At 42.5% G+C, this 144,179-nt stretch overlaps 2 protein-coding genes, 1 non-coding gene and 1 pseudogene across 5 annotated transcripts; 2 read left to right on the top strand and 2 right to left on the bottom strand.

The window, feature by feature from the left end:
• Positions 1 to 54,101: 54,101 nt before the first annotated feature.
• Positions 54,102 to 54,205, bottom strand: LOC112910597 (U6 spliceosomal RNA). Its single transcript, XR_003233275.1, has one exon. It is a non-coding gene; the product is annotated as a U6 spliceosomal RNA (small nuclear RNA).
• Positions 54,206 to 82,658: 28,453 nt separating this feature from the next.
• On the top strand, positions 82,659 to 112,550 carry LOC112910569 (A-kinase anchor protein 17B). 3 transcript variants are annotated; one of them, XM_072743749.1, is made up of 8 exons: positions 82,659 to 83,001; positions 84,482 to 84,556; positions 87,219 to 87,284; positions 89,168 to 89,271; positions 102,269 to 103,036; positions 104,470 to 104,597; positions 106,124 to 106,358; positions 107,996 to 112,550. In XM_072743749.1, exons 5-8 carry the CDS (start codon positions 102,284 to 102,286, stop codon positions 109,634 to 109,636), a joined length of 2,757 nt encoding a protein of 918 aa, XP_072599850.1. In that variant the 5' UTR covers positions 82,659 to 83,001; positions 84,482 to 84,556; positions 87,219 to 87,284; positions 89,168 to 89,271; positions 102,269 to 102,283; the 3' UTR covers positions 109,637 to 112,550. The 3 variants fall into 3 exon arrangements, with proteins under 3 accessions (XP_072599850.1, XP_025842540.2, XP_072599849.1); XM_025986755.2 differs by having other exon boundaries at positions 106,124 to 106,391; XM_072743748.1 differs by lacking the exon at positions 84,482 to 84,556 and having other exon boundaries at positions 82,766 to 83,001; positions 106,124 to 106,391.
• A 2,105-nt stretch (positions 112,551 to 114,655) lies between these two features.
• Positions 114,656 to 123,347, bottom strand: PGRMC1 (progesterone receptor membrane component 1). The gene is made up of 3 exons (XM_072743750.1): positions 122,755 to 123,347; positions 119,153 to 119,308; positions 114,656 to 115,995 (listed from the first exon to the last, which is right to left on the bottom strand). Exons 1-3 carry the CDS (start codon positions 123,080 to 123,082, stop codon positions 115,892 to 115,894), a joined length of 588 nt encoding a protein of 195 aa, XP_072599851.1. The 5' UTR covers positions 123,083 to 123,347; the 3' UTR covers positions 114,656 to 115,891.
• A 1,519-nt stretch (positions 123,348 to 124,866) lies between these two features.
• LOC112910588 (nuclear cap-binding protein subunit 2 pseudogene) lies at positions 124,867 to 129,555 on the top strand (annotated as a pseudogene).
• Positions 129,556 to 144,179: the final 14,624 nt, after the last annotated feature.

Here is a 144,179-nt window from a genome sequence, read left to right as displayed (position 1 = left end):
ATGATCTCAGGGTCCTGAGATTGAACCCCATGACTGGTTCTGCTTTCAGTGGGGAATCTGCTTGAGGATTCTCTCCCCCTCTCTGACTGTACCCCCACCCCACTCATATGCTCTCTCTCTTTCAAATAAGTTAATAAATAAATCTTAAAAAAATTAGTGATCAGTGCCCAAAGTGAAAGCAGAAAGCAGCTTTATTAAGGCCAGTACACTTTCAAGGTAAGGGAGCGAGAGTAGGAAGGCCCCAGAGGTGGCCTGTGAGTGGGGTCTTGCCTCAAGGGCAAGGTGGTCTCTAATGGAGGCTGCTTCCAATCACTTGCAGGGCTCCTCCCACAGGTTGGGAGGGAGAGTTTCTCACCCTACAAGGTTTTTTTTTTTTTTTAATATTTTATTTATTTATTCATGAGACACACACAGAGAGGAAGAGACATAGGCAGAGGGAGAAGCAGGCTCCATGCAGGGAGCCTGATGTGGGACTCGATTCTGGGACCCCAGGATCACGCCCTGGGCCAAAGGCAGATGCTCAACCGCTGAGCCACCCAGGTGTCCCTGACCCTACAAGGTTTGTAGGGAATTGAAATCAGCATGGCAGCCTTTCCCCACGGAGGGGGCTATACCCACAAAGCAAATGCATTATAATGAGTCTAGGGGTTACCCTGGGGCAGAGGTGGAAGAGGATTTGTACCCTTGGGCTGCTATTTTAAAAAAATTTTTTTAATTTATTTGAGAGAAAGCAAGAGAGAGCACAAGTAGGGGGAGCCGCAGAGGGAGAAACAGACCCCCTGCTGAGCAGGGAGCCCGATGCAGGGCTTGATCCCAGGACCCTGAGATCATGATCTGAGACAAAGGCAGACGACTAACCGAGGGAGCCACGCAGGCACCCCTTGGGTTTTTTTTTGTTACCATGGCAGAGACTGATCTACCCTGACTAACATATCTACACATGGTTGTCCCCAGAGAAGCCCTCTCCACCTGAGCTACTCATGAAGATATAGGGGAGGCACTTAATGCTTGTCAGTTACCTTCAGAATTTTTTCCCTTCAGCTTTATGAAGAGACAGGAGATGACTATAAATAACTGCTTTTGCACTGACCTTTTTTTTCTTTTTTTAAAGATTTTATTTATTTATTCATGATAGACATTGGGGTCGGGGGGGGGGGTGCGGGCAGAGACACAGGCAGAGGGAGAAGCAGGCTCCATGCTGGGAGCCTGACATGGGAATCCATCCTGGGACTCCAAGATCACGCCCTGGGCCAAAGGCAGGCGCCAAACCGCTGAGCCACCCAGGGATCCCCTGCACTGACTTTCATAAGTTAAAGTTGTCACTTGACTATTTGAGCTTTAAGAAAAATCTGTGTCTTTCTGAGGGGAAGAACCAGTCTTCAGTCTGAATGATCGTAAATGTGACGAGGACTGACTTTGAACAGCCCAAATTACGACAAGCTTCATTAGTGTTGTGCCACGTGAGGGAAACTGAATGCCAGGATGCCAAAAGCCATATAGCGGTAGCACATACGCCTGGGTGGAGAAAGGCGTTTGGAGTGTTAAATGGTTTTCACGGTCTGAATTACCTAGCTTTGAAATCAACTGAGGAACTTGCTGCAAACATTTTGATCATAATGAAGAGACTCTTGAAATGCTTGATTAAGTGTCTTCTGCAGAATTTCTCCAAAGTGGATGGCAGTGGTGAGTGGCTAATTGTGCCAATTTGGGTCCTCCAGGAAGCAGATGCTAATGGGGAGTTAGGAATGCAAGATGTTGACTGGGGACAATGCTTGTGAAAGAAGCAAGGGCAGGGAGCAAGAATGGGCAGGGAAAGCCCTTAGACCATAAGGGGATCTGACGCGCATGTGCAAGGGATGGGGGAGTAAGGGAAATGGGCAGAATTACCCTAGGCTGCAAGGCAGATGTGACAAAGTCTTGGTCAACCCAATGGGGAGTTCTGGAGGAAAGACCACCTGTTAGAAGGCTCCCATGTTGGGCAGAAGTGGCTAGGCCCTGGTACTGCCACTGTGCTTGGTCATTGGCTAGAATTTTCCAAAAGGACACGTGGTCTTGTCAAGAATGCTGCAGCTGATCTTGCCAGGTTCTGTAGCTGGAGGCCGTCAGCTCATGGCGCTCCTCAGAGGTATATGGCACACACTCACCCGAAGAGAGAGCCAGTGTGCAGCCCCACCCACCACAGCCCACCCTTGGTGCGGCATGGATGCGCTTCTCCGAACATGTTCAGTGCTCCTGTGTTCTTCTCTTCCTGCGGAGAAACCTAGAAGAGGTGAGTGCCAAGCGCTACACCGTGCTCTAGTTACTCTTAGGGCTTCCACTGGTTCTCAGCCTCTCCTTTCTCCCGTGTGCATTCTACACTTGTACTGATTTTCTGTCTACTTGACCTGTAATTACCGACAAAAGGGTGTTGAGGTCTCTAATTAGAGTGGTCGGTATATTTATTTTTCCTTGTAGTTCTGTCAGTTTTTGCCTCATTTATTTTGATGTACTATGGTTAGGTACAAATACATTCAGGGCTGTTAAGAATTTCCAATTGTTGGGGTGCCTGGGTGGCTCAGTTGGTTTGGCATCTGACTCTTGATTACTGCTCAGATCATGATCTTCGGTCCTGTGATCGAGCCCCACACTGGGATCCATACTCAGTGGGGAGTCTGCTTGAGTTTCTCTCTCCCTCTCCCTCAGTCCCTCCTCACTGCACTCTCTCTCTAAAATAAATAAATCCTGGGGATCCCTGGGTGGCGCAGCAGTTTGGCGCCGGCCTTTGGCCCAGGGTGCGATCCTGGAGACCCCGGATCGAATCCCACATCGGGCTCCTGGTGCATGGAGCCTGCCTTCTCCCTCTGCCTGTGTCTCTGCCCCTCTCTCTCTCTCTCTCTGTGACTATCATAAATAAAAAAAAAAATAAAAATAAAATAAAATAAATAAATCCTTAGGGAAAAAAAAATTCTCGGGACACCTGGGTGGCTCAGCGGTTGAGCATCTGCCTTCGGCTCGGGTTGTGATCCTGAGACCTACGATTGAGTCCCAAATTGGGCTCCTTGTGGGGTGCCTGCTTCTGTCTCTGCTTGCATCTCTGCCTCTCTCTGTGTCTCTCATGAATGAATAAATAGAATCTTAAAAGATAATTCTCAATTGTAGAGAATTGGCATTTTATCATTAGGTAATGCTTTTCCTTTTTTTTTTTTTTAAAGAGGGCATTCTTTCTTTTTTTAAGATTTTATTTTAAAGTAATCTCCACACCCACTATGGGGCTTGAACCTACAACCTCAAGATCTAGAGTCACATGGTCTGCTGACTGAGCCAGCCTGGTGCCCTTCTTTTTTTTTTTTCTGGGTGTGTTTGTAAGGGTGTTTCTGTATGAAGTTAACATTTGTTTGGTTTTTTAAAAGTTTCTATTTTAATTCCAGTATAGTTAACATGCAGTGTTATATTAGCTTCAGGTGTATGAATAGTGATTCAACAATTCCATACAATACCCGCTGCTCATCATGACAAGTGCACTTCTTAATTCCCATTACCTATTTCACTCCTCCCCTGACCCTCCCCTCTGGTGGCCATCAGTGTGTTCTCTATGATGAAGAGTCTGTTTCTTGGTTTTATATCTCTCTCTTTTGTCTACCTTTGCTCAATTCCTTTTTTTTTTTTTTAACTTTGCTTGATTCTTTTGTTTTTAAAATTCCACATATATGGGCAGCCTGGGTGGCTCAGCGGTTTAGTGCCACCTTCAGCCAGGGCGTGATCCTGGAGTCCCAGGATCGAGTCCCACATCGGGCTCCCTGCATGGAGCCTGCTTCTCCCTCTGCCTGTGTCTCTGCCCCCCCCCTCTCTCTCTGTCTCTCATGAATAAATAAATCTTTAAGAAAAAAAATTCCACATATAAGTGAAATCCTATGGTATTTGTCTTTCTCTGACTTATTTGCCTTAGCATTATACTCTCTAGTTCCATCCATGTCATTACAAATGGTAAGATTTCTTTTTTGTGGCTGAGTAATATTCCATTGTATATATAAACCATGTCTTCTTTATCCATTCATCAATTGATGGGCACTTGGGGTGCTTCCCTATCTTGGCTATTGTAAATAATAATTTACAATTGGCTATTGTGCTGTTATAAATACAGGGGCGCATGTATCCTTTTGAATTAGTGTTTTTGTATTTGGCGTAAGTACTCAGTACTATGATTGCTGGATCATAGGGTAATCCTATTTTTTAACTTTTTGAAGAGTCTCTATATTCTTTTCCAGAGTGACTGCACTAGTTTGCATTCCCACCAACAATGCAAGAGGGTTTCTTTTTCTCTACGTCCTTGCCAACACCTGTTATTTCTAAACAACACCTGTGTTGTTGATTTTAGCCATCCTGACAGGTGTGAGGTGATAGATCTAACTGTGGTTTTGATTTGCTTTTCCCTGATGATGAGTGATGATGAGCCTCTTTTCGTGTGTCTGTTGGCCAGTTGGATGTCTTCTTTGGGGAAATGTCTGTTCATGTCCTCTGCCCATTTTTTATTTTCATTCTCAACTGTTGAAAATTGACCCTTTATAATTAGGTCATGTGTCCTCTTTATTTTTGATTGTCTTCCTTGTTTTGAAGCCTACTTTGTCTAATATTAATATAGCTACACCAGTCATCTTTTGCTTAGTGTTTTCCTATTATATTTGTATCTATCCTTTTAGTTTTTAGACTATCTGTGTCTTTACATTTATTACTTATTTATTTTTGAAGATTTTATTTGTTTATTCATGAGAAACACAAGAGGCAGAGACATAGGCAGAAAGAGAAGCAGGCTCCTCATAAGGAGCCCGATGTGGGACTTGATCCCCTGACCCGAGATCAGGCCCTGAGCCAAAGGTAGACGCTCAACTGCTGAGCCATCCAGGCATCCCTTTGTCTTTACATTTAAAGCGAGTTTCTTATAGACAATATATAATTGGATCTTGTTTTTTTTTAAAATCTACTTTATTTTATTTATTTATTTATTTTTAAAGATTTTATTTATTTATGAGAGATGGGGGGGGGGCAGAGACACAGGCAGAGGGAGAAGCAGGCTCCATGCAGGGAGCCCGATGTGGGACTCGATCCTGGGTCTCCAGGATCAGGCCCTGGGCTGAAGGCAGCGCTAAACCACTGAGCCACCTGGGCTGCCCCTAGAATCTACTTTATTTTTAAGATTTTAAAAATGTATTTATTTGAGAGAGAGAAGAGAGAGAGAGAGAGAGAGAGACACAGGTAGAGGGAGAAGCAGGCTCCATGCAGGGAGCCTGACTTGGGACTCGATCCTGGATCTCCAGGATCACACCCTGGGCTGAAGACAACGCCAAACTGCTAGGCCACCCAGGCTGCCCAACAATCTCTTTTCGTTGGTGCATTCAGACTATTCTCATTTAAAGTGATTATTGATATAGTTTAATATCTGCATTTTTATGTTTTCTATTTATTATATTTGTTCTTTGTTTCCTTCCCACCCTCTTTTTCTGTCTTCTATGGTTGCAATTGAGCTTTTTTCTAAAAAACAGATTTTATTTCTAAGTGATCTTTATGCCAGATGTGGGGCTCTAACTTACAACCCTGAGATCAAGAGTCGCATACCAACTGAGCCAGCCAGGCGCCCATATAAGCACACATTTTTAACTAATCTAAGTCTAACTTCAAATAATATTGTACTGTTTAACATGTAGGACAGATACCTTGTGACAGTATTTTTGTTTCCTACCTCTATCCTTCTGGCCTCCCAAGTGCATTGGTGACAGCTATAGCTTCTAGTTCAATGGGACTTTTGCTGTGCCCCTGGCAGGAATATGTCACCTTTGGGGGCAAGGACCTCTTATATTGCAGACCTCAAAATAATAGGGACTAAAAGGACATTATCTTCTTCATAGTTATTGGGAATGAATGTATATGAGGCCACTTCTGCCTCCATCCCTTGGTTCCTGCACCCATGTGTTTTTCGTCTTGGGGAGATAGTGTCCTATAGAGTCATTGATTTAGCATTCACACTGGATCATGGAGGATGGTACCCCATTTTTGCAGGGCTGGTGCTTTAGCTACATCTTCAGTAGGCCACTCCATTGCTTTATCAAATCAGCCCCTTCTGAGTAGTGTGGAATGTGACATGCTCAGCCTGTGGTCACAGGCACACTCCCATACTTCCTTTGCTTTGAAGTAAGTCCCTGGTCAGATGCTGTGCTGTGTTTAATTCCATGGTGTAGATCGGGCATTCCTTAAGTGCTGGATAGTGGTGCTGGCCGAGGTCCTGGGCCAGGACAGGCAAACACCGTGCCCAGGATAAGTGTCCATTTCTGTGAGAAAGAATTGCTGGTCCTTCAGGGTTGGAAGATGTCCCATTATGGCTATGAGGCCAGCTCTGTGATTGCCCCTCCTACTGTCTGCCCTGACCTGTGGAGGAGAGGCACTTGAACTTCTTAGTGCTGTTGGTATCCTTCTCACTAGCACATTCCTAATGGCCTTGGTGAATGGTGTGTTCCCTAAGCTGTTCTGTGAAACCTAGCCCTCCTGTGACTGTTCTGGCCTCATGTAACTTATCCATTCCATCATGCCCACCTCTGAGCTTTCTGATCACTGCCTGTCTGGGCAGTTCAGGCATTTCTACCCAACTTAGTATCAGCCAACATGTTTTCTGTGTTTCTAGGATCCATCCTAGCCATGTGTTTCTGTCATCTTTCAGGGTCCTTGTCAGGGTGTTAAATCCTGTATCCCAGGGGAATATTCCTCTATTAATAAGCTATCTCCCTGTTTCTTATCTACCCATTGCTAGAGAGACACTTTGGATCTCTCTGGTCATTAACATCCTATCATCCTCTAAATGTCTCCCCCTTCCCCAGTGTACAGTCACCCAAGTAACAGTTATAAGTTACTTCAGGGAAGAACGAACTATTTAAAAAAATTTTAATTGCCAGTACAGTTAACATACAGTGTTGTATTAGTTTAGTTTCAGGTGTACAATATAGTGATTCAGCAATTCTGTACATGACTCAATGTTCAGAAAGATAAGTATACTTTTAATCCTCTTCACCTGTTTCCTCCATGCCTCACCCACCTCCCCTCTGGTAACCATCAGTTTGTCCTCTATCGTTAAGAATCTCTCTTGGCTTGTCTCTTCTAAAGAGATATGTGGAATTTAAGAGAGTTTCTTAAATTCCACATATAAGTGAAATCATATGGCATTTGTTTTTCTCTGACTTATTTCACTTAGCATTATACTCTCTTTAGATCCAGCCATGTTGTTGCAAATAGTGATTTCATTCCTTTTTATGGCTGAGTAATATTCACACACACACAATACATGTATCTCTCACATCTTTATCCATTTATTTTTAAAAAGATTTTATTTATTTATTCATGAGAGAGAGGCAGAGACATAGACAGAGGGAGAAGCAGGCTCCTCACAGGGAGCCCGATGCAGGGCTCGATTCCCAGACTTGGGATCACACCCTGAGCTGAAGGCAGATGCTCAACTGCTGAGCCACCCTGGCGTCCCTATCCATTCATCTATTTTTAAAAAAGATTTTATTTATTTATTCATGAGAGACACACAGAGAGAGGCAGAGACACAGGCAGAGGGAAAGCAGGCTCCATGCAGGGAGCCTGACGTGGGACTCCATCCTGGGACTCCAGAATCATGCCCTGGGCCAAATGCAGGTGCCAAACCACTGAGCCACCCAGGGATCCCCTCCATTCATCTATTTTTTTTAAGAAAATTTTTAAATATTTTATTTATTTATTCATGATAGACATAGAGAGAGAGACAGACACAGGCAGAGGGAAACAAGATCATATTATCCATGAGTGTAGAGATCACTTACATAAATAAACTTAAAACCTTAAAAAAATAAGGCCACATATACTTGGATATTTATAATCACATACCATATAGGTCAAAGAAGAAATTGTATTGGAAACTAGAAAATATTTAGAACTAAATGCCAGTGCTTGTAATGATACAGCTAAGGTGGTACTTAGGGGGAAATATATAGCTTTAGATTCTTATATTAGAAAAGAAAAGGTGAAATGCTAAAAAGTAACTCAAGAAGTTAGAAATAAAATGACACAAAAGTAGAAGGAAAGAAATTAATGCATTAGAACACTAAGCCAAATCAAGAGGAACAAAATAAAATTTTAAAAAATATGAATATAAAGATGACAAATATACATGCCAGATATGCCTGTTATGTTAACAGATAATTGCTGTTATTAATGTGTGTATTTCTTCTCATGTACTTTTATTCTTTCTGATAAATATTGATTAAATAGAGAATAAAATGTGGTTTAGCCTTCTTAAGTTCATCCAGTAAACGCATTCACAAATCAGACAAAAAAAAAATACAAGAAAAACCTGATTGAAAAAAATGAATAGAACAGACTAGATGAGTAATGCCGACAACTCTCTGACAGAAAAGGAGAGAAGGTCCAAATGAACAAGAAGAATGAGAATAGGTATAAAGTAACTGATACAGTAAATAGGATATTGAAACAGTAATAAGAGAACTTTATGAACATCTTTATGCCAATAAATTTAAAAACTTAAATGAAATGGTTAATTTCTTTTTTTTTTAAATTTTTATTTATTTATGATAGTCACAGAGAGAGAGAGAGAGAGGGGCAGAGACATAGGTAGAGACATAGGCAGAGGGAGAAGCAGGCTCCATGCACCGGGAGCCTGATGTGGGATTCGATCCCGGGTCTCCAGGATCGCGCCCTGGGCCAAAGGCAAGCGCCAAACCACTGCGCCACCCAGGGATCCCGAAATGGTTAATTTCACATGAAACTACAATTTACCAAAACTAACTCAAGAAGATACCCAGAGATCAAGAGTTGCTTGCTCTGCCAACTGAGCCAGCCGGGCACCCCCTGCCCTCAACTCATTTTATAAAGCTAACATAATCTTGATACCAAACGAAGTGAAGCTAGTAGAAATGACAATTACAGGCTAACTTCACTTATGAACATACATCCAAAAATGCAAAACAAAATATAAGCAATCAGAAACAATAATGTATAAAAATACTTATGGCCAAGTTGTTTTCATCTCTGTAATATGAATTTTTAAAAAGATTTATTATTTTTAAAGATTTTATTTATTTATTCATGACAGAGATAAAGGGAGGCAGAGACACAGGCAGAGGGAGAAGCAGGCTCCATGCGAGGAGCCTGATGTGGGACTTGATCCTGTGACCCTGGGATCATACTCTGAGCTAAAGGCAGACGCTCAACTGTTGAGCCACCCAGGCATCCCTAAAGATTTATTTATTAGAGAGAGAGGGAGAGAGAATCTGAAGTAGACTCTGTGCTGAGCACAGAGCAACCCAGGATCTGAAACCAAGAGTTGGACGCCTGACTGCGCCAGCCAGGTGCCCCTGTAGTATGAATATTTTAGCATTAGGAAAATCTATTAAGGGGCACCTGAGTGGCTCAGTTAAGGGTTAAGCATCTACCTTTAGCTCAGGACATGATCTCAGGGTCCTGGGATCAAGTCCTGTCTCAGGCTCCCTGCTCAGCAGGGAGTCTGCTTCTCCCTTTCCCTCTGTGCCCTTTTCCTCTCCCTTTGTTTTTAAATAAATAAGTAAGTAAGTAGGTAAATAAATAAAATCTTTATTTTTTTTTAATTTTTATTTATTTATGATAGTCACACAGAGAGAGAGAGAGAGAGGCAGAGACATAGGCAGAGGGAGAAGCAGGCTCCATGCGCCGGGAGCCCGACGTGGGACTCGATCCCAGGTCTCCAGGATCACGCCCTGGGCCAAAGGCAGGCGCTAAACCGCTGCGCCACCCAGGGATCCCCAATAAATAAAATCTTTAAAAGAAAAACTTATTGGGATCCCTGGGTGGCGCAGCTGTTTAGCGCCTGCCTTTGGCCTAGGGCGCGATCCTGGAGACCCGGGATCGAATCCCACGTCGGGCTCCCGGTGCATGGAGCCTGCTTCTTCCTCTGCCTGTGTCTCTGCCTCTCTCTCTCTCTGTGTGACTATCATAAATAAATAAAAATTAAAAAATTTTTAAAAAGAAAAACTGATTGAATCATTACAATAATAAAGGAGCAAAACTATCAGTTCTATTCAACAAATCCCTGTAGGTCCCAATCAGTATATTAAGAAAAGGAAAGTAAATAAAAAGTGAGGATTGAAAAAAGAGAAACAAAGGTTACTATTAGCAGATGGCATGCCTGTCTACATAAAAATAAAAGAGAATATACAAATTATTGAAAAATTAGGAATAGTTTGTAAGGTTGAGAATCAAAGCAATATGTAAAAATCAATAGAACTTAGTGCAATAGAACTTGCAGTAGCAGCAGATACTGAAAGTCACCCAAGAATAAATCTAACTGAGCACCTGGATGTCTCAGTGGTTGATTGTCTGTCTTTGACTCACTCAGGTTGTGATCCTGGAGTTCTGGGATCAAGTCCCACGTCGGCTCCCTGCAGGGAGCCTGCCTCTCCCTCTGCCTGTGTCTCTGCCTCTCTCTCTCTCTGTGTCTCTCATGAATAAATAAATAAAAACTCTTTGAAGAAAAAGAATAAATCTAACAAAAGATATGTAAGACTTGTATACAGAAAAGCATAAATCTTTGTTGAATGACATTAAAGAAAACCTAAGTTAATGGAAGGATAAAACATGTTTCTGTATAGGAAAACTTAATAAGTAATCATATCAAGTCTCTCTAAATTCACCTAGAGATTTCATGCAATTTCAATTAAAATTCTAAATAGTACTGAGAATAGCCAAGATAATATCAAAGCAGCACAATATACCCGAGCAGATGTCAACACTTTTTATAAGTGGTAGTAATTAAGACAGTGCAGAGAAAAAGAAATAGACCCATGGAATAACATAGCCCAGAAACAGACCCGCGCTAAATGGAAACTTGATACATGACCCCTGCAGAGAGGAGGAATTATTTATTAACTTTTATTTATTTTGTCTTTTTTAAAATTTAAATTCAATTAACATATACTGTATTATTAGTTTCAGAGGTAGAATTTACTGATTCATCAGTTGCATGTCACACCCAGTGCTCATTACATCACGTGCCCTCCTTAGTGCCCATCACCCAGTTACCCCAACCCCCACCCCCTTCTCCAGCAGCCCTCAGTTTATTTCCTATGGTTAAGAGTCTCTCATGGTTTGTCTCCCTCTCTGATTTTGTCTTGTTTTATTTTTCCCTCCCTTCTCCTCTGATCAGGAGGAATTATTTAATAAATGTTGCCAGAACTATTGGTTATCCATATGGAAAAAAAATAACATTACATCCTGACTGCACACCATATACAAAAACAAATTCAAAGTGGTTTTATGACCTAAATGTAACAAGTACTTGAAAACTTTTGGAAGACAATATAGGCAAATATCTATATGTTCTTGTGATAGAAAAGGATTTTTTAAACAAAACATAAGTAAATCATCAATGAAAGCTTGATATATTTTACTATGTTGAAAGTTTAAAATTTGTGTACAAGTAAATAAATCATGAGCAAGATGAAAAAATAAGCATGGACGAGGAAAATGTATTTGTGACATCCTTGCTCCCACCTCAGATCCTTGGAACCTGATCTTCCTTTGCCTGGAACAGTCTTCGTCAAAATACACATTTGGCTCTCTCCTTTGATTCACTAATGTCTCTGTCCAAATGTCACCTCTTCAGAGAGGCTTTCCTGACCTCCTTATTGAAAAGAACACCTCTGTCACGTCATCCTCTGTTTTCTCTTCATACCACTTACTACTACCTGACATTCTGTATCTATTTGCTCATTTATTTATTGCCCACTTCTCCCCTAGAATTCAAGCTTCTTGAGGACAAGGACTTTGTTTTGTTGATTGCCGTATTTCTTAGCTCTCAACCCATGTCTATCCCCTGATATGTACTAATAAAACTAAATGAATAAATTAATATAAATGATAAAGGGTTAGTATTTAGAGTATAAAGAACTACAGATACATTAGAGGCTTTTTAACAAATGGCTCAATAGGAAAATTGTTTTTTTTTAAAAGATTTTATTTATTTATTTGAGAGAGCGAGAGTGAGAGAGCAAGCACGAGTGGGGGGAGGGGCAAAGGTGATGGAGAAGCAGGGTCTTGGTTGAGCAGAGAGCCTGATGCAGGGCTGGATCCTGGGACTCCGGGATCATGACCTGACCCAAAGCTGAGCCACCAGGCACCCCTCAATAGGAAGATTGTTTTTTTTTTTATTTATGATAGTCATACAGAGAGAAAGAGAGAGAGGCAGAGACACAGGCAGAGGGAGAAGCAGGCTCCATGCACCGGGAGCCTGATGTGGGATTCGATCCCGGGTCTCCAGGATCGCGCCCTGGGCCAAAGGCAGGCGCCAAACCGCTGCGCCACCCAGGGATCCCCAGGAAGATTGTTAATTACAATTCTTGAAAGAGGAAAGCTGAAGGGACAATAAAAATATGGAGGGATATTTACTATGATTTGCAATCGAGATGTTGCAAAATTAAGCTATAATGAAGCACCATGTCACCCTCCAGAAATTGACAAAAAGTCTGATGATGCCAATTATTGGGAAGGATTGAGGAAAAGAGCACTCTGTTCACTGTTGGCATAACCATTTTGGAGAAGAATTTGGTAATATCTAATAAAGATAAGCATGCACATTACACTAGGGGTAACTTCCATATCTGAGTCAAGAGATTACACGAGAATATTCATAGCAGCATTGTTTTATTTTATTTTTTATCTTTCAATTTTTTTATAAAAAGATCTTTAAGTGATCTCTACACCCAATGTGGGGCTCAAACTTACAACCCTGAGATCAAGAGTTGAATGCTCTACCGATGGAGCCAGCCAGGTGCCCCAGCAGCATTATTTTAACAGCAAACAACTGGGTATGACCCAAATGTATATCACTGGTACAATAGACAAAGAATGGTATATTTGTATAACAGAATACTACAGCAGTAAAAATGAACACATTGTAACTACACACATCATTGTGGATGAACCTCTAAGCACCGAGAACAAAAGGTGCAAATTGCAGAATACATGCTGTATAATTCCATTTATGTAAAGTTTAAGACATGATAAACTGAGACGTGTTGTCTATGGAACATGGGGTCACAGGGTAGTGGTTAACCTCTGCAGTGGGAGGCAGTGGTATGAGATTAGAGGAGGGTACAACAGGGAGCTTCAACTGTATCTGTTTTGGCTACTTAAAAGGTTTTATTTTATTTTAAAGTCAAGTCTATGCCCAACGTGGGGTCCAAACTCATGACCCAGAGATCGAGAGTCACATACTCTACTGACTGAGCCAGCCAGGTGCCCCTGTTTTGCTCCTTAGAAAGAAGCAAATATATGAAGATTTGACAAAGTTGGGTAATGATGATGTCATGCCATGATGTAATTATTTTATTATTCCCTTAGCGTGTATTTGAACTGATTCCTTGGAAGAAAGTGCTATTAGTTCAGGATCATCTATTTTTTTAAAAAAATATTTATTTATTCATGAGAGACACAGAGAGAGAGAGAGAGAGAGAGAGAGGGGGGCAGAGACATAGGCAGAGGGAGAAGCAGGCTCCCTGCAGGGAGCCTGATGTGGGACTTGGTCCTGGACTGTGGGATCACGCCCTGAGCTACAAGGCAGATGCTCAACCGTTGAGCCACCCAGGTGTTCCAATTCAGGATCATCTATTTTGGTGTATGCTTGAGTTAAGACCTTAAACAGTTTGTTAGTGCTACTATTTTCCCACCCTCGTGGCCTCTTGCTGTTTACACTGCCCCAGCTTTATTGGTATTTGCTGAACAGGGATCATACAGTATTTGAATTTGAAACTCAGTTTCATCTGGAGCAGGAATCAGCCAACTTTTTCTGTCAAGGGCTAGACAGTAAAGATTTTCAGCTTTGTGGGCCACATGAGCTCTGCTGCGACTACTCAAGTTTGCCATGGTAGCTCAAAAGCAATGAGGCAGGCAGAGTTCTAGGATGGTCCTCAAGATTCCCGGCCCCTGCTGAACACACACTTTATTCCAGTTGCTCAATTAGACCCTAATCTAGGTGCTGCTGTGACTGTCCTTGGTAGACTTCACCTAATCAGCTGAACTGCTTCCCTTTAAAAGGAATGGGACTCTTTACAGTAAGAGAGATTCAAAGTGCTTGGGCGCCTGGGTGGCCCAGTGGGTTAAGCCTCTGCCTTTGGCTCAGGTCATGATCTCAGGGTCTTGGGATTGAGCCCCGCGTTGGGCTCCCTGCTCAGTGGAGGGTCTGTTCTCCCTCTCCCTCTGTGCTCTCTCTCTCTCAAGCAAATAAATAAAATCTTTAAAGAAAAAAAAAAAACCCAACGTGTTAAAGAAGTTCAACGTGAAATTCTCTGTAGCTGGCTTTGAAGATGGAAGGGCCATGTGGCAAGGAATGGCAGGGTGTGTGGTGGGGGGGCTTTAGTTGCTGAAAGCAGCCCGGGGCTGATGGCTAGTAGGAGACAGGAGGCCTCAGTCTTATAACCAAGGAAATGAATTCTGCCAGCAACAATGTGAGCTTGATAAAAAGGCTCTGAGCCTCAGATGAAAGCTCTGCCCCAGCTGACACTTTCCTTTCACCCTGGTGAGATCCTGAACAGAGAACTAGCTAAGTCCTGCCCAGACTTGTGACCTACAGAAACGGTGAGGTAATGAATTTGTGTGGTTTTAAGCCATTTAAGTCTGTTGTGATTTGTTATACAAAGTAGGGCGGTAATATAAGTAGCTACTGACAATGTGTAAATGAATGAACAAGGGAGGCTATGTTTCAGTACAACTTTATGCACACTGAAATTCGACTTTCATATAATTCTTGTATGTCACAAAGTATTATGCTTTTTTGTTTTTTTTCCCCCAACCATTTAAATATATAAAGACTATCCTCAGGGATAAATGCACAGCATGGGGAATATAGTCAATGGTATTGTAATAGTGTTGTACAGTGACAGATGGGAGCTACACTTGGGAGGAGAGCATAACATATAGACTTGTCAAGGGGCACCTGGGTGGCTCAGTTGGTTAAGTGTCCAACTCTTGGTTTTGGCTCGGGTCGTGATCTCGGGGTTGTGGAATCAAGTCTCATGTCAGGCTCCATGTTCTCAGCCTTGAGATTCTCTCTTCCTCCGTCCCTCCTGCCACGCGTTCTCTCTCTCTCTCTCTCTCTCTCTCTCTCTCAAATAAACAAATGAGGGATGCCTGGGTAGCTCAGTGGTTGAGCATCTGCCTTCGGCTCAGAGCGTGATCCCGGGTCTGGGGATCAAGTCCCACATCAGGCTCCCTGAGAGGAGCCCACTTCTCCCTCTTTCTATGTTTCTGCTTCTCTCTCTCTCTGTCTCTCATGAATAAACAAAATCTTCAAAAAAATAAATCTTTAAAAAAAGCAAGACCAAAAACATCACCATGAATCACCATGTTGTATACCTGAAACTAATGTAATATTGTATGTCAACTATGCTTTAATAAAAAGATGTTAAAAAAATTAGAAGAACACCTGTTTGGTTTAATTGGTAGAGCCTGTGACCTTTGATCTTGGAGTTGTGAGTTTGAGCCCCACGTTGGGCATAGAGTTTACTTCATAAAAAATATATATATATTTAAAACAGAGTATCTTAAAAAGCCCATTCTTAACTTATGGGCTGAAGCCAGTGGTGAGATGAATTTGGCCTGTGGGTTATAGTTGGCAACCCCTGGTCTAGGCATTGGTGCATTTTTTAACCAAACCCTCTGAACTTTTGGGAATTTTTCAGGTCTTATAAGAATATGGAAATGAGTCTCTAAAACATTCTTCAAGATTTGAAATGAGTTACAGTTCATTTTCTTCACATAGCATCATAAGCATCATAGCATTTCTCAAATGAATAGTATGTTTTAAAACAATTTTCTCTAATGGCCTAAGTCTTCTATCAAATCTAAACTATAAAACCATTTAATTTATACACCAATTTCTAACACTCAAATAGGTTTAAAGGAACACTGCCAACTATCTAATGAAAATATTGTAGTTATTTATTTATTTTATGTCCCCAAGGAAGTACTCTTTATTCTTTTAATTGTATGATTCTAATTAGTTGCTAAACATGCATGGCCTTTCTCAAGACATGATAATTAGTATGGATGTTGCTATAACAATCTTCTAGCAATTTACATTTTCTGAATATCTGGTATATCATGCATTAATTTTTATCATTTAATGAAATTACTAAATCAGGAAGTTAGAATGCTGCGCTTAAGCTGCCTTTAATTAGAAATGGAGATAGGGAAGCAGTCAGGACCCTGGGAAATCACAGTTTGATAGTAGAAGATAGACATGATTTGGGGAAACTTTCTGAATTAGTTTTGTAGGGCTGCCATGAGAAAGTACCACAGACTGGGTGGCTGAAAGCAACAGAAATTTATTCTCTTACAGTTTTGGAGGCTAGAAGTCTAAAATTAAGGTATCAGCATTATCAGCATGACCTTACTCCTTTGGAAACCTTTCAGGAAGAAGCGTTTCTTCTCTTCCTCTCAAAGCTTCTGTTTGCTGACAGCGGCTGATATTCCTTGGCTTGTAGATGCATTGCTCCAGTCTCTGCTTCTTTTTTTAAAAGATTTATTTATTTGAGAGAGAGAGACAGGGCACAAGCCAGCACATGAGGAGGAGGGGGGACAGAGTAAGAGGGAGAGAGAGTCTCAAGCAGACACTGTGCTGAGTGTGGAGCCCAATGCGGGGCTCGATCCTGAGATCACTACCTCAGCCAAAACCAAGAGTCAGTTGCTTAACTGATTGAGCCACCCAAGCATCCTACCAGTTTCTGGTTCTGTCATTACATGGCTGTCTCCTCCCTGTGTATTTCTTTCTTTTTCTCCTTTTTTTTAAAGGATGATTTGAGGGATGCATGGGTGGTTCAGTGGTTGAGTGTCTGCCTTTGGCTCAGGGCATGATCCCAGAGTCCTGGGATCAAGTCCCACATTGGGCTCCCCGCAGGGAGTCTGCTTCTTCCTGTCTCTGCCTCTCTCTCTGTGTCTCTCATGAATAAATAAAATCTTTAAAACAGAAACAAAAGATTTTATTTATTTATTTGACAGAGAGAGAGAGACAGAGAGAAAACAAGCAGAGGGAGTGGCAGAAGGAGAGAGAGAAGCAGACTCCCTGCTGAGCAGGAAGCCTGAAGCAGGGCTCAATCCCAGGACTTTGGGATCATGACCTGAGCTGAAGGCAGACACTTAACTAACTGAGCCACCCAAGTGCCCTTCTTTTTTTCCCTTTTTTATTAAACAAAAGCATATATATGTATATTTTTTAAGATTTTATTTTTTAAAAAGATTTTATTTATTCATGAGAGACACACACACACACACAAAGGGGCGAGGGGCAGAGACACAGGCAGAGGGAGAAGCAGGCTCCATGCAGGGAGCCCAACGCAGGACTCTATCCTGGTTCTCCAGGATTAGGCCCTGGGCGGAAGGCGGCGCTAAGCCACTCAGGCTGCCCGCTAAAGATTATTTTATTTTATTTTATTTTATTTTATTTTATTTTATTTTATTTTATTTTATTTATTTTTATTTATTTTTAAGATTTTATTTTTAAGTAAACTCTATACCTCATGTAGGGGCTCTAACTCACAACCCTGAGATCAAGATTTGCATGCTCTACCAACTGAGCCAGTCCGGCACCCCAACAAAAGCATATACTAAACCGTTTTATTGGAAATGTTAAAAGTTAAGGTGCTCTAAACTTTATGGTTCCCTTGAGGTTATAGTTTTTGGCTGCTGTTGATACTATTTTAGAAAAACACATGGACTGAGCCTACCTTCCGGACGCCCTGGTGTGGGTTCTATATTCATGAAAGGATTAAGTACACTATATTTAACAATTGGTAGCTTTATTTTCAGCTCATTAATTGAAATTTGAGAAACTGTGATTTTATATACATACTACTGTAGTAATACAAATTTTATTAATGTCTATTGGAAAGTTTATGAGTAATGAGTAGAAGGTAAATTTTGCAGGCTGCTATAAAGTACTTAAGAATGTCTCATAATGCTTTAAGTTACTATCAAATGCCCCAGAAGTCAGAAAAATAAGACTAGAGAATCTGTTAAGGGGTATTTTCTTATTTTGAGAAAATTTTAGGGTAGAAATCCTACTTCATCATACAGATATACATAGTTTGAAAGGTATATCAAGTTCTTTGATTTTTAAAAGTATTTTGGGTTGCGTTATCTCCATGTGAATGTTATTTGATGCTTAATACAGTTTTTTCTAAAAGCATGATTCTGAGTGTAAAAATGGAATGCAACACTTATTTTATGTGCCTGTTGACCTACTTTTCACAGCTAAATGTTTCCCTATGTGTTTCCGAATGTTTTCTATTCTTCTTAGAAGGACACCACTCATATTGGATTAGGGCTGACCCTAATGACCTCCTCTTAATGAGATTACATCTGTAATTATTTCCAAATAAGGTCACATTCATAGGTGCCATAGGACTCCAATATACCTTTTTGGGGGATACCATTCAACCCATAGCACTTTCCTAGAGAAAAAGACAAGAATGTAAGCTAAAACAGGATGGTTAGATAGGAGTGACCTTAAGATTTTTCTACTATAGCCATCTGGTTTTACATTTGGAGAAACTGAGGCATAGAACAATCAGGAGACTGGCCCAAGGTCATGCAACTAGACAAGGACAGAGTTGAGACTGGAAATCAGTAATGACAAAGAAATGTACAAAGCATGCAAAGGCATTCTGGGTAAATGCCTGTAATACTCAAGGTTGGCCCTAGGGAAAAAGTAAGAACCAGGTGAAGTTTATCTGAGCTTTTGTCACCTCACTTTCATTTCTCGTTTCCTCCCTGTTGGAACTCCTTAGGTGTACTCTCTCCTCTAGAAACAGGTGATATTTCCTGAGTGCTTCCTCTGTGCCAGGCATTATGCTTTGTCTTCTGTGGCGCTATCTCATTCAATTCTTATAATGTAGCCATATGTGCTATTATGATTCCATTTTACAAATGTGGAAACTGAGCCTCAGGTTAATTAACTTGCCCAGAGTCTCGCAGCTTTTAAGTGGCAAGGCTGAGAGGCAAACACAGGCAGAACCCACATTCTTTAAAAAAAAAAAAAAAAAAGATATTTATTTATTTATTTATTTAGGGGAGGGGAGAGAGAGAGAAAGAGTAGGAGCCAGAATCTGAAGTAGACTCCATGTTGAGTGCAGAGTCTGACTCAGAGCTTGATCTCGTGACCACAGGATCATGACCTGAGCCAAAACCAAGAGTCAGATACTTCAGCAACTGAGTCAACCAGGGGCCTCCAGAACCCATATTCTTAACCACTTTGCCACTCTGCATCTTTGTTCTTGCTGTTGATCCCTCCTTGCTGCCATATGCTCACACACCCTCTATGCTTTCCCCGGGGACTCTCCTGGAGGCCCTCCTTAAGCCTGCCTTTCCAGAGAGGATCCTACATTTCAGGATCATCCCTTGGACTCTGCCTATTGCCATGATGAGGTGGCAAAGAAAGAAACCAGCTGGCTCTATGAGCAGGGCCTCCCAGGGGCTTGGGGTCTGTTTCTGAAAGGGTCTAGTGTCTGTCAAATTTGAAGATTCAGGAACTTTGTCTTGTTGGCTTCCTCAGGAGCATTCTGGTCTAGGGACAGAATTGCCCTATCTAAATTTACGAGTGATGGATTGCTAATCCAGAATGCTGAAACACATGCCTGCCAAGTGTTTGCAAGTATTGCCAAGAGAGCAATATTGCCAAGGGCCTTGCCAGGGGTCTTTTAGTGGGATCCTCATGCCCATATTCTGGGTCCTGGTCTCCCCCTGACCAAAGAGACTAGGGAAGATGAGTGGGAGTGCTGGCCACAGGCTTGACTTCTGGGCAGCAGGGTCCCAGGGACTGGGTTGTCTCAGGACTTTCCAGCAGCCTGGGGCAGAGAGCCAGGCACTGTGTGGAGAAGAGCCAACATTGTAACAGGAAAGCCAACATCATGCATTGAGTCCAGAGGGTGTGGGAGTACAGAAAGGAGAATGTGAGGAGGGAGCTCAGTAGCTCAGAGAAATGGAGGCAGGCAAGCTGAGTGGAGACATAGCACCAAATTCTTGGCTCAATCTGGATCTTGCTCCTGGCTCTTTGGATTTGGTCTGGCACCAGGGCATCCTGGTGATCAGAGCTACGCTTTCTCCTAAGGGCTTTGACTTGACCTGCTTCAGGTTCTTGGCAGACTATGCTGCTTCTGGTAGAAGCCTCATGCTCTGGCTCTGGCTCCATAAGACCCATCTTCCCCAGGATGAGAGGAACTGGATAGTTAGCCATGAATCTGTGGTTCCTGAGGTCCCCACCGGCTGCCTTGGCAGTACCCTACCACTCTCTTCTCCCTGAGTCTATGATGGCACAGAAGAAAAATGCAGAGTTCCATGGGTGGGTTTCCCCTCTGGCAGCCTGACAAGTTCAAGTGAGTGCAGCATCAATTCCAAGAGCTGGAAAGGCGTGGGGCAAACATTTCACAAGAGACATGTTGGATGTTTCTGATATTGCTTGCTTTTCTCCTTTTCTATCATTAGATTCAAAATTTCTGCTTCTTGGGGTGCCTGGCTGGCTCCATCTGCAGATCAGTTGGTTCTTGATCTCAGGGTTGTGAGTTTGATCCCTATGTTAGGTGTAGAGATTATTTAAATAAATTTAAAAACTTAAAAAAACCCACCACCTTCAACTTCTGTCACGTTCTCTTCCACTTTTGGACATTCTTGAGATAGGCTGTAACTTCTAATTTTATTAATAGTTGTTGATCATACACAATTGATATCAACTGCTCCTGTGGTACAGTCACTTCAGGCTGAGTGTGGGCTTTAGCAACCAGCCTGTGAGAGAGCTGCCTCGGGATAGGTGTCTGTTAATCTCCAAGGACACCAACTGTCTGGCACCTAGCAGGAACTTAAGACATATTTGTTGGATGAATGAAGAAATGAACATGTGACCGAATGAATCAGCGTCAACTCATTTGTAAATTGCTTGTGGTTCAGTTTGTCCAAACACTGACAAAAAAGCAGGTTGCAACTGCTCTTGCAGTGAAATTATATTCTATTTTTTAAAAAGTTACACAGGTAGGGAACTCCTGGCTAGTTCAGTTGGTGGAGTGTGACCCTTAATCTCGGGGTCTTGAGTTTGAGCCACATGCTGGGCATGGAGCCTACTTAAAATAAAAAAAAATGTTTTTAAAGTTACACAGGTAATACACAAATACATTCTCATCATAAAAGATTCAAGCGTCCTAGAAGTCTATAGAACAAATCTTATCACCCTTGCTCCTACCACCTGAATCCCAGTGCTCTCCTCGGAAGGAACCACTGTGATCAGTTCAATGGGCACAATTCCATCTAATCCCCATGCATTACATACATGTAATACATGTGTGTTCATATGTGCATGTGTGTTTCCTTCATAAATGGGATTAAATTATGTTCATCGTTTTGCAACTTGTTTTCTTTGGATTTTGCAATACATCATGAACATCTTTCCATATCAGCACCTCTACTTCATTATGTTTTTTAAAGTTTTTTTTTTATTAATTTAAGTAATCTCTACACCAAATGTGGGACTTGAATTCATGACCCTGAGATGAAGAGCTGCATGCTCCGCCCAACTGAGCCAGCCAGGCACCCTTCTACTTCATTATTTTTAATGACTGCTTGGTACTTGTAACATGGATGAATGATATTATATTTAACTCCTCCTCTATTGGTAGTTATTTCAGTGGCCTACAGTTTGTCTCTAATACAAATATTGCTGCAATACACACCCTTGCTATTTATATATATTGTATATGCTTTAATAAGACTAGTCCCTCTTGCCTTATTATTCTCCCTTTTTAGCAGTTTTCTGGTTACTCTTCCTTGATTATTTTTCCATGTGATCATTAGATAAGCTTCTCTAAGACCCCAAGGTAGGCAATTTTACTGGGATCATATTAAATCTATAAATTTTTAAAAAATTTATGATAGTCACACAGAGGGAGAGAGAGGCAGAGACATAGGCAGAGGGAGAAGCAGGCTCCATGCACCGGGAGCCCGACATGGGATTTGATCCCGGGTCTCCAGGATTGCGCCCTGGGCCAAAGGCAGGCGCTAAACCGCTGCACCACCCAGGGATCCCTTAAATCTATAAATTAACTTTGAAAGAATTGATATGTTTTAATGTTGTGTTTTCCTGTCCAAAAATGTGGCATATCTTTCTGTTTTTGTCTGATTGTTCTAAAAATATTTTATCTAAAAATTATTACAAAATTAAGAAATGTCTGTTGTAGAAACTAAGTCACTTAGAACTGTATATAGTAAAAAGTATAAGCTTTCTGGCCCCCTTTCCTGCTCCATTTCCACCACCCTTAAGAGACCACTGTCATTGGGTCATGGTGCTTTAGTTTTCTCCCTCTCTCTTCTTAAAAAAAATAAGATCATCTTTTCCCTGTGATTTGCAACTTGCTTTTTCCATTTCAAATATCGCCCAAGTAATTTTCTGTGTCAGCACATGCAGTGGTGTCTCAATCTTTGTACAGTGCTGCAGCATGTTACACTGTTGGGTATATGGTATTTTAAAAAAATTTGGGGATCCCTGGATGGTTCAGCGGTTTAGTGCCTGCCTTTGGCCCAGGGCGTGGTCCTGGAGTCTCAGGATCGAGTCCCACATCGGGCTCCCTACATGGAGTCTGCTTCTCCCTCTGCCTGTGTCTCTGCCTCTCTCTCTGTGTCTCTCATGAATAAATAAATAAAAAAAATCAGTGCCCTGTGTTAGATATTTATGTGTGTTCAGATTTTACTATTAGTGTTTTACAGTAAAAATCCTCCTTCAGGTTTCTCTCACTATCCAAAAGCAGAATGATGACTCAAATCCTTTTGTAAACCCAAATGGCATAAAGTGAAGAATATCCCTTACTCTTTGAAAGTTTGCGTTACATCATTTCACTTTTTAAAAAAGATTTATTTATTGATTTTGAGAGAGAAGGTGAGGGAGACGGAAAGAGAGAATCTCGAGCAGACTCCCTGCTGAGTGTGGAGCCTGACTCAGGGCTCGATCCCACAACCTGAGATCAGGACCTGATCTGAATCCAAGAGTCCCACGCTTAACCAACTGAGCCACCCAAGAGCCCCTATACCACTTCACTTTTATGAAAGACCTACAGTAGTTCAGTAACAGCTTTTTTCATAAGAGCAAAAGTGCTCTTCACATTTCTTTTGGTAGTACCTTTTCATCTCTGTGTGTGTGTATGCTAGATTCCATTCCCTTCTATGCAGAGATCTCAATCCAGCAATCTCCTCCTCTCTCCTGTTTTATCTCCACTGTGTCTGTTTTTTTTTTTTTTTTGAAGATATTATTTATTCATGGAAGAGAGAGAGGCAGAGGCAGAGGGAGAAGTAGGCTCTTCGCAGGGAGCCTGATCCCGGACTCAATCCTAGGACCTCAGGATCATGACCTGAGGCAAATGCACTCAACCACTAAGCCACCCAGGTGCCTCTCCACTGTGTTTTTCTGATAGGCATGCAAAGATGTTATTTCTAGAGCCCATCTGAAAATTCCCTGTTGAGTTCACTTCCTCCTCTAGTTACTTTCTCTTTCTTTGCTAAAACAAGGCTCCCCAAAGAAGTTTCCTGTTCTCACGAATTCTAATTCCTCCTCTCCCATTCTCGCATAAACCTCAAGCCAGCCATTCTTTCACCTTCACTGTGCTGCTAAAACTGCTGTTGTAAAGGTGACTAATTACTTCCCTGGTGACATTTGACATAATTGATTACTCCTCCCTCCTTGTTTTCTTTTTTTTTTCTTTTTCTATATTTTTTTATTGGAGTTCAATTTGCTAACATATAGCATAACACCCAGTGCTCATCCCATCAAGTGCCCCCCTCAGTGCCCGTCACCCAGTCACCCCAACCCCCTGCCCACCTCCCCTTCCACTACCCCTTGTTCATTTTCCAGAGTTTACTCCTCCCTCCTTGAAGAATTTTCTCTTGGTTTCCAGGAAACAGACTTTCCTGGTTTTCTTTATCTTTCCTTTTTTTTTTTTTTTTAAAAGTAGACTCCATGCCCAGTGTGAAGCCCAATGTGGGGCTCAAACTCACGACCCTGAGATCAAGACCTGAGCTGAGATCAAGAATCAGACACTTTTTAAAAAAAGATTTATTTATTTTATTAGAGAATGTGGGAGGGAAGGGGCAGAGGGAGAGAGAGAAAATCTCAAGCAGACTCCAATGATGAGCATGGAGCCCAACACGAGGCTTGATCTCACAACCTGAGCCGAAACCAAGAGTTGGACACTTAGCCAACTGAACCCCCAGACACCCTGTCCTGGTTTTCTTTCATCTCTCTTAACTTGACTTTTTAGTTTCCTTTGCCAGCTCCTCACTCCTCTCCATGCCCTTCTACCCCACACTTGGCCTCTTAACATGGGGCTATCCTGGGGCTCAGTCCTTAGATCTTTTTCTGTCTGAATTTACTCCTATGGTGATCTCATCTGCTCTCAAGGCATTAAATACCCCCCATATGCCAATAATCTCAAATTTATATTTCCAGCCCTGACCTCTCATGAAATCCAGAGCCATATATCCACTGACCACATCCCCTCCACTTTGATGTACAAAAGGTCACTGAAGTTCAACAGGTCCAAAACCCAACTTCTAATCTTCTCTCGAAATTTGCAAGGCTTGAAGTTCTCCCTATAACTGTAAATGTCAACTCTATCTCTCGGTTGCTTAAGCTAAAATCTTAGGGCTCATTCTTAATAGCCCTCTTTTATTCGAATCTGTTGGCAAATCCTGTTGACTCTACCATTGAAATATATCTAGAATCCACCACTTCTCCCCACGTCCACTACTATGACCCTAATCCAAGCCTTTTGGAAGGCACCATCACTTCTCTGGCTTCTCACAATAATTGGTATCCCTGCATCTTCCCTTGCTCCTATAATATACTCTCAACACGGAACACAGAGTAGTTCTTTGCAAATAAAAAACATCAAGTCACTCTGCACAAAATCTTCCAATGGTTTTTTCATCTCATCCTGCATAAAAGATCAAGGCATCACATGTCTTATAAGGTCCTGTGCAACCTGCTGCAGATTGCTCCCCTGGAAATATATTACCTCACATTCTACTGGTTCTCCTTCCAGCATCCCTTCCCACCTAGATCCCTGACCACGCTCACTGCACTCCAGTCACAATAGCTTCCTTGCTATTCCTTTAACATGCCAATCACTCTCCTCAGCCATTCAGAACCTTTGCCCTCACTGTTCTCTCCAATTCAGAAGTTCTCATTTTGGGGCCATTTTGCTCCCCACATGACATTTGGTCATGTTTGTAGACCTTTTTTTAAATTAATTTTTTAAAAAAGTAGGCTCTATGTCCAATATGGGGCTTGAAATCATGACTCTGAGATCAAGAGTTGTGCGCTCCACTGGTTGAGCCAGCCTGGTGCCCCTAGAGACATTTTTGATTGTTACAACCTGGGGGAGATTGCTCCTGGCATCCAGTGGGTAGAGGCTAGGACATGCTGCTAAACCTCCCACGATGCACATGACAGCTTTCCCTACAGCAAAGAATTATCTCACCCAAATTGTCAATATGTCGCAGGTTGAAAAACCCTGGTCTACTCTTTCCCCAGATATCTACATGGCCCCTCACTTCACCTCTTGGTCTTTGCTTAAATGTCACCCTCTCAGAGATACCACTCTGTTTAAAAATCACAATCCCTTGGGATGCCTGGGTGGCTCAGTGCTTGTGTGTCTGCTTTTGGCTCAGGTCGTGATCCCGGGGTCCTGGGATCAAGTCTCACATTGTGCTCCCTGCAGGGAGACTGCTTCTCCCTCTGCCTGTGTCTCTGCTTCTCTCTCTGTGTGTCTCATGAATAAGTAAATAAAATCTTTTAAAAAAGATAAAATCACAATCCCTCCAACTCTCATCTCTCTTTTCTGCTTGGCTTTTCTCAATAGCACTAATTACTGTCTGCTGTTCTATGTATTTTATTTATTGTATTTTTTCCCCTCCCTGGAGAATTTAAACTCCACTTAAGACAGAAATTTTGAGTGTTGCATGTCTATATCACATACGGCTCAATAAATATTTGTTCAATGAATGAATGTCAACTTTATCATATAGTACTATGTTCTCCCGTATATTTGAGTCTATTTCTCAACTCCATTCTGATCCTTTAAACTGCCAATTCCTGTCAATTTCTGTATTACACTTAAAAAAGAAAGATCTTATTTATTCACGAGAGACACACAGAGAGAGGCAGACACACAGGCTGAGGGAGAAGCAGGCTCCCTGTGGGGAGCCCAATGTGGGACCTGATCCCAGGACCCTGGGATCACGCTCTGAACCAAAGGCAGGTGCTCAACCACTGAGCCACCCCGGCGCTCTGTATCACATTCTTTTAATTAGTGTGGCTTTATAATATCCTTTACTGCCTAGTAGGATTAATCTCTACTTATTACCCTCCTTTTCCAGATTTTAGCATATTTTATGATAATTTTGTCAAGTTCTTCATCTCTCCCTTGAGCGAATTTCTTTCCAGAATTTTCATCATGGGAGCGTTAGATTTCTAGGTTGATTTGTGGAGAACTGATATATATATATATATATATATATATATATATATATATATATATATAATTTTAAGATTTTACTTATTTATTCACGAGACACAGAGAGAGGCAGAGACACATTGCAGAGGGAGAAGCAGGATCCATGCAGGGAGCCCAATGTGAGACTCGATCCCAGGACTCCAGGACCATGGCCTGAGCCGAAGGCAGACGCTTAACTGCTGAGCCACCCAGGGGTCCCTGATGTTGTTATAATATTGAGACTTCCTATTTAGGGGTAAAATATATCTCCATTTATTGATGTCTTATTTTATGTCCTACAAGAGTTTTATAGTTTTCTTTCTAGAGGTTCTCCTTATCATTTTCTAGCCCTAGATATCTTACAGGTTTTATTACTATTGTCGGATCATTTCTTCTTTGATGAAGTCTGATTATTGATTTTATATGATAATCTCTTAAGCAGCCATTTCAGATAAGTATGAGGAAAACATTTAAAATAGAGAATGTTCTTTTTCCCGCTTTTGCTTCCTTGACAGGAGGGCTTGAAGTGTCTGTGTCTGCATTCTGATATTTTCACAACTTCACAGTTTCTGGTGATCTGAAAGGTTTCGTAAGCTTTTTTGGTAGTAATTGAAGTTGAGGTGCTCTATTTAGTTTTTCTTGCTTTGGTTCACTTACTGAATTCAGTATTTACCTCTAAAATATCTGGGTTACCTTGGTAAAGAAACAAGATTGAGAGATTTTTATTCTGTGTGTTGCTGACAGCATTTTTGAGGGGTTGATCTGTTAATCATTAAGAAAATTGCTATATCAATTCAGCTCATACCAAAACTCTTTTTTGGTCAGCTTTCAGATTTAAAGAAAATTCAACTTGCTAAAAATAGAACTACCCTATGACCGAGCAATTGCACTACTAGGTATTTACCCAAAGAATACAAAAATACTGACTCAAAGGGGCACATGTACCCCGATGTTTATAGCAGCATTACCAACAATAGACAAATTATGGAAAGAGCCCAAATGTCCATCGGCTGATGAATGGATAATGAAGAGGTGGTATATATATATATATGCGATAGAATATTACTCAGCCATTAAAAAGATTGAAATCTTGCCATTTACAGTGACGTGGGTGGAACGAGAGTATTATGCTAAGCAAAATAAATCAGTTAGAGATAGACGAATACCATTTGGGTTCACTCCTATGTGGAATTTAAGAAGCAAAACAGATGAACATATGGGAAGGAAGAAAAAAAAGATAGGGAGGCAAAGCATAAGAGACTCTTTTTTTTAAAATTTTTATTTATTTATGATAGTCACACACACACACACACACACAGAGAGAGAGAGAGAGAGAGAGAGAGAGAAAGAGGGGCAGAGACACAGGCAGAGGGAGAAGCAGGCTCCATGCACCGGGAGCCCGACGTGGGATTCGATCCTGGGTCTCCAGGATCGCACCCTGGGCCAAAGGCAGGCGCCAAACCGCTGCGCCACCCAGGGATCCCGAGACTCTTAATTATAGCGAACAAACTGAGGGTTGATGGAGGGTTGATGGGCTGGGTGAGGATTGATGGAGGGATGTGGGTGGAGGATGGGCTAAATGGGTGATGAGCACTGGGTGTTATATGTGATGAATCACTAAATTCTACACCTGAAACTGATATATATTAACTAACTAGAATTTAAGTAAAAACATGAAATTAAAAAAAATTTTTAAAAACTCAACTTGCAATATTCATGTATGTGGAAACCATTTCATTTAATGGACCAGTGGTGGTTTCTAACTCATGTAAGGCAAAAACAACTTATCTAAAGAACTTTAAAGAAACTCACACTTAAAAAGTATTTGGGGGTGGCTGGGTGGCTCAGTTAGTTAAGCATCCAACTCTCGGTTTTGGCTCAGGTAATGATCTCAACGTTGTGAGATAGAGCCCAGCATCAGGCTCTGTGCTCAGCTGGGGAGTCTCCTTGAGAGTTTTTGCTCTGCCCCTCCCCCTGCTTGCACACTCTCTCTCTGTAAAATAAATAAAGTCTTTAGAAAAATATTTTGGAATAGAATTATTTTATTTCAAGTCTGCTTTATGAACGGAATGAACTGAAATGCATTCAAACCTAGAAAACTGCATTATTACCATTTTATGTAATTTGCATGCTGCAAATGTTATATTTTACAAAAGGGCTGAAAAAGCCCATAATAGGCTGTCTTACTCATGTCTGTTCTCGTGTTTGTTAGAGAAAGCACATGGTCCTATTAGCCCCTGGGCATTGTGAGGCCAAATACACAGACGCATTCATCCAGTACACAGAAGTCTCAATTAGGCAGTAGTTTTTGCCAATAATATAAAGAGAAATGTCTTGATTAAAGTTGGGGGGTGGGGAGGGGCAATTTTGTTGCTATTGCAGATGTCTGATTAGCTATGAAAAGAGAACGTGTTCTCTTTAAGCTTTGGGTTAATAATCTTAAAATCTTTTTCTGTGGCTCTTGTTAAAAAACGATCAGCTGTGATATGGAAAACAGCAACCATTAAAAGAAAACAATGAAAGCTTAGACCACCTAGAAAAAACCCAAACTCTACAAAAACCCCACAAATAACGTTGCAAGTCAAACACCATTTTGGGGAAAATATTTGTAACACATATGACACGTTTGTAACAAATTGATTAGCATAAAAAGAGGACACATGCTCAAATAGAAAAATGGACGAAGACCCCCGTTGTGACACAAAAGAAGAAATACAAATGGAAATAAACATGAGAAGCTGTCCTACTTTACTGGTGATCAAAGACATGCAAAATAAGATAATGTTGCTATTTTAAAAAACTGTCAGAGTGGCAAAGATGGAAAGGTTATTAGTATCCAGTGCTTTAAAAGGTGTGGGGAAAGGGCAATTCTCATATATTACTGATGAGAAAGTCAATTGAGGGCAATTTGACAGCATGCGTCAAAACTGGAAATGTGCATATTCTTTATTTAGCAATTTCAGAATTCAGAAATCTATTTTAGAGGCATATTTTGCACGTGCAGAAAAATGTTATGTTCAAAGAGATTTGTTGCGGCATTATTTATAATCACCAAGATGAAGAGCCTAAATGTCCATCAGAGGGGAACTGGAGAAATATAGTCATCCTTATACTAAACAACTTTTTCTTTTTTTTAAGATTTTTTTTCTTTTTTTAAGATTCAAAAAAGAATTTTTTAAAAGTAATCTCTACACCCAACATGGGACTCAAACTCACAACGCTGAGATCAAGGGTCCTGCGTTCCACAGACTGAGCCAGCCAGGCACCCCTGCACTAAACAACTTTTAAAAATAATAAAATAGATCTGTATGTGCTGATAGGGAGCAATCCCAAGAGCAGGTTTTTGAATGCCAACTATGACCAATGTATATAATTCTGTTCTTCCGTTTTCTCGACTCATTTCAGGCAACTCTTGGTAAGTTCTCCATCATCCTTGACCTCATTGATGTGAATGTTCAATCTCAAGTCTACTGTTCAATTCTCAGTCCTCATATTACTTGAAAGATCTGAATGCTCCTTCCACTTTGAAACACTGTTTTCACTTGGCTTCCAGGACCCCACACTTTCCTGGTTTCTCTCCACCCCACTGGCTTCTTTCTCAGCCCTCTTATTCATCAATGTCCTCGAGTGCTAGAGTATCCCAGGGCTCCTTCCTGGTCCACCTCTTGCCTCTCTCTTTTTTGGATCTCATGGCTCCAAAAACAGTTCATGTGCTGATGTCTCCCTAATCTACCCCTCTCACAAACTCCAGACTCCTACCTCTGCCTACTTGGTAGCTCCTCTTAGCTGTCCAATAGACATCTTCAACTTTTCCTGTCTCAAACCGAACTTCTGATGTTCATTCCAAGAACTTCTCTTCATCTTCTGTATCTCAGCAACTGGCAACTCCACTCACCCAGTTGTTCAGGCCAAAAACCCAGGCATTATCCCCCGACTCCTCTCTTTCTCTCACACTCCACATCTAGTCCCAAATTCACCACGAAGTTAATGAAGCTTAAGCACTGGAGCTCCTCATTTGTGGCAGCTTCTCACAAGGCCCTAACAGTGGGAGAACATGACTACATGCGTTTGTAAAATTTGTCAGAGTAAAATGCTTTAATTTAATAATAGTAATTAATTGTAATCAGTTCAGACAGCTGTCTGTATCCACTCCAACTTACCCTCTGTCATTTTTGCCTTTGTGGCCGATTTGGCATTGGGGGGCTGTGGATGTTTTGGGGTCAAAGGGGAAATTGAACTAGGTTTACATTTATTTTGGGTTTGATCAGATATATTTACATGGCTTGCAGTCATTTCTAGGTCATCCCAGTGTAGGCACGGCTTCTGGGAATACTTTTACCTTCCACTATATTGATTAATGGTGTAGGGCCACAGATCTCATCTTGGTACTAATGTATCCTGTAGCACCCAGTCTTGGAAATACAGATAGTTGAGGAGAAATGAGGTTTGGAATGTACAGAGCCAGAAACAAGCTTGTGAAAAATTCTGCCTTTCACAGGACTTATAAAACTACATATGGAGGGAGCCTGGGTGGCTCAGTGGGTTAAGTGTCTGCCTTCGGCTCAGATTATGATTCCAGGGTCCTGGGATTGAGCCCCACATTGAGCTCCCTGCTCGGTGGGGTGTCTGCTTCTCCCTTTCCCTCTGCCTGCTGCTTGCCCTGCTTGTGCTCGCTCAAATAAATAAATTAAAAATCTTTAAAAAAAAACTCAAAACTACATATGGAGGACTCAGTACTGCCTAGTCAAAGTGGGAATTCTCATCTGTCATTAATATACTCAATAATGCAGCTTACACAACTATAAATAATGGCACCATCAAGTTTCTAAATTGTGGTAAGAACACTTAATATGAAGCTCTATCTTCTTTTTTTAAAAATATTTATTTATTTATTTGAGAGAGTGAGACTGAGAGAGAGAAAGAGAGCGAGAGCGCATGAGCAGGGTGAAGGGCAAAGGGAGAAGCAGACTCCCTGCTGAGCAGGGAGCCTGATGTGGGACTCAATCCCAGGACTCTGGGATCATGAACTGAGCCGAGGGCAGATGCTTAACCAACAGAGCCACCCAGGCGCCCCAAGGCTTTGCCCTCTTAATAAAAATTTAAATGTCTGGCGCATTATTGTTGATTATAGGTACTATGTCGTACAGAAGGTCTCTAGAATTTATCTGTCTTGTATAACTGAAACTTTATACTCACTGAAGAGTGACTCCATTACCCCCTCTCTCAGCCCCTGGCAAGCACCATTGTACTCTCTGCTTCTGAGTTTGACTATTTTAGATGGCTCATATAAGTTGAAACATGCAGTATTTGTCTTTTTGTGATTGACTTATTTCATTTGGCATAATGTTCTCAAGGTTCTTCCATGTTGTAGCACATGGAAAGATTTCCTTTTTTAAGGCTGAATAATATTTCAGGTGCCTGGGTGGCCCAGCTGGTTAAGCGTCTGCCTTCAGCTCAGGTCATGATCCCAGGGTCCTGGGACTGAGCCTCATGCCGGGCTCCCTGCTTAGCAGGGAGTCTGCTTCTCCCTCCGCTCCTCCCTCCTGCTTGTGCTATCTCATGCTCACATGCTCTCTCTCTCTCTCTCTCAAATAAATAAATTTTAAATAATCTTTAAGGCTAGGGCAGCCCCGGTGGTGCAGCGGTTTAGCACTGCCTGAAGCCCGGGGCGTGATCCTGGGGACCCTGGATCGAGTCCCAAGTCGGGCTCCCTGCATGGAGCCTGCTTCTCCCTCTGCCTGTGTCTCTGCCTCTCTCTCTCAATCTGTGCGTCTCTCATGAATAAATAAATAAAATCTTTTTAAAAAAGAATCTTTAAGGCTGAATAATATTCCATTGTGCATCTATATTACATGTTGTTCATCCACCCCTCTGTGGACACATAGGTTGTTTCCATATCTTGACTGTGAATAATGCTGCGGTGAACATAGGAATGCAGATGTTTGAGCTCCTGATTTCAATTCTTTTGGATGTACTCCTAGAAGTGGGATTGCTAGATCATGTGGTGGTTCTATTTTTATGTTTTTGAGGAAACTCCACACTGTTTTCCATAATGGGTACAGGACATCTCTATGGGAATCTTGTGAACTAGAATTTTTTAGAAATCCCATGTTTGCAGACCACAAGCCTGTAGCAGTACTACAAACTGAATTTCTCCATGTATGAATTTGCATGTTTTATGCATCTTAGCATATCAGATTGTGTTTTAGTGTATCTGACTCAACTTGTTCTGATGAAGCGTGGCAGTTTCAGATGAAATGACACACTCAAGTGTCATAGACCCAGCAGGATAGCCTGAAGAAACAAGTGTTCTAGTCACAAAAAAGCCTAAACATATTAATCAATAAATCAATGTACACAATATTAGGAATATTTAATTATATAATTACATAATACAATACAGTGCCAATTTAAAAAATATTTTGTTTTTAAGTAATCTTCACACCCAGCATGAGGCTCAAACCTGCAACCCCAAGGCTGAGTTGTACACTTCACTGACTGAGCCAGCCAGGTGCCTCAAATTTTTAAACACATTCTAATTGCCTGTATAAATGCCTTATTTTCAGATCAGTTTTGTATGTTTTTGGCAATTTGTAATGAACAAGAATTTAAATATGATAGGAAGGAAGCAAAATCTGTAAACTGAGAGAAAGACTAGCCTGTCAAAACCTCTTATTATCACAATGACAAATACTCGATCAATAGTAAAATAAATGGAAGTATCAGTAATAAAAGAAAAATTTTGATCAACTATGCTAGAAGAGAGAACTATCCTTCTTTTATAGATAAGATTGTAAAAATCATCATATGGATAGGTGAATAAATGGTATGCAGCCAGCAATATAGGCAAAAGACCTTGTAGGGGTGTGGCAGGAAGTTAATATTATTTTCCAAGTTTTCCAATATTTGTAATATTTGTCAGCTTAAAAATTTATTTATTTATTTATTTATTTATTTATTTATTTATTTATTTATTTATTTTAGAGAACTTGGGGGAGGAGCAGAGGGAGAGGGAGAGTCCCAAGCAGATTCCTCGCTAAGCACAGAGCCCTACAGGGTGGGGACGGGGCACTTGATGTCTTGACTCTGAGAGCACGACCTGAGCTGAAGCCAAGAGTGTATCTCTTAACCGACTGAGCCACCCAGGCGCCCCTTGTCAGCTTTTATAAATTTGTAATATATTGGGATTTATTTTCTCACTGGAAAAAAGTATTCACTTTAAAAAAAAATATTTCATTTATTCATGAGAGAGACACACACAGAGGCAGAGACATAGGCAGAGGGAGAAGCAGGTTCCCTACAGGGAGCCCGATGCGGGACTCAATCCCAGGACCCCAAGATCACGACCTGAGCCAAAGGCAGACACTCAACCGCTGAGTCACCCAGTCATCCCCAAAACATTCACTTTTGTACTTAATTTTTTTTTTGTTTTAAAATTTAAATGCATTTATTAACAAAAATTAAAGTTCATTTTTATTTTTTTTTTATTAATTTTTATTGGTGTTCAATTTACCAACATACAGAAAAACACCCAGTGCTCATCCCGTCAAGTGTCCACCTCAGTGTACTTAATTTTGTATCTTCTTAACAGAGCATCTCCCCCACCAAGTTATAGAAGCTTTAGGCCACAAAAATCTACATCGCCCCCCACCTATATTTAACCCTGCAAATGCTGTTGGCTCTGCCTTCCAGTTATATCCAGACTCTGAGCACTTCTCACCATCTTCATGGCCATCCTTGTCTCAGCCACCATCTCTTCCACCTGGATTATTGCAATAGCCTAATTTTTTCCCTCACTTCTTGCCTTGCTCACTTTCAGTCTAATCTCAATGCAGCAGCCAGAGTGTTATTTAAAAACCGAATTATTATCAGGTCCCTCCTCTGCTCAAACTCTTACATGATTTCCATCCTCCCTCCAAGTAAAATCTAAAGTCCTTTAGTGGCCTTCAGAGTCCCACATGATCTGTGCCCCTCCATGCCTCTCTGACTTCCTTTTCTCCTCCATTCCCCTAATTGACTCTATTCCAGCCACCTTGGCTTTCTTGTTGGTCCTTGAACACACCAAATTGCCTTGCTTTTGCTTTGGGACCTTGGCCTTGGCTATTCCTGCTGCCTGGAATGCTCTTCTTTTAGATCCTTGCTCAAATGTCACCTAATCAGTGGGGGCTTCTTGTAATAAAATTACAACTTCTTTATCATTCAGTTTCTCTCTTCTCTGCCTTATTTTTCTCATATCGTTTATCACCATCAGACATAATACATACTCCCCTGTTTACTTGCTTTCCCCCCCATTGGAAGTAGGTTCTGCAAGGGGAGGACGTTGGTTTGTTCACTCCTGTATTCTCAGCACTTAGACATGGGATTGGCATATAGCAGGCATGCAATAAATATCTGTTGAGTGAATGAATGAATAATGAATCCTTTATGCTAATTTATACAGTGGGATTAGGGGGTAGTCTTCCCTTTCTTTTTTAAAACTTATTTTCATTTCAGTTAGTTAACATATAGTGTTATATTAATTTCAGGTGTACATATAGTGATTCAACACTTCCATACAACACCCGGTGCTCATCAGGACCAGTGCCCTCTTCGTCCCCATTACCTATTTCCGCCCCCCCCCACTTCCTCTCTGGTAACCATTCCCTTTCTTCTTTTTTTCTTTTTTAAAGTTTCAGTTTTTAAATTGCAAAATATATATAACATACTATTTTCCATCTTAACTATTTTTTTAAATTGTAAAATCTACATAACATACAATTTGCCATTTTTACTATTTTTAATTGTACTGTTGATTGGCATTAAGTACATTCGTATTGCTATGCAACTATCACCACTGTTCAGCCACAGAACATTTTCCCTCTTGCAAAGCTGAAACTCTGTATCCCCTATCTTCTTGATGCACCAGGTTAATGCCTGAATTTCCTATAACAAACATTTATTATTATAATGCTAAAAGGCTGTTTCCATTTCAGGAACAGACTAATCGGAAATTTATATTCATTTTATAAAACAATAATTGAGAAATGACTGTGTTCCTATTCCTCGAACAGATTAAGTGTGAAGCTGTCCAGCTTTAAAAATGATTCATTAATGCAGTCCCTTGGGAGCTTGAATATTCAGGACCAGCTGTTTTCCTCATTAATAGTTGAATTTAATATTTTACCTTAAGAAACCTGATACCAAAGGAATAGTAAATATTTGACTACTTATGATATTATTTTAATTTAACATCTTTTCTTTACCTAGACTTTAATCAGCAATACTGTTGCAGATGTGCAACACCATTAATACAAGGAAAGGAGGGGACTCCTGGCTGGCTCAGTTGGGAGAGTGTGCGACTCTAGATCTTGAGGTCATGAGTTCGAGCCCCATGTTGGGTATGGAGATTACTTAAATAAAAAAAAAATACAAGGAAAGGAGGGAGGAAAGTATTGAGAGGCTACTAGGTGTCAGGTGATTTGTGGACTTTGAAAGAGGCCTCTACTTCCTCAGACCCCACTTACTCGTCACTTGTATGGCATGTGGACTTGCACCGTCTCCATTTCATGGAAATACTCTGGACAAGATTGCCAGCTCCTGCCCTGTAACTAATTCCAACAGACACTTCAGTCCTTGGTAGCTTGACCTCCCAGCAACAGTCAGCACAGATGACGATACTCTTATCAGAACCCCTTCTGCCCTTGGTTCATCCAGAACTTCCCGAGTCTACTGCCTAAACAACAGATCTTTCCACTTCTCCCACTCTTTCTCCATATCTACTGTCACTGCCCCAATTAGTCTGAGATTGTCCCCTCTTACCAGGACTGCTCCAAAAGTCTCTTAACTGGTGTCTCTGCCTCTAGTCTTCAACCCTCACCTCCCACCCCCACTCCACTGCCACACCGATCTATTTCCTGTACAACTGCCAATGATGGTGTCAAACTCACTTGGTTGAAATCACACCACTCACTTGGTTACTAACTCCTCAATGGATTTCCCTTGCTCTGAAGTTCAATATCCTTGCTCTGGTTTACAGAGTCCTTCATCCCCTGGTTCCTGTCTGCCTTGCCTGACTTGGCTGGAACCACTCTCTTTTCTGATCTTTCTCCTTGACACTTCTTTGAGTTCCTTGAATAAGCAAGCCACACCCACTTTCATCTCTGGATCTTTGCACACTTCCTCTGTTTGGACCACTCTGAATTCATGGATTCATTTATTCAACAACTATTTGTTGAGTGCCTATTAGGTGCCAGGCACTATTATAAGTACTGAGGATACAGCAGTGAGTAAAATAAAGACTCCTGTGACCGTGAGCTCGCATTCTAGAAGGAGGAGAGATGAAAATGATAAATACAATAAATAAGTAAACTGTCCAGTGTTTTAGAAAGTGATGAGTGCTATGGGAAAAAAAGTAGAGAGCAAGGTAAGTGGAATCAAGAGCGCAAAGGGTGGTAGGTGGGTGAAATTGTTAATGGGTAGGTGAAATTTTTAAGCCTCATTGAGAGGGTGGTGCTTAAGCAAAGACTTGAGGGAGGTAACAGAAGAAGCTATGGGAATGGCCAAAGGAAGAACTTTCTAGGGGGAAGAAGAAGCCAGTGCAAACCTGTGAGGGGAAATTTTGTGGAGTGTGTTTGAGGAACAGCAAGGAGGATGGTATGGCTGGAAGGCAGATCATGAAGTGTTGTGTAGGCTGCTTTTCAGAGTTTGTGGTTTCCTCTGAGTGGGATGTGAAGCTATTAGAGGGTTTTGAGTAGAATGCTTCTATAATCTAAATAATTTTATTAAAATATCTCTCTGCTTTGTTGAGAGTAGACTATTGGGAGGGGAAATGATGGGGAGGAAGTAGGAAGACTGGTCAGGAGGCTATCATGGTGACCCCAGTGATAGGTGGCAATGGCTTGAGTTGGAGTAGTAGCCATCCAAGTGGTGAGAAGGGGATAGGTTATGAATATATTTTGACAGTACAGCCATCTGGGCTTTGCTAGCTGGTTATAGAGGATGAGAAGGGCCATACTCTGTATGTAGGGCCTGAAACTTGTGGGGCCTTTTTTGTTGTTGTTAAATACAAAATTACAGCAGTGGCCTCATATCCATGATTTTGGTTACTCATGGTCAACCGAGGTCTGGAAGCAGATGCTCCTCTGTCTGACATGTCGTCAGAAGGTCACTAGTAGCCTCATGCCACGTCACCATGCCTACATCATTGCCCTCACTTCATCTCATCACATGGGCATTTTATCTCACATCATCACTATACACTGAGTACAGTACAGTAAGATATTTTGAGAGAGAAGGACCATATTCACATAACTTTTATTAAGGTATATTGTTACAATTGTTCTGTTATAGTATTAGCTATGTTGCTAACCTCTTACTGTGCCTAATTTGTAAGTTAAACTTTACCATAGGCATGTATGTATGAGGAAAACATAATAAATGTAGGGTTTAGTACTATCCGTGTCTTTGGGCATCCACTGGGGTTCTCGCAACTTACCCCAAGGGAAAGGGGGCACTATTGTAAGAATAAAAGTGAGTGTGCATTTAAAGGGAAAAAAATCAAAGTGAAGAGGCAGACTGCGAGAACAAGATGGGTCAGCTATTCAAAGACATGATTTGGTATGCTGGGATTCGTCAAACAAACACGTGCCATCTGGCTTGTAGTACAGCTACAGATTTGTGCCCTATGAACACAGGGATTCCAATTAATTCTCCTTAATGGGATTTCCATCAAAAAAGGAAAAAAAGAGCAGGCTGCACTTATACTGGATAATGCAGCATACACAATTATATTTTTCACAAGTGAGAATGTCCTTTTCTATTTAGGCGTCAATCAGAACCAAATCCTCTGCATGCAATTCTATACTGTGGAAGAATTTTCCACTGAGTAGCTTCTGGCCACGTATGTTTCAAACCTGGTATCATCTCAGCCACCTCTATACTTCCAGTGCCAAGTACCAGAGGGCAGATTCCTAGCACCATATTACTTCTGGTCCTCCACTGTTTGATCATGACACTGGAAGTGACTGCAAAGCACATAAATGTATCTCATCAAAGCTCAGCTAACTGTACCCCAACTCAACATTCCCTAAGCAGGATCCCCCAAATACCCATTGTCACTTCAATACCACTCAACACGAGGACAAGTGTGATGGAAGGAAAGTTGGAGTGAATGTATTCCTAATGATTTTCCCAGGGCCTTGGAATATAAGGGTCCCTGAAACTAAAACTGCATTAGCTTCAGGTAAAGCTGGCACTGGATATGCGATGCGGCAGGAATAGAGACCTTCAGGATAATTCCAAAGTTTTGGGCCTGAGGAATTAGAAGGAAGATGTCCTCATTTCTGACACGGTGAAGCCTGCAGGAGGAGCAGGTGGGCCAGCTGGCAGTGGGGTGGCAAGGGGAGAGATCGGGAGTTCAGCTTGGCCATGTTAAGTGGAAGATGCCTGTTAGTCCAGCAGAGCTGTTGAATGGTGGTCCTCACCATTCCTTTTGTGGCCTGCTCCTACTCATCTGTCACAGCTCTGCTAAGTGTCTTCTCTTCATCCTGATTGTCATGATCTCGGGTTCATAGGATCGGGCTCTGCCTGGGACTCCTTGCTCAGTGGAAGTCTGCTTAAGGGTTTCTCTCCCTCTCTCTCTGCCCCTCTTCCCTCTCAAATAAATAAATAAATCTTTTTTAAAAAGGCAACAAAGCAAGGCACATGTATAAAAAGGTATATAAAACACTATAGTGTAAGGGGAGGTGGGCGGGAGATGGGGTGACTGAGTGATGGGCACTGAGGATGACACTCCTTGATAGGAGGAGCACTGGGTGTCATACTATTGTTGGCAAATTGAACTTCAATAAAAAAATATATAAAACAAACAAAACCCACCAGTGATAATTCATCACCAGTTGAAACACACGTTACTAGCACTCAGGCCAAGGGACAGCACGGTGACAACATCCTACTCTTCTTCATAATACCCTCTAAACCACTACCCTCCTTCTTCCCTCAGAGTAACCACTGTCCTGATTCCTTTTTAAAAAATTTTAAATGTATTTTATTTTAAAGATGTTTATTTATGTATTGAGAGAGAGAGAGAGAGGGAATGAGTGGTGGGGAGGGGCAGAGGGAGAGGGAGAAGCATTCCTGCTGAGTAGGGAGCCGACATAGGGCTAGATCCCAGGACTGGGAGATCATGACCCGAGCTGAAGAAGGCAGACACTTGATCGACTGAGCCATCCAGATGCCCCCTGTTTGTTTGCTTGCTTGTTTGCTTTCCTTTTTTTTTTTTTTTTAAAGATTTGTTTATTTATTTGAAACAGAGAGAAAGTATGCAGCAGGGAAAGGTAGAGAGAGAGGGGGGAGAGAGAGAATCCCAACCAGACTCCATGCTGAGAGTGGGATGCAGGACTTGATCCCATGACCTCAGATCACCACCCCAGCTGAAACTAAGAGTCTGATACTTAATGATTGAACCACTCAGGCACCCCCCCAACATCCTGTTTTCTAACATCAACTAGCTTTTCCTGTTCTGGGACTTTGTATAAGTGGAATAACAGTATGTATGCTTTTGTGGTTGACTTCTTTTGCTCTATGTTTGTGAAATTTGTAAATGTTGTGAGTAGCAATATTTGCTCATTTTCATTGCTATATAGCAATTCTCAAACTTTTTTGGTCTTGGAATTTCTTCACATGTCTAAAAATTGTTGAAGAACCTAATGAGCTTTTGTTTATGTGAGTTTTATTTATTGATATTTACTGGATTAGAAATTAAAACGGAGATGGGCACCTGGATGGCTCAGTGTTTGAGCATCTGCCTTCAGCTCAGGTCATGGTCCTGGGGTCCTGGGATCAAGTGCCACATAAGGCTCCTTGCAGGGAGCCTGCTTCTCCCTCTGCCTATGTTTCTGCTTCTCTCTCTGTGTTTCTCATGAATAAATAAATAAAATATTAAAAAAGAAATTAAAATGGAGAAATTAAAAAATAACAAATTTATTGCAAGTTAATATGAGTAACGTTTTAATGAAAATAACTATTATTTTCCAACACAAAAGAATTCGTGAGAGATATGGTACTGAGTATGAACTAGAGTCTTAGCAAATACATCAGAACACCAACGCTTTAAGCATTTGGGAGGGCCTGACCTCCAGAGGTCTTGGCTGAAGCCCAGAAAGCACAGGAGTGATGGTGGGGGAGGCACACAGATGGGGGTGCCTCACCAACCCACCTCCCTCACCTCCCCCTGCCCCCTTTAACCACTCTCATAGCACTTGGTGCTCACCCCTGCTGGAGGACTAGCCATCTCACGTCATCATCAAAGTGTCTGTCTTCCTTTCTAGACCATGAGCTGGGATAAGCTGTGGATCTCAGGCACCTGTGGGTCCCCAGCCCCCAGCACAGTTTCACCATCTTTAGGTTTCATGCACACACAGTTTCACCATCTTTAGGTTTCATGCATCAACATGCAACAGGGGCCAATAAGCATTCTAAAGTGATGTGGCACCGGTACATTGGAAGGTACCCAATACGTTTGGGAGGTGTGTAAATGCATGATTACATGAACATAGCTGGTCACTTTGAGTGGGAGGGGAAAGTGATGGGAGGGCATGGTTCAGGCAAGAGGAAATAAGAGTGGTGGCAGAAAGTAATATCTTTTGGGAAAGCAGAAGAACTACTTTTTATGGTAAAGGAAAAATCTCTTGGTGTGGTTTTCATGGCTCCAGTCTGCTTTCCAGGCCCATCTGCTACTCTGTCCTTTGCTCTGGCCATTTTGTTCCCCAGATAGGTACACGGTCACATGCCCCTCCGTGTTGCCGCTCATGCTCCCTTTACCTGCAGTGGCCTTCCCCACCCCCTCCTCACTGCCAGGCAAGCTCCTAGTGGTCCTTCAGAACTCAGCTGAGATGCCTCCTCTTGAGCACCTTCCCAGGTGCCAACCCACCTCCCTCACCTCCCCCTGCCCCCTTTAACCACTCTCATAGCACTTGGTGCTCACCCCTGCTGGAGGACTAGCCATCTCGTGTCATCATCAAAGTGTCTGTCTTCCTTTCTAGACCATGAGCTGGGATAAGCTGTGGATCTCAGGCACCTGTGGGTCCCCAGCCCCCAGCACATCTCCGGGCAGATAGTAGGTAGTGAATATGCGCTCAGTGAGGGATTGCATGACTAGGGTCTTGCGTGTTTGTCCTGTAGCTTCAAGTGGACAGCCCAGCTTTTCGCAATGCAGGATGGTGTGTGTGTGTGTGTGTGTGTGTTTTATAACATGCCGTCTTCTCTAAAGTGAATAGTGATGATCCTGTTGAATGTTTTGAGAAAAAAATGGATGGAGACAGGAAGGAGATAAAGAAAGCAGGAATATACTATTTTCATATGAAAAAACATCTACCTGGGAGCTTCATTTCTGTTAAGGAAGAGTGGGGGCTCTTAAGAGCATGAGGTAGAAAATGGGAGTGTCCTGTTTGGCACCTTCCTCACCCAGGTCCCATGGCAGGTCACTGGTCACATGGAAGGTCATTTAGGTCTGCCCTCTGGCCGGGAGAAATTCTGCTTCCTTTCTGTACCCCATGGCTCAGGCTCTTCTTACAGCCAAGGACTCTGCAAAGTTGTGAGGGCATTTTAACAAGAGCCATGAGGAGACCATGTCTTACATTTCCTGCCCTTCTCACTCAGGGCCTGATGCCCATCTTTTGAATCCAGGTCTTCCCTTCTCTGGGAAGACTTTTCTCAGAAAAGCTCACCAATTGTGAGGCTTCCTGACTTGTTGTGCTGCAGAGTTGAATGAGTCAATATATGAGAATATAAAGATAGAAATGCTGTCACATGCAAGGGCACCTGGGTGGCTCAGTTGGTTAAGCATCTGCCTTCAGCTCAAGTCATGATCCTGGGGCCCTGGGATCGAGCCCTATGGGAGTCTGCTCTTCCTTCTCCCTCTGACCCTCCCCCTTGTTTGTTCTTTCTTTCTCTCTCTCTCTCTTTCCAATGAATAAATGAAAAATAAAAAAGAGAAATGCTTCACCTGAAGTCTTTCTCCCAACCAGACTGGAGCCTTGTGGCCAGAGACAGTGTGGCACCTGCTCCTCTATCCCCAGCCGTGTCCCAGATGAAGCATTGCACATAGGTGCATAGAAAATATTTGCTGATTTATCAGGAATGGGCGGACCAGGCTGGTCTGAACCTTGCAGAGACCATGAGGTCATGTCAACTCACTTTGTCTGCAGCTGGTAAATTCACCTTTCTTTGTCAAGTTGCCCCCTGAGCTGGATGGGCAAGAAACACTTCAGTCTTAACTTCAGATTTGAGGTCAGGAGATCTTGGTTCTAGTTCTGGCTCCTCCATCTACTAGCAGGAACTCAGCCAATCCAGTTAGCTGCTCCGAGAAATTAATGGGGGATTTATGTTTCTAGAGTCAAGATGGGATAATAGGTTCCATATTTATCCCCCTGTGTGAAGCAATAAATACAAAGAGACAAAAATACATGAAACAATGGCTTTGAGATACTGGACATCAGACACTGAAGGACAGTGATCCCAGGGAGATGGGAAGCAAACAAGGGGAGCCCTAGGATAGCCTTAGCCTAGTTCCTTACAAAAGCTTCAGGCTACAATGTAGGATAGAGAGCTGAGGTGGAGCTTGGTGGAGTTAAGGAGACAGAGCTGAGAGTCCAGGGTGACCAAGGAGGGACAGGATGCCCGAGAGGAAAGAGCTGTGCTAGGAGAGGCTCTTCTGAGCAGCACGCACATGTGAGGATGCTACCCGAGGCAGGGGAAAGAACCATCTGAAACGATTAGAGGGAAATCATGCTTGTTCCCACCAGGCCGACTGGAAAAACTCATAATTCATGGGGCATTGAGCAGAGTGCTCAGGAAGGTCGAGACACTAATAGGTTTTGTTTCGTTTTAAGTAAAATTGGTAGTTGTTCATGGTAAAAATTCAAACAGCCCAGAAGAATTTATTTTTTTCAAAGATTTTATTTATTTGAGAGAAAGAGAGCATGATCACAAGCAGGGGGGAGGGATAGATGGAGAAGCAGGCACCCCACTGAGCAGGGAGGCAATGCGGGGGCTCAATTCCAGGTCCCCGGGATCATGACCTGACCTGAAGGCAGACCACTGAGCCACCCAGGTGCCCCATCACTAGAATTTTTAAAGAATAAACATTTGGGGGCACGTGGCTGGCTCAGTTGGTGGAGCACGTGACTCCTGATCTTAGGGTTGTGAGTTTGAGCCCACACTGGGCATAGGGTTTACTTTTTTTTTTTTTTTTTAAAGAACTTATGTTACTAGGGCAAAATGGATTTTTAAATAAGTGATTCTGTATATATGGACTAGCTATCTGGAAAAATACAAAGTGAGATCCAATGTTCATATCATACACAGGAATAAAGTCTCAGTGAATCAAAGATCCAAATGTAAGATATGAAACCTTACAGATATTAAAATAAGTCATGGGCACGTTCCCCCACCCCTTTTAAACATTTATTTATTTATTTTGAGTAATCTCTGCAGAGCCCAACATGGGGCTCGAATTCATGACCCCAGGATTAAGAGCCGCACTCTCCTCTGACCAGGCCAGCCAGGTGTCCTGAGCACATTCCCCTTTAACCTTGCTGTAAAGAAAGACTCTTTAACTTTGATTCAAAAGCTGGAGGCAGGGGCACCTGAGTGGCTCAGAGGTTGAGTGGTTGGGTGTCTGCCTTTGGCTCAGGGTATGATCCTGGGGTCCTGGGATTGAGTCTTGTATCAGGCTCCTTGCAGGGAGCCTGCTTCTCCCTCTGCCTATGTCTCTGCCTCTCTCAATGTCTCTCTTAAATAAATAGATAAATAGATAAATATGTAAATAAATAGATAAATAAATCAAGCAAGCAAGCTGGAGGCAATAAAGTAAACAATGGATAAAACTGTATAATCTCCCACCCCTAGCGGCATAATGACCCAAGTTTTAGTTCTGTGGCCAGGCAGGCTGCTCCAGGGTTTTCAGCAGGACAGGCTGGGGTGGGCTTTGGCACGCCAAAAGTCATCCCTTTGCAGAGTTCCCCCTCAGTGGGAGTTTCAGAGAGACACCCACTGTCCTGTTTTTCCTGGTAAGCAATGGGTATCAGTTGGATGAAACAAATACATACCTAAATCCCTTTTGGGTAAACCACAGGTTTCAGAGACAGTGCAGCCTGAATTCATATGGAAGAAAAGAAATTTGTCTCTCACTTCCCCAGCTCACAGAGGAGATGGTACTCAAATGATTATGCAGAGAAGTGCCCTTTTTCCTTTATTTACCTTCCCATTTCCAGGGCATTAGAAATCGACACATAACGGAGTAATAACCACAGTGCTGGAGATTTAGTGAGTGCTTACTATCGGCCAGGCCATGTGTGTTCTCATAGAAGCTTCCCAACCACCCTGTGAGGTGAAGATGATATTTCTCATCTCAAAGGTGAGGAAACAAGCAGTCCTTGCTAAAGAGATCACCGGGGATCTTCTGGTCAGTGGCAGAGCAGGGATTTAAAGCTGGGCAGTCCAGTGTCCAGACCCTCTGTGCCTTCTGTGACTCCAGATGGCTTTTTTTGTAGTTCAAATTATAAATGGTGGAGGTAAGAGTTGAACCCAGACAGTTCAACTCAGGAGCCCGAGCTTCCAGTATCTTTTCTTTAAATTAAATTAAATTAAATTAAAAAATTTTTAAAGTAGGCTCTATGCCCAACATGGAGCTCAAACTCACGGCCCCAAGATCAAGAGTCACAAGCTCTTGAGCTCCCAGTGTCTTAAGGTCCCAGAAAGGGCAGCCACTTACCAGCAGGAACTGGCTTGGGAGTTCCTCCTGCTTGGCATTGCTTCAAATGACCAGATGATGCCCCTCCTTCTCGCGGTTCTGTCAGCATAAGGGAGGCAATCTAAGGACCTATCCTCCTCTAGTTCAAGAAAACCCTTAAGGGGGTATTCTCATCATGGATTTACTCCAAAAACTGTCTAGATTTACAGCACATGAGACACTGTTGGGGTTTTGTGGTTTTGTTTTTGCATTTCTTCCTGTGGCTCAAGCAGAGGACCTGGAATCATATTGGGGGTTAAACCTGCCCTTTCTCTGGGAGAGACCACTTCACTGAGCCCTCTTAGTCATATATGTGTTAATCACCCACCTGGCAGTGCCTATGGGGGAAGCCTTCAATGCTGGGGAAAGATGGAAATGCACATGCTTCGGGTTGATATTTTATGTATTCTATTTAGTGATGTTAAAGTTGTCTTTCACTGCATTTTGCTTCAGCTGGCTGGAACTAAGGATAAGGTGAAAAGAACATAGTCTTTGGCCAAGGCAGAGGGATCCGGAGACCACAGTCAAAAGATGCTGACCATTGACTTGGGGGTGATTTGATCAGCCTACAGAAGAGTGGGGCTGGATATGCCCTGCTCTACCTTTCACTCTCTGCCTGCTAAATGGGGTGAAATAAGATGAGTGCTGGAGGTAGTGGCTTGCTCCAAAATTTCCTAAATCATGTTTTTGGACAACATTTTGCAACATTGAATCCCAAGGGTGTAGGGTACAGGGTGGGGTGTTGGGTTCAGTTGAGACCAGCTGGGTCTAGTAAGGAATGGTGAAAGTCGAAGAGAAACTAGATGTGAAGGTGGCAGGGCTCATAATCTCTGGGAATGTGATTGGGCCCAGGGAGTGGCCCTAAATCTGTAAAAGAGCCAGGTGAGCAGACACTGTAGGAGGAGAGCAAGATAAGATCATTGACAAATGTAGATGTCCCATGGGCCTTCTTGGGGGAACTCAGAATGCTTCTAGTCAGTGATGAAGCTCTTTTTTTACTGTTGAGTATCTGTAAGGCTGCTGTGTACAGTTGTGCAGATTGTTCACTGTTCAAAGGGAATCTGACCAAGAAGACCTATGGGGACTGAAATTCAGCCTTCACTATACTCACCAAGTCATGCACTCTGGGCCAGAGATGTCTGTCTGGAGAAGTGCCCTTTTTCAAATTTTCTCAAGGGTACCATGTGGCCTATGGGAAGCCAGGACTCACATTCAGCATAGTGTGTGGTGCGTAGTAGGTCACTGGCATTTGTTGACTGAAGGCAAAGGGTTGTGAAGCAGCTTGGTATGAGGCACAATGTCGGGATTACTGTGAAAAGGAGGTATTCTAGGAGATGGGCACATAGTGTCATAAGCGAATTTAGCTTTTGGGATGTGTGTGGCTCAGTCATCTTGTTGGTAGAAGGTATGTGGTAACCAGAAGCCTCCTCCAAAATCTGGCTTATGTGTTCTTTCTGGCTGTTGTCCAGTTAGCTTGTGGTGGGCAGTGAGTGGACAGGTGGATTTGGACCTGCTGTGTTAGAGGAGTGCTCTCTAGAACCTTCGCACAAATCGAGGTCCCCAGTCAAATAAGACAAGGTTGGGCTATCTGTGGAGGTGGAGAACATAAGGGAATGGTCTCCTGGGAATACTTGGTGAGTGAAGGTCGGTGGAGTAGCTCTATTGAGCTACTTTAGCCTTTTTCCTTGCTGTAGCCAAAAATATGCCTCTGTGTAGTACAGAATGTTGACTAGGTCACAGGCCACCAGGAGTCAAGGTGCTTCATGCTGTGTGTTTCAAAAGAGTATTGGTCACTAGCATCACAGCACCGGTGGGACGGGCATATAGACTTTGCTGTCCGGGATGAGTAGGTGGCTGTGCTGGTGTAGGAGGCCCCCATCTATTCCACGTCTCTGGAGACCTCACTGAGATGAGCTTGGCTGGACCTCTTCTCGGTGCTGCTGGACCTGGGTTCAGGAAACCTTGGGGGAAGAGAGTGCCGTGTGAGTTTCCCAGCAAGCCATTTTGGAGCAGGTCTTCCTTGTTCTGGGAACAATCACTTGAAAGGGCCCTTTAGTAAGTGTAAGGTTGGTGCCCTCATTATCCTGGGGTGAGGGTGGAAGAGGACGTCTTGTGGTTTGACAAAGGGTGCCTCTCCCCAGATTCCTTGGTGTGTGGAGGTGGTTGCTGGGGAGGAGGAATGTAAATTAGCAGATGGGCCCTGGAGTCTCTTGGGAGGGAAGGGGTCAAGATCTTATATCTTTTCTCATATAAAAATGTATTTATTTTGGGACGCCTGGGTGGCTCAGTGGTTGAGTGTCTGCCTTTGGCTCAGGGCGTGATCCCAGGGTCTTGGGATTCAGTCTACATCAGGTTCCCTACAGGGAGCTTGCTTCTGTCTCTGCCTGTGTCTCTGCCTCTCTCTCTGTGTCTCTCATAAATAAAAAAAAATATTTAAAAGGTATTTATTTTAGTTCACATTTCAGAGCGATCACTCAAGGGCGTATATTTATCATGTTTTATAATCTTCATTGCATTTAATACATTTCGTACATGTCTTTTTTCAGGAAGAGTTGTTTATTGCTTACCCCCCCCACCCCCCCGCCAGTGTGAGTTCCTTGAGGATAGAAGTTCTCTGGAAGGAAATAACTCCCAACACCAGTTGTTTAGTCATGCCACATTTTAGATTGTTTCATATGTGGATCATGAGTTTTATGAGGAAGTTTGTTTTTCTTAGAATTTCTGATTTTTTCTTTCTTTCTTTCTTTCTTTCTTTCTTTCTTTCTTTCTTTCTTTCTTTCTTTCTTTCTTTCTTTCTTTCTTTCTTTCTTTTGTTGCTAAAAGATGTCTGTGCCTTTGTCCTTATGTTGCTGGTCTTTTCCAGCTGTTTAAATAGATGACTTGTTACATGCTCTGACATGTAAGCCTCCCTCCTATATCCCCATGCTTCGACTAATGCTTGGTACAGTAGTAGATGATGTTCTGTAAGTATCTGTTGAATGAATGAATGAATGAACAAATGGAAAAACAGTAAAGGAGGTTATAAATTTAAAAGTACAAGGGTTTTTCCTGCTTCTACCCCTGTCCTACCCATTAGAGTAACTTTTGATACTTGTGAGCCTCTTTTGATCATTTCTGATTTCTTTTTGTTCTTCTATTGCTTATTTCTGTAATTCCAAATGAGGGGCTTTTGCTGCAAAATCTTGATTTATATCCCTTAAGCAGCATCCACTCTGCACATGTCTGTTGAGGAATTTAGATCCCCCTTTCCTCTTGAGCTTCTCAGTTGTTTACCTTCAAGTCTGCATAATGTACTTACATTTCCATTTATACTTACCTATTGAGGCTCTACTCTGTAAATGAGAAAATTACTTTCAACCTCTGTCAGTTTTTTTTGATTAGTTTCATATTGTCAAAGTTTAAACAGCCTTTTTAAAAACAATTTTATTTATTTATTCGACACAGAGAGAACAAGCAGGGGGAGCAGCAGAGGGAGAGGGAGAAGCAGCTCCCTGCTGAGCAGGAAGCCCAATGTGGGGCTTGTGGGGCTCAATCCCAGGACTCCAGGATCATGACCTGAGCCAAAGGCAGACACATAACTGACTGAGCCCCGCAGGTGCCCCCAAATTGTCAACGTTTAAATTGTGTTCGTATTTACCTTCTCTTCTGTAACTGTGTATGTCTTGTGTGCTTTGTCTGTAGGTTGATTCACATCATTTGGTCAAGGCTAGTCATTGCAGAATCAGTGTGTGGTTTGATCACTGGAGGAGGTGGAATCCTATACCCTTATTCCTGAGCCACTCAATGGAGAATAGCAAGGACTTCCAGTTCAAATGGTTTCTCTTTTCCTACACTCTATCAGTTGCTTAGTCATGCTACATTTTTGGTAGTTTTATGTGTGGATTGTGACTTTTTGAGGTTTGCTTTTCTTAGAGTTTCTAATGACCCTTCTTTCTGTTGTTGCTGCCAAAGATGTCTTTGTCATCATATGACTGATTTCTTCCCATTATTTGTTTTTTTTAAAGATTTTATTTATTTATTCATAAGAGATACAGAGAGAGAGGCAGAGACATAGCAGAGGGAGAATCAGGCTCAGGGAGCCTGATATGGGACCCGATCCCCGGACCCTGGGATCATGCCCTGGCCGGAAGGCAGACGCTCAACCACTGAGCCACCCAGGCGTCTCCCCCTTCCCATTATTTGAATAGGCAGCTTATCAAATGCACTGATTCTAAGCCTCCCTCCTGCATGGCTGCCATTTTAGGATCTTTTCTCATCGCGTTCCTGGGTTAGTGTCTTTGCTTCTTAGAGCCCAGGCCTTCGTTTTTTGTGGATCTCTTTTTTTGATTGCTGGAGCACATCCTCAAGTGATTAGTTTTTCCAGAGAAGAGAACTGGGAAGTAAAGTTTCTGAAGAATTTCATGCCTAAAAAACTCTATTTTTGTTATTATATTTAACTAATATAGAATTATAGGTTCAAAGGGATTTTCCCTCAAACTTTACAGATATTGGGGTGGGGGTGAATGGGTGACAGGCACTGAAGGGGGCACTTGATGGGATGAGCACTGGGTGTTATTCTGTATGTTGGCAAATTGAACACCAATAAAAAATAAATTTATTATAAAAAAAACTTCACAGATATTCTAGTGGGTTTTTGTTTTTGTTTTTGTTTTTGTTTTTTTGCATCTAAATGTTGCCAAGGAGGACTCTTATTTCTTTGTAGACTTTTTTTTCCCTCTAGAAGCTTTTTTTTTTTTTAGATTTTATTTATCTATTCATGAAAGACACAGAGGAGAGAGAGAGGCAGAGACACAGGCAGAGAAAGAAGCAGGCTATATGCAGGGAGCGCAATGTGGGACTCAATCCTGGGACTCCAGGACCACGCCCTGGGCCAAAGGCAGGTGCCAAACCGCTGAGCCACCCAGGGATTCCCTCCCTCTAGAAGCTTTAAGGACCTTCTCTTTACTCTCAATATCTTTAGACTTCACAAGGATATATTATTAGAAGCAAGTTGTCTTTTCTTTCATTGTACTTGCCACTCAGTGTTTTTTTTTTTTTTTTCAAACTAAAATCTTTCTTCTGGTTATAAGAAAATTTCTTCTTTTTTATTACTTCTTCCCTGTTATTGTTTTTCTTCCATTTAGTGGATGTTGACTCTCTTGGACTGATACTTTATATGTTTTTAAACTTTTCTCCCAGTTTCCCTAGAGAGGTGGTGAGGGTTCTATGAGGTTTTTTCATAAAGGCCTTCCAACACTGCCTGGCCTGCAGTCCACACTCAATAATGGGTAGCTCTCATTACTGTTATTTGCTTATTTATTTTGATGGTCCTATCTTGGGGGGATGGTCCTAGGTGGGTCCTAGGTAAATACGGCAATAGTATATCTCCTAAGTGTTCCTGACCTTGCAGTTATATCAGAGGTACTCTTAGAACCATTGCTTTCTGGTGACCCTTTCTGTAGGGCAAACTAATCAACACTAGGGAGCCCAGGGATGCTGTTCCCTGATGGTGACCTCCTTTTTTTTTTTTTTTTTTGATGGTGACCTCTTGAAGAGGGACTCAGAAACAACCATGTCAATGTTACACAAATTGGGGTGCCTGGCTGGCTTAGTAGAGCTTGTGACTCTTGATCTCTGGGTTGTGAGTTTGAGCCCCATGTTGGGCATAGAGTTACTTAAAAAAAATACCACACTGATGCAGTGGGGTAAATGTAGACAGTACTCCAAATAAAAGGCAGAAGTTGCCAGACTGACACAAACAAAAAGGACTGCCTAAAAGAAACCCCGTTACTTATGTTAAAGTAAAATGTTAAAAAAAATATGTACTATACAAACACTAATCATAAGAAATGTATATTATTTTATTATTTTAAAGGTTTTATTTAGTTATTCATGAGAGACACACAGAGGCAGAGGAAGGAGCAGGCTCCCTGCCTGGAGCGTGATGTGGGACTCCATCCCAGGACCCCGGAATCACACACCACCTGAGCCACCCAGGAGCCCCAATGTATATTACTTTAGATACATACTATATCCTATTTTAGATATATACTATATACATATTTCTATATAGTATTTATTTTATATATAACATGATTATATATAATATATAATATGTATAACATCAAATAAAGTAGATTTAATATGAGGAATATTGCCAGAGATACAGAGAGATATTTTGTAAAGATGGAAGGGTCAGTGCATAAGAAGGCATAATTCTAAGTGTGCATGTACCTTAATAACGGAGCTGCAAAATATGTAAAGCAAAAACTGGTAGGATTTAAAGGAGAAATAGAGAAATCCACACTTATATTTGGAGACTTTCACACTCCTTCCTCAGTAATCAGTAGAGGAAGTAGATAATCATTAAGACACCATCAATCAACTTGTCCTAATGGATGTTGATAGCTCTCTTCCCTAGCAACAGCAGAATACATATTGTTTTTGAGTGTGGAGCAGTGACCATGAGAAACCATATGCTGAGCCATCAAGAAATTGAAAGGAATGAAAATAAATAACCCAGGGTATGTTCACTGACCATTAAGGAATTGGATTGGCAATCAATAATTAGAAAGCTATCAGGGAAACCCCCTAAATGTGGGGAAATTGAACAAATGCAGGGATACCTGGGAACTTTTGAATGGCTTCACTGGAAGCCTGTTACTACTAATGTATACAGTTACTCTTCCTCCTTCTTCTCCCCCGAACACGCATCACTGTGTTTGCATCCATTCCTTTCTGTGAGGTCATTTGCTTTGTCACCATGAGAGAAGAAAAGAGGTTTTGGTAGTGAGGAGAGGTAGAGAAAGATAGGAGGAGCCCTAAGGGTATACTAATGGCCCCAGGTCCTTTTCTAGACCTGGAACTTCTGTGGTGAAGCAAATGAGAACCATGAGTTGCTGGACCTGTCTCAGGGAGACTTCGAGAGGCTGAAAAAAAGCAGACCCATTTCAAAACCCAGGTGACAGAATATGGCACAGAACTGGGGAGGACACCCTGTAATCCAGAACCATTTGGGCACCCCAAGGTGCACATTAGCATGGGCAGTGGTATTTCATTAGAGACCCTAAGTAATCAGTAAGTGACTTTGCAAGCAGAAGATGTGGTTAAGAGGAAGCTGGAACAGTGTAAGAAAATAGGGTGGGGGGGACCCTCGGGTGGCTCAGCGGTTGAACGTCTGCCTTCGGCTCCCTGCATGGAGCCTGCTTCTCCCTCTGCCTGTGTCTCTGCCTCTCTCTCTCTCTCTCTCTGTGTCTCTCATGAATAAATAAAATCTTAAAAAAAAAATAAAATAGGGTGGGCCCCCCAGAAATAAATGGTATGGGAGGCACTTTAAAGTGGTATGTGGTCTTACTATTATATAGATTATATTATATTATTATATAGATACTTCACTAAGAAACATATATTACTGGGAACAACAGGTGGAATAGTCTTCTTTTCTTTTTTAGAAAACATCTCTCAACATCTTTTTTTAAATTTAAATTCAATGAATTGACATATACTGTATTATTAATTAATTTCAGCAGTAGAGTTCAGTGACTCATCAGTTGCACATCACACCCAGTGCTCATTACATCATGTAATGCCCATCATCCTGTTACCCCATCCCCCACCTCCTCCCCTCCAGCAACCCTGTTTGTTTGTTTCCTATGATTAAGAGTCTCTTACAGTTTGTCTCCCTCTCTGATTTCGTCTTGTTTTATTTTTTCCTCTCTTCCCCTATGCTCCTCTGTTTATTTTCTTAAATTCTACATGAGTGAAATCATATGATAATTGTCTTTCTCTGATTTATTTCACTTAGCATAATTACACTCTAGTTTCATCCACATCATTGCATTACACTTGTATCTTTGGGTTAAATGCCTAGTAGTGCGTTTGCTGGATCGTAGGGTAGCTCCATTTTCAACTTTTGGAGGAAACTCCACACTGTTTTCCAGAGTGGCTGCACCAGCTTGCACCCCCCACCAACAGTGTAAGAGGGTAGAATAGTCCCCTTTTCTGGAATAAATAACAAAATCTTCCAGGGACCAGTCTTAGGGACTCTTGATAATCCAGGGTAGCTTGAGGGTTTATGCAGAAAGAGAAATATAGCAACTTCTTCGATTGGTATGTTGCCTGGACTCCAACAGATTTTTCTATACAGAGAATTATTGTGCCTTGTAGATTCATGATGAAGAAACATCCCTTACATTCAGTTCTTAGCAGGTTAAATTTGGATAGGAACATGTAAAGCCAATGATAAATGTAGGAGGCTGGTATAGACCTGCATAAACAGTGTTGAGAAGACTTAACACCACAGAGTAAGGGCAACAGAAAGAGCTTTTTATAGGGACACCTGGGTGGCTTAGCAGTTTAGCATCTGCCTTCAGCTCAGGGCCTGATCCCGGGGCCCAGGGATTGAGTCCTGCAACGAGCTCCCCGCAGGGAGCCTGCTTCTTCCTCTGCCTATGTCTCTGCCTCTCTCTGTGTGTCTCTCATAAATAAAGTCTTTTTTTTTTTTTATAAAAAAGAGATTTTTATAAGTTATGTCAAGAGCAAGAAGAAAATCTTTCAAGAAAAACAAACAATTGACCATGACATAGTGATGAATGATAGAGACCAGAGCTCCTCTGTCCTCACTTTGTTTTTTTTGTTTTTTGTTTTTTTTTCTGTCCTCACTTTGTACCTGTATTCTCTGTCAAGGGGAAATTTTCATACTAAAAAGTCTAGCCCGGTGCTCTTCAAACTTTACCATGCATGTGTGTCACCTCAGGATTTTGTTAAAAATGAGATTCTTTTAAAAAAATATGGAATGTTTCATGAATTTGCATGTCATCCTTGTGGCAGGCCATGCTAATCTCCCTGTCGCTCCCAATTTCAGTGTCTGTGCTGCCAAAGTGAGCACTTAAAACGGAGATTCTGATTTGGTAAGTCTGAGTGGGGCCCAAGAATTTGCATTTCTAACAAGTTCCCAGGTGATGCTGATGCAGCTGGTCCTCCAATCACACTTTGAAGAGTAACAGTCTAGACCAAACAGTGCGGAAGAAAGAAAAGCCCAGGATGGATAAATCATCAACATGGTTTTTAAGAGCCTCTCATTGCTGGGGTGCCTGGGTGGCTCAGCCATTTAAACATCTGATGGTCATGGGCTCGAGGCGCTGGGCTCCTTGCTCAGCGGGGAGTCTGCTTGTTTCTTTCCCTCTGCCCCTCGTCCCACTTGCATGCTTGCTTTCTCTTAAATAAATAAATAAAATCTTTTTTTTTTTTTTTAAAGTATTTTATTGCTTTAACCAGGTTCAAGTGTTTGATCCAGACACTGGGAGTGCCTGAGAATGAGACCTTTAAACCACTGTCGGGGATCCTTTGGTTTTCATCAATGTGGAGAGGAGGAGACGTGCTAGAAGCCTGAGGAGAGGCAAATGCAGATCATGGGTTTCAAAACAGGAAAGAAGTGCAAGTGGAAGGAGACAGATCAGGAAGCTTGATGTTGATTCCAGGAGACAATCTAAAATGGATTATTTTTAAAGCATGGTTTCTGTTCAGTGGACCCAGGATGATTTCCCTGAGAACAAATCCTGTCAGACTACTTTCATTATCTTTGAGAGGTTTACTAGAATGATAGGTCAGGGCAGCTGCCGTAGATAGAGAGCACGTGAAATCTGGCACAACACTAGCTGAGGCCTTTCAAGATCTTATTTGTGCAAAGCAGCACAATTGTGACTGGCCAGTGAGGCCAGTGAGGGGGATTAGTAACTGGTTGATCCAGTTTGCCCAGAGAGCCCTGATTAATGATTAATAGCTCCCAAAAGATAATGTCCAGGGCTACTATAAGGCTTCATCCTCAGCCTGGTCCGCTGCAGCAATTTTATCACTGGCTTAGACCCATGGTTCTCATATATTAGGGCACATCAGGATCTCTTGGGGACAAAGGATGCTTGTGAAAATATAGGTTCCAAGTCTCCAATCCTGGGCTCTAATTCAGCAGGTCTGAATGTATTTTTTATTAAGCATTTCAAGGTGACCCTGAGGAGGGTGTTCTGTGGAGCTTAGTTTAAAAAAAACAAAACACGATGAATAAGAATGAACATAAGCAGCACAAAACACTCTTTTACAAATGTGTATTTGGAGTTTCCCAACTGAGTGACTTGTAGTAAAGCCAAGGCTAGTATTTCCTTAGAGAGCCATCCTCAAGCCCTGAGGCTGCCCATTTTCATGATTCTGAAGGGGGCTGAGAGTGGGGAAGTATTTTTACCTTTGGTCTATATTGTTTTCATTAATTATTTTTTAAAAAGATTTTATTTATTCATGAGAGACACAGAGGCAGAGACATAGGCAGAGGGAGAAGCAGACTATGTGAGACTTGATCCCAGGACCCCAGGATCATGACTTGAGCCAAAGGCAGACACTCAACCACTGAGCCATCCAGGCATCCCTATTAATTATTTTTTTAAAAGATTTTATTTATGTATTTATTTGAGAGAGAGCATGAGTGGGGGAGGAGGGGCAGAGGGAGAGGAAGGGGGAGACTTTAAAAGGAAGTTTAGGACTTCTGCTGTCTAGAAGATGGAACACATATACTTTCTGCTATTTCTCTGATGAAGTACAACTGATATCCCTTGACATTGTATATAAAACAAACATACAGGGATGCCTGGCTGGCTCAGTCATTAGAGCGTGTGACTCTTGATCTCTGAGTCTTGGGTTCAAGCCCCATGCCTGGGTGTAGAGATTACTTAAAAAAAAAAAAAAAAGGAATACAGATGCAAAAATCCTTCATAAGAATTTAGCAAATAGGGGGCACTTGGCTGGCTCAGTCAGAAGAATATGTGACTCTTGATCTTGGGGTTGTAAGTTTGAGCCCTGGGTTGGGCATAGAGATTACTAAAAAAAAAAAAAAAAAAAAAGATAATAACAAATAGATTTCAGCAACATATAAAAGTAACCATATACCATGTCTAAGTGGGGTTCATTCTGGGGATGCAAGGATACTTCAGTGTTCTAAATCAATCGATGTGATCTGCCATATGAACAGGCTACAGAAGAAAATTTAAATGATCATATCAATTGATGTGGGAAAAGCTTTTTGATAAGATGTCATACCTGTTCAGAATAAAAACTCTGTTCACTAGGAATAGAGGAGAGCTTCCTCAACTCAATAGAGAGTATGTACAAACCCCTCCCACCCAGCCCGAAATTATGAGTATGTCATCTTTTGTGGCAAAAGAGGCTTTGCAGATGTCATTAAATTAAGGATCCTGACATGGGAAGATTATCCTGGAACATCCAAGTGTGCCAGTATATAATCACAGGGTCCTTACAAGAGGGAGAGAAGAGGGTCAGAGTCAGAGAAGGGGGTGTGAGAATAGAAGCTGAGATTGGGGTGATGTGCTCTGCAATCGGAGTAAGGGGTCACAAGCCAAGGAATGCAGGCAGGCTCTGGAAGGTGGAAAAGACGAGGAAACAAATTCTTCCCTGGGGCCTCCAGAAGGAACGCTGCCTTGCTGGCACTCTGATTGTAGGACTTCTGACCTCCAGAACTGTAAGATAATAAATCTTCTGGTATCATTTTGAGCCACTAAGTTGTTTTAAACCACTCAGTTTGTGGTAGTTTTTTAGAGTAGCAATAGGAAACCGTAATACAGAGGTGATGGCAATTGGTAGCACAAAGTCTAAAAAGCTCCCTAGCAAGGGCGCCTGGCTGGCTCAGTCAGTAGAGCATGCGACTCTTGCTCGTGCCCCATATTGGGCGCAGAGATTACTTCAATAAAGAAATTAGATTGAAAATAAAAAGATTCTCTGGCAAAGCTCTTGGCTATTGTCTGGCTTGTTGATCCCTGGAATATGGGAGTGATGCAGATCTGAATCCCTATTTCCTATATTGTTTTTGTGTCTCTTAGCACGTGTTTGTCTGTGTTAATGTGAATTATACTCCTATTAGGTAGGCGTATATTACTTGTGGGCAAATTGAGTCAGCATGTCATACAAGACTTGTCTGCCTAACAGGCAGGCAGCAATAATGCTTTGCAATTATATAATACATTGGGGTTTCTAAAAGGTTTTCATGGGGGTGCCTGGGTGGCTCAGTGGTTGAGTGTCTGCCTTAGGCTCAGGCTGTGATCCTAGGGTCTTGGGATCGAGTCCTGCCACTGGGCTCCCCACAGGGAGCCTGCTTCTCCCTCTGCCTATGTCTCTGCCTCTGTCTCTCATGAATAACTAAATAAAATCTTAAAAAATAAAAAAAGGTTTTCATGTATGACACAAATGTCAACATAAATTGAAAATATGTGTGTGGGGGGTGCTTGAATGGCTCAGTGGGTTAAGCGTCCCACTTTTGATTTCGGCTCAGGTCATGATATTGGGGTGGTGAGACTGAGCCCCGTGATAGGCTCCGCGCCCAGCTCAGAGCCTGCTTTAAGATTTTCTCTCTCCCTCGTCCTCTACCTGTCCCCACCTCAAAAAATGAAAATATGAGGGTGGGGATCATAGGAGGTCTCCAGAGGAGGCTGTCAAAGAGCCACTGAGTAAAGAAGAGAGGAAGAGAGACAATTGCTGGGGCTTTCTGTTAATATCCACTATATGGTCATATAAGAAACTTGTGGCTTTTGAATTTGTTGTTTTTCTATTTTGTTTTTAATCAGATGCACCATAGGATGAGAGGGACTGTCTCAATCTTCACTAGTAGAATTCTCTATCCTTGAATATAAACCAGCAGACCCTAGGAGGGCTGCTTTCAGCCCCGAAATATCTGGGTCTAATTCACAACAGAATCTAAGGAATGAAGCTGCTGGGTGTCTTGAAGTGGCCTGTGGCTGTGAGCTTACAAGTCAATCAGGCCCTCCGTCTCCACCACCCCAGCCACCCCTCCCACAGTCTCCCGCCCCCATCTCAGCAGACAGCACGTCCAACTTCCCAGTTTCTCATGCAAAAACGTGCCTCTCACATCCAACCTCTGAAACATCAGCAACTCCTGTTGATTACCTGCAATATATACTCAGAACTTAACCACTTCTTGTACCTCTTACTGCTAGGTCTCTGGTCTGAGTCCCCCGCAACTTTCTCTCCAATCATTGCATCCAGTTTGATCTTCCTTCTTCCATTCTGCCTTCCCGCAGTTTCTTTTCTTTTCTTTATTAGGTAATCTCTACGCCCAGTGTGGGGCTTGAACTCATGACCCCGAGATCAAGAGTCACATGCTCTTCTGATTGAGCCAGCCAGGCACCCCCCCCTCCAGTTTATTTTCAACACAGCAACCACAGTAAGCCTCTTAAAATGTACTTCAGATCATGTCACTCCCCTTCTTATAACTCTCTAAGGCCCCCCATCTTGTTCTGAGGATCAGTTAAAGTCATGGCGCACAGCACCTCCTTGCTCCTCCCTGAACATGAGACCTCAGGTCCTTGTACTTACTGTTCCCTCTGCTAGAATGCTTTTCCTCCAGATATCTGACTCTCTTACATACTTCAGATTTTCACTTAAATGCTTTCTTCTCAGTGAGTCTTTTCCTGGCCACCATTTCGAAAATTACCATGCCTCCTCGGACACCTCTCCCCACTTTCCTGCTGAATTTCCTCCATGGATCTATTTGCCATCTCATATAATCTGCCTGCCTATCTCTCTCTCTCTCTCTCATCTACCTAACTAATTATATATAAAATATAATTATATACAATGTGTAATTATATATAAAGTATAACTTGTTAATTGCCTGCCCTACCCCTCCAATATAAATTCCCAAGGGCAGAAATTTTTCTGTTTTGTTCATTGATGAATCCCTCAGTGCTATGAATGGTGCCTGTCACATGGTAAATGCTAATAAACATTTGTTGGATGGATGAATAAATGAATTTTACGTGTTCCCCACAACCCAGTCCCCCACTAACTATTCCTTCACTCAATTTCAGCATCACAAACTTCACCCCTTCTATTGAGACTTTACATCTTAAAAATGTCCCAAGGCCGGGCGCCTGGGTAGCTCTGTTGCTTAAACATCTGCCTTCAGGTTAGGTCATGATCCTAGGCTCCTGGGATCGAGTCTCATGTAGGGTTCCCTGCTCAGTAGGGAGTCTAGTCTCTCTCTCTCTCCCTCTGCCCCTTCTACTTCTCATTCTCTCTCTCTCTTTGAAATAAATAAAATATTTAAAGAAATTTCACAAAGCTTGCAGCTGACCATTACCACTCCCCAAAAAGGTCCCTGCCAGGGACACCACCCTGGAGGTGCTAGAGGACTGGTTCCAGCCAAACATGAGGGTTTGGAGCTTGGAAAAAGAGGGAATAAACTGAGGAAATACAAAAACACCTAAAAAAAAAAGTGATGTCCCAAAAGATTAGCCCCACCTCCACTGAGGGAGTTTCATGTATCCTACCTGGAAAAGTTACTATTCTTGGTTTGGGGCCAGATGGAGCTGGGTATGAATGCTGAGTGGCTTTGCATAAGTCCCAAAGCAAGTCGCTTCACTTCTCTGAGCCTCTCTGTCCCCTGTGGAGAGTGAGAAGGTTATCTGCAATCATAGCATTTTTGGGAAGCCTGAAAGTAGGCATGTATTTTTTAAAAAATTATTTATTTATTTATTCATGAGAGACAGAGGCAGAGACAGGCAGAGGGAGAGGGAGAAGCAGGCTTCTCCCTGCGGGGAGCCTGACGTGGGACTCAATTCCAGGACCCTGGAATCATGGCCTGAGCCAAAGGCAGACGCTCAACCACTGAGCCACCCAGGTGTTCCTAGGTATGTATTTTTTATGCCAAGGGCAATGCATGGCATAAAAATGAAGCCATACCATACACACTGCAGTTTGCAATCCCTGCAGAAATCAGTGTTGTACATAAATCCTTACTTACTGGTCCTTTAATCTCTATGATCGATTTCCATAGTAGGGTTGCTGGCCCCAGTGATACGGGCTCTAAAAAAGTAAATACAACGATGCCAGATTATGATCCAGAGAAGATTGTAAAAATTCATATTCCTGCCAACTATGTATGAGAATGTCTGTATCCCCCCACACTTATTAGTACCAGATGTTATGAATCTTTTTTCATTTTTGCCCATCTGATTGGAGGAAATGGTGTTCATTTCCATTTCCTTTATCGCTAGTGAAGTTTAACATCTTTTCATGTGTGTATTATTCATTTGCATGTCCTCATATGTGATTGTCTTTCCTTCGTTCAGCTGTCTTTTGGGTCATTTGTATTTTTCTTCTATTTTTTAAAAAGGATTTTATTTATTTGAAAGAGAGAGAGCCAGAGAGATCACAGAGGCATAGGGATAGGGAGAAGCAGACTCCCTACTGAGCAGACAGTCCACCGCTGGACTGAGGATCCTGGGATCAGGACCTGAGCCAAAGGCTGATGCTTAACCAACTGAGCCACCCAGGTACCCCTCTTCTATTTTTTAAAAAAGATTAATTAATTAATTAATTTATTTATGAGGGAGAGAGAGAGAGAGAGAGAGAGAGAGAGAGAGAGAGAGAGAGAAGCAGGCTCCACACAGGGAGTCGGATGTGGGACTCGATCCTGGGTCTCCAGGATCACGCCCTGGGCTGAAGATGGCGCTAAGCCGCTGAGCCACCCGGGCTGCCCTTCATCTATTTTTTTTTTTTTTTTTTAAGATTTCATTTTTAAGTAATCTCTAACCCAAGGTGGGGCTCCAACTCAGAACCAAAGTCAAGAGTCACACACTCCACTTACAGAACCTGCTTGGTGCCCCTCATTTGTATTTTTCTTATCAATTGATGGGTATGGTGAGCGACTCCTAATAGGTACAAGGCTTTTTTTGGAGTGATGAAAATGTTCAAATATTAGATTGCAGTGGTAGTTTCAACAGCTCTGTAAGTATACGAAAAAGCTTTGAATTTACACTTTGAATCAGTGAACTTTATGGTATATAAATTGTATCTCAGTAAAGCTGTTAAAAATGAAAGAAATATTTAGAAAGCGGGTTTTTAAAAAAATATTTTATTTATATGAGAGAGAGAAAAAGAGAGCATGAGCAGGGGTGGGGCACAGGGAGAGAGAGGAGCAGACTCCCTGCTGAGCACAGAGTCCCACTCCGGACTCCATGCCAGGACCCTGAGATCATGACCCGACCCAAAGTCAGATGCTTAACCGACTGAGCCACCCAGGCACTCCAATTAATGGCGCTGTACAATTTCCTTTAATGGAATGATCGCATTTTATTTGACATCTCCAATTGCTTCTAATTTTTTCTAATATTTCACTCATAAAGATATTGTGATGAATATCTCCATGCATAAGTCTCTGCTTTTCTTAGGATGCATTCTTAAAATGGGAATTCCTGGGGAGAGGGATTTTTTAAAGGAGGAAGTATGATTTCTAATAAAAAATATGAAAATAGTTGACAGGGATTCCATCTCCATTTGAACATTTTAGAGTTTTCTTGTTAAGTTTCAGAATGCCATATTTAGTACCTCAAAAGTATTGGGGGTGCCTGGCTGGCTCAGTCAGTGGAGCCTGAGACTCTTGATCTTGGGGTTGTAAGTTTGAACCCCATGTTGGGTGTAGAGATTACTTAAAAGTAAAATCCTAAAAACAACCTCACAAAACTATGATTTACCTGGGCCCTTGGTGACATCAAGTGCCATTATAACTGATCATAGAGAACAGCTTCTGTTTTGGCCACTCAAAAATATAAAGCGAACTTCTTTCTTTATCACCAGTTGTTTAATTGTTACAGACTGATTGCTAGAAAAACAGTATGAGAAGCTCAATTGCTTTCCCTGGTTCAAATCCATGGGGAATAGAGGCTAATTTTAGCCCGATTTTTGGCAAAAGCAGGAAGTAGCGCTCATGTGGTTTCATCCACTACCATTTCATATCACCTTCCCATCTTGCTGACGTATGCTAGAGAAAATGCAGCAATAATAAGAGTTATTGATAAGGATATATATATAATAAGGATATATATATATTATATATATATTATATATATAATAAGGATAATGATAGATACTATTGACTGGTAACTCTAAGGTCCTTCTCTGGGCGGAAAAGAATATATCTTCTTGGTTAATTGTGCTGAATGCTAAGAAAGAAATTCACCTAGAAGGACCGTGAAGGATAAAGCTTGTATTTCCTACCTATTCTCTAGACCTGTCCTCATCCCCAGCCCTTCTTCCATCATCAAAATTTTAGATTTAGCTGAGTGAACTGATTGATTGTGGTTGATTTAGTAATTTCTAGGACATTAGCGAGAGAACAGGCTCCCTGCTATAATGGGAAGTTTATTGGGCTAGGAACAAGAATCCTGGGTTTTTGTCCTGACTCTGCCATTTATCTGTTATATGACGTTTGGTCAATCGCATGCCTTATGTGGATGTCAGTTTTGGGTGTCTGATTGTTTTCTTTTTTTTCTTCTATCTAGTTGATTTCTAAGGGCCCCTCCAATTCTGACATGCTATAGATTTAAGGAAATAAAAGAAATCTTCTACTCAGCACTAGGTCAGAAAACAGATTTGGGAGTCCAGGTCAAAAGAGAGAAACTGAGTCACATCAAAAACTTATTATGATCTAGGGTAGTATACATTAGATTCTTAAGGCCATCAAAAAATATATTTGAGGTTGCACAACTCTGTATTTACTAAAAGAACAGTATGCCCATGATGATGGATTTTGTAATATGCAGACTATACCTCAGTAAAGGTTCAAAATATACATTTGATTGTCATTTTATCTCCAAATAATCACGGGAAGGGTTATGAAATTGTGTGAATTGAGAATCTGCTCATTTACTTACATGCATGAAAATGAGTGAGAGCAAAGGGACATGTTAATAATCTTGGGAGTTTTTTTGGCTCAGAGAAGCTGCCAGGCTCCAGGGAGATTGATGGAACTACAATGTCATTGTCACAAGGGAGGCAACTATTGATTTCACTGACAAACCCTGTAATTACGGAACACAATGCCTAGTTACATTAATTAGAAGAGATGAGAGAGTGGAGCTGGAGGCCCTGCTGGCAGGAGAGAGGGAAAGTGTGGATCAGTCTTCTCTCCGTGTGGTTGCTGCATGCAGGGAGTAGGCAAGGGGCAACAAAAAAGTAGGTTGAAGGCAGGAACCAGCTTGAAGGTCTCTGTGAGAAAGGTGTAAGACTTACTACCTTGGGCTGCCTGTGTATTAAATCACATATGTAACAACACTTTAAAAATGGCAAAGCACTATAAAACTAAAACTATTTTTAACAGGCAATCCAAACACGGTTGGTTAAGTGACGGACTCCTGATTTCCACTCAAGTCATGATTGTAGGGTTGTGGGATCAAGCCCCACGTAGGCTCTGTGCTAGAGTCTGTTTGTTTCTCTCTCTCTGTTCCTCCCCTGCTTGCTTGTGCTCTCTCTCCCAAATGAATGAATGAATGAATAAAAATCTTTAAAAATTCAGATGTTACAGGAGCACCTGACTGGCTCAGCCAGTGGAGCATGTGATCTTGAGGTTGTGGGTTCAAGCCTTGCATTGGGTGTAGAAATTACTTAAAATCTTCAAAAAATTTTTTTCAGATGATATAAAGAAATAGTATAAAAGGATAGACAGTGAAAAATAAGTCTCCTTCCCACCTTTGTCACACACCCATTTGTCTTCCCCAGGAACATCTACTATCTGAATTTTTTGTGTATCCCTCCAGAGATATTCTATTATTCTGTGAATATACATTTGTATATGTGTATATATAAATATATGTGTGTGTGTGTGTGTGTGTGTGTGTGTGTCACAGATTGTAGGATACTATTCACATTGTTTTTTTTGCCTGAACTCATTTTCACTTAACAACATAGCTTGGAAATCACTTCTTATATTGATCTGTCTTATTCTTTTTTAACATCTATATAGTATTTTCTTGTTCTGAAATTTATTTAAACTCTCCCCTTTGAAGGTATTCGATTTATTTCAATGGCATCTGGTCTATCTTCTTAAATTAAAGCTCACCATTGAACAGCAAAAAGAGTCTCCAAAATAGTGTTACTGATGAAGATCTTGGATTTTTTCTTAATATAACAATTTATTTATATTTGTATTTTTTCAGTAAGAAAAATCTCAGTATCCACAAGACATTTTTTAAAAACTGTATTTCTTTTTTTAAGACTTTATTTGACACACACACACACAGAGCGCATAAGTAGGCAGAGTGGCAGGCAGAGGGAGAGGGAGAAGCAAGCTCTGAGCAGAGAGCCTGATGTGGGGCTGGATCCCAAGACCCTGGGATCATGACCCAAGCCAAAGGTAGATGCTTAACTGACCAAGCCACCCAGGCACCCCCAAAACTGTATTTCTTTATTAAGTTTTGATTTTAATTCCAGTATAGTTAATATGCAATGTTTTGTTAGTTTCAAGTATACAATATAGTGACTCAACAATTGTGTACATCACCAGGTGCTCATCAGGGCACGTGCCCTCCTTCATCCCCATCACCTATTTCTCCCATCCCCCAACCCACCTCCTCTGGTGACCATCAGTTTGTACTCTACAGTTGAAAGTCTGTTTCTTTGGGGTACCTGGCTGGCTCGGTTGGTAGAACATAAGAGTCTTGATCTCAGGGTTGTGAGTTCAAGCCCCATGTGTGGCATAGTTTGCTTAAAAAAATTGAATTTAAATTTTAAAAATGTAAAAAATAAATATACACATATATTCACATCTCTTTATCTAGTCATTTATCAATGGACACATAACCCTTTATCAGATATGTCATTTGCAAACATCCTCTCTCATTCCATAGGTTGCCTTTTAGTTTTGTTGATGGTTTCCTTCACTAGGCAGAAGCTTTTTATTTTGATGTAGTCCCAATAGTTTATTTTTGCTTTTATTTCCCTTACCTCAGGAGGCATATCTAGAAAAATATAGCTACATCTGATGTCAGAAAAATTACTGCCTGTGCTCTCTTCTAGGATTTTTATGGTTTCAGGCCTCACATTTAGGTCCTAATCCATTTTGAGTTTATTTTTGTGTATGGTAAGAAAATGGTAGTTTCATTTTTTTGCATGTAGCTGTCCAGTTTTCCCAACATTATTTGTTGAAGAGACTGTCTTTTTTCCCATTGCATATTCTTGCCTCCTTTGTTGAAGATTAATTGACCATGCAATTGTGGGTTTATTTCTGGGCTTTCTACTCTGTTCTGTTGATCTGTATGTCTATTTTTGTGCCAGTGCCACACAGTTTTGATTACTACAGCTTTGTAATATAACTTGGAGTCTGGAATTGTAATACCTCCAGTTTTGTTTGTTTTTTCCTTTTTTGAGATTGCTTTGGCTATTTAGGGACTTTTGTGATTACATAGAAATTTTAGGATTGTTTTGTTCTAGTTCAGTGAAAAATGCTGTTTGCATTTTGATAGGGATTGCATTAATGTGTAGATTGCTTTGGGTAATATAGGCATTTTAACAGTGTTTGTTCTTCCAATCCATGAGCATGAAATATCTTTCCATTTCTTTGTGTCATCTTAATTTCTCTCATTAATGCTTTATAGTTTTCAGAGAACAAGTCTTTCACCTCTTTGGTTAAGTTCATTCCTAGATATTTTATTATTTTTGGTGGAATTGTAAATGGGATTGTTTCATTAATTTCTCTTTCTGCTGCTTCATTATTTTTTTTTTTAAGATTTTATCTATTTATTCATGAGAGACAGGGAGAGAGAGGCAGAGACACAGGCAGAGGGAGAAATAGGCTCCATGCAGGGAGCTCGACATGGGACTTGATCCCGGGTCTCCAGGATCATGCCCTGGGTTGAAGGAGGCGCTAAACCGCTGAGCCACCCAGGCTGCCCTGCTGCTTCATTATTAATGTACAGAAATGCAACAGATCTCTGTACATTGATTTTGTATCTTGTGACTGTATTCATTTATTAATTCTAGTAGTTTTTGTTGGAGCCTTTAGGGCTTTCTATATATAGTATCATGTCATCCTCAAATAGTGATGTTTTTGGGCGCCTGGGTGGCTCAGTCAGTTAAGCATTTGCCTTCTGTTTGGGTTGTGATCTGGGGGTCCTAGGATTGAGTCTCACATGGGGCTCCCTGCTCAGCAAGGAGTCTGTTTCTCCCTCTTCCCTTCCTCCCTGCTCATGATCTCTCTCTCTCAAATAAACAAATAAAACCTTTAAAAAATGTATTGATGGTTTTACTTTTTCCTTATCAATTTGGATGCCTTTTGTTTCTTCTTCTTGTCTGATTGCTTAGGCCAGGAATTCTGGTACTATATTGAATAAAAGTAGTGAGAGTAGATATCCTTGTCTTGTTCTGGCCTTGGGGGAAAAGCTCTCAATTTTTTGGCATTGAGGATGATGTTAGCTCTGGGATCTTCATATATGGTCTTCATTACATTGAGGTATGTTCCTTCTAAACCTACTTCATTGAGGTCTTTTATCATGAACGGATGTTGTACTTTGTTAAATGCTTTTTCGGTATCTATTGAAATGATCATATGGTTTTATTCTTTCTCTTATTGATGTGATGTATCATGTTGATTTGTGAATATTGAACCACTTTTTTTTTTTTTTTAATTTTTTTTTTTTATTTATTTATGATAGTCACAGAGAGATAGAGAGAGAGTCAGAGACACAGGCAGAGGGAGAAGCAGGCTCCATGCACCGGGAGCCCGACGTGGGATTCGATCCCGAGTCTCCAGGATCGCGCCCTGGGCCAAAGGCAGGCGCCAAACCGCTGCGCCACCCAGGGATCCCTTGAACCACTTTTATATCCCTGAAATAAATCCCATTTGATCACGGTGTATGATTTTTTAATATATTGTTGGATTTGGTTTGCCAGTATTTTGTTGAGGATTTTTTAAAAGATTTTATTTATTTATTCATAGACACACACACACACACACACACACACACACACACACACAGGCAGAGGGAGAAGCAGGCTTTATGCAGAGAGCCTGACATGGGACTCGATCCTGGGTCTCCAGGATCACGCCCTGGGCTGCAGGCGGCGCTAAACCGCTGCGCCACCAGGGCTGCCCGAGGACTTTTTCATCTATGCTCATCAGAGATATTGGCCGTAGTTCTCTCTTTTTTTTTTTGGTGATGTCTTTATCTGGTATTGGTACCAGGGTAGTGCAAGCCTCAGAGTGAATTTGGAAAATTTCCTTCCTTTTCTATTTTTTGGAATAGTTTGAAAATAATAAGTATTAGCTCTTCTTTAAATGTTTGGTAGAATTTGTCTGTGAGGCCATCTGGTCCTAGACTTCTGTTTGTTGGGAGTTTTTTTGACTATTGATTCAATTTCATTGCTGGTAATTTTTTGGCATAATATTATTTATTTATAATAATTTATAATTTATTGTTTTGGCATAATAGCTTTCCATAATATTCTCTTATAATTATTTGTATTTCTGTGGTGTCAGTTGTTATTTCTTCTCTTTCATTTGCAATTTGTTTAAATACCACCCCCACTCTCTTTCTTTTTTGATGAGAAGGGCTTGAGATTTATCAATTTGGTAGATATTTTCAAAGAACCGGCTCCTGGCTTCATTGATTTGTTCTGTTTTTGTGGGGGTTTTTTGTTTTTGTTTTTGTTTTTAGTTTCTATATCATTTATTTCTGCTCTAATCTTTATCATTTCCTTCTTTCTACTGGTTTTGGGTTTTGTTTTTCTTTTTCTAGCTCCTTTTAGTGTAAGTTTAGGTTGTTTGAGATTTTTGTTTCTTGAGGTTGGCCCATATAACTATAAACTTGCCTCTTAGAACTGCTTTTGCTGAAACCCAAAGATTTTGGACCATTGTATTTTCACTTTCAGTTGTTTCCCTGGAAAATTTCTTCTTTGATTTCTTGATTGACCTGTTGATTATATAGTAGCATGTTATTTAACCTTCATGTATATGTGCCCTTTCCAGATTTTTCTTATGGTTGATTTCTAGTTTCATAGTATTGTGGTCAGAAAAGATGCATGATATGGCTTTAATCTTTAGGAATTTGTTGAGACTTGTTCTGTGGCCTACTATGTCATCTATTTTGGAGACTATTCTATGTGTACTTGAAAAGAATGTGTATTCTGCTCTTTTAGGATGGAATGTTCTAAGTATAGCTTTTAAAAGCATCTGGTCCAGTGTGTCATTCAAAGCCACTGTTAGCTAGTCGATTTTCTATTTGGATGATGTTATTAACTGTTTTATGTTGTTGGTTGCTCCCATGTTGGATGCATAAATATTTATTATTGCTATATCTTGTTGGGTTGTCCCACTTATTATTATATAGTGTCTTCTCTGTCTTTTGTTACAGTCTTTGATTGATTGATTTTAGAGAGGGAGAGAGAACGTGCAAGTGGGAGGGAGGAGGGGCAGAGGGAGAGGGAAAGAGAGAACATCAAGCTGATTCTGTGCCAAGCAGGAGCCTGACAAAGGACTGGATCTCACCACCCTGAGATCACGATCTGAGCTGAAACCAAGAGTCAGATGCTTAACCAACTGAGCCACTCGGGTGCCCCTAGAATCTTTGTTTTAAAGTCTCTTTTATCTGCTATAAGTATTGCTACTCCAGCATTCTATAAAACTGTATTTTAATGATGCAGTAAAGGCCTGCAGGGAAATCCAAGCACAGATCACTTCTAGAGAATGGATTTGGCCTGGCCAATAGGAGGCTCCCAGGATTGACAGAGGTTTCTACATATTCAATCAGGTTCCAGTTTGAAAGGGCAGTTAGAGCCTTCAAGAATGCTTCCTTGAAGAAGAAGAACCCAGAGAGGTAATACAGTGAACTGGGAAGATTTCAGAGTCTGGAGTCAGAAGGCTTGCATTCCAGCCCCCGTTTTGTCACTGACTAGCTGTGTGACCACCTTGGGTAGGTCATAGCCCTAGACGTTCAGTTTTTTCTCATGTGTTAAATAGCAGCAGCCATATCAAACTCATCATGCTCTTGTAAGGACTAGATGAATTAACGGCATTTCCTAAAGTGCTTTCTAAATGCTAATCATAAGTATTACCTTACCCTGAGGGATGGAAGCATAAAACGAGAACAGCAAGAGCTTCAGGTAGAGTAAATATGCAAATATGCACAAATTGCGACCCGAAAATGAAGAGATGAGCTGAGAAAGAAATAGCCCCTTCTTGGCTAGATACATATTAATTCAGAACTTAACAAAGAGCCAGGTAACCCTTTTTTAAAAAGTTCCTGGAGGTCTACAATTTAGATATCCATCTTTGTCACAAACTGTTGGAAGGTATACTGCTCTTCTTTAGATACAAACACTTTTTTCCCCTTTATGGTGGCCTGCATTACAATCCACTGATCAAGGAGAGAAGCCCATAACTGTCAATGAGAGGGAGCAAGAGGATCTGCATTTCCAGGGGAAAATGACCTCTGTGTAGACATGCCAGTACAGACAACCCTGTTAGATGTTTTTGAAAGGAATTGGACCATTTGATATTTCACTGGAATTAAACCTAGAAACAATACTAGGAAGGAAAAGCCAATGGGCACCCTGTGAGACAAAGATAGGAAAGATACCAGAGTGTAAACTGATGTAAGATTTTTGTAGGGTAATTGGCAATATATGTGTTGAACATAAAAATGCACATACTCCGGCTTCTGCCTTGCCTTCCTGAAAAATTCAGTCCTAAAGCCACTAGGTGAGGGGTGCCTGGGTGGCTGAGTCAGTTAAGCATCTGACTTTTGATCTCAGCTCAGGTCTTGATCTCAGGGTTGTGGGTTCAAGCCCTGTGAGCCTACTTAAAAAAATCCTTTAGGTGAAGCAGAGCATGGTAGCTACCCACGGTGGGGAGTGTGGGGACTCCCAATTGGGGTATCAGATACTGAGCATGGTGAGGAGGGTGTCCCTGTGGAGGGCGGCCTGGTAGGAGGGATCAGAGTCCAAGCAAGAGGATGTAGGTATCCCCAGGGAAGGATAGCCTGAGAGATTGATGGTGGCATCCCATGATGGAACACATGAAGTGTTAGAGGCTGAGTGGGATGATGAGAGCATCTATATTGGAGAGAGGTGATGTGGGGAGTCAGAGCGTTGGGGGGGCTGACAAGGGCATCCCCTGATGGAGTGGCATGACAGGGAATGTCAGCCTGAGCAAGATAAGGAGGGAATCTATGTAGGGGGGTAGGCAGTGATGGGGAATGAGAGGCCTGAAACAGAGTGAGCAGACGTAATGTCAGGGAGGGTGGCAATGGAAATGGGAGATCACTTACTATGTTAGTCATCTATTTGTGTCTAACAGTTTACCCCCAAACTCAGTGGCTTAGAACAACAAACATTTATTAAATCAGTTCTTGTGTGTCGGGAATCTGGGCACAGCCTAGCTGGGTTCCTTTGGCTCAGACTCGTGTCACAAAGTTCCAATCTGAAGGCTCAGCTTGGGGAGCATCTGCTTCCCAGCACAGTCATACGGTTGTTAGCAGGATTTAGTTCCTTGTGAGCTGTTGACAGGAGGTCTCCATTCCTCCATGGCTCTTGGCCAGGGGGCTCCCTCAGCTTCTTGCTACATGGGACTCTCCTTAGGGCAGCTAGCTTCCCTGAGAGCAAGTGAGGGGGGAAGAGAGAGAGCGAGAGAGCGAGCATGTGCACACAAGTGAGCAAGCCAGGGTAAATTAGAAGCCAGAGTCTTCTTGTAATCTTGGAAGTGAGTGGCATTCTATAAATTTTGCTGGATTCTATCATTAGAAGTGATTCACCAGATCCAGCTCACAGTCAAGGGGAAGTGATTATACAAGTGGGAGAATACCACTAGGCAGGGTTCATTGAGGGACATCTTAGAAAAATGATCCATACTATCCAAAGTGATCTACAGCTTCAAGGCAATCCCTGTGAAAATCCCAATGGCAGTGTTTACAGAAATAGAAACAACAGTTCCCAAATTCATATGGAACCACAAAAGACTATGAATAGCCAAACCAATCTTGAGAAATCGAAGAAAAAAGCTGGAGGCAGCACACTTCCTGATTTCAAAATATATTACAAAGTGACAATAATTAAAACAGTATGGTACCAGCATAAAAATGGACACAGAGACCAATGGAACAGAATAAAGAACTTGGAAATAAAGCCATGCATGTACAGTAAACAGCCAACTGGGATGCCAAGAACACACCATGAGGAAAGGATAGTCTCTTCAACAAATCGTGTTGAGAAAACGAGATATCCACATGCAAAAGAATGAAATTGGACCCTTCCTTTGCAGGATACATGAAAATCAACTCAAAATGTATTAAAGATTTATTTATTTTATTTATTTTATTTTATTTTATTTATTTTATTTTTGTATTAAGGATTTAAATGTAAGACCAGCAACAGGAGAACTTGTAGAAGAAAACAGGAGAAAAGCTTTATGACATTGATCTTGGCAATGATTTTTTAAAAAAATTATTTATTTATTCATGAGAGACACCGAGAGAGGCAGAGACATAGACAGAGGGAGAAGCAGGCTCCCTGCCAGGAGCCCAATGTGGGACTTGATCCCAGGACCCCAGGATCATGACCTGAGCCAAAGGCAGATGCTCAACCACTGAGCCACCCAGGCGCCCCTTGGCAATGATTTCATGGCTATGACACTTGTGGTGTTGCACAGGCAATGAAAGCAAAAATAAGATTACAAGTAAGATTACATCAGACTAAAAGGCTTCTGCACAGCAAAGGAAACAACAGAGTAACAAAGCAACCTATGGAATGGGAGAAAATATTTGCCAAGCATATATCTGGTAAGGGATTAATATCCAAAATATATATGAAACTCCTTTAACTATTTAAATAACAAAAAACCCAAATAACTTGATTTTTAAAATAGGCAAAAGAATAAAATAGACTTTTTTTCAGTGAAGACACAAAAATGGCCAATGGGCATAAGAAAAAGTGATCGACGTGACTAATCATAAGGGAAATGCACATCAAAATCACATCTGTTAAGATGCCTTAGGCATCAGATAAGTGTTGGCGAAGATGAGGAGGAATTGGAACCCTTGGGCAATGTTGATAGGATGTAAAATGGTGCAGCCACTATGGAAAAACAGTATGGAGTTTCCTCGAAAAAATTAAAAATAGAGTTATCATATGATCCAGCAATCCCACATCTGGGCCTATGGCCAAAGGGATTGAAATCAGGATCTCAAAAAGATGTCTGTATTCCCGTGTTCACTGCAGCATTATTCACAGTAGCTACAGTATGGAAATGACCTAAGTGTCCATCAACAGATGAATGGATAAAGAAAAGATGGTGTATACGTACAATGGATTATTATTCATCCTTAAAAAAGAATGCAATCCTGCCATAAACAACAACATGGATGGACATTGAGGACATTATGCTAAGTGAAATCAGCCAGTCACAGGAGGTCAAATATTACATGATTCCACTTGTATGAGGTATCTAAAATAAAATTCATGGGAATGGTCAGGAGAAAGGTGGTTGGTAGGGCTCTGGGGGAGGGGGGAATGCAGAGATGCATTTCAAGGGTATAAAGTTTCATCATGTAAGATGAATACATGCTAGTGGTCTGCCATGCGGCCCTGTGCTTAGTGCATGCCTAAAAATCTGTTAAATGGGTAGACTTCACATTAAGTGTTCTTAGCACAGTAAAAAAGAAGACAGAAAATTAGCACAGTGCTTAGGAAGTCATTTAGATCTTTGTTTAACCAAAGATCCATTTGAACTAGCTATCCTGCCTTGAGCAACTTACTCTCTCTATGCTTCAATTTCCTCTCTAAAATGCGGATAATCGTGCCCATTTCACAGGGCATACTGAGAATTCAATGAAATTTTGCATGTAAAACAGGTAGAACAGTTTTTGGCACATGATAAGCAGTCAATAAATAGTAGTTACTATTAGAAAAGAGGTGGGGCACCTGAATGGCTCAGCCAGTTAAACCTCTGCCTTTGGCTCAGGTCATGATCCCAGGGTCCCCAGAATGAGCCTGGAGTCAGGTTCCTTGCTCAGCTTTTCCCTCTCCCTCTGCTGCTCCCTCTGCTTGTGCTTTCTCTCTCTCTCAAATAAATAAATCAATAACTCTTTTTAAAAAAGAAAAGAGGGGCACGAGGCTGGCTCAGTCAGTGGAGCGTGTGACTCTTAGTCTCGGGGTTGTAAGTTTGAGCCCCACGTTGGGGTTAGAGATGACTAAAATAAAGAAATGCATTCATGCATGCATGAATGAATGAATGAATGAAAAAAAAAAAAGAAACTTCCCAGCACAGTTACATACGGGGAGGGTTGATAAAATGAGTAATTATATTAAGAGTCATAGAAACTAGTTATCTCATTATCTTAACTTGTTACAAATGCAGAAAGTGATCATACTGGAATGAGCCCTGTGGTGTTGGATGGGATATATCAGAATGAACTTGAGGTTAAACAGATAGAGATGGCTATAGCTGTAGATGTAGTTATAAAATCCGTGAGTGTATGAGTGTGTGTGTGTGTGTGTGTGTGTGTAAGCATGTGAGTAAAGGTGTATAAATGAAGCCTCTGGAAAAAAAAATGAAGCCTCTGAGAGGGCCAGGGAGCAGCAACATACCGATAGCAATATCTACAACTAGCACCCAGATTTGGCTCTTAAATGCGATTTTCCACTGAAGGGAACCAGGGCTTCTCAGAAGGATGGCTGGTTTCAGGACTGAGTAAGTGAGAGCACAAGATGAGCCTGGACTATCTTGTGCCAGAAAGTAAGGAAGGAATGATGGGGACATGTCAAAGGGACACAGAGGCCAGCTCAAAGGAGCCCCTGGTGGCCAAATCTAGGACAACTTGAGCATCAAAGTAAACAGTGAAGGTCATGGATCACAACCCATTGAATAAAATAGGAAACCCTAAGTCTATCCTGATATAAATAGACACATAAATAAATTGAAACTTTGATGAGAAATGGGAGGTCTACACAGTTTCAAAGCACTTCCCCACAATATATTTATGAATTACAAAGCATAGCATCATGATGTGGAGAATCCTGGCTTCTCAACTTAAGCAATCAACAGAACGTCATCAGTAAAAGGACACAGAAATCACGCTCCACCCTGATGGAATGCAGATTATGGTGTCACTTCTGTCATAGTCCCGCCAAAGATGTGTGACCTGAACCTAATCGTGAGGAAACAGACAAACCCAAATTGAAAGACATTCTCCAAAATAACTGGCCTGTAGTCTTCAGAAGTGCCAAGGTCTTAAAAGTCAACGGAAGTCAAGGTCTTGAAAGTCAACCAAGGAAGTATTCCAGACTCGAGGAGGTCAAGAAGATGTAACAATGAAAAGCACTGTATGGTTTTTTTTTTCTATATCAGACCACGTGGGGACAACTGATGAAGCTCGAGTGGGACCTGAGGATTAGATGTTAATAATCTATTAATGTTAATTTCCTGATTTTGACGGTTGTGTCATGAATAGAAAGATATCCTTGTTGGCCACAAAACCCACACTGAATTATTCAGGGATAATGGGGCACCACATTGTTAACTGATACTCATATAGTTCAGGAAGAAAAATGCAGGACATTTTGTACTGTACTTCCAACTTTTCTGTAAGTTTGTGATTGCTTCATCATCATCATCGGCGCCTGGCTGGCTCAGTTGGTGGAGCATGTGACTTTTGATCTCAGTCGGGGTTGTAAGTTGGGGTAGAGATTACTTAAAAATAAAATCTGAAAAAACATAGTAAATACAAGAATGACATGGTCTGAGAGGCAGAGACACTCTGAGGGACTGTTTCAGATTACAGGAGGCTAGATGGAAATGACAGATGCCATGTATGATTCTGAATTGTATCCCAGAAACCCCCCATTCATTTTGCTGCAAAGAACATTATTTGTACAACTAAAGAATTATGAATGTGGTCTCCAGGTTAGATAAGTGTTTTATCAATATTAACTTCCTGATTTTAATATTTGCTCTATCCTTATGTAGGAGAAATATTTTGTTCTGAGAGATACATGCTGAGGTATTTAGGCTTAGAGAAACATCATGGGTAAAATTTATTCTCAAATAGTTTTGGAAAAAAAGGAATATCAAACCATCAAAAGGAAATGATAAAGCAAATTAACAAACTGTTAACAATTGAGGAAACTGGGTTAACAGTTGAGCAACATGGCTGTTCTTGTGACTGTTCTGTAAGTCTGAAATTATTTTCTAATAAACAGTTACCAGGGGCCACCTAGCTGGCTCAGTTGGTAGAGCACGTAACTCTTGATCTTGGGGTTGTGAGTTCCAGCCCCATGTTGGGCATAGAGATTACTTTAAAAAAAAAAAAAAAAGTTCCCAGGGCATAACATCTTTGATCTGCTGGAGAGATATGCTTCTCAAACGTCTCCTCCTGGGCTGCCTTCTAGTGTTCATTCTCCAGCCTCTATGGCTATATGAGCAAGTCTTATAGGAGGTGCGGTTACAGACATCTACTCATCTTGCAGCTGCCCAAGACCTGCTTCTGTTCTTAAGTCTCCTTAGTAAACCATTTCTTGTCAAGCTGGAAAAGACAAGTTACCAAAAATGCACACACTCTGTCCCGGCAATTCCTCTGCTAAAAAGTACCACACGTGTATATAAAGATTTTCATACATGAATGTCGATTGTGGCATTATTTGAAGTAGCTGAAGACTAGCCTCCATCAAACTGTGATAGAGGTTTTTTTTCCATACCATGAAACACTATGTAGCTGTTAAAAAAATGAGTGAATCACCTCACGCCTGTGAGGATGAATACTATAAAACAAAAGAGAACAAGACAAACCCGAAAATAACAAGTGTTGGCGAGGATGTGGAGAAACTGGAGCTCTTGTGCCCTGTTGATGGGAATGTACGATGCTGCAGCTGCTGTAGAAAACAGCATAAAGCTTCCTTAAAAAAATTAAAATTAGGACTACCATTTGACCTAGCAACCCCACTTCTGGGTATATATCAAAAAGAATTGAAAGCAAGGTCTTAAAGAGATATTTTCACACCCACGTTCATAGCAGCACTATTCACGATAGCCAGGAGGTGGAAGCAATCCAGATGTCCATTGACAAATGAATGGATAAATAAAATGTCACGTGTCCATGCAGTGGAATACTATTCAGGCTTAAAAAGGAAGGAAATCCTGTCACATGCTACAACATGGACAAACCTTGAGGACATTATGCTAAGGCAAATAGCCAGTCACAGAAGGACAAAGACTATAGGATTCCGCTTATGTGAGACATCTAACCTAGTCAGATTCATAGAAGCAGGAAGCGCCATGGTGGTGCCAGGAGCTGGGGACAAGAAAACGGTGGTGAAATGGGTATAGAGTTTCAGATGCGCAAGACAAAAAAGGCCTGGACATCTGGTTTATGACAGCGTGAATATACGTAACACCACTGAACTGTACACTCAAAAATGATAAGGGTAAATTGTATGTTCGGTGTCTCTTACCACAATAAAGAAATGAGTAAATCTAGATGTTTGCTAGGGAGAGACTCCTGAGGGAGATCATTAGGTGAAAAAACAAGGTGCAAAATGGTGTGTATGCTATGATTCTGTGTTTGCATGCAAGTGTGTGTTTAAAAGATACATGTTTGAGTTTGTCCTTAAAAATTCTGGAAGGAAAATATGAGGCTGTTAACAGTGATTACTTCTAGAAGTAAGTCTGGGGGTTCAGTAAGGGAAAACTCTTTCTACTTTCTCTTTTAATGTCTTCTGTACTATTTTTTTTTGATACGTGCATATATTATGTTTATAATAAATGTTTAACCTTTCAAATTATGGCTCATGTTGAGTGCTTATAATGTGCCAGACATTGTTCTAAGCCCTTATGGGGAGTAGCTCTTTCTTTAATAGTATTATTGTTATCTTATAGATGGGAAACAGTCTCAGAGGAATTAAAGAACTTGGCCAAGGTCATACAAGGTCACTCAAGATGGTAAGTCCTCCTTGAATAAAACTCAGGCAATCTGACACTAATTCCTACCATTTTAAACACTATGCTGTCTGTAAAAAAGAACTTTTCCTTCTGTTAAAGATAAATATATATATTCTTCTTAGAAACACAATGCATGCTCATTAAGTGTGAAAAAAACCAAAGCTAAAATGAAGGGGGAAAATCTAACTCTCTGTCCTGCCTATTAAAGACCAGCCTGTTAACCTTTTGGTCGATGGCCATCCAATCTGTGGTAGATGCACTATTTTTTAGCCTGGTTGAGAGTACATTGAACATACAATTTTGTGTTCTACTTTTCTTCCTCTCTATGTATAATGTCCTTTTACTGTTATTTTTTTTAAGATTTTATTTATTTGAGAGAAAGAGCATGAATGAGCTGGGGGTGGCGTTTGGGGTAGAAGATGATTCCCTGTTGAGGATGGAGCCCAATGTGGGGCTCAATCCCAGGACTCCGGGGATCATGACCCAATCTGAAGGTAGATGCTTAACAGACTGAGCCACCCAGACACCCATGTCATTTTCCTTTTAAAATATCTTTTCTTGGGATCCCTGGGTGGCGCAGCGGTTTGGCGCCTGCCTTTGGCCCAAGGCACGATCCTGGAGACCCGGGATCGAATCCCACGTCGGGCTCCTGGTGCATGGAGCCTGCTTCTCCCTCTGCCTGTGTCTCTGCCTCTCTCTCTCTCTCTCTCTGTGTGACTATCATAAATAAATAAAAATTTAAAAAAATAATAAAATAAAATATCTTTTCTTGGGGGGGTGCCTGGGTGACTCAGTCAGTGAAGCATCTGGCTCTTGGTTTTGGCTCTGGTCATGATCTTAGGGTCCTAAGATCCAGCCCTGAATGACGGAGCTCCACCATTAGCACCATTAGCTGCTTCTTTCCCTCTGCCCCTTCCCCCTTCCATCACGTGCTCGTATTCTTTCTCTTTCTAAAATACAATAAATACATCTTTAAAATTGGTTAATTTAAAAAAAATACCTTTTCTCAAGTCCTCTTCTAAATAGACACAGTGTTTTTAGAGCTGGCAGTGAGTGCCCCACATTCATTTCAGAGGAGAGGCAGAGTAATAAAATCTTTGGAAAAGAAACATTTGGAAAGGAAGGAGGGAAGAGGAAAGTATGGGTCTGCAACTATTAAGGAATAGCTTCCCCTTCCTTGTCCATGAATGTAGAAGTCTAGATTTTCCATTTCCCCTTCTTTCTGTATCTTTAGCGTATTTTCCTATATTTATATGGGGACAGTTTTGTTGGGGTCAGCACACCTAAGTGACTGTGTCTGGGGAGCAGTAGGACATTGTGGAAGTTTTTTCAGGAATCTAATTTGAGGAAAACCAAAAGTAGATGATTGCTGTTTTAAGCTGCTTTAAAAAAAAAAGTATATGTATAATGATGGGGGATACTAGAGTGGCAGAATGTGAGACCAAAAATAAAGAAATTATCTAGCTCAACTCCCCTCATCTTACAGATGGAGAAACTGAGCCCCAGGGAAGTAAAGTAAATCATATAGGCCACACAGCTACTGAAGGCAGAATCTGGATTAAATCTGGGTCTCCTGATTCCTCCTCCGCTGTTTTAGAAAACTTCCGAAACCCTTTAAAACCAATTAATTAATCGTCGTAAGAACTCCCAGAAGTAGGCTAGTGTCATTTATTCTGACTTCAGAGCCATTTACTGAAAAAATGATTAGATGTCCGTAACTGAAAACTGATTCTACTGTAATTAAACATGTTTTTAAATACTCCAAAAAGAACAGACTCTTCAGTAGGCCTATCATCTTAGGAATTAGCTTTCAGTTTCTCGCGCAATCAGTTTAAAGATCACCACTTCTCACCTGGCATCTCAAATTCCTTTTATATTAGGCATAAAGCCTGTCTTTGCTTAGGAAGATTAAGCAAACACGGAGTCATTAGATTAGCTGCATCTCAGTTCCCTCAGCAAATGAATGAGCGGAGGAGGGCTAGCGGGGCGCCCCGCGACTGGCATAAATTATTAGAATGCGTCCATTTGCCTGTTGGTTTTCCTTCCAAATGACTTCCTTAGGCTGCAATTTCTTATCTGCCCTTTTGTTCCATGGAATAAGCAGGGGATAGCGCACAATAGGCTTATGGTATTTAGTGTGGTACTTTTTATCTGAATATGATAAAACAGTTTGCCAAGGTAGACTTTAAAGAAGGTTTACATAGAAGATTCTTTCACCATGAGAGCAAACGAATTGAGATTGACAGTTCACAATTCGAATTGAAGTGGTTACATTAGAGACCTGAGGAATGGGTAAGTTTGGAGTTCAGGGCTTCTTTCCTTTCTCAGATTTTCCTCCTTCTAGTATTCACTGCTCTCATGCTGGAGCTTCTCCTTTCCAAAATGTACCTCTGGTTCCACAATATTGCTTGCCACCATGAAAATGCCCAGGGCCCCTGTGTCCTGATCTCAGTCAGCAGGAGTGGGGAGATTGTAGACAGAGCTGAAAGAAACCTTGGAAAGCACCTTGTCTGATTTTTATAGATGGGGAAACAGGCCTAGAGTGACCCGTCCTTTGCCCAAGGTGAATAGCAGAGCTGGAATTTGAGTACCCTGAGGAATGATTTAACAGAGGGGAGTCTTAGCTTCCTCCCCAGTAAAATGGAAATCAAGAGATTTTACTTGGGTTACTCTGAGGGATCAAATAGGATAAAATAAGTGAAACCACTTCAAAAACTGCAATTTGGTACAAATTGCAATTTCTTTCTATTAAGCTCTGCTACTTTCCTCATGCTAAATGTTAATAACTAATAAATGTTAGCACGTGGCTCTTCCAAGTGGGGTTTGCATTTTGAAAGGGGAGATCCCGAGGACACATCTAACCCTAGGGGGAAAAAGTGAACAGAGAAGCATTCCGGGTGCCCCTCAAATCCTTTAGCCATATAGAGACAATATTTTAACAGTAAGAACACAGCCTGCCTCTGGAGGCTAAGGAGCTAAGAATGTTGTAAAGAACCTGAAAAGCTGCCCACATAGTAGTTTCTAGCATCTAGGGTAGGGTTTGAATAAATTAACTTAACAGTCCCTTCCAACACTGAAGTTCTGCAATTACATGATTCCAGTGGATTCGTTTTTTAAAAAGATTTATTTTTTTATTTGAGAGAGAGAGAGAGAGAGTGTGAGCGAGCAGGGGGCGGGGCGGAGGGAAAGGGAGAGAGTCCCAAGCAGATAGATGCCTTGCTGAACATGGAGCCTGTCATGGGGCTCGATCCCACAACCCTGATATCACCACCTGAGCTGAAAGCAAGAGCCAGTGCTTAACCAACTGTACCACCCAGGTGCCCCTGGATTCATTTTTATAACATACAGTCAGTCCTGTTCATGTGCTTTCTTTTCAGATCCAGAAACGTCAATGCCTATGGTATGTTACAAATTGCTATCCTGATCTATTTATCTAATTGTTTGAGATTTAATTGACATACAACAGTGTGTAAGTTTAAAGTGTACAGCGTGTTGGTTTGACTTATCCTGATCTTTAAAAAGAGAAATAAAAGGGAAAAAGAACCCAACATACACAATAAGCATATACTCTCTCACATACAGAACATTTTAATGATTGGTTTTTTGTAAGTTAAAGTGAAGGAAATGAAGGAAGACCTCTGGCCTTCAAACTGCCAACCTTAATGGAATGAGTCTGAATATTATCTAATGATACTTCACAAGGAAAATGATCCTAGTCTCAGCTGCCTGGAGGAATCTGAAGTCCAATCATTACAAAGACCTGCCTGATGTCTGGGTGGCAATGTGAATGGAAACGGAATCATTACCCTCTATTTGGAAGCACCTGATGAAGAGATCAAGTCAAATTTTTAAAAATCACATTGTTATACCCCCATACTTGACACTTGTAGGTGTTCGGGATAGGTATTCAATGAATGAATAAAACATATCTGTGTATTACAGGTCAGGATTAGGAGGGGAGGGAGCAGGTTACTCCAGACTTTGTATGAAAGGCATAGAAGTGGTTGGAGACCATGGGTCATTTGAGAAACAGCAGGAAGTTCAGTAGATCTGAAGTATTGAGTGCTCTGTGATGGAGGCGAGACAGCTAGGAATGAGGCTGGGCAGGTGAGGCCAGATCACCAAGGGTTTCACATGCCGTGTCGGGGTTCTCGATCTCATCGTGGAGGCAAAGGGAGGTGGAAAAGGAGTATGAAAGGATTTGAAGCTGGGGTGGCCTTTTTGGTTGGGTGGGTGACAGGATTATCTTTGTGTTTGAGAGACCACTGCGGCTTCTGGTGTCAGATGGATGAAGACAGGAGCATTGGCAGGCCACCCAGGAGGGTACAAGCGTAGAGGTAAGGAGTTGTTAGGAGATTCTTTGGCAGTTGTGCACATAGGATGAAGGCCTGAGCTTGGCAGTAGTAGCAAGACAAATGGAGAGATGTTAAGTACAGAATGAGCCAGCAAAGAGGTCTTGATAGAAAAAAAAGTGAAATTAGCAGCCCCCCCCCCAACCCAGTGACATTTACCAGCTAATCAAGTAGAAAACAGAGCCTTGTGATAGCAGGAGCAGTGAGAAATAGCCTGGGGGTTAGCTGACAGTAAATCTAATATTCGTGGGCTATGATATGGCAGTCAAGAAAGCAAATGCCATCCTAGGGAGCTGGAGTAGAAAAATGTAGTGTCTAGACAGGGAACGTGACTGTCCTGGTCTGCTCTCTGCAGAAGGGTCTATGCCCTGGGGTTGGGAGCTGGGGTAGGGGGGCAGAGAGGCTTACTTCCCACCTTCCACTTTCTGGAAAGATATAAAGGAATTGGTGTAAACTCAAAGCAGAGCCTCGAACTCAGTTTTTTGGAGCAGCAGAGCCTGGAAGAACCGTGGGGCCAGATTTGTCTTCAAATTGTTGGACCCTTGTGGGAAGAGGGGCAAAGCTGGCTTTGTGTGGCTTCGAGGGGCCAGAAGTTATGGGGGGGGGGGGCATCACTCAGCCTTGCGCTATCCAAGTGGCTGTTCACTGGAAGTCGTCCAGCCAAGAGCGCAGAGCCCCTGTGCGTAGGACAAACAAGAACAAAACACAAAACACGCGGCATTGCGGGGAGAGTCAGTGGATGACCTTCTAGAGTCTTGCTGACCCTGTGATGTGCACGTTCTGGCCAGGCGGGTGCACGTTTCACAATAGCCCTGCTCAGGGATGAGGTGGACAACGGTACCTCTCATTAGCTTCTTAAATATTCGCTTATTCAAAAGAATAGGTCGCGTGGGGGTCGGCAGGCCAGGTGAGTGGCGGCCTTGAAATCACTGTAACTTCGTGGAGGGGGGACTGGGCGGGGCGGGGGGAGCCTGGGCAAGGCCTCGCAATCGTCAGGAGCAACCGCGCAGTGGGATAAACTTTGGCAGCAGCTTTGCCGCACGAGAGGGGCGGGGCTACTTGATGGGTCCTCAGGAGAAGGCGATTGGCCCCGGGGGAACCGAGGGGGCGGGACTAGCCCATTGTTGCCATTGGTCCTGCGGGCCAGTTGAGGGATGGCAGCGAGGGGGCGGAGCCGGCCTGGGGAGGCTGTTGGTTTGGCGAGAGCCCACCGCGGGGAGCGGGCGGGCGAGCCCGCAGCCGGGAGCCCGGGCCGGGGAGCAGCCGCGGCGAGCTCGCCAGGGCCGCAGCGGCGCGAGGGGCGCACGGGGCGTTGGCACCGGGGCACGCGCGTGCGTCGCCGACTTGGATGCGGCGGGGACGCTTCCGCGCCCGGTGCGCTCGACGCGAGCCATTCAACAGCTGGCCTCGCGGGCCACAGTCGCAGGGAGCGACCGGGAGCGTTGGCGGTTGCGACTGCGGAGGCTGGAGAGAGGCTGCGGCGGGGGCGGCGGGGGCGGCGGCCCAGCTACCCAGGCGTAGACCCGAGTGGAGACGCAGCGGTTCCTTAGACTCCCGGTAAATGCCCTCCGCTCTGCGGGCAGCAGCCACGTCCCGCTGCGTCTCGGCCCGCTGGCCGCCCTGGCCTAGGGGGAGCTCCGGTACCTCGCAGACAGGGCCACACGGGGCCCTCGGTGGGGACTGGGGAGGGGGTGCGCGGGAGGCCCCGGTCGCCCCACCTGCCCCTGCAGAGTCAGGTTTTCCGGAGATGCGCCTGGGCTCTTCCCCTGGTCCTCTCCCTTCTCCCTAGACCGTGCCGCACCTCCTCGGGCCCTGGCACCGCACTAGGGGGCGCTCTGGCACCCACTCCAGGGCCCCTCCGGCCGCTGTTCCAGCAGAGGTCACTCGAGGCACTCCCCTGGGGTACGCCGGCAGTGGCATCCCGCTTGTAGGACCTGAAGGTGCCCTCTCCCGTTCGATCCCCACGCCAAGGGCCGAGGCTTCCTCCCCCTGCTCCGCCTGCACGCATCCCATTCAATCAATCATTAGCAGGGCTCCCCGCCTCCGCCCCACCGATGACCCGGTCCTTGGCTTCAGGGACTTGTCGGGAGTCTCTTGAGGTTTCTGGTGCAGGCCGAATAATACCACATCCAGTCTGACTGGGAGAGCAGGACTCACCCACAAGGCACAAAGCGCCGGGGCCTTATCTTGGGTTTGTGGGGGTCAGCGCGGCCAGGGGAAGAGGCAAGTCGGAGACGCCCAAGCTAGAAGAGAACCCGCCATTCCCGAACTCGGGGGCGGGGGACGGGGATCGGGTAGTCTTGGTCCTTGTGACCCGCGTCTTCACATTTGTTCCCTGCCTTTGCTGCGATTTTATTCGAGGCCAACCATTCCCGGAGAACTTTTGAACACCGCTAAACAACCTCGAGGGGTGACTGACTTGTTTGCATGGGAACACTGGCTTCCAGCGCGAGGGCTGGCTACCGTTTGGGTCTTTTCATGTTCCCTGTGTCTTTTCTAGCTTGACAGTAGGGTCTCAGAGATCAGGCCCGTTTTGTGCTTTCTTCCTGCCCGCCTCTGCTGCTGACTTTGGAACTTCGTGCTGCCGAACTAGCGTAAACCTGCACAGCACGATTGGGGGAGGGGGGCTCAGTCCTGGCGCTGAGAAAACCGCTCCTTGCGATCATCTAGTTGGGACCTCTCAAGTTCTGGGGGTTTTGGCGTTTTTTTGCGGGGCAGGGGGTGGCTTTTTAAAGAATGGCATTCCGGGAATCACACTTTGCCCTGCTTTTGTTCGTTTGTTTGGGAGGGGATTACTCAAAGCATAGAAGAACTGGAAGCGGGGAGTAAATTGCACGGAGGTGCTTTTACTCTGATCCTCCTTAAACACAGAGAAAAGTGATAAGCATCATCAGCCTGCTGGTGCTGGTGCCCAGGGGGTCCCAGGTAGGGTGCTTATCAGAGGATGAATGCGACTGACTTTGGGGGGACAGGGCCTGCATGCTTTCCATCTAAGCCCAGCCAAAGGTGACCTTTGCCATGTGGCCCATTTGTCCAGGTTGCCCATCATACACACGTGAAGAGGGTGGACGTTGGCTGGCTTCATGTGCCATCTCCAGCATCAGAAGGAAAGGTGAGGTGCAGAGAGTAGTGAATATGACAGGGGTGTTGTGTGTGAGGGGGAGGGGGAAACACCCTTTCTTTCTGTCATTGGCTCTGGCTACGTGTGTATCTTCCCGGCGTGCATTTCTGCCAGTGCCCGAGAGAGGGACTTTTACTGAGTTGTTTCAGGGCCAGGGTCGTGTTCCTTGTGCAACTCTCTGATTTAGAGTCCGCTTGGGTCTCTGTGAGTTCCATGTTATTTCCAACATGTTCCTGGAACTTTAAGAAGCTCTTTAAAGCCAGGCTGGAAACTGAGATGGACCAATGTCTGGGGCTCAGTCTGAGCAAACGTGGGCCATATGGAATCCATCCATTGGTGCTCTGCCCAGAATCGACTGTAAGGCTGGAACACTTAGAGACACAGAGAAAGGTCAACCATAATAGTAATAAAAGCTCACGTTGATTGAGCACTTCCTAGGAGTTGAGGATTTTGTGTCATTTTTCTTAACCCTTCAGAATTTCTGAAAGGTAGACTCTATGATCCTTTTCTGAAGGTCAAGCAGATTGGTAAATCAGCTGCTCAGTGGCAGAGGTGGGATTTGAACCCTGGTCCCCTTGACAGGAGCCCTTGAGCTCTCAAGCATTTTCCTGCTTACTGTCACAAAGGGCTTCATAAAGGAGGCGGGAGGTGAGCAAGGCCTTAGAGGGTGGGTGGGATTTACACAAGGAAAGAGGGCATTTGGCTGAGGGGCTCAATGGTTTGAGTTTGAAGGAACTCAAGGAAAGCTGGCCCAACTGGAGCAGCGAGGGGACACAGGCACATGATGAAATATAAGGCTGCTGAGGTGAGGTAGTGTCACATTTTGGAGAGCCTGGAAAGGAACTTGGGCCCTGATGTCGTAAGAATTAGGGAGATGCTGGGAATTTTTCGCCAAGGAAGAAGACAGCAAAACCAGTGCTGATCACTTGCAAGGCCCTACTTGGGTCCCCAAGCCTATCCCCTCTCACTCTTTCTTGAGAGCCTTGCCTGATTGTCAGCATATTTAACTGAACCCTCAGGGAGCACCAGTTGCCTGTGACCAAACTGATCTTGGGGTTCAACATACAGAAGGAGCAAGCTAAGAGATAGACCCTAGTTCAGCCTTAGGTGGGTATGCTTCAGCCTGCCCAGTATTTTATTTTATTTCACTTTATAAATTCAATCAGCCCACGTATAGTGAGTGCATACTTAGTTTCTGATGTAGTGTGCAGTAATTCATCAGTTGTGTATAACCCCCAGTGCTCATTACATCATGTGCGCTTCTTAATGCCTATCACCCAGTTCCCCCATTCCCCCCTCCCCTCCAGCAACCCTCAGTTTGTTTCCTACAGTTAAGAGTCTCGTGGTTTTTCTCCCTCTCTGATGACATCTCATTCAGTTTTCCCTCCCTTCCCCTATGATCCTCTGTGCTGTTTCTTATATTCCACATGAGTGAAACCATATGATAAGTGTCTTTCTCTGATTGACTTATTTTGCTCAGCATAATACCCTTCAGTTCCATCCATATCGATGTAAATGGCAAGTACTCATCCTTTCTGATAGCTGAATAATACCTATTGTGTGTGTGTATATATACACCACATCTTCTTTATCTATTCATCTGTTGATGGACATCTCAGGTCTTTCTGCAGTTTGGCTATCGTGGACATTGCTGCTATGAACACTGGGGCAGCCTGCACAATATTTTAAAAAGCCATTGAATTAGCTCGGGGTCAACACTGAAAAACCAAAAGATCTTGGGGGGGGCCTGGCTGGCTCAGTTGGTGGAACATGCAAATCTTGGGCTTGGGGTTGTGTGTTTGAGCCCCATGTTGGGGGTAGAGATTACCTAAGGAAAAAAAAAGAAAGGGAAAAGAAAACCCAGAACATCTTAAAAATTGGGATTTCCAGTTTCTCTTGAAACATCAGGAGGCTTGATCTGACTTTGACTGCAGAGGCCAGAGCTGTGCATGACAGATTCCTTTAGCTGGGGTCTGAGTGCTCTGCATCCCTCAGTCCTGGCACCTCCCTGCCCCCGTAGGCCCCCAAACTACCGCTCAAGGGGAAACCAGCCCCCACTCAGGAATATTCTAATTCAGGGTTTGCTGTTGTCCTTCATCCTTCACTTGGACTCAGGTTTTCTTTCTGTGGTATGCTTGCTGGGTATAGGAGGTAGGTGAAAGTGGTAAAAAGAGTTCGGGGGAGGGGGACCAACTCAGAAAACCACTCCTTAGCAAATACCATGTTAAACATGTTCATACAGAAGTCCCCGAAGGCACTCCATATGTTCTGGACGGACAGGTGCAAGCCATTTCTGTGTTGGCATTGGGGGCGGCCAGTTCTTCTTTATGCTGGTCTGTCTGGGCGCTGTGGGACAGTGCCTCTGGCTCCTGGCTGACCACGTGGCAGCAGTATCTTCCCCTAGGCTGGCTCCTGCGACAGCTACAACCCACTGTTCCTGCACATGCCCCAACATGCTTGAAGGGAGCAGTGCTAGCACTTTTGAAGAGCCCGGATGCATCTTCCCAGGGATTCTAACACTCATTTCGTGTGAAAGGCTGTTTGAATCATTTGTGCTCATCTGAGGCCCAGAAGTATCCTCTGCTTCTCATGGCACCTGCCATTTTGCTCCTCAGGTTCCAAGTTAATTGTCTTAATTTCTTTTTCTCTCTAGACTCCATTCTTTGAGGGTGACTCCTTGCTGTAGCCCCCAAAGTGTCTTAAACGGAGTTGTTGCTTGGTAGGTATGCTAGGTGGACCTTGGCGACATTGGTTCACTGGTGAACATTAACAGCTCCGGGAGCCTGAAGGATCCTGCAGGTCCGCGCTGGCATTTCACCATCCAGCTGTGGGCGTTGTTGTTACCATTTTCCATATGGAGGTAACACCTTTGAAATGTAGCTGATGTGCATAATCTCTGAGGTAACGGTTAGCATGATGAAGTTCCTGCGATGTGCAAGACACTATTCTAGGCTCTGAAGATAAACTGGTCACCCCAGACAGATGCAGTCCTGCCCTCCTGGAAATTCCAGACTGAGGGGCAGGTAGCGGGGCAGACAAAAGCCACGTTAATAAATGCATATGATAAAATAAATAAATAATAAATAAATGCATATGATACTTGAGCATTTCAGTGTTACAGTGAAAATAAGATGGGGTGCTGTGCTCCAACATGACAGGGTAGGGGAGCCATGCTATTTAGGCTGGCATTCAGGGAAGGCTTCTCTGGGAGGGGACATTTAGGCCAAATCTGAGAAATGAGAAGGAGCCAGCCATGAGAAAATCTTAGGCAAGTGAACTTGGTGCATTTGAGGAACAGCCAACAGGCTGCAATAGGGAGAGAACCAGAGGTAGGGGAGAAGGGTACAAAATGAGTTGAACCAGGTGCGCAGGGGCCGGCTTTTGAGGGTAAGCAGTTTGAATTTTGTTCAGAGCACAATGAGAAGCCACTAGAGGGTTTTGACACAATTTGATTTAAGGCTTCCAAAAAATAGTTTTGCTTGTCACTTGGCATAGACTCGGGGGGGGGGGGGCAGGATGGCAGGAAAGATTAGTTGGGAGGGGGTGGCAGTAATCCAGGTTCTAGATGGCGCTGGCTTGGGCCCGGGGAACAGCAGTGATGGTGGACATGGCCTGGGAATGTGGTAAGCCTTAGGTAAGCCTAAGTCAGGAGGACTTGCTCAAGGGCCGAAGGGGAGGGAGGGAGGGACGGCTCCTGGTTTTGAGCCTGAGCATGGGCGAGGAGGGTGGCTCTGTTTAGAGAAATGGGAATCACTGGGTGGGGGCAGGCAAGTGGAGGTGGAGAGTAAGTTGGGTAGGGGGCATGGAAGTTAAGAGTTCTATTACACTTGTTGCCTTGGAATGCGAACAAAACCTGGAGCTTAGAGACATTGAATAGGCTGTTGACTATTGGGGTGGGCTGGAGCCAATGTTTAATTTTTATTGAATTTCATTAAAAAAATGAGAGCTCAAGCTGCTTCAAGTTGCCCTTACCTACTAATAAAGGTAGCAGAAATAAAAATGGCAATGATCCAAGTGTCAGCAGCACCACAGGGGACTCGGCAGTTTAATACTGCTGATGTCATGATAAACTGTCATAATCTTTCACAAGAGCGATTTACCAATATGTCGTGAGCTATATAAGCTCACTCCTGCCCTTTGACATGGTAACATATTTTGAGGAAATAATCTGTTAAAAGATGTGTACAAAGATGTCCATGGTGGCACTCTTTGCCATGCTGGTAGCACAGAGTAGTGGTGGAACTCCTTTGGAAAGAGTAGCACTCTTTCAGTAAAATAAAAGTAATTGGAAAATGCAAATCCCCAAAGAAGGGGAACAGCTAACCAGACATGCAGCAAGTCTCTCTATCACTTCAGTAGGATTTTTTCCTCTATAGAATTTCTACAGAAATTTGCTGGGGGTGTGAAAAATGAGAAATGCATTGACCACGTCAATACCTGGAATTACTATTAAACAGGTAGAAAAACCAGATCGTGATGGTCTATAAGTACAACCATGTAGGTCTCAGCACTGTTTATGCCAAAAATCGTAAATATGCAGTTGCCTTATTTTTTGAAACCATTTCGTCCATTTCTGACTTTGTACCACTTTCTCTCTGACAGTATTCCATGGTCAAGATGCCACGACACAGCAGGCTACCATGAAGAGTTCATATGAACTGTGGCTTCTCCAGGCTCTCCTTCCTTGAACACATTTTCGCCATAAGGTATTGGGTAATATCCTCTTCCATAGGACTTGTATCCAAATTAAGTTTACCTTGGGATTATAAAAAGGTTGAGAGATGCTGCTGCTCTCAGAAACTGCTTCGTTGTGCAAAGCGTGATCCCATGTAAGGGTTGCTTTTCCCCTGTAGGTGGCGACTTGCAGGCAGGGAGTTTGCTGGTCATTTTCAGACAGGAAGGTAAAACTGAGACACGAAACACTGGTTGGTGACTTCGTGGTATTCATTTCCCACACATAATGCCCTGACTGTGCAGTGACTGAGGCAAAAGGAAAGATTCCCAGCCACATTCCTTTAAATCCCTGGTAGCTTTTATTTTGTAACACAAAGAAGAGAAAGCAATGAGTCTACCTTAGTAGCATTACAGTACATTAATCCAAGGTATGAAGTGGTGTTCTTGGCTAGAAGTGTCTGGAAAGGGGTGTTCTACAATAAGAATGTTTCTGGTGCTGAAGAAGGGGCAAAAGGCCAAAGAATGGGTCAGCTGGGTCTGGCTCACTGTCCTGTGCATATCTAAAAAAAAATCTCTCCCATGCTCTTGTCCACAGCAACACATAGTTATATAAATGCATTTGCATGGAAAGACCTAACACAAATCTTTTCTTAGATCAATATTTACTTGTTTATTTATTGATTAATGATACAAAAAGAGAGAGCACAAGACTGCAAGCACACGCACAAGAGGAGGAGGGACAGAGGGAGAGAGAGAATCTTAAGCAGGCTCACACTTAGTGCAGAGCCCAGTGTGTGGCTCGATCTCATGACCCTGAGATCATGACCTGAGCCAAAATCAAGAGTCAGATGCTTAACCGAATGAGCCACCCAGGTGCCCCAATTTATTTTTATTGGCTTTAAAAACACTTTGCTTTTACACACATCATCACACAAAGGAACCATTAGTATGATCTTCTGAGATAGGGAAACAAAAACGGGCTATTAAGTTGCCCAAAGAGATGAATTAACATGAATCTAGGTTTCTTCATTTCAGGGTCAGAATTTCCTGTACTATTAGAGAAATGCCAATCAAAACCACCATAAGCTATCACCTCACACTTGTCAGAATGGCTAGTGTAAAAGACAAGAAATAACAGGTGTTGGCCAGGATGTGGAGAAAAGGGAGCTCTTGTGCACTGTTGGTGGGAATGTAAGTTGGTGCATCCGCTATAGAAAACAGTACTGAAATTCCTCAAAAAAATTGAGAATAGAACTACAATATGATCCAGCCAGTCCATTACTAGATATTTACTTGAGGAATATGAAAACACTAATTTGGAAAGATATATGTACCCCTATATTTACTGCAGCATCATTTATAATAGCCAAGATAGGGAAACAATTTAAATGTCCATTGAGGAATGAATGGATAAAGGAGATGTGCAAGATATGTATATGGACACACGTGATGGAATACTACTCAGCCATAAAAAAGAATGAGATCTTGCCATTTGCAACATCATAGATGGACCTTGAGGATATTATGCTAAGTGAAATAAGTCAGACAAAGACAAATGCCATATGATGTCACTCATGTGTAGCATCTAAAAACCAAACCATATGAAGACAAAACAAAACAAAGCAAAAACAAATTCATAGATACAGAGAAGAAATCAGTGGTTACCAGAGGGGAAGGGGGAGGGAGATGAACAAAAGGGGTGAAGGGGGTCAATTGTAGGGCGATGGATGGTAATTAGACTTTTGACAGTGATCACATTGTAGTGTATACAGATGTCAAGTTACAGTGCTGTACACCTGAAACAATAATAAAAAAAAGTTTACACTAAACTCTACCTTAGAGCAGATTTTCTTTGAGTGTTTGTAGAAGAGATTCTCCGTCAGCAGGATGCCAGTATTCCATGGTTGCTAATTTATCGTTGCTGAGTGGCTGTGGGTCCAGAAGTCCCTTTCTTTCTGTCCCTAAAGCCCTCGGTGCCCCAGTAAGCCCTCTGGACGATCTTGATTTGGGAATTGAGTCATTTGATGGGTCCCGTATTGGCTCTATTACTGTTACTGCAACACTGAGTGCCACTCATTTTAATGATGTGATTTTTAACTTTTTCAAAATCAGAGCATATGGTCAGGCTCAGTTTGAAAATTGCTATTTGGGTTAATGAAGTGTCAAAACACATGAATGTTTATCCATGACCTCTTGACTGGAGAGCCAGGGAATACTGCTATTTGGTCAAGATTCACTGGGACTCTGTACTAGCCAGGAAACTGGAAATTGGCTAGGTTGCTTTGACCTAGATATATTTTGGCTGCCCCACTGACTATAAATATGTTGATATAATCTGATCCATCTTAAGTGCTTTCAAAATGACTAACTCTAAGGTTCAAAGGCCTGGAGAAAACAGAAAGGCAGCAAAGAACTACTTTGAGGGAGGATATGCAATTGTGCAGATGGTCCTATTTTTTTTCACTGTTTTTAAAAAACGTGCCTTGCTGCCATGGCCTTGCTAGAACTCTGATAGCAAATATTTGAGTGTGAGTAAAAGTGAGAGAGGATGAATGATGAAAACTTTGCTTATGACTCAAATGCTTTTAAAGTTGTGAAGTCACACTTCTGATCTAAAAGCCCTGAGACAAAAAAAAAAAAAAATAAAAATAAAAAAAAAAAGCCCTGAGACAAACATAGCAGAGGACTCTCTCTATCCTCTGAAATGAAAGGAGGTATCAGAGTGACTTTGGATGCAGACTTCACAGAATTTCTGGAATTTTCACTGCCAGTTACAACAAGCATTTTACACTTGTGAGAACTTCTCAAGACTGGTTGCTTTTCTCTATTCTCTTATTCTACGGCTGTTTAGTCAGCTTTGCTGCTAGGTATAGAAGTAGATGAGGTGGACAGGTGACTAGAGAAAGCCGTTGTCATCCGTGAGAATCTGCTAGAAATGTTCTGGCATTGGGCGCATGTTGAGTCAAATGCCTATGTACACAAGATACTGCTGGAATGCATGCTGCGTAAGTGTTATTGAATGACTGACTTTTTTTTAAGGCTGGAGGAGCTCTCGTTTGCCTCTGCAAAGGTGTTAAAGAAGAAGAGGTCTCAGAAGTGTTGCTTTTAATCACAAGACTAGGAGAAAATGTGGGCACATGGGGGAGGGGACAGGGGAGGTCATGGTAGAACATGAGAAGAGTTAAAAATCTTTATTACAATTCAGCCTTTTAAAAAATTATTTGACACAGAGAGAGATAACACGAGCAGGGGGAGTGGTAGGCAGAGGGAGAGGGAGAAGCAGACTCCCTGCCGAGCTGGGAGCCCAACATGGGGCTCGATCCCAGGACCCTGAGATCATGACCTGAGCTGAAGGCAGACGCTTAACTGAGCCACCCAGGCGCCCCTGAAAAAGGTTGTTCTAAACAGTCAGTTTTGTCATGGCTTAATAACTTGATCACAGTGATTCCATCTATTTTAGTAGATATAGTTTTATTCCCATGTATAAATATGTATGAAGTGTATATCTCCTAAATAATATATCTTATTTAGGACAGATTGGTTTTTGAATATGTTTATTTGGTTTAAACAGAGTTTAAAACAGGGATTGGGGACGCCTGGGTGGCTCACTCGGTTGAGCATCTGCCTTTGGCTCAGATCATGATCTCAGGGTCTTGGGATCGAGCCCCACATCAGGCTCCCTGCTCAGCGGGGAGTCTGCTTCTCCCTCTGCCTCTGCTTCTTCCCCGGCTTGTGGCCTCTCCCTGTCAAATAAATAAAATCTTTAAAAACAAACAAAAAACAGGGATTGTATGTGGGAAAGCATAAACCTTTTTAGATCTGTTTTTTAAGAGCAAAGTAGAGCCCTATACAGCTTTCTGAAACATTTTTTTCATTTAAATTCAGTTAACATATAGTGTATTTTTAGTTTCAGGGATAGAATTTAGTGATTCATCAGTTGCACAGCACACCTGTGCTCATCCCAACACGTGTCCTCCTTAATCCCCATCACCTAGTTACCCCATCCCACCACCCACGGACCCTATACAACTTTAACTAGGTTCAGGGATTGGCACATTTAAGCTTCTATCCTGACTTAGAAGAAAGCACCTGTTAGTTGAGTACTGGATGTAACTATGAGTATTTTCCAGAAACATCTGCGTACTTTTGCTACAACATAAATCAGTTGTAACTTAAGCATTCTACAGTCAGATCAGTGGTTGCTGGGGGTGGGGGAAGGATTATGAAGAGGCATGAGGAAACTTTTAGGGATGATGGGCATTTTCACTATCTTGATTGTGGTGATGGTTTCATAGGTTTGTGTACATAGGTCAAAACTCATCAAAATGTCTTGACATTGTGTAGTTTGTTATGTTATGTAATGTGGCCAAGCGCTTCCTCATTATCCAAAGTTCTAATCTCCCAGGCTTTGGTCATGACCCACACAGACTTCGGTTATGGGTGAAGATGCTTGTGGGCCTTTCCAGTGATGGCAGACAGAGGGGTGTCTCTGATTGGGGAAGGGAGGTGCTATTCTATGACTGTTTTGATCCTTTCTGAGCAAGTTTAGATCAGCAGTTGTGAACTGCTTCCTTTTAATAGTTTATCATCATGTGACTTTCCTTTTTTTCATAAACAATTTCAAAACAGTGGCACCTGGCTGGCTTAGTCAGTACAGCATGAGACTCTAAATCTCAGGGTTGTGAGTTCAAGCCCCACATTGGGTGTGGAGCCTACTTAGAATTAAAAGAAAAACTAAAAAAAATTTTTTAATACAAAATTAACACATGCTTATTGTAAATATTCAAAAATCAAAGTAATAAATGTACAAAGTAAAAAGGGCAAGTCTATTCCTTTCCCATAATTTTCAGTCCATTTCCTAGGGGAAATAGTGTTCACAGTTTGATATACATCTCTGCAGACTTTATATTTAGAGGGGCATGTGTACTTATATTACTTTTATTACTTTATTATATTACTTTTACAATAACAAGATCATATTGTACATTATCCTGAAACTTAAAAAAAAAAAGATTTTATTGCGAGAGAAAGCAGGAGGAAGGGCAGAGGGAGAGGAAGAAGCAGGCTCCCCTCTGAGCAGGGGCTGATGACATGGGGCTCCATCCCAGGACCCTGGGATCATGACCTGAGCCAAAGGCAGACGCTTAACCTACTGAGCCACCCAGGCACCCAATCTTGTGACTTGCTTTTAATTTTTCCCTGTAATATCACCAGCGTCCTTCCATGTTAGTAAGTACAGAACCCTCCCTCCCTTTCTTCCTTTCTTTTTTCTTCTTTCTTTCCTCTTCCTCTCCCTTCTCCTTCTTCCTCCCTCTGTCCCTCCTACCTGTTTTCATGGTAGTAATCCTCCTCTTCTTCCTATCTTTTTTTTGTTAGTTTTTGGCTGAGGTCTCCTTTAGGAAAAAGCATCACAACAGGAATTAATTATTGTGCACCTATAAGCCAGGCACTGTCTAGTTAATTTTTAGTAATCTGACAGAAGTTGCCAGTGATATTGCTGTAGCATTTAAACCATGATATATGTAAAAAGCCTACTTCTTGGTAAGGCCTAGGGGAGGGCAGAGGGAGCGAGAGAGAGAGAGAATCTCAAGCAGACTCCACACCAGCGTGGAGCCTGATGCGGCGCTCAATCTCACAACCCTGAGATCATGACCTGAGCGAAATCAAGAGTTGAGACACCCAGGCATCCCCCTCCATCCATATATATATATATTTTTTATGATAGTCACAGAGAGAGAGAAAGAGGCAGAGACACAGGTGGAGGAAGAAGCAGGCTCCATGCACTGGGAGCCTGATGTGGGATTCGATCCTGGGTCTCCAGGATCGCGCCCCGGGCCAAAGGCAGGCGCCAAACCGCTGCGCCACCCAGGGATCCCCTCCATCCATATTTTATGCGAGTTTTTAATTGAAGTATTATTACCATATGGTGCTATATTAGCTTCATGTATACAACATATTGATTCACCAATTCTATATGTTACTCAGTGCTCACAATAAGTGTTGTCACCATTTGTCACCGAAAACACTATTACCATTTTATTGACCATATTCTCTATGCTCTAATATTTTTATTTTATTATTTTTTATACTTTTGTATTGAGGCATAATTAACATACAATGTTTTATTAGTTTCAGGTGTACAATATGATGACTCAATAACTCTATACATGACTCACTGCTCATCACCATTAGTATGCCCTCAGTCCCCTTTATTTCATCTATCCTCCCACCCACCTCCTCTCTGGTAACCACCAGTTTGTTCTCTGTATTTAAGAGTCTGTTTTCTTTTGTTTGTTTCCTTTTTCCTTTGTTTGCTTTGTTTCTTAAAGTCCACATATGCAGTAATCCCATCCTGAAATTTTATCCTAGGGAGATAGTTCAACAGAAGTTTGACTCTAGATTCACGAAGATACATAGTAATAGTAATAATAGCCCATATTTATTGAGTGCTTACCCTGTACCAGGCCCATTTTAAGCACGTTGCAATGATTTACTCCCTTAGTCCTTGCATCAATTAAATTACACACTGTGATGATATTTACACTAAAATGAGGAAGCTGAATATAGAGGACTTACACAGTTTGCCCAAAATTACAGAGCTAGTAAGTGATATGAATTGAGATTCAAACCCAGACAGCATGGTTCTGGAACCCACAACCTTATCCCTATACTGTATACTGCCTCTACTATAAAAAGGCATTATCCACAATAAAAACAAAATGAAAATAACCCAGACCCTCCCTGAGAGGAATGATTCTATAAATTATGGTAAGATCCTTCATAAACAAAACATTTCTAAAACAATACAGCATGAGTTTAAGATTATTCAAATTCATCATCCTCTGAAATTCTGATTCATTAGGCCTGAGATAAGACCCTGGAATATGTATTTAAGACAAGCCTATCTGGATGCAGGTGATTCACACAACTGTATTTTGTGAAACACAGCAATAGACCGTAAAGTGCTTGAGGTCAGGGAATCCGGATATTCCTTCTTAGAACCCTAGCACCAAAGGACAGCACATAGAGCAGAAGAAGTTCTCATCTGTCTCTTGAGATGAACACCTCTCAGAGTCTCTTCTTCCTCCACTCTCTAAATGAGAGTATTCTCCAGTCCTTAGTCACCTTCCTTCTGGATTTCTCTTTACATGTATGTAGCAAGTTACGATTTCCAAATCACTTTGTCATACATTATTTTCCTTGATCCTTAAATCCTCAACTGGCCCTATAACATGCTCTAGATGCTTGAACTTACAACCCCGGGATCAAGAGTCCCATGCTCTACTGACCAAGCCAGCCAGGCACCCCTGCTCCATTCCTTAAAATCATAATCCACACACTAGCTTTGCTTCTCTACTTCTTTTTAACTCTTCACCTTATTATAATCTGGGTTTTGCCTTCACTAGCCTCTATGCTGTGAAATTCAGTGGACACTTCTTGGGGAACCTGGCTAGCTCAGTAGGTAGAGCATGAGACTCTTGATCTCAAAGTTGTCAGTTTGAGTCCCACGTTGGGTGTAGAGATTGCTTAAAAATAAAATCTTAAACAAAAGTTCAGTAGTGCATCTTTGTTCTCACCTTACTTGACCTCTTAGTTATAGTTAATACCGCTAACCCTTTTTATTCACTCCTACATGTCTGGGTGCTCCTTCTGACTTCTTGCTGAGCCTTCCTCCTCCAGGTGATTGCTAAATGTTGACTTTCCATGAGGATTGGTTATTTGTTCTCTTATCCCAAGAAGAGCTCATCTACATCTGTCATTTTAAACATGATTATTTGCTGAAGATATATTGCATAAAACCAAAGGCACAACCAAAGTTAAGGGTAAACCAAAGGTAAAAGCCAAGTCATAACAAATAGTTGAGGGAAAGAGAGATGAACAGGGACCCACAAAGAAGACTGAGGAGGACCGGACCAACTGGGAAAGTGAGAGAAAAGCCAGAAGAGGGTGGTGGCCTGGAAGCCAAAGGGAAGCAAGCTTCAAAAAGGAACAAGTGTCAGCTCCTATCTGTATTCATTGATGCACAGTAAGAAGACTATAAAGAGCCACTGAGGGATCCCTGGGTGGTGCAGCGGTTTGGCGCCTGCCTTTGGCCCAGGGCGTGATCCTGGAGACCCGGGATCGAATCCCACGTCGGGCTCCCGGTGCGTGGAGCCTGCTTCTCCCTCTGCCTGTGTCTCTGCCTCTCTCTCTATCTCTCTGTGACTATCATAAATAAATAAAAATTTAAAAAAAAATTAAAAAAAAAAAAGAGCCACTGAAATTTTATGAAGAAGGAAGTCATTGGTTAGTCAAAGAGATATGCGGTAGAGTGGAACAATAACACAAAGAGAAACAGAGATGAGAAATCATATGGTCCCTGAGACAGATGAAAAAGGTAGCAGCTTCAGTCCCTTAGCAATTTCAAGAAGAGACATGAATTTGGCAAAAGTACAAAAAAATCTAGTGCCTTAGTGGACTATAACTTCATTATGAACTGACATGTGCCTCAATATTTTTAAAAAATAAGATTGGAAATTAGCTCCCTATTCTGGAAGAGTATTTTAAGATATTTATAAACATTTAATTTTAAAGCCTGTGAACAACAGGGGAAGAAATGAGGACAAATGTGTAATTTGTTACTATTTTTGGGAAACAGGAATTTGCATTGGAGATTTTACTTTATTATTTTTTATTTTATTTATTTAAGTAATCTCTACAACCAACCTGGGGCTTGAACCTACTACCCTGAGATTGAGAGTCACTTGCCCCTCTGACTTGAGCAAGCTAGGTTCCTCTGTGTTGGTGATTTTAATGGAGGCTGGGATTTTGATTTTTAAGATCAGGTCCTCTTGGAAAAGTCAGAAAGTAACTCAGATGCTTCCTAATCCAGGTGTAGAGTCCTATCCCTGAAGAAACAGCTGAGAAAAGATACTTTAGAGCAGAGAGGTCAGAACTAGCAAGCCAGTGGGTCCTGTGGATATGTTTACTTGCACTCTGCAGTGCTTTTAAATTCTTTACGTTGATTGCCAACATCTGAAAATCAGATTTCACATGAGGAGCTACATTTCTGGTCTCTTTGGAATAGAATCATAGGAGTATCTGGCCATCCCAGGATGTTCTCCCCTCATTACAGCTGGAGCTGAGGAGTGGCTGCTCCTTTATACCATCCCGTTCCTCAGGCTCTGCTCAGTATTCTTTGCTCACTGAGACTGTCTTGCTATTTGCTGTAGTCATCTGAGTTATGTCCTCTGCTATAGAATGTACTGCTTATTTTTTGGTTCACTGTGAGATGGAAGTGATAGCCAGTTTTTTGAAAACTGTCAAAAATACAGTACATCAAACACTATAAAATAGTTTTTGACCATTTCTCTCCAAATTTGATAAGAGCCTTTTTTACACTTGAGGAAAGTGAAGAGATCTGGCTAAAATATAGAAATTTGTTTTATTATGCAGAAATCACCTTTCTGAGGGATCTGAGGCATATATTCAATCTCAAAAAGTTGGTGATTTTTAGTATTTGTGAATTTAATTTTAAGAAGAAATTTTTAAATAAGATCCATTTATATTGGTTATAGTTTTAAACAAGTGACTAGAAAATGCATCTATTGAAAGTATTAAATTAGTAGAATGTTTTATTAAAACTACTTTACAAAAAATAATTCAATTTCTGGACTTTATTCCTGTGCATACATAGTTTGGACAAAATTGTATCCAAATGACACTGTAATAAGCAGTTTTGAGCATTCTTTTTAAAGTAGGCTCCATGCGCAATGCAGGGCTTGAACACACAACCCTGAGATCAAGAGTCTCACACTCTACCTACCAAGCCAGCCAGGTGCCCCATGTTTTTTTCTTCTTATTTTTAACAATTTCTCTAGGATAAATTTCTAGAGCAAGTTACTTGATCAAAGGAGATGAGCCTTTTTATGATTCTTGGTTTGTTTTTGCTAAATTATTCTAGAAAAAATGATTTACATTATCTCTAGCAAGATATGAAGGCTCCTGTTTTGTTTTCTTCCCAAAACTCTCCCAGGAATTGGTTTTTATAATTTTTATTCATTTGTGTAAAACCTGTTAAATGTAATTGTGTATCTTGAAACTAATTAAGAGCTAGATGTCTGTATCAGTTAGCTATTGTTGTGTAACAAACCATCCCCCAACTTAGTGGCTTAAATAATGGCGATTTATTATTTCTCACAAGTCTACAGGTTGGCAAGACGGTTGTGCTTGCTCACATGGCAGTGGTCAGTTGGTGGGTTGGTTAGGGGCTGGATGGTTTTGGATAGCTAATCTGCCACAAGGAGGCTCTTTTTCATGTGGTCTGTCATTCTCTAGCAGGCTAGCTCAGATGTGTCCTCATGGCATGGCAGCGTTCCAGGAGAGTCAGAGCCACTTGAGACCTAGGTCTAGAACTGGCACTCTGTCACTTTTGCCACATTCTACTGGCTAGAGGGGAAAAAAAGCCAGCTCACATTCAAAAACTGGGGAAAAATAGACCCTATCTCCTCATAACAATAACTCACATTGTAGGGTATAGATATGGTGCTGGGTAAAAACTTGGGATTATTTTTGCAACTGTTATACCACCACATTCAAATGAATGTTGTCCTTCAAAGTTGTCACCTTTCAAAGCTCTAAAAGCTCATTCCAATAATGTACGAACTAATTAAAAAAGAAAAAAATTGGAGCCTTTATTGGAATCTCCTTTTAAGGGGTGGTGGTGGTGGTTATAAGCCGATTAAGAAAATCAATTTGTTTTTTATAGTCACCCTTTTATGCAACATTCTTGATTCTAAGTAATTTTTGATAATTTCTAAATATCAAATCCATGGGAAAAGAATTTCAAAATTGACCTCCAGCAAGGCCATTTAAAAGAATGTAACCCAGACTTTGAAATCAATCCAAAAGGAAGCATTCTAAAATGTTTAACACAAAGGCAGTATCACTGGAATAAATGGGAAGAACATGACAAACCTGATTAATTTGAAGTGATTAACTGCTTGTATTTTCCCCCTGGAATATTTTTTAAAAGCTGTTGCTTTAAATTAGGTTGTATAAACAAATACCTGTTGACTATAGATAAATTTTGGAGTTCACTATATCTTAGTTGAATATCAAATTAATTTTTCTCCTAAAGGAGCTTAGTGTTGACTCTTATTTAGGTTCCAAACTGCAGCAAACTAACTGGATTTTTTTTCTTCATTTTGCTATTTAGATAATGCTTTTGGGGAAAGAGAACATGCTTGTTTTCATAACATTCTCAGTTCAGTGTTGCTATTATAACAATTTCTAGAACCTTAATATCTGAGATATAGCCTTCAGAGGCCTTTTTGGAAAAAAAAAAAAAACAGTTTATGGAAACCCAAGGAAATTGATTTGGATTGTCCTTTGTGGACAGTTATTTTGTAAATGAGTGTGATATGCAACTGATGAATCACTAAATTCTACCCCTGAAACTGATAATGCACTATATGTTAACTAAATCAAATTTAAATAAAAATTTTTTTAAAAAAATATGTACCTATAAAGTTAATCAAGGTCTAATAGTAAATTTTGTTAGAATTTCTATCATCTAGCCATATGTTTGTGTCTAAACCTCCCTGAAGTTAACATTAGTGAGAAACTCAGGTTAAATGAACATTGAATATATATGCTTTAGAAAAAACTTCTTTATTGGGAAGTGCTATTTGAAGTCAGCAAATAGGAGCAGAAATCCTTAATTCCCAGTATTAGCGATCTTACCTTGGGGCAGCTTAAAAGAGTTTATTAATATGAAATGCCAGCAAGCCCTCAAGTTTGGGGGACGGGGGTTTCCAGTCCCATAGTGGAGGACAAACTTATTTGGTCACTCATTAGAGGAGGTTGTTGCCTCTGTTCTTGAGCTTAGAGTTCAATTTAGTTCATGTCAATAGACTAGAGGCATACAAGCGGCTATGTCCATGTACCACCTCGGATGCTAAGTCAGGTGTGTGTTTGTGAATGCACTGCAGGTATTTTATCCTTGCCTTGTTTCTGTAGCACCTCCAGCCAGTTTTTATGGGATTCTACATTTGAGATCAATCACACAATAGATTGGAGATTTGGAACCTTGGGATTTCAGTGTGTGAGCAAGTCATTTGATTTTCTTGAATCTGTCTGAATTTCCCCATCTGTAAAACAGGCACGAAAACACCTACTCACAGATTGCTTCATGAGTCAATGAGATAAAGTAAGACTGCTGCCACTAATAAATAATCATCATAGCTTGTGTTTATTGAGAACTTCCTATGTACCAGGCACTGTTCTAAGGATTTCACATGTATTCACTCATTGAATCCTCTCGGTCATTGAATCCTCTCAGAAATCCTATAATTTCTATTTTTCAGTGAAAGAAACTGAAGCATACAGTACAGTTAACCCTTGAGCAGCACAGGTTTGAACTGCACAGGTCCACTTAAGCGTGGATTTTTTTTGATACAGTGCTATAAATGTATTTCCCTTATGATTTTATTTTCTTTCTTTTTTTAAAAAAGTAATCTCTACCCCCAGTGTGAGGTTCAAATTCATAACCCTGAGATCAAGAGTCACACATTGCACCAACAGAGCCAGCCAGGCACTCCCGTTTTTTTTTCCTTCTTTAGGATTTTCTTAATAGTATTTTCTTTTCTCTAGCTTACTTCGTTGTTAAGAATACAGTATCTTGCACATATGCCATTCACAATGTGTATTACTCGATTGTTTCTGTAATTGGTAAGGCTTCCGGTCCACAGTAGGCTATTAGTAGTTAAATTTGGGGGGAGTCACAAGTTATATGTGGATTTTCAACCATACAGTGGTGGGAGGGGGTTAGTGCCCCTCACTCCTGTACTGTTGAAGAGTCAACTGTGTACAGAAACTCTTTGAAACTTGTAAACACAGCAAACAAACGCAAGCTGTTGTGTCAGTTCTCTCCCCAAAGCACACTTAACCCTATCAATTGAACTGAAGGCGAGGAATGCTAGCACCATGCAAAATCCAAATCCGTATTTTGCTCCCTCTGTATGAAAATGTTCTCTTTCGCCCTCTAAGGTTTCCAGGGCTATCATGACGGTCACTGTGGTGCACGATAACTCTGAGGCGACAGAGCTCTGTGCAGCTCAGCACCTCTACCTCAAGCCCATAGCAAAATTGATGATCAAGGTCTTGCTCCCAGAGAGCTCAGAACCTATGAGGCCCTTTTCCAACTGGGAAGTTCTTGACCAGCTGAAGAGCCTGATTTGCCCTGACCAGTTCACCACAGTTCGGCTCTCCAAGAGTACGAAGGATTTCATCCGATTTGAGGGTGAGGCTGAAACACGCAGTTTGGTTCAGATCTTGAAGGCCAAGTTACACGGGAAGATCATCAAGCTGAATGGTTTGAAAACAGACTTAAAAGTGGTGGCTACTGATGCCCAGGGGGAGTGGGAGCGCTTCCCCAGGGAAAAAGAGGCCTCAGCAAGTGAGGGGGCCGAAGAGCAGGACCAGGATAAGAGCCCAGATTCTATCTATTTCGAAGGCTTGCCCTGCAAATGGTTTGCACCTAAAGGTTCCAGCGGGGAGAAGCCATGTGAAGATATCCTTCGGGTGGTCTTTGAAAGCTTTGGGAAGATCAAAAATGTGGATATCCCTATGCTTGACCCCTACAGAGAAGTGATGACTGGTGGGAACTTTGGGGGTTTCAGCTTTGGCTTGCAGACATTCGAGGCCTTTATACAGTACCAGGAGTCGACAGACTTCATAAAAGCCATGGAGTCCCTTCGAGGGATGAAGTTGATGCTTAAAGGAGATGATGGGAAAGCTCTGGCCTGTAACATCAAGGTAAGAAGGAGCCGGAATTTCTTTCATTTCCCACATTTCTGGTGGTTCTGAGCAAAAGCTGGAAGGAAGCATCTAGAATATATTTCCTTAAACCCCATTAGGCTCTGATCAATAGCTAATGTAGAGATTTGTGTTGTCACTAATAAATGGATGTTTAGGAAGAGAAATAATCCTGATGTGGACATTCTTCTGCTAGCAGGTGTGCTGCCAGCTGTAGTTTGGAAGGGATGGTTGTTATAATCCGGGGCCCTGCCCCAGCTTCTTGAGGGTGCTGAAGAATTCTTTTGGCCCTTATGGAACTATCTCATATGCAGGATCCATTGCAGTTTGAAACCACAGGAGGGCAGTTTTCTCCCCTTTACTCTTGGGGCCCCCACCTACATTTTCAGGATGTCTGTCTGGTAAATTGTTGGAATGTAATCTCAACAAAGTTGGATCCTTCCCTTTCAAGATCATCCTATCTATCTGGTCATGCCACCTCATCGATGTCTGAACACTGGGCCATCTCCTTTTTGACCTCTTAATCCAGCAGAGGAAAAGATGCAGCTAAACACTCCTTATTCTCTCAGTCTTGAGCATGAATTAGGACTTGGGGCTTAAGTAGCTTCCTACGTATGAGTATGAGTGTGTGTGTGTGTGTGTGTGTGTGTGTGTGTGTGTGTGTATGTATGTGCACTCGATGTATGAAACTGCTTATGTTAGAATGTATCTTTTAAAATTCTGAGCTATTTAGCCAGACAAAAGATAAAACACATACTATAGTGACCACCCATGTACCCACTGCCTGGCATAAAAAAGAAAACATCAGCCATGAGATGAGACATCATCCCCTTCCTTCCCCTCAAAGGTGGCCACAATCATGAGTTTGGTTTTGGCATTATTGTGTACATTTAAAGGGTTATTTTTGCCTCCTTTTATTTTTCAAGCAAATTTGTTTGTAGCATCTTGATAGGATTTTTACTCTATTTGGGGGATTTACAAAGTAGCTTAATAATAATCACTACACTCCAATCTTATTAGGTCAGTTCTCTTGCATCTTTGCTTCCCCAATCCTTTCTCCACCCCCTACACTTTTTTTTTGACCATTTTTGGTTCTGGTGACTAAAGTACCTGAACTCAGTTGATCTTTATAACAAACCAGAGGTAATATACTCACATCCCTCAGTGCCTGTGCCCATAATGACCCTGTGATACCCTCTATGGCCATACAAGAGCTCCTCAACGGTTCTGCCAAAGATAGTTTGAGAACCCACAGGGCTGTCTGGCAGGTGCCCAAGGAACAGTGGAACAGTATGGAGATGGGGATGCAGACAGGTCATTTTGAATTCAAGTTTTGAATTGTTCTGTATATACTGGTTTCATCTCTTTGGCCTGGAACACACCCAGTCCAGTGGCAGACTTTTCTAATGAAACTCTGAACTGTTTGTGGGCAGGTTATGTTTGATACAACCAAACATTTCAGCGAAGGGGCAATAAGGAGGAGAAATCAAGAAAGGCTAAAGTTACAAGAGCTGGAGGAAGAAAGGAAAAAAGTAAAGAGAGATGAGGAAGAGGCTGCAAGGTGAGGAGACCAAGAGGGATTTTCGCTTTTGGTGTGTGGGTTTATTTATCCCTTCAGGTGAATGGCTATGCTTGATAGGTAACACTGAGGTGGGGGTGGCAGGAATTGGTACAGATTGGAAAACTCTGTGGAAGCCTACAGTCTTTTAGTTGTGCTGTTACAAAACCAAAATAGCCCAACGATTGAAAACGAGAAACTTAAAAAAGTAAGGTAATGAGCTAGGTTAAGATATCTGGGAAGAAATGATTTTTTTAAAAATGATTTTTTTAAAAAAAGAGATCAGGGCTTTTACGATGAAATCCTAGCCCACCAAATTAAAATGTTGACCAGTTAACCCCCAATTTACCAAAGTTTACCTTGCCCACTAATTTAAAATTAAAAGCAAAAAAAAAAAAAAAAAAAAAAAAACAAATTCTTTTTAGATCTGGGAGATATTTTCTTGACCACAAAAATGGTCAATGGTCAAAGAAGGCTGGATTTCTTGACCTTATATTTTCTGTTGACCTGAGTTCTTATGGTGAACTTGAGGAACCTCCATGTTCATTTCTTTGAGCTTATCCTTGTTTTCCAATTTGGGACTGGAGCCAAAAAGGGCTAGTGTATTGCCAAAGGTTTGCCAAGAAGATACACGCGGGCTGGAACTACAGGGCTCTCAAAACCAGTTTGACCCCCTGGCCCCTCCCTTCGCATGTTTATTCTTTTGGTCTCTCACAGAAATTATGCTCATTCAAAATAGGCGATAAAAAGTCCCCTTCTGTGTGTCTTTCACTTTTTTGACTGGTAGGGTGACAGGAGCTGCTTGAGATCATGACTGTGACACACTTGGCCAGAGTTTAAGCCCAGTCAAGGCAACTATTCCCCCAAATTTCCAGACTGAACATGCAGTTGAGATAATCATCCAGCCTTTGGCTAAATCCTCACTCAGGTCACTGTCCCTTCTTTCCCCTTCCCCACGGTTCCATAAGGGCCCAAGCAAAACAGTTGGATTTTTCAGAAAACAGTGGTGAACAAAGCCCATGTTCTTCTAAGTCAACAAGTTGTTAGGATAGTGTCTGGTGTTAAGTAATATGTACCAAGGACCAGTTCTCACCCATAAGATTTTCGGAGTGCCTGGACTCCCTGTTTATTTATAAGCATACGTGAAGCCAATTCCATGAAAGGTTTTTATCTCAAGAGAAATGGAATCACCACCACACTGTGATGGCTGGGTTCACAAGCTAGACTGCTTGTGGTTTGAGAAAGTGGGGACTTATAGAAGCCCCTTCCTTGAATTCTGTAGCCTTCTTTTCACATACTCTCTCTTGTGCATGTCTCTGAGTGACCAGCTCAGTTCTGTGTCCTTCCCTTTGACTGAGAGCCACGGTGTGTCACTTCCTAAATTGTCTCTGTAGGCCCCTAGGATTAGCACCAAGTGATTCCTGGAAACCTAAACAAGGAGTCCTCCTCCAGCAGTGGGGAAGGAGCTGGAAGGAGAGCCGGTGCCTAGTTGATGCCTTCTGAATGACTGACTCTTGATTCTTGTCCAGAAAAAGAAAGGAGGAGGAGAGAAAAGCCCGGGAGAAGAGGAAGAAGGCCAGGGTCAGGAGACGGGGCCCGAAGGAAAGAGACAGGCACCGCCACAGGAAACAGAAGGCCAGAGCCACAGCCCACGGTGTCCAGGAGCCCTACTCTTCAGAGGAGTGGGAGGAGAGGAAGTACCTGCTGGCTCAGAGGCGGGTGGAGGCTCTCCGGTTGCTATGGGTACTCTTGAGGAAAATTGCAGTAAGGCTCTTTCTCAATCCGTCTTCGCTTTTGGTAGGTACTGATCTTTCTGAGGCATGCTTTTACACTGAAGCAGTGGCCTGTTTGAAATTGGCTCCAGGGAAGACTTTTTTTTGCATTCCTTGGGTTTGTTTTCAATAGGCTGATCTCAGTAACCCCAACTGTGGATCGACAAAAGGGGTGCCCAGAGGCTCCAACGCAGTTGTTTCTCACCCCTGCGGCCTGGCCTCCCCATGTTTGGTGTTCCTGAACTCTGGGACAGTACAGCCCAGAGCAGTAGAGCTAGTGAAGCTACTTCTTTAGGTTCCTAATGGATGTAACAAAATGCCAGGAGGGGCAGGATGGACGGCACAGGGTTAGGTTGGTAGTCTTCCATTAACCCAACTTGTCCATTCATCTGCAGCAGGTTTGGATGGGAAGGAAGAGCCTTGGACAGAGACCTTTGTGTAGCAAGCTCCTGATAGTCTCGTCCTAAACTATTTGTGAAGGAATTCCTGACCTCACAGAGCAATTTGTTTCATTTGAAGAGTTTCTGTTTTGGAGTTTCAGGGTTTTATTTTGGCCCTGCTTTATTAACCTCCTAAAGGTAACCAGACTTGGCAGGTAGCCTGGAGTAAAGGCCAGAAAGGTTCCCAGATTGTTCATTTAAAAATGCATCTTCAGTGTTTTTAAATATGCAGATGAATGACATCAGGATCAGAGAGAGTTACTTTGCCAGATATTTGCATTCCCAACCTGTCTCTCATTAGCATGGACAAGCAACCTTAGTAAAATCAAGATCAGAAAAATTTCCCATTTACATTTATAATAAGGCTAGCTGAATCTTTCATCTTACTGAAATGACCTCCAGGGGTGACTCCTTTCTAAAAATTTGTCAAATTTAAATGTATGTGGTGCCTAATCCTTGGCCCCATTGACAGGGCCTCCTACCAATTACACGGTCCCCAAGTTAGACTCCCAGGTCCTGGGTAGGCACTATCATGATGAGCACCCTGGGTCAGCGAGAGCACGGTGCAATCTCTCTCAGCAGGGAGGGTCATGGGAAGCACCTGTCTCCTGCCCTGCGGTTGCACAGAGTGGCCAGCACAGCAGAGCCATTACCGCGGCCACACTTTCTACCTGCTACCTTGCTTCTGCCTGAAGCAGCTAGGGGGAACGGCTCAGGGACATCCTAACCTGTGACCTGTGGGAAGTGGCTGGGATGAAAAGCAGAGGCAGGTTATCTTTTAAGCCAGTTGGTTCCCCTTTAGACACACATTTCACCCATCAGTCTTTTCCTGTTCTAGGGTTTTCTGGGAAGGCTGTAGAGCATTTCTTATTCCTCTTAATATCCCCAGCCTCTAGCCTACAACCTGGAACCATAAGTACTCACCAGTTTGTGAACAAATTTTTAAAAAAGGGTCATGTGCTTTGAAGGTATATAAATGGTGATGCACAGACCTTTGTAAATGCAGCTCATATTAGCCCAAGAGGCTGAATTCCATACCTCTTCAGTCGTCAGTGCAATATTGTTCCTAACAAGGATCAATCTTACATGTTAGAAACCTCTTCAGAACTGTGTCAGCAAGCTCAGTTTTCTTGGACATTTTTAGACTGTGAAGTTTTTCATATGAGATTTTTAACCTTTTTCTTTAAAGGGGTCCACACAGTTTAACCCACAGGGGGTAGATGATGCAAGCCCCAAAGTGAATCATGCTCCAGAGAACACATTGGAAACTCTGAAGAAAGAAGAGTTAAATACTCAGTATCTTCAAAATCAGGAGGAAATGCCAAAATATCAGGTTGCCAAGTCAGACAATAAACGAAAACAAAAAATGAAGAAAAGAACCAGGGCTCACTTACGTAAATCTTCCCACCACCTCGGGAGAAAAAAAATAAGGTATTCAACTAGAAAAGAGAGAACTGGAAAATTATTAACTGATGGATACAATCACAGTGTTGTCTCTGACCAGAATTCTTTGCAGAATGAGATGATTCAAGGTCAGTCTTCTGAGAAAGAAGACCACCACGATTCTAATAAATCTGATTCTTCCAGATTATCTGAGGTAGACCATGGCAGGAAACAGAAGATCTATGAAACAGATGAATTTATTGATTACCTATTAAACTATTATCAAACTCCCAAGTATGCCCGTACCTGCCTAGAACTGAGTCACGTAGCAAGCCCATGTCAGTGGCAGAGGGCTGTCCATGCTAAGGGAAATGGATTTCAAATTAATTTGAGGAAACGTAAGCATCACTCCACCAGTCTGAGCCAAATGCAAAACCTGGCAATAAGAGAACGGGTTCAAGAAGATGACTACCAGTCAGAGATCTATACTCAGGATCCTGAGCATAAACCACAAAAGAAAGGAAAAGTGGATTATGCCAAAGAATGTACTGAGGAGTTAAATCATTGCCAGGACACAGCCAGTGAAGCTGGTGATCACCTGTCCCCAGCTGGTGGAAAGAGCCATCTGTTGGAAAAGATGCATGCTTACCAGATCAAAGATTCCAAATCCGCAAGTCAAAGCCAAGTTTCCTCACCCAGTAGGTCAGCAGACTTAGATTTGGAGTTGACAGATTTCTTAGAGGAAATCAGTAGTGATTCTGAATGCTTCAGTGAAACTCTTAGCATAAACAAAGAAGAAAAAGAGAGGTCTGTGGCCACATATGAGAGCTCCCCAGAAAAACAATCTCTTGATGATGATGAGACCACCACTAGTGATCGAGAAATTAGGTCAAGTCCGCAGACCTTGTATTCAAAGTGGAACCGTGATGGGGAGGACAGCTCCTCTAAATCCAAGCTAAGGAAACCAGGCAAGAGGTCTAAGTATGAACTGAGATGTTCATGGCTTGAGGGTGAAAACAATTCCATTAGAAGTGAGAAGAGCAACAGCAAAAGGAGGGAAACACAAGACCCCAAATACTTGTTTGACGAAGGCCACTACCACGAATCCGGTTCTAACAGTCTGTTAGACCGCATCACAAGGAAGAGGAGGAGGTTTGGAGATAGCACATTTGGCCAGCAAGTCAACTACCGGCCCATTCATGTGCCAGTAGCATCATCGAAAAGTGCTCATGTTTTCTATTTGGGGGATTTGCCCCAAAGAAGAGAGACTCCATGGAAGTCAGAATATAACCAGGAGACAAGAAGGTTTAAAAGACACGAGCACTCTAAAGATTTCATGCCGAATTCTGATAATTATTATATTAAACGTAACAGTCAGGAGCACATCGACTACAGAAGCTATTTAGGAAGCAGCTACACGAGTTCTCTATATTTTCAAATGTTTTGAAGGTCTCTTAGATCAGAAGCACCCTCATTCTCTGTAAACAACGTGCAAGAAGAAAATTTAAAACCAAATATATATATAGCTATGTAGTTAGCAACTACAGAGCAGAAGCGTGGCACTTAAAAGCTTGAGAAAAGTCAAATGCAAAACCCTGTTCCTCTCGCCAAAGTATAAAGCATAAATGACTGCAGATGTGTTGGCAAACTTTGGGAATAAGAAACATCCAGGTTCCAAAGGATGGTAAAACAAGGTGCCTGCAAAACTTCTTGATCCAAGGACAGACATTTCTACAGTTCAGCTGCAATCTGAACTCAGTGCCAGTGAGGAAGCAGATGAGCACTGAGAGGGGTTGATAGTCCTTGGTGGCTCCCTAGCTGTTAGAACATCACCATTTAGCATCATTTACCTTCAAAGGGGACAGTGGTGAATGAAATAGCATCCTTTGACACGTTCTTGGAGTTGGTCAGAAACACCATGTGCAGCCACCAAACATTCCTGACTTTGATCTAGAAATAACTGCAGGTAAAAGAAGAGAGGACAGCTAGAACATATCACAGACTTCTTCATGACACTGGAAGGTTCTGTGACCATGCACCAGAAGACAATTCACCTTATCACAGTACTCAAAGAGTTGACCTTTGAGAAATGAAACCTGGAAGAATCCACAAAAAGGGGCTCGGATTGTCCTTTGAGGCTTAAACGGATGGCGGACCATTCGCAGAGCTGTTTTTTTTTTTCTTTTTGAAGAACCCCATATCATTCCATCCTAGAAAAGCAAGAGAATCGAAGTAAAATAACCAGTGGGATTTGCAAAAGGAAATATGGAAAGATCCCAGGGTACCAATAACGGCACTTGGGAAGATAAGACATGGCAACATTCCATTTCAGGTTATGTAATCCTTTCACTCAGGGTTGGGTGACATCAGTTCGTAAAAAGCCACTGACTATCCCCAAACTGACTTTTATAAAACACTAACAAGTGCCTCCTCAATCCTCAATAATGCCATGGAGTTAGGAGGAGTCAAGGGCAGAGCCCTAGTTTTCTAGCTGGGGAAAATGCTATGTGTGCAGGATTTGTAAACTCTTAACAGAAGCAATTTATCTTTTTACCTACTGGTTTTGGACTTCTTGAATATGTTTTTAAATTGAGATATTTTATAGATTCGTAAAGACTTACATCTTAACGCAGTGCATGTTCTATTGAAAGCTCGGCTGATTCATTCTGCCTTACATAGGATTTAGGGCCTCAGGGGCAGTAGATGACCGTCTTTTTTTCCCCCAACAAAGCTATACCTGACTCGGCAGTGGAAGACATCAATGAGATCTGACTGGCTGCAGCAGGAAAAGGAGATTTTCATTCACAGCAGCAGTGGAAGGCAACATTTTCAGAGGACGTGATTCATTTCAGTCTTAACTGGATATTCCATAGGAAAGTACCAACTGGTAGGGCCAAGGTAGGATGCCAGTCAGTGCGGTTGCCCTGAATGAGGAGGCACGCTCTGTGCTCATAACTGGCCCCTTGAGCAACCTGATCCCTGAAGGGGCTACAAGGGCTTCTCATTTACCTGAAGTAAGAACCACACATCATTTCATTGATCTCTTCTAATCACAGTTAGTAGAGATATGCTAGTTCGTGCAAAAGCTCAAAAATGAATGTAACATAGCAGGTCGTGCTTATTATTAATGAGATGATAACCAACGAATGATTTGTTGGCTCCCGTGTATTCAGTTCCTCTTTCAAACTAGTGACTCTGCCATCAAAACTCGGTTTGGCTGGTCAGCTCTGAAAAATCGCTCATGGGGTGAGTGCCTTTTCTCCTGAGGACTAGCAAGGGACTACTCATGTTTAAAGTACTGTCATCCAGAGTAGCCTTTTCAAGGGCTAAGAGCTCGTATTTTGTCAGACAACTTTTGGTACCTAGGTATTTTTCCCTCCACTGAGACCCTGCCTCCTTATTTTTTCATGTTTCATGCCACTGAAACAAAGAACATTCTGGGTTTGTAATGGAAAGCACTTCTGCTTGTTTTGAAACAAGTCTTCATTTCTTCTTCATTAGATAATTTTCTTTGCGGAGATTTTTAGGCATGAAAACAATTTGCTGCTCAGTAACCAGACATGAAAAATAAATTGCAGAAGACAGCATGTGCAATTTGGGGGGGGGGTAATAATAGAACTGGTGCTAAGTCACTTCTATATAATACTTCGTCTGGTTTTGTTTGCTAAATACCATCCTGGGACCTAGATGTAAGTAAAAATACTCGTTTCATGTTTACTTTCAGTACAACCTTGGATTTTTATGTCTTGTGGTAATGTATTTTAGATTTGAATAAACCTTTTTTTTGTGTGTATGTAGGCCTTAAATGAGGAAGAGAAGAATTTATCCTGTCCTTTTCAATGGAATGAATGGCTTAGTAAGGAATGAATAGAACAGAAAATATTGTAATCACTTTCTATTAATCAACGTTGCTCTTTGTTGTGCTGTTAAGTGGTGCAAAAATATTTTCTCATATCTTTTTTCTATGACCTATTAAGTAAGGGCCTGAACTTCAAACTGTCTTTTTAAATAGTTGTTTTCATGTTTTTTTTCCCCCTTGTATGTGCTGCTGATGATAGCGCTTTAAGAAAACTAAAAATCTGTCCATGTCTTTTTGTTCCATTTGTTTGAATTTCTCAGGTAGAAAGCCACATAACCTGGTAATTTTCAAAGAAAGAACCAAATAAATGTATTTTTGTTTGTTGCGAGACTGTTTAAAATGTCTTAAATAAATGCTAATAATTCCACAGAGGTGGGGGTGAGTTTCTACTTATAGTATGCTGCTTTGCACTACTGTTGCCAATCCTATCTCATTTGCATTGTTAGAGAAATAGTACATATTTAATTTTCAGATATATTAAAAATAAAATGGTTGTAGTGGCTAGAGTCTGTTCATTTACCACGTGCATTGGCTCGACTATCACACATCTACATTTTCTATGAAAACATACACATCTGGCTTTAATACTGCTGCTATGCAACTTTTCCCTATATGATGCTAATGTTTGGGAACTGACATGTCAGAGCTCACGCAACCGAAGATCAGTTTTTAATCTTCATTTTGGATAAATTGAGATAATAGTATTTGGACTTAAAACTGTCCTCCCTTAAAAAAAAAAACTGTCCTCCCTTCAGCAAAGGTTTTACCAGTTAAGTAATCTTAGAAGGCAGCGACGTGGGCCCCACATGGTTCACCTCACCCATTCGGCACTTGGCAGTGTTCAAGTTCTACAATATCCTGATGTTAGTGTGGGTGTGGGATGGGGGAGGTCTGGTCAGAGAAGCTAGGGGCTTTGACCAGTGGGGAGTCACCTGTGTTTTCACGTGAGGCACACAGCAAACCGCCTCTAAGCCTCTAAGTGTTCTATATCGAAGGCTATACCTTATTAGTACAATCTGAAAGGGTCCTTGTTGCGGGGGCGGGGAGGGTGTCAAAGAGCGCTCTCTGAAACAGCAATGGGCTGTCTGGAAGCTTGTTCTAAATTTTGGATTAGCCTCTTTGGCCCCCTGAGGTTAAGGTGGATGTATCTTTATGCAGAGAAGCCACAGATCTGGAGGTACAGAAAACAGCTTAGGTAGGACCTAGAGTTCTGAGTCCTGAGGACACACACAGCACCTCGGCTGGGGGCTGGGTAAAAGCAGGGGCACAAACCTGTGGGGTTCACCTGACACCTCCCCTGCTGGCCAGGAGCCTGTAACCACCACGCCCCCCATCTTGAATGGCGCCTTTTATATAATGTGGTTTTGGAGTATGCTAGCTCGATTTGAGAAGTTTTTAGACCAGAGTCCTGCCTTATAGTAATAGCCTTTTACATGTCATCAATATAATGTTGATTTCATTCAGAATGGCGGGGAATTGGGTTAGAGATCGGAGCTTTAACCAGGCTCTGGACGATTTCCTCTTGGCATCAGACAAACCCATTTAACTCGGAAGGAGGAGTAGCCTGATCTTCACTTCGGTCTAAATGAGATTTCAGGCTGCAAGGTGGCCCAACTTTTCTCCCTCCACCCCCTTCCCCAAAGCACACGGTATAACAGGGTGTTTGGCACAAAATGGGCAACTCAGATATCAGTCGAATGAAAGCAAGTTGGGGGGATAGGCTCATTTAAAAACAACAGAAACAGGCAATGGTTTGGAAACAGAAAAACTGGAAAGCTGCAAGCTTTCAGGTCAGAATACTTCCCTTGTAAGAAAACTTGCCAACTTGAATGTTAAAATGGCAAAACATCAATATTCAGAGAAAGACGTGTTTACACAATGAACTGCATATGCAAATTTGATCTTTTGACAAGAGGTGAATTGATTTTGCTAGGATAGAAGAATTCCTGAATACTTTCCTGATCAGATGATATCTGAAAACAGAACCAAAGCTGCCTTGGCACTTTTTATGCCCTTAGTAAAGCTACCCCGTAATAACCTTGCTCTGAACGTCGAGGCAGAGGTGCCTCTGAATTTAGAGGCAGAATTTAAAGAGGCAGAATTTGACAAGTCACAAAAAATAAATTCACTAATTTAAAAAACAATGTTGGTTTTTGCATTTTCATTAGGGCAGGCAAGCTAATCTCATTTCACTGGTTTTTAAAAAAAGATTTTATATATTTGAAAGAGTACATGAGTGGGGAGGAAGGGGCAGAGGGAGAAGCAGACCCTCCCTGAGCAGGGAGCCTAGACACAGAACTCAGAGATCATGACTTGAGCCAAAGGCAGATGCTAAACCTACTGAGCCACCCTGGCGCCCCTCAATTCACTATTTAACAGGACAAGCTGGTATTTGGTTTTCGGTGTGAGGCCTCTGCAGTTTTGCTCCTTTATTGGAATACACACACACACACACACACACACACACACTCATGCATGCGTACACACACTCACCCCCCCCCCCCCAAAAAAGGGGAGCTGAGTATTAAGCTAAAGTAAAATGATTGAATCTGGTTTCTTAGGTTAAGGTTTAAGAAACCTTAAAAGGTTTAAAAACCCACCACACTATACTGGGTAAAACCATTTTATTAACTGACCAAAGCACTTCATTTGTTTTCTGATTTGAGGTAAAACCATTAAACACGGTTCACAAGAAAATACAAGAACTATTCAACTACAGTTACAAGAGTTTGAAACCTCACTAGTTCATATAATACTTTTACAAATTCATACAACTGTACAGTCTACTTAAGCTAAGTTTATTGTTAACCAAAAGACCAATATCAAAGACCTTGACGCTTGCCCTACTACTCTTGCAGTGGCTATGGTTTTGTAACAAGGGAAGAATAACTGTTACCTTAAGAAATATACTTTAAAAACCATTTGGCTAGTAATGTGTACTTTCTTCATTCCTCAGGGGTGTGTGTTGTGCGGTGTGTGTGTGTAGGCTCTCCAGAGAGCAAACGCCTGCTTCTGTTCACCATAATCCCTCTCACGGCAAAAACTGTGTGAAATCACCACTGTCCCACTGTGAACATGGGGATTGGGGAAATAGTTCTACATTTTCTTTGTATATTTAGGTTTCTCGGGAAGCCAGTAGATTTCTTCCGAAGCTTTCTTTTGAACATTCAGATGGTGTTTTTAGAGCCTTATTATACATTGCTGTGTTAGTGGGGGCTTCTAAGTGTCCAGAGGAGGACAAAAAGAATGATGCAGTCTAGAAACACAGTGAATGTATTTTTCCCAACCAAGCCCAGCTTTAAGATTTCTTTCTTTTTTCCTGGGCAGCTCTCTTTAGTCAATACCAAGGCAGGCTTTGGAACACTGCAGATTTGCTTTAGAGGTAGATAAAACAGAAATCATGCAGTTAAGTCAATTGAGGAAGAAGGGCTTTGCACTCTTGAGGACATCAGGACCAGAAGGTGATCCTTTTTTCTCAGGACTAGAAGGACTTTTCCCATTTAACATTTTTACCTGTTTGGGGGGAAATACCCAAGTCTTACCTGTCTCTCTCAGGAAAAACGAATTTAAAGGCAGCCTGCACTAACTATAGACAGAAGGAGAGAGTGCCAACATTTGGATTACGGCACTGCAGTTCACGGTCTGGGTCTGTGACACACAAACACGTCATGCACTTGGAGACAGAGGTTAATTATATCAGTGTCACTAGTGATGTTAATTACAAAAACTTACAGCAAGTTCGAAACTTCTCTAAATATCGAAATCACCATGTTTTAAAGACAGACTGGAATGTTACAAATGATTCTGCAAAATACAAAAATAGATATGCTTCCACTGGGTGCTTTAATCATTTTTCCGAGCATTCTCATCTTTTGCTTCTTCCTCATCAGAGTACACAGTGGGCTCCTCCCCCTCCTTCAGCAGTTTGCCCACATGATGATACTTGACTGGAGGGAGAGAAGAAAACACAAATGAGCACTCTCACGCTTTACAGAGAACCGCTACATTTCATCGGAAAGCATTCGGTAGAGGCCTACCGCCTGTGCTGCAATGTGCTGGGCTTCTCGAAGTTGTCAATCACAGAGGACATACAGCACAGTCCTTGCCAATGGGGAATTAAGAGTTTCGTTCAGGAGAAATACAGAACAGGTAGTGATGTCGGGCACTGGGAAGGTCCCAGGGAGTCGTATTTGTGGGCAGGAGGGGGTGAGAAGAGCAAGGGCTCATGAGCTGTGAGTGAGGATTCTAGAACACCCTCCCAAAGAAGGCAATGCTTTAGGAAATGCACAGAAGGATCTGAGACAAGAGGGGTTTCCAGAAAATGGAATTGCCGTGTAAAAAAGGCATGCAGGGGAGACGTAACAGATCTGGAGAGCCATAGAGAGACCAAGCTGACAGCAACAGTGGGAGTGCAGATGGCTAAGCAGTGTGGGTAAATATTACGAAGGTTGTGGAAAGCCAACCTGAAGCATTTGGATCTAATCCTATAGGTGGCAAAAGTGCGTGACAAAAGAACGACATAGGAAACCAGTGCTTTGGCCAACCTGGGATGGTGGTGGCATATCAGGCGGATTAGAGCCAGGAGACCAGGCGCAGGCTGCCCGGGGGTGGGGTGGGGGGGTGGGTGGGTGGGGCAGTGGGTAGATCTGTGTGTGAAGGAACAAGAGCCAGGAGTAGGGTGTCCATGGGAACAGAAAGGCTAGGATATGAGCTACTTTAAAGGAAAATGGAAACGTGAGTTGATGAAGTTAAGCCTGGAGCTTCCATGAACCAAACTAAGGGCTCTGGAGAGGGAGCCCCTCTGTGGGTGGGTGGGGGGCACGCAACAGGAAGTCCACAAGGGCTGGAAAAGTGAAGTTAATATTGGCAAGAAGCAGGTTCCTGGAAACCTCTGAGAAAGAAAAGTTCAGTGGAATTGTGGGGCAGCAAACTGTCTCAGAGAGTAAGGAAGTATGGGGAGGAAATGAAGTAGTGGTTGGGGACAAGCACTTCTCAGATGGTTGGTGGTGAAGGGATGAGGAGTCTAGTGGATGAACAAAAGCAGGAAACTGAATGTTTTCTCCACCCCAGGAAAAAAGCTGTGCAGGGCAGTTAAAGCAAGTGATTAAGGAGGCAGGAGAGCACTGGAGATGTTGGAGAAAACAGACTTAAGACTGCAAACCAGAAACTCAGCCACCAAAAAGAAATGAAATCTTGTCATTTGCAGTGATGTGGATGGAGCTAGAGTGTATGATGCTAAGCAAGATAACTCAGTCAGAGAAAGACAAATACCATATGATGTCACTCATATATGGAGTTTAAGGAACAAAGCAGATGAACCATAGAGGAAGGGAGGGAAAAATAAAGATGAAAACAGAGAGGGAGGAAAACCATAAGAGACTCTTAACTACAGAGAACTGAAGGTCGCTGGAGGGGATGGGGGGGATGGGGTTAGGGTTAAACTGGGTGATGGGCATTAAGGTGGGCACGTGATGGAATGAGCACTGGGCATTGTATGCAACTCAAGAAATCACTAAACTCTACCTCTGAAACTACGAATACAGTATAGATTAATTGAACTGAATTTCAATAAAAAAAAATTTTAAAAAGGAGAGAGGGGATGGAGTCAACAGACCACCAACCACCACACTGGCTGTTCTCTTGTGGCCCAGCTAACACAGGGTTAATCTTATCAATGTCAGAGGTCTAGAGGGCTGAGAGTCTCCTCTTTCTGCATATGGGTAGAAATTAGAGGAGTAACCAACCTGTCTAACCAGGTAGCCAGGCCTGCTTTTGTGTGAAATAATCACTGGAAACAATAGGAACTTCCCTATTTGAACATGTTATGAAGGTCCCTAGGGTGCTCAGGACTGTGCAAGACAAAAGCTGGGTGGCACCCAAGAAACCTGCTTGAAGGAGAGTCCACACCAGTCTCGAGTGGAGCTCAAGTGTCACCACAGAATATGGGCCTGGTCTTATTAATTTAAGGGGGAGAAAGTTTTTACGGTTTTTACCTCCCTGGTGAAGGCAAGCCCTAGAAGATTGAGCTTTGTAAGTCAGAAATTACAACTCAGCAGCTCCACATAAAAGAACCTCTGTTTACAAAGGCAATCTTAGGATACAAAAAAAAAAAAAAATCAGGGACGATGTTAGATAGTTGAATTGTGTTTTCAAAGTAAAAACCTGCCTCTAGACCTGAAAGCTACACTTCTGTCCAGTTGGGACCCAAAACTTAAAGGTGGAGTCACAGCTAGCTAATAATTAAGCCAGACTCTGAAGTCAGCATTATTTTCAAAGAAAATGGTTGGATTCAGCCAAAAGAGTCAGTAATATTTAACTGGCTATAGAGAACAGCAAACAGAAAAGATACATTTGAAAATAAAACATCTTGAAGTGATGGTCATAGTCTTTATATAGTGCTCCAAAGGTGGGAAAGATTAGTCAAATTCTTAGCAGTGCAATGTTGCTAAAGTGATTGTTAAACACTTAGGCTCAACCAAAGCCAAGTCCTCAGTTCTCGAAATTTGAACTTAACCCCTGTCCTGACTCCCCCCTCCTCCCAAAGACCTCAGCTTATAGCATAAACCAGGAAAACAAGCGGCTCCTCTTTTTCTTTTTAAAAATGCAGACACCATTGTTGTTGGGCAGATTATAAGCATCATTTGTGGATGAGGCCTATAGTTAGGCTCAATTAGATTAAAAGAGAAGCTGTTTTGTAGAACACAAGTCTCCCATTCTTCAACAGAAATGTGGGCTGCTTTTAAACAGCAAGCCTTACTAGTGAGGACTTCTGAAAATCCCTCTCTCTGTAGCCTACATGGCCACGATACTTTCCCCTACACCACAAGCACCAAATCCTAGTGTGGAATCCATATGAACCTGTCAAAGATTTAAATAACAGAAACCCAAGTTTCCATAAAGAACTAGCTAAAAATTGGATGCAATCACAGCAAGTGACTCAGCACTGCTGCAATTACTTTAAGCCATGAACTTGATCCATCCAAGATTCAGGAGCCTATCAAAATGCTCCCCAGTTTCAGGCTGCTTAGTAGTAACTATTGTACTGCTGTGAATCCCATTACTGGTAGAAATTTGATCCAGGCACAATTTTTAAAAAATGCTTACAAGTGAACTGAGAGTCCCAGTCACTCAGGGTCTCCTGCTGGGCAGGAGTGAGGTCAGAAAGGTCATCGTACTCGTCCTTCAGTGCTTCCTTATCCAGGCAAAATGTGGCAAGGCCCCGGGATGCATCTCTTCCAGCAAAGACCCCGTATGGCCCCTCTTAAAAAACAGACAAAACCAAAGACCAATTTTTTATTAGACAGTAATTTCTCTGTGGTTCATACACAGAAAATGGCTTCCTTACCCATCAACAAAGACAGCTCCCTTTTGCAGCATCAAATTCCATCTGCAAACCAGAAGTAAATGTTGGTATTTTCATCATTATGTAGTAGAACCTGAAGGACCTGTTGTCATCAGACTTTTACGAATCAATATGCTATACATTATCATCCATTTCCTTTGATTCTCAAATAGCTAATAAAACAGCCATGAATGATTATCTCCTGGGGCAGGATGGGGTGGTGGTGGTAGGAAATCATCCAAGATAACACTGAATTCAAGGGTCAGAATTCAACTTTAGGACGTTGAACCCAGAGCCTGTCTCTGTTGTAGGCACTTGGGCTACACCAGTGAAAGTAATGACTTCTAAAAAAAAAAGAAAAAAAAAAAAGAAAAAAGAAAGTAGTGGCTTCTTAAGGAAGGAAGGAAGAAGGCATCAATGAAAACATTTCCTTATGGAACGTATTCTGATATGTTTTAATGAGTCAAAAGTATCTTATAGCAATCTTTGGTTGTGAGACTGTATTAAACATTAACATGTGGCATCTGCAGCAGAAATCGTTTTATAAGAGCATCAGCAGTTCAGAAATCTATCCATATGTTACATAATCTACACTATCAGTAAAGAGGTAGCAGAGGGGATCAGGTTTGTCACTCTGGTGAGCTTGAAGACAAGACTCAAAATACTTAGACTTCCATGGGAAAAAAAAGACTGAATCAATATCCCAATATTATATAAAACATTACAATGCTATTATATATAATATTACACTGAACTTTTGTCCAAGAGAGTGGTGAATTATTCAATAGATACTTAAAGTAGGTGTTTCAACTTATTTATATATTGCACAAGTAAATGAAAAGAACCCAGTGTACTTTAACCCATGTGTTGTTTCCCCAAGGTAGATTGGGTAGCAACTCTGACATTAAAAAGTCTGTAAATAATTACTATGCCAAGTATAAGAAGAGATCAAGTTTCAGTATGGCCTGGTCACTGAAACCTCAATCCCCTAGAATTTTTTTTTTTTTTACAAATTAGACAAAATTTATGATCAACTTTTAAATGCAAATAAGGTTCTAAAGAAGAGTGGTTGTTTGCAATTTTCATTACATGCTACCATGTCTACTAATGAACGTAAAAAAAAAACCCTCCATTACAGTTTTCACAAGTGTGTGTATGTGTATATATACGTGTATATATACATGGTAATGGACGTCGTAGCACCTAATACTTGAAAATAGACCAACTGTTAGGGTTTTGACCTCAATACTTCAGAGATTATGGTCACAGAATACTTAAAAATGGCTCAAGGAGAACATTAAGTGTCTTTGGAGAATATAGACTATTGACCAGAACGTATCTTCACTAGAATATAAGGTCCATGAGCAGAGATTTGTGTCTGTTTCACTCACGGCTGTACTTCTAGTACCCACAAAAGCACCATGCGTGGAATGATGGGCACCAGAACAAGTAATTTTTAGGAATCCTTTTTTACATGAATTATCATTTGCACATGGTATCACATATTCATGGGCTCACAGGATGATACCACAGGGTAGACTGAGGAGATCTCACAATGGGCCTATCCTTAGCATTTTTCAGAGAGACAACTAAGGCCCAGAGAGAACAATGCTTCACACCAGGTCGCACAGCCAGTCGGTAATCCAACTGGGATTAGAACTCAGGTCGCCTGACTCCCCAGTTTTTGTGTTTCTGTGCGCAGGCCTGCATTCCTCTCAATGACTTTGCAAATTACAATCCTATGATGTTGCTCTATGTACCTGCGTGGACTACTTGATGGTTGTAGCTCAGTAGGAACAGCTATTTACATGATTACATAAAGTGGAAATGACAACAATAAAGGGGTGGTTTTCAAATTATTTGGACAGTTCCATGGCCTACAGAAAGTAGGTCTTCTAAATTAACCACAAGGGAAAACCGCTAAGGGGGCCAGTTCCTGAAGAACCCCAACCCATCTGATTTTGGTTAGTTGAACTGGCGGAGTGAGTGAAACAAAGCAGGAGTGGAGATGACGTAGATCACTGCCTTCTATCCTCTTTCCTCTCTGTAGACCAGTGGGGAGGGGCACCCTCAATGTGGACATACTCCCTGAGCTCCCTGTTTCTAGGAGTTCATTATTACAGGAGCTAAAATCTCTTCCTCTTCCTCTCCAGAATATTCTACACGGCAGGGCTTTCCAAACCTGGCCCCTTCTCAAATGTGCCTGGGGGAGCCGCTTAAAACGCAGATTTGCTGGACCTCCCCCACAGAGCCTCCTCCACCGTTGCTGTGATTAAGCCTTGAATCTGTGTTTTTCCTCAAGCGCATCAGGTGATTCTGATCCGCAACCAGGCTTAGAAAGCCTCATCTCTAAGGCCCTTCGAGCCTACCCCCCTCTAAGGCTCAGCAGTCATCCACCCTCATTTCCCCTCTGGTTGGCTTTTCCTGAAATCCCCACACCCAGCAGCTTTCACAGCCCTACCCCTTTTGTTTCCCAGGATCCTCCCACTTCTCCCTCCCTCCATTTTAAATTTTTTTTTTTTTTTTGGCTTCTAGTCCTTTCTCTCCCGCTTGTAGAAGGACTAAAATGCTGTGTTACCTTTTCATCTCGCCACGATCCCATTGTCCGCTACGTTCAGCCTCCTTGTGCCCTGGATCAGCTCCCTTCCCCTCCGCTCCCCACCCAGAGAGCCTCTCCGTTCACCTTCCAGCTTTCCGGTCGGCCACACACAGCACGCGCACACACATACCAAACACACGCCACACACATACCTGACACATGCCACATTCCAAGCGCGCGCGCGCGCGCACACTCGCGCCTGGCCAGCCACCGACACAGACTACGCACGCACACGGCTGCTACCTGCCACCGATCCCACCTCCGCCCTGCTCCCACACCGCCACAGGCAGCACCGCCAGTCCGGGTGGCAGAGGGCCTGGCCTCTTCGCTGATCCTGGACCTCCTCCCACCCCTGCCCTCACCTACCGCCACCCCGCTGCCCTCGAGACACCCAAGTTTCCCTTCTCCAGCCTGACACCGCCCCTCCTTCAAGGAACCCTCAAACCCCATGCCCCCGAAGCTCCCTGAACACCGCGTTCGGCTTTGCAGGCTGGCGAGCTGGCCCACCCCCCATCCCCCGCGCCCCCGGCCCGGGCGCTCCAGCCTCCCCCCCCCCATCCCGGCGCTGGCGGCGTCCCCCGCCCGCCGCAGCCCTTCTAGAGTGGCCCTCGCCCGCCGCCGGGGAGCCGCCCTGCCACGGCCGCCCGCTCGCCGCCATGCCTCCCTCGGGGCGCCCCTCTCCCCCGCGCCTCCCCCGGCCCCAGCCCCAGCCCCCGGCCGGGGCCCCTGCTTTTGTCTCCGCGTCCCCTCGGCGGCCGCCGTTACCGGGCCCGTAGAACTTGCGGCCTTTGGTCACGTCGAACACCTTGCCGTTGATGGCCATGAGTATGCGCGGGTCCTGGACGCCGTCGAAGCGCCGCAGCTCGGCGGGGGTGAAGTCGCGCCGCTTAAGGCGGGGCAGCGGGGGCGGCTCGTCGTCGTCGCTGTCGCCGCCGGCCGCCGGCTGGTCCCCGCGCACGATCTTGTACAGCAGGAAGACGCAGAGGCCGAGCAGCAGCAGGTTGAGCGGCGACGTGAAAATCTCGTGCAGCAGCCCGCCACCCTCCAGCTCGCTCGGGTCGGCGCCGGTCGCCGCCACATCCTCGGCAGCCATGATCGCTGGAGCAAAGGTTGGGCCGGGCTAGGGAGGGCTCCGGAACTGGCTGCTTTCTCCTCCCTCTCAGCGAGCTAGTGGCGCGCGGGGCTCAGCGGACAAGGACTAGCCGGCGGAGGAGGCGGGGCGGGCGGGGCGGGAGGGCGGAGCCTCCCGGCCCCGCCCCCCGCGCCCGGCGAGGCACCGCGCTCTGTCCGGCCGCGGCCCCCCACCTGGTCTCCGGACGGTCGCTCCTCTCCCGGGGCCGGGGGCGCGCCTGCCCTGCGGCGGCGGGAGCCGCTGCCGGCCTCCGCCCCACCCGAGCGGCCCGGGGCCCGGCCTCACGCCGTCCCGGCGCCGGCCTCTCGCTAAGCGCGACGCAGCGCGCAGCCCTCCTCCGCACCCTCGCCCGCTGTGCGCGCGACCAGCTCGCAGAGCCAGGCCTTTGCTCGGCCACCTGTTGCGCGCCGCTCGCGACTCCATTTCTCTCGCTGCGGCTTCCCCCTCGCCTCCCATTCTGAAGCCTCCCCTTTCCCCGCCCGTCCCCCGGGACCGCGAGGCTCTCTTGGGGCCCCGGAAAGAGACTCCTCGGGCTGCTCTTTCCACCTTGGAGGCCCAGACCACGCATTTCCACCTCGGGAACCCCGTTCCACTCCCCTTAACGACCCTTCTGCAATCCTCCCGCCGGAGGCTGTGGCGGGGACACCCCGGGTAGCTCTCGTCAGTGCACAGGCCCCTGACAGTCCTCCCAATATCCGGGGGTGTCGGATCGGCTCACCGGATTTAAGTTGGGTTCATTCTCGGAAATGTAAGCCCTTTCGCAATCACAGGCTTGCTCAGTCCCAACGCATCAGCAAGCAACCTTCAGTTGTTGCGCTTTTTTTTTTTTTTGGCTCAAAATAATGAGCAAAGTTTCTTTGTTGGCAGCGTTCTTTTACTTGAAGCCTGTCGAGCTACCCTTGGCAGTCTCAATAACCCTGTACTGTATCCCAGACGAATGCGGGAGTTAGGAAAGATCCTAAGTTTGGTCCCCTCCTTTCCTGGGTATTTCCTCCTGCTATTGATGTGCTGACCGTCTGCACAGGAGCAGGCCTTAGGGAGGAGGGCTGTCTATACCCTATAAAAACCTAACCTGGCCGCCCTCTTCACTGTCACAGGGGGAGGGGAGCGGAAGAAAGGATAGACAGAAGGAGAAAATATAATTAAAACCAACCCCTGCTCACATCTGCGGCCCAGAGCAGTACTTTTCCACCAAAAGTTCTGTTCGCTTGCACATAATTTACTCCCCCTCTCAACACGCAAGAGATTTGAGAGAATTGGCTTCTTACCTCAGAATTCTAAAAATCTCTGGCACAAACTGCTTCCATCCCTACCCCCACCCCATCTTCTTAAATCATTTTAAAAGTACATATGAGCGGAATAATCCTTAAATCGAGCCCACACATTTTTCCCCCACAAATCTAAATTTAGGGTTAGCTGAAATGGCCCTTATAGGTCTTTTGTCAAACTTCTTCGATGCAATCAAGGGAAAGCAGGCTTAAACTGAGGGCACAAGGCTGTATTTAGACTCTGTCTTTGGTTTTAAAAGTCTATGGCCAAGGTATTTGTGAAAACCAACAAACTTGTGAAAAATATTTTCATTTACATCTAATGACAGAGAAAAGGGTTGTAAGGGCTCACTTTGATTGATAAGAAAATCCATAAGATATTAGTCAATAAATGGGCAAAAATGGAAATAGGTAGCCCAAAGAAGAGTGCGCACCAATGGTGAATAAGCATATGAAAAATGTTCAGTCTCGCTGGCAATGAAAAATGGAGATACCACTGTCACCTACGACCTGACCTCCCGACCGAAAGATTCAAGGAGAAAAAGGATGATCTACAAGGCTGGCAGGAGGGTGATGAGACTCTTGTATTCTGTTGGGAGTAGAAATTGACATAACCTTTTGTCATTCATAAAAATACTTTCTATCCATTAATCCCACTTCTAGAAATGTACTCTTTGGTCCAGTGCTTTGACCTCTAGGAATCCATGCCAAGGAAACACTTAGAAATGCAAATGAAGATTTCATTACCAAGATGCTTATCAGAAAAGCTTTTTTAAAAGTAAGCTTTATGTCCAATGTGGGGCTCTAACTTATTACGCAAGAGCAAGAGTTGCATGCTCTACTGACTGAGCCAGCCAGCAGAAATAGCTGATTAATCCACTTGCAATGTGACAAAACCATAAAACATTATTATGGCATGCATGACATGGGAAAATGCTTATGTCTTAATATTAAGAAAGAAAAACAGAATACAAAACTACACAGTATGAAAACTCAACTGTGTTTAAAAAATACATTAAAAGGAAGGCTAAAAGGAAACATGGTAAAATGTTAACTGTCATGATTGTTAGTTTCTTTGTGCTTTCCTACATTTTTTACAGTCAGCACATGTCACTTTTAGCTTCAGGAGAAAAAAAAAAGGTTTATTATTAGTTTTGTGAAAAAAATGTAGAACAGTAAAACATGCTCATTATAACAAACTTAAACAATATGTAAGTTGTTCAATAAATAAACAATAAAAGAAAACAAAAGAAAAAATGAAATTCATTCTTTGTCTCCCAGCTCCCCAGGCAATCTTTAAATGGGGCCCACACATTAGCAGTTCGTTTTATATTCTTGCAGACATGTGAAACACACACACACACACAGAGAAATTTTGTTTTACAAAACTGGGGAAATTTAAGAATAAATGGTTCACCAGAGTTTTTTTTTTTTCTAATAGAGATACAAAGTAAAAAATAAGTCATTAGCTCCCACCCAGATAACCCCTGTGGAAATTTTTTTAAAAATTTTATTTCTTTATTCATGAGAGACAGAGAGAGAGGCAGGCTCCATGCCGGGAGCCCGACGTGGGACTTGATCTCGGGCCTCCAGGATCACACCCTGGGCTGAAGGCAGCGCTAAACCGCTGAGCCACCTGGGCTGCCCCCCTGTTGAAATTTTTTAAGAGTCATATTTGTTGGGACACCTGGGTGGCTCAGTGGTTGAGCCTGTGCCTTTGGCTCAGGTCGTGATCTTGGAATCCGGGATCAGATCAAGTCGTGTCCCCCCACCCCTCCCTGCATCGGGCTCCCTGCATGGAGCCTGCTTATTCCTCTGCCTCAGTCTCTTCCTCTCTCTCTGTGTCTCTCATGAATGAATAAATAAAATCTTAAAAAAATAAAATCCTTCTCGTCATCCCTGATTCTCTCTCCTCAAAAATAAACACTACTGAAAGTAGGGGAAATGTCAGAGGCAGAAAGACAATACAGTATGATATTTCTTATACGTGGAATCTAAGAGCAGACACTGAACTCAAAAACACACAGTGGAATGGTGGTGACCAAGGGCTGGGGGTGGGAGAAGGGGAGAGATGTTTAAGGGTGCATACTCGCAACTAATAGATAAATAAGTCCCGAAGAGCTAATGTACACTATTAGTACAGTACAGTGATTATAGGCCACAAAACTGTATCTTAAACATTAAACTTCCTAAGAGACTAGATCTTAATTTTTCCCACCACTAGAAGAAATGATCACTATGGGATGAGACAGAGGTGTTAGCTAATGCTACAATAGCAATCCTATTACAATACAAATGTATCAGTGTGTTGTATACCTTAAACTTACACAATGCTGTATGTTATCTCACTTCAGCTATATTTTATCTTTTTAAATTTATTTGAAAGAGTGGGGAGTGGAGAGCAGAGGAAGAGGGAGAGAGAGAATCTCAAGCAGAGTCCCCGCTGAGCATAGAGACTGATGCGGGGCTGGATCCCACAACCCTGAGATCATGGTCTGAGCTAAAATCAAGAGTCAGACACTTAACCCACTGAGCCATGCAGACACCTATATTTTGTCTTTATAAAAAGTGGGGTAAATGCCTTTATGGAAGGCTGGAGGGTTTATAATTTTCATTTATCACAGTACAATGTTCTTCCTGCTACACCTCTGTATTCCCCTGGATAATTGATTGAAGGAAATCCTGCCTCACACAGTGGGTAGAAAATTTATTCAACTTAAAACTTCAAGCAGCGATACAGCTTGAGAATATAAATGCTCTTGGCACTTATTTGATATTTAGGTGGGCTCTTAAGTAACCCTGGGATGTTGAGATTGTTGAGGAAAAGCAGCCCCCCACCCCATTCTGGCTTGTAGTGGGTGGAAAGGTCTTGTCCAGAGTTCTCGAATTCTGTGGAAATAGGAAGGGAGCTCCTGACTTAAAAGCCCTCTCCAGAACATGAGAGTTGCATTATATGTGCTCTTTGGCTTCAAATCAATTTCTAAAGCTTATGTACTTGACCTGTGGACTACTTATTTCCCAATATATATATTAAGTCTGTTAATGTTTCCAAACTTCCTGCCTCCTTTAAATTATTTTCAAAGGTCTCTAAAAGCTTTTAAAGAAAAATAGGACAATTTGGCTGATTAGCTAGAAAATGTGTGGGAAGTAATTCGACTTCACTAGTAATCAAATCCAAAAGAACATAGTAACAACGTACCACTTTTCATCATTCAAATTACTGGAGCATTCTTTTTTGCCTTTTGTTTCTTGAAGCTTTTTAAGAATGGTAATACTTCGTGTTGGCAAGCATACAGCAAGGCAAGCACTCTGACACAATGCTGGCAAGAATGAAATTGCTAGAATGAAAGATTCATTTGTTCACCGATGTATTTAAAGCACCTAGACCATGTCTGCCTCAATAAAGTAGTAGGCACTCAATGTCAACTAAATTATATTTTCTTTTTTTAAAAGATTTATTTATTTATTCGTGAGAGACACGGAGAGAGAGAGAGAGGCAGAGACATAGGCAAAGGGAGAAGCAGGCCCCTCGCAGGGAGCCCATTGCGGGACTCAGTCCTGGATCTCATGAGCCGAAGGCAGACACTGACCTCTGAGCCTCCCAGGCATCCTCTAAATTACATTTTAAATGAGTTTAGCCTTTCTAGAAAGCCCTTTTGGCAATATGCAGCAAGCGCCTCAAATTATTCCTAACCTGTGACCAAGGAATTTAACTTCTAGAACTTTTTCCTGGGGAAGTGCTCAGAGATGTAAACAGAGATTTGTACAGAAAAAAAATCACAAAGCATGATAGATGGTAGCAAAAACTGGAAACCAGTTTGAAACTAAGTATTCAAAGATGCTCCTTATCTCACTCAGAGCAAAAGTCCAAAGTCCTCACAGCAGCTTTCAAAGCCCCACAGGATTCACACCGCCCCACCCAACCCTCACCTTTAGGACTTTAGCACCTCATTTCCCAATTCCTTCCTTGGTCACTCTACTTTCAGCCTCAGTCACCTCCTTGCTGGTCTTGGAACAACCAAGCATGTTTCCAGTTCAGGGACTCTGTACTTGTGATTTCTTTTGCTGGAATGCTCTTGCCCAAATATCCTCATGGATCATTCCTTCATTGCTTTCAGATCTTGAAACATCATCCCCCGCCTCTCCATCCCCCTTCTGGGCTTTATTTTTCTCCATTGTATTTACTGCTTCCTAATATACAATATCATTTACTCACTTTTTGGGTTATCTTCTCTATCTTGAATGTGAGCCACACAAGAAGAGAAATTTTCTTTCTTTCCCCACCATATCCCCTGTACTTAGAATAGTGGCTGACCCATAGCAGGTGCTCAGTTAAACATTTGTGGACTTTAACTGATTTGAATATGGAAACCCACTATGTGAAACATACATGCACAGACAAAACATGAAGGAAATATACATAATCGTTAATAACAACTGGGTTTCCTTTTTTTTTTAAGATTTTATTTATTCATGAGAGAGAGAGAGGCAGAGACACAGGCAGAGGGAGAAGCAGGCTCCATGCCCGGAGCCTGACGCGGGACTCAATCCTGGGGCTCCAGGATCACGCCCTGGGCCAAAGGCAGGCACTGAGCTGCTGAGCCACCCAGGGATCCCCGACAGCTGCGTTTCTGACACAGCTGCAGCCACCTCATGGTTCCAGGAGGGGCAGAGGTCCCATCCACCTGTCTGCACTATGTCTAGTGGCCTGCCGAGGGTGCGCTGTGCAGCGACTCCTGCGTGGAGCTGAGCCGGTACTGGGACTAGCCCTTCCGAGGTGACAGTGAAGAACAGGAAAAATTACTGAAGAAAGCTGTGTGTTGGATGCTGGAAACCTTTCCTTTTACACCACTGAAAGGAAAAATCTATGAACTCGTCAGCAGAAGTGGAGGCATAAAGAAAATCATGATGGACCCGGAGAAGATGAAGACAACAGCATGTGGGTTCTGCTTTGTGGAGTACCACTCAAGAGCAGGTGCAGAAAATGCCATGAGGTACATGCATGGAACACATCTGGGTGACGGGATCATTCATGCAGACTGGGACGCAGGCTTTAAGGAGGGCAGGTAGTATGGCCATGGGTGATCTGGAGAATAGGCATGAGATGAGTATTGGCAAGACAATGATGCTGAGAGAGGAGGCTATGGAAAATTGCTCCCAAACTAGTAAGTGGTGAGAGCCCCATCATGAAATCTTACTCCTTGGGCTGGCTGAATTTGCCAGGCATTACCCAGGGTCTGCAAACCTGCTCACTTTTTAAAAAGATTTTATTTATTTATTCATGAGAGACACACACACACACACAGAGGCAGAGACATAGGCAGAGGGAGAAGCAGGCTCCGCACAGGGAACCTGATGCGGGACTCGATCCAAGGACCCTGGGATCACGACCTGAACCAAAGGCAGATGCTCAACCGCTGAGCCACCCACGTGCCTCTAAACCTGCCCGCTTCTACCATGCTTTTTTTTTTTTTTAAAGAAATCTCTACACTCAACGTGGGGCTGGAACTCACAACCCCAAGATCAAGAGTTGCTAGCTCCAGGGGACTAAGCCAGCCACGTGCCCCCACCATGCTTTGTTCAAGATCTCTACTGAGCTGGAAGCCTTTTCATGGTTTTCCTATTAAGGGACAGAATCCGAAAGAATGCCTTTAATTCTATAGTCTTGGAATCTTGGCCAGGTGTCAGGTTACCAGAATGATTTTATGTTACCGTGTCCAAATTTGCGTTGCATGGCAACAGATTTGAACTCTGATCTTGATCTAGCAGCCCAAAACAGCACACTTCTTTTAGGAAGATGGAAACTTTTAAAAATTGATGGTAGATTCATGGTCTACATTGTGGCCTGGAGTTATTATTTAATAATTTTTAAGTTTACAGAAGATAAAATATGATAAATGAAGTTTTGCTCTGTCATACAGCTTTGCTCTAAATTAGTATATGTTTGACAACTGAATTTGCTTTCTGTGTTGAGTTGTCATCTCTAAAGGCCAACTTAGGAGTCAAGGGACCTTTCTGAATTGTTGGTGCAAAAGTAAGCCTTAGACCATCCCAGGGAATACTGCCTGCTTATGTGCTTTATGTATTAGGACTTGAAAAGTATTTACGCATTTTTCCAAAGATGTGTTTTCCATAAAGCCACCAAAAAAAGGGTTTATGCATCAGACTGATTCATTTTCAGAGTGATCTTAGAAATGGACTCGGTTTTAAAAGAGCTTGAAGATGGAGAGAACACATAACAAGAACAATCAGAATTACTTCCCTCAGGAAATGTGACTTGGCCAATTCTCTCATTGAAGTCTGCCTTGTTTTCTCCCTGACCGTGCTTGCTGAGTTTCAGAGCCTTGAGAGTGAGCTGATAGCCTCTATAGAGAAGGGAGCCTACAAAATAGATTTCTCTAATATACTTGAGCTATTGCTCATTTAAGTTGTTAGTGTAGTGCAATTTTCCCTGACATGAGTGAAATGTTTTCAGCTAGCAGCAGAGTATGTCTTAACTTCCACTAGAGTTTGTGGAAGTTGGTGCTGCAGTATCTCAGATAAGGCTCTTTCCCTTTATGGTCAGTATAGGTTCTTTCATTTAAGTTCAAGCTGATTATTTGGGTTTTAAAGAGCCACATCTAGTAGTACGGGTTTAGGAAAGAACCATTTGCAGGTGTTCAATGAAGACATATTCTTCATTTTAAAAATGTCTTTTACACTGTAGCTTGAATTAATGTATTTTAAAATTTTGTAGTAAAACATAACTCAGTTTTCTATAGGCCTAAAAATGGACAGTGGTTCCTGCTTGAATTGTTAGCCCGAGTTATCATTGTCTCTACCTATGACCTCATCTATAAAGAGGGACATTGAACTCTTGAAAAAAAGAACTTATGACAACTAGTATGTTAACTATACTGGAGTTAAAATTTTTTCAATGTTAATGACAACTATCTCTGGTTTGTGAGATTATGGGTAATTTTTTCTTCCTTTTTTTGTACTGTGAACATAAAATACTTTCATTACTGTAAAAAAGTAACACAAAGTTCAAGCTTTTATTTATTTTTTTTAAAGATTTTATTTATTCATGAGAGAAACAGGGAGAGAGGCAGAGACACAGGCAGAGGGAGAAGCAGAGGGAGAGGCAGGCTCCCTGGGATCAAGCCCTGAGCCGAAGGCAGACACTCAATCACTGAGCCACGCATGTGTCCCAAGTTCAAACTTTTAAAAGGATAAAAACCTAAACTTCAAAGTTGCCAACTATGTCTTATGTAATAGAAATATATGGATTCCAAAAAAACCTCCAAAAACAAAAAAGGGAAGTATAGGGATTCTACATTTTCAGAGATTTGAGTAGGCAGCATTTGGTGCTAAGATTTTTAAAAAATATTTTATTTATTCATTCATGAGAGAGAGAGAGAGAGAGAGAGAGAGAGAGAGAGGCAGAGACAGAAGCAGGCTCCATGCAGGGAGCCCGACGTGGGACTCGATCCCAGGGCTAGATCCTGAGACTCGATCCTGGGACTCGATCCTGGGACTCGATCCTGGGACTCGATCCTGGGACTCCAGGACCACGCCCTGGGCCGAAGACAGGCACCAAACCGCTGAGCCACCCAGGGATCCCCAGGAGCTAAGATTTTAAAGACACCCAAAAGGGGCCTGTCCATCTATGTCCATTTGACCTTGAGGATCTCTTGGATCCTGCTCCATGCTAGGCTTTGTTGGTAGATGCTACGAATGCCCCTTAAGGAAGGAGCTCACTGTCTAGCGATGGGAGACATACAGTTAAGAGGTTATAGATGGTGCGATTGTGGTCTGCACACGATAAGGAGGATTTAGAGAAAGGAGGGATGGGAGGTCTGACCTAGGAAGATTTCATACAGAAGATGACATTTGAGCTGAGCCTTAAAAATTAGTAGATGTTTGACAAGTGGATTTACTTTCCATGTTGTTCAGATGGAGGTTGTGTCTTAAAGTGTGGTTCATGGACCAGCAGTGTAGGCATCAGCTCGGAGCTTACTAGAAATGCCCCATCTCTGGGGCTCCTGGGTGGCTCTGTCGGTTAAGCATCTACCTTCAGCTCAGGTTATGCATAATCCCAGAGACCTGGGATCTAGCAGACATTGCTCAGCCTGGAGCCTGCTTCTCTCTCTCTCTCTCTCTCTCTCTCTCTTTCCCTCTGCCTCTCTCCACTGCTCCTTCTGTCTCTCTCTCTTTCTCTCTCTGTCTAATTAATTAATTAATTAATTAAAAAGAAAATTGTTGGCCCTGGTCATTAGAGCTGTCTCAGATGCATGTTTATTTGACTCTCACATTATGTTGATTTTTAAAATTTAAAATGTAAACACTTAACCAAAAGATTTGTACAGAAACCTGTATTTCTGACTTCTTGTAAACAGTGAGAAGATCTGGCACTAGATCCCTTTGTGGCAACAAGTGATCGGAGCAGACAGGCAGCTGCCTCCTTCAAAGGGCACTTTTCCTTACTCTAACCCCCACACTGAGACCAAATATCGGTTGTCTTTTATCATAGTTGCTCTGGTTTCATTAATAGTGAAGAAGAGAGTCAAATGTTTTTGGAACTCAAGACTCTCAAAAGTGGAAAATGAAGAGAAGAAGGTTACTGTTTCTTACCAAAAGGGGGGACGGTGCATGCTTCTTTGTGAATTCCAGCACATCCTCCACTGTCACGCACCCATCAGCCTCCCATTACGTATTCACATTACTTGCCTGGCGTCTATAGGGTGTGAGCCAGTTGTGGAGAGAAAAAGAGGGCCAGGAGAGAATCTCAGGGAAGACTACCATTGTAGGGATAGGTAGAGAAAGAGGAAGACATCAAAGAGATTGAGAATAGCAACTGGGAGAGTTTGGTCCGAGGTCTGATCCAAAGCAAAGAGAGGAGAGGTTCACAATGTTGAGCGCTGCTGAGTCATCAGGCCGGCAGGCAGGCTAAGGAGTAAGTTGGCCAAGGCCATTAACAAGCGCTGGGTTACCTAAGCTGGAGTCCCCTTAGTGTTGCGTCAGGAGGGGAGGGTAGAAGCCTGGTTCCAGTGGCCTCGCGAGTGGGTGGGCTGTGAGGGTCAGGGATATCTAGCTCTCAAACAATAAGCTTTAGAAGCTTGCCTACAGGGAGCGGGATGGAAGACAGGGGAAGTTGGATTTCTCTGTTTGATTTGTTTTCCCTCAAGTGCAATAAACTTAGGCCAACAGCGCGGTGGCCAGCAGATGCTCAGAGATTGAAAATACAGGAGGGAGGTGGGGGATATTCACCAATCTCGTGGCAGGAAGTGAGACAGGAGACCTTGAAATCAAAAGGACAGGCACAAGGATGTGCCTTGTCCTTTAAGAGGAGAAGAAGAGAGGTGGGGACCTCAAGGTTGAGGGAATTTACACCTGACAGCCTCAATGTTTTCAACAAAGTAGGAGGCAAGGTCAACTGCTGGGGGAGTCGAGGGAGGAGGGGGAGGGGAAGAGCAAGGACTTGAGTGCGAGCCAAGGTTAATATTTTCTCCATTCCCTCCAGAGGGGCTTTTAGAGACAGGAAGAAACAGGAGAAATACAGGCATTATGTTGCCTAGGAAACTCAGTGGTTTGCTAAAGCAACAGTAGGGTTGTTTTTAATCCCATTAACCCATTCATATCCATTGTCATCTAAAAGAGGACCAGTGAATAGGGACGGAATCACAATCCTGAGTCGCAGGGCATATAGACAGCATCCCTCTGTCAGCATCCCTCTATAGCCTAGGGAAAAATCTGGGGGCATGAGTAGCCCTAGGACTAGAGACTTAAATAAAATGGGAGGAATCATCAAATAAATGGCAGGTGTAAGGTATCAAAGACCAATTTTCTCTATCTCCTTTTGCTTGTGTGTACACACACACATACACACACACATACTCCATACCTTAGCATGTATATACGTGTGATCTCACTATCCCATCTAGAAATATCTGGGGTTAAAATTAGGGAATTATTCTTTCTTTTATTTATTTTTTTTGTGCCAGGATAATCTAATTAACTGTGGCTTCACTAAATAAAGTTGATTTTTCTCTCCCTCACTCTGTCTTGCCTCAAAGGGTGGCCAGGGCCTGGTGACAGGTGGTCTGGACTTGAACTGCCTGAGGAAGAGAGTAAAGAGGACTTTGTTTCTACCCAGTCTAGGTTAGGGAGAGCTTGCAGCTGGATTGTCTGAGAGTGGAGGCCTCTCAGGGTGGAAGGACTGGCGTGGGGGCCAGCCTTGGTGAGTGCTTGATCCCCTAACTCTGAGCACATATTAAGGAGGGAGGCAGAGTCCCAGAGTGTCTGGGATCTACACTTCAAGCCCTTCCACTCTCTAGAAGCCCAGAACAGCAGGTGTATACGTTCTACTGAGGGAGCCTCTTCCTCCAGATTCAGTTGTGCCCCTCACACTGATGCTGGTTCATCATTCTTGGTGACTTTAACATTCACATGGATGACCTATCCCCCATCCTGGCCTTCTACTGTCTTGATAGTCTTCAACTCCAACCAGCTTTTCTGTCTACCCTCCATTGGCTACCTTCTCTCTTGGTTACACACTAGACCTTTACAAAACCTAATCCTGGTTAAAACCCAATGGTCCCCCTATTCCCTAACTACACATAAACAACTGAACATGGTAGCAGGAAGCACAGTACCCTACCAGCTGGTCTCACTTGAAAAAAATTATTTATTTTTTTGGAAAAGAAGAAATAGAACTTATTATTCGCGGAGTCCATGCTCATTTATATAGGAAATCCAATGGATTCTACAAATAAGCTCTTAGAAGTAATAAGTGAGTTTAGCAAGGTTGAAGGATACAAGAGTGATGTAGAAGCATCAATTTTAGTTCTAGATAACAGCAGTGAGCAATCAGAAATTGAAATGAAAAACATGCCATGTATAGTAGCATCAACAATGTGAAAGATTTAGGGACAAAAAGGTATGCGTGATATATGATCCCATTGATATAAATCTCCAGCAAATGCAATCTAATGTATAGTGACAGAAAACAGATCAGTGGTCACCTGGGAAGAACAGATGGGGAAGGACATATTTGAAGATATTTTACCATAATCCCAAATGGACAATGCTGCCCAACAATGATACCTATGGCCACGGTCTATCCCCACTCCGTCCCTCACGCTTTATCATACCATCCCCGTTCTTTGCAGACCTTGAATATCCTCTCTCTGTTTTCATTAGCAGTTGATGACCTTGCATTTTATTTTATTAGGAAAATAGAAGCAATTAGGTGGAAACTCTCTTATCCTCCTACTACCAAACCCACTATCCTCTCCATGTGTCTGCCTTCTCTGTTTTCCTTGTTGGTACAATGCATCACGTCCCCACCATTCCTTCAGAGCATTCTTGTCTCTATTTCCAATCCCAGGGACATTTTCATAACCTTGTCTTTGTTTCTCAACAGCATTTGACAGAGTTCATCAGTGCACCTTGAGTTACTTTCTTTATCGGGTTTCTGGGATAGATACTATGATGGGTTTTTTCCCCCCTTTTGTCACTGGCTATTCCTTCTCAGCTTGCTTTTCCATTTCTACCTCCTTTGTCAGACTTTTAAATGTTGAGGTGCCCTGAGTATGTCTCGGGCCAGCATCTGTCCCTACTCTCTAGCTAGAAGATTTCATCTCTTCTTATGGCTTAAAGTGTTATTCATATGCTTATGACTCATATATTTAAACTATTTGCCCTTGTCCTACACCTAGATTTCAGACACCTAGGTATGATTAGGCACACCTGATGTCAAAAGGCATTAAGATCTTTACGTGTCCCAAACCTTTTTATTTCACCCCTGTACTAGCGTTCAGTGGTAAGGAATTAAGTGCTTACAAAATCACTGGAAGAACTGGAGGAGCAAGACTTTGAGAATGACTCCCAGGGCTCTACCATCAGGGGTGTTGTGACCTCTGCCCTAGTCAGGGAAGTGGGCAATCTGGAAGCTTCTATTAGGATTGTCAATTTCAAGAACATATCAATATATCAACATAGCTGCAATCTGGGAAACTTCCCAACATCCATGAAACTTTTGTGGAAATACAGGAACATGGAGTTGAGTGGCCACCATTTTTACGACTGTCTCTTGACCACCACTTCTCTCTCTTCAAATGCATGCAGCACACGTATGCACATGAATGCTAATACTTAACACTTTGTATGTGCAAGGCACTATTCTAAGTTCTGTTATATTATCCCCATTTTACAGATGAGTAAACTGAGATAGAGGTTTAGTAAGTTGCCAAAAATTATACAGCTAGCGAGCTGTACATGCAGTTATCTGCCTTGCTTCTATCTGTGAACATTCCTTTGTCAGTTTCTTCTGCATGGGAAACATACTCTCAAGACCTTGGTGCCCACAGTTGTTCCAGCCCCACCATGTTAATACCATTCTCTCTAGTTGGGTGATTTTAGTTCTATCTAAAACTCTTCATAAACATCATTTTAAGGACTGCATAATACCATCAGGTGCATTAGCCAACCGTAATTTATTTAATCATTCCCTTATTTGCATGTTTAGGCTTCTTTCCAATTTTTTTTGAACAATAATGGCAGCGAGTGCTATGTATACAAGTTATTGCTTATTTCTGATTATTTCCTTAGAACAAATTCCTTAAAATTCAACTCCTGAGTCAAAGGCTATAATGATTTCTAAAAATAGACTTATTGGGTCAGAGGTTGTATTTTTAATGCAATTGGTGTGATGGTTGATTTTTATGTGTGAATCTGATGGGGCCATGAGGTGCTCAGGTTTTTTTCTTTTTTTAAAAAAGCTTTTTAAAAGCTTTATTTAAAAAAAAAGCTTTATTTTAATTCCAGTATAGTTAACATACAGTGTTATATTAATTTCAGGTGTATAATATAGTGATTCAACAATTCTACACATCATTACTCAGTGCTCATCAAGATGAGTGTACTACTCTTAATCCCCATCACCTGTTTCCACCATCCTCCACCCTCTACCTTCTGGTAACCATCAGTTTGTTCTCTATGGTTAAGAGTCTGTTTCTCGGTTTGTCTCTCTCTCCCCTCACCTTTGCTTGTTTTGTTTCTTAAATTCCACATATGAGTGAAATTATGTGGTATTTGTCTTTCTTTGACTGACTTATTTTACTTAGCATTATATTCTTTAGATCCATCCATGGCAAGATTTCATTCTTTTTTTTTAATGGCTGAATAATATTCCATTGTATATGTAGTTACACCACATCTTCTTTATCCATTCATCTATGGATGGAAACTTGGGCTACTTCCATAATTTGGCTATTGTAGATAATGCTACTATAAATATAGGAGTGCATGTATCTATTTGAACTAGTATTTTTTTGTATTTTTGGAGTAAATACCCAGTAGTGCAATTAATGGATCATAGAGTAGTTCTGTTTTTCATGGAGAATCTCCATGCTATTCTCCACAGGTGGCTGCACCAGTTTGCAATTCCCGTGAGGTACCCAGATGAAACATTCTTTCTGGGCATGTCTGTGAGGGTGTTTCTAGATTAGATCAGTATTTGAATCAGCGGACTCAGTATATTGCCCCCCTCAAAGCGAGTGGGCATCATGTAATCTGTTAAGGACCTGAATAGAACAAAAAGGAAAGGAAGGGAGGCTTCGCCACCTTCCTGCCTGCTTGCCTGAGCTGGGGTATTGGTCTCTTCCTGCCCTTGGACTGGGATTGACACCATCAGTAATCTGGGTTCTCAGGCCTTTGGACTCAGCCTGGGATTCCACTTCTAGCTTCCTGGGTTCCCAGCTTGCAGATGGCAGACTGTGGGACTTCGGCCTCCATAATTGTGTGAGCCAATCCCTAATAAATCTCCTTTTATATATTTCTCCTACCGGTTTTGCTTCTCTGGACCCCAGACTAATACACTTTTACTAATAAAAGCGACAATGTATGAGAGAACTGGTCCCCCTGTGTCCTCCTCACCTAAACTAGGCATGATTGTCTTTTTCAAGTTTTTGCTTTATGTTCCGTGCAATATTCACATGCTCATACTAAAGAAGCATTCAGGGACGCCCAGCTGGCTCAGTTGGTAGAGCCTGTGATTCTTGATCTCAGGGTTGTGAGTTCGAGCCCCATGTTGGATGTAGAGATGACTTAAAAATAAAATTTTAAAAAGAAAGCATTCATTTCCCCCCTGAAACTCACATTTAACTGGGTGTCCTGTATTTTCCCTGGTAACCCTCCCTGAGGTTGATATCTGAACCTTCTTTTTCTAAGATTTTCAAAAAATTTTATGTCATCTCTACATCCAATGTGGGGCTAGACCTTACAACCCTGCACTCTACTGACTGAACCAGGCAGGTGCCCCTAAACCTTCTTTTTCAAGGCAATCCATCACCATGAATCTGGAAGGCAAGGTGTCACCTCCTACTGTGGAAACCATGGGAAGCACATTGTCTCTTCACAGGCTCTGGGCAGCTGGGACACTGCTAGGGGACCCAGGGTCTCACCAAAGGCTTTGAATCTTGAGAGATTTATACAGAAAGTGGCAGTTTCTGGATTCATTCGTAGAACCTGTATCTAGCAGAGGCCCCTGCAGCCAGCAACAGATCAGTGGAGTCCAAAGGCAGCAGTAATTTCTGGTGGTGGCATCTAGAAATAGTAGAGGTAGCCCTTGCCAGTAGTGACATACTAATCAAGCCAGTTCTATGGCATAACCTTCACTGGGGTCCCCACTGCTTAGCCTCCCTTGCTTCCTGTCCATTTCCCTAGGCTGGTTCCCTTTCCTGTTGATTCAGTGAAATGCTCAATAATCTGCTTAATTCACCCAGAGTCAGTTTCTGTTGTTTGTAATCAAGAACAATTGACTGTTCTAAATACAAGCCATATAGACTAGAGAAAAGTTGAAATCGTGATATTTCCAAAAAAATGTATGCCTAAAAATGGTTCTTCTTATTTTTTAACTAATTATTTAATTTTAAGAAATATTTTATTTATTTATTTGACAGAAGAGAGAACACAAGCAGGGAGAGCTGAAGGCAGAGGGAGAGGGAGAAGCAGACTCCCTGTGGAGCGGGGAGCCCAACTCGGGGCTTTATCCTAGGACCCGGGGATCATGATCTGAGCTGAAAGCAGATGTTTAACTGACTGAGCCACCTGGGCGCCCCTATTTTTTAAAAGATAACATTCTCCTGGGGTTCCTGGCTGACTCAATCGGTAGAGCATGTGACTCTTGATCTTCAGGTTGTGAGTTCAAGCCCTATGTTAGGCTCTACACTGGGCATGGAGCCTACTTTAAAAAAAAGGGGGGGATCATCTCCCAACCAAATGATAGTTGCTTGAAGGATACATTTGGAATTTCCCCAAATAAGCACTAGATGGTGCTATGAGGTAACATATTCTTGGTTGTGGCACGTGACCGAATGATGAGGCCCAAGACCATCAATAATCACACCACCAAGGCAGGTAAACAGAAGTAGCTACTGTTAACTGCGTTCCTAATATGTACCAGAAACTGATCTGTTTTATAGCATGAACTCATTCTTTCCAACCAATAAAGCAGGTACTATCATCACCAATATGTTGCAGAAGAGGAAAGAAACTAAAGCATGTTCAGGTTGGGTAACTTGTCTAAGATCAGAAAATTAGCGATTAAGATCAGATTTGAACTCAAGAAGTCTAGCTCCAGAGCCTGTAGTCTTAACCCATATGCTCTACTACCTCTCATAATTCTGCTATAGCTGCCATTTACTGACTGCTTACTTGGAACCAGATTCTGAGCCAGGCATTCGGCATAATGAAGATCGTTAGTGCCATTTTACAGATGTGAGAACTGAGGCTCAGAAAGGCTAAGTCACTAGTCTGTGTTCCACAGACAGAGACAAATACAAGAGCATTTGTAAATGTAATTCCATCATGTTATCAATAGAAGTAAATTAAAAAAAATTATATTTATCACATGAGTAATTCCACTTTGGAGAGAGGGGAAAAATAGACTTTGAAACTGGTTGGCATGATAAACTGCTCCTTTTCCTTTTTTTTTAAAATTTATTTGTGATAGTCACAGAGAGAGATAGAGAGGCAGAGACATAGGCAGAGGGAGAAGCAGGCTCCATGCACTGGGAGCCCGACGTGGGATTCGATCCCGGGTCTCCAGGATCACACCCTGGGCCAAAGGCAGGCGCCAAACCGCTGCGCCACCCAGGGATCCCTAAACTGCTCCTTTTCATTTAAGCTTTTCAGAGAAGTGTGGCCAAAATATCCTCCCTCTTTAGAACCCTCCCTCTACAAGCTAAAAATGGCATGAAATCTAACTGCACAACTGGAGCCTGGTTCACTTGGGCTCTTGCATTGTTCATCATGAGGATGTTGCTTGATGATCCAAGCAGGTGAATTAGGCAGACCCTCAAGTGGTATAACTTAGGTGAGCTCCGGGGAGGAACGAGCCTTCCCGACAAAATGATTGTCATATTTATCTGGAAGAGTAACCAATAAAAAAAATGTATAACATATACTTTATAATAATATTGTATTATTATATAAATAATGGTAATAAATATATAACTATATATCAATAGCTAAGAAACTTTGAGTCAGGGAAGTAATGCTATCAAAATATATTACAAAACCACGGTGTTTAAAAGAGTGTGATTCTTCTGGCACAAGATAAAACCTAGAGAAATAGGCCCGTAGGACTGAGTTTCTCAGAACTGCCTATGCTGCCTCTCAGCCCCTCTTGGCACCAGCCTGCAGTCCTACCCTGGGACCTGGAGCCTGGGTGTTTGGGGACATCTTGCTCAGTCATATGATTCTTTCCCATGGGCTTGATGTTGCCCTGAGTAGTTGGACAAAACTCTGTGCCGTCCCAGGGAGTAAAGCTATTCAGCACCAAAACACAGAGCTCTGTGCACGGAGCTGTTTGCATCTACACAGCTGGGCCTGGCTTGTACGCCTTGGAGTCTGAAGCTTTTCAGTGCTCCCGGGAGGTGGCATCAGAGAAAGATCCTGAATTTAAGTGGCCTGACACCCTTCTCCAGGGAAACCCTGTGAACCCGAGCCAAAGGGCTGGTGTGCAGTTGTTTATTGTGTAAGCAGAAGTAGAAGAATGTCTAGTGTGTAGTTGAACCTTGTACAGAACAAATAATAGTTTTGAGAAACAGAAAGATAGTATAATAGTGGTGCACTATGAGATAAATCAATGGAACAGAATAGACAGTCTAGAAAAGAAACAAAATAAAAATATGTGCATATGTATACATAAACATACAGGAATTTGTAAGGTAAAGGAAAGATCACAAATCAATGGGAAAGGGAAGGGATTATTGAATAAACAGTGGTAGAATGATTTGCGATTTGGGAAAAATAATCACATCCTACAAGGAACTAAATTCTGTGTGTATAAAAGATAAATTTTTAAAATGAGAAAACGAGATTATCCACCTAATTCCTAGATGGGGAAGTGTTTTCTAGGTGGATGTGTTAGAAGAGATCATTAAAGAGAAATTGATTGGTATGTTTATATAAAAGTGAAGACTTCTGGACATTAGGAAACAGCATAAACAAAATTAAAGGCAAAAGGGGGCCCTTGGATGACTTGGTTGGTTAAGCATCTGTCTTTAGCTCAGGTCATGATCTCAGGGTCCTGGGATGGAGCCCCATATTGAGCTCCCTCCTCAGTGGGGAGCCTGCTTCTCCCTCTCCCTCGGCTACTCCCCCTGCTTGTGTTCTCTGGCTTTCTTTCAAATAATTAAAAAAAATTTTAAAAAAATTAAAGGCAACCCCCCCAAATCTTATGATAAGTATTGAAGATAATTGATAAAGAGATGATGTACCTCAATGGGAAAGACATGAGGCAACTGGCTGGCTCAGTTGGAAGAGTGCACAGCTCTTGATCTTGGGGTTGTGACTTTGAGCCCCACAGTGGGGGCTCAAACTTTACGGATTACTTAAATAAATAAACTTTTAAAATTACAAAATAGGAAAGACACTAAAAGAGAAAAACACAAATGGACGAAGAACCAAACAGATGAACCACATATGAAGACATACATATATGCAATGAAATAGTAACAAACTTTGAAGTCACTCGAAATTTCAAAATCACAACTAAAACTAAGTTAGCATATTTCACCTATCAAATCAGAAAAGATGTTTGAAAAGTCATAAGCCCCAACATTACAAAGCATTTTTATGTTCTGATGAATGAAACCAATTGGTCTGGCCTTTCTGGATAGCAATTTGGCACACATGCTTCATGAGCTGTCTTTTGTCCCAGAAATTCCATGTCCAGGAATTTATTTTAAGGAAATAGTAATACAGATAGAGATTTCTATACACAGACATTTGTTTCAGTCCTGTGAATAAACTGAGGAGAAGAAGAATGGTTAAGTGAATCATGGGACAGCCATACAATACTGTGCAGCTATCACAAATGATGTTTGCAAAGGACTCTTAATGGCATAGGAAATTGTACGATAAGAAACCAGATGATCCAGGTGAGATGGACACATTCCCAGAAACACTCATATTACCAAATTGACTCAAGAAGAAACAGAAAAGTTGAACAGACCTATACCAAGTAAAGAGGTTTAATCAATAATTAAAAACCTCAGGCAACCCAGGTGGCTCAGCGGTTTAATGCCACCTGCAGCCCAGGGCGTGATCCTGGAGACCCGGGACCGAGTCCCACGTCGGGCTTCCTACATGGAGCCTGCTTCTCCCTCTGCCTGTGTCTCTGCCTCTTTCTATCTGTGTCTCTCATGAATAAAAAAAAAATTAAAAACCTCCCCTTGTCACCCAGGCCACTCCTACTCTAGGTCTGCATCTTTTATAAGGAAAAGTCATTTTTCAATGAAACAAAAACTATAGTTTGAGGTTCAGGTTCTGGACCAAGGGAAACACTAGATATAGAAAAGGTTTGTCTTCACTTCCCTCTTTATATGCTCTTTTTTTGTGAGCGAGAGCATGCACAAGGAGGGGGGAAGGGCAGAGGGAGAGGGAGACAGAACCTTAAGCAGGATCCCCACCGACTGCAGAGCCCAACATGGGCTGAAATCAAGAGTCAGACACTGGGGCACCTGGCTCAGTGGTTGAGCGTCTGCCTTTGGTTCAGGTCCTGGGAGGATCCTGGAGTCCTGGGATCAAGTCCCACATGGGGCTCCCTGCAGGGAGCCTGCTTCTCCCTCTGCCTATGTCTCTGCCTCTCTCTGTGTGTCTCTCATGAATAAATAAATGAGGTCTTAAAAAAAAGTCAGACACTGGATGCCAGTTAAGCATCTGGCTCTTGGTTTCAGCTCAGATCATGATCTTGGCGTCATGGAATTGAGCCATGAGTCTGGCTCCACACTCAGCGGGGAGTCTGCTTGAGATTCTCTTTCCATCTCCCTCTGCCCTGCACCCTGTGCTCTCTCTCAATCTAAAATATATAAGTAAATCTTTGAAAAAAACCTGGGTGCAGTAAGAAAGAATGATGACATCAGGGGAAACAGCTTCCCTGTGTAGCCCAGCTGTCCCTAACCTCTCCCTAATTCAAGCCCCTAAAGCTTTATTGTGTGAACCACTCAGACACTCACATATGAATTTGGCATCCTTTATATGCCAGGTCCCGTGCAATCATAATACTAAGGACCAGTGACTGAGCAATTATTATATGCTAGGCGCTGAGATGTACACTTTGTATATATGCTCACACTTAATTCTTACAATGATTCTATGAGAGGGGTACTATTATTATTCCCATTTTATAGAGATGACTGAGTAAGAAAGTAAGTCAGTTACTTTCCCAAGATCATTCATGTAGTTAGTGACAGAGCTGGGTCTCAAACTCAAGCTGCCTGGTTCCTGAGTTCACCCACTTA

Source organism: Vulpes vulpes, chromosome X, assembly GCF_048418805.1.
Source record: "Vulpes vulpes isolate BD-2025 chromosome X, VulVul3, whole genome shotgun sequence".
Taxonomy (NCBI): domain Eukaryota; kingdom Metazoa; phylum Chordata; class Mammalia; order Carnivora; family Canidae; genus Vulpes; species Vulpes vulpes.
This window is presented reverse-complemented; position numbering and strand designations above follow the sequence as displayed.

Bases quoted from the DNA above. Each gene is read 5' to 3' on its own strand.
- LOC112910569 (XM_025986755.2), top strand. From the start codon at position 102,284: ATGACGGTCACTGTGGTGCACGATAACTCTGAGGCGACAGAGCTCTGT. The intron at 104,598-106,123 runs GTGAGGAGACCA...ATTCTTGTCCAG, and splicing joins GATGAGGAAGAGGCTGCAAG to AAAAAGAAAGGAGGAGGAGA. The intron at 106,392-107,995 runs GTAGGTACTGAT...TTTTCTTTAAAG, and splicing joins TCAATCCGTCTTCGCTTTTG to GGGTCCACACAGTTTAACCC.
- PGRMC1 (XM_072743750.1), bottom strand. From the start codon at position 123,082: ATGGCTGCCGAGGATGTGGCGGCGACCGGCGCCGACCCGAGCGAGCTG. The intron at 119,309-122,754 runs GTAACGGCGGCC...CTGTTTTTTAAG, and splicing joins CCGCAAGTTCTACGGGCCCG to AGGGGCCATACGGGGTCTTT. The intron at 115,996-119,152 runs GTAAGCATTTTT...CTCTCCCTCCAG, and splicing joins CTGGGACTCTCAGTTCACTT to TCAAGTATCATCATGTGGGC.